The following is a 144,179-nucleotide window of genomic DNA, read 5'->3' as shown; positions in this document are numbered from 1 at the left end:
AAATCTTGTGACAACCTTTGACTTCTCCGCCAATGCAGATGAAATCTCTGTTGTCGTTTTTGAGGTGTCATCTCTATTCATCAGGGAAGCTAGTGAAGAGCTGAGTTCATCTGTCCCACTGAACCCACCAATGAGATGCCTCAACAACCACAGTATACTACCCAGGGAGAAAGAAATGCTTGATTCCAAGTTGGATCAAACTACCAGAGGAAATGCAAAGCTTATTAATTTGTACAAAAGTAAGCTTCAGTTATACTTGAATCTCATCAGAAAGTCGTACTTATACTCAAAGCAGAGGCCAAAACCACAGAGCTTCTAGAGCTGAAGAGCATGATACAGGAATTTAATCTACATCCAGTTCAGGAGGTTAATTCCATTGTTGAAGATGGTGTAAACCTACCTTCTCATCCTGTTGCCTACAGCAGAGTAGTGTCACACGGAAACAAGCGTAGAAATGATACCATTACCAACAGAAAGTGCAAGTTGTACCCTAAGAGTAGTAAGAAAGTTATCTTTTCTTCATATACTGCAAAGTCTTCAGCATATTCTTCATTCGTTATTGGAATCAGGAAATGGGGTTTATTCATTGCCACTATTATTGTGTCAGTCCCGGTTCAGTGGCCATGTTATGTGGCAATACTTAATTCAAAAAGCATTTAATTTGTTGGAGAGTGTTTCGGGATATCCTGAGGTTTTTTAATTCATTCGTGGGATGTGGATGTCACTGGTTCGGCCAGCATTTATTGCTCATCCCTAAATGCCCTTGAGAAGGTGGTGGTGAGCTGCCTTCTTGAATCGCTGCAGTACATGTGGTATAGGTACACCCACAGAGCTGTTAGGAAGGGAGTTCCAGGATTTTGATCCAGTGACAGTGAAGGAACGGTGATATATCTCCAAGTCAGGATGGTGAGTGGGTTGGAGGAGATATACCAGGTGGTGATGTTCCCATGTATCAGCTGCCCTTCTCCTTCTAGATGGTAGCAGTCATGGGTTTGGAAGGTGCTGTCTAAGGAGCCTTGGTGAGCCCCTGCAGTGTATTTTGTAGATGCTACACACTGCTGCTAGTCTGCGTCAGTGGTGTAGGGAGTGAGTGTTAGTGGAAGGGGTGCCAACTGCTTTGTCTTGGGTGGGGTCAAGCTTTTTGAGTGTAGTTGGAGCTGCACTCATCCAGGCAAGTGGAGAGTATTCCATCACACTCCTCACTTGTGCCTTGCAGAGGGTGAACAGGATATGGAGGAGTCAGGAGGTGAGTTATTCTGCACAGGATTCCTGGCCTCTGACCTGCTTTTGTAGCCACAGTAATTATATGGCTAGTCCAGGTCAGTTTCTGGTTGCAAATGATTTACTATAATAAGGGAATTGTGGAAACAAAAAATAATCTATCAACCAATAATGACATGGTCAGGTTGATTCTCAGACCTTTGGCCTCAGACCACTGGTGTAGGTCATTAAGAAACTATGATGGTGTGGTAAATGTTGTGGAATAGAATTCCTGTGGAAAGCAGCTCTTGGAGAAAACATTCACAGATAATCTGCACTCAGAGATCACTCATGGAAAATTCACTGACCTCTGAACAGAAATTCTCAGCATTCACTCCATCCCACATCACCCTACCTCAGAGTTGGTTAATTTGTAAAATCAACTTCCCTATATATCAGGATGGATTTAACCACCTTATAATAAATATGAGCAGCGGTAGACCATAATATTTGCAATGTCTGTGCTGCCATTCAATGTGATTGTGGTCGATCTTCTGTCTCAGCACTATTTTGCTGCCCGCTCCAAATGTCCTTCAGTCCCCTGAGAAGCCAAAAGCACTTCTACCTCAGCCTTAAATATATTCAATGATGAATCCGCCACAACCTCTGGGGTAGAACGTCGCAAAGATTCACAACCCTTTGAGTGAAGAAATTAATCATCATTGCAATACTCAACGATAGGCCCCTTATCCTGAGACTGTGTCCCCATGTTCAGATTCCACAGCTGGGGAGACAGCCTCTCGGTATCTATCCTATTAAGTCCCTTCAGAATCTTTTATGTTTCAATGAGATTGCCTCTCATTCTTCTAAAGTCCAGGCAGTATAAATCCAATTTCTTCAGCCTCTCATCATAGGACAACCCTCTTAACCCAGGAATCAATTAATCATCATCGAGGCAAGTATAAACTTCCTGAGATATGCAGATAGTCTCATGATACTCCAGGTGTGATCTCACCAAAGCCCTGTTCAATTGTAGCAAGACTTTCCTATTCTCGCATTTCAATCCTCTTGTGATAAAGGCCAACGTGCCATTTGCCTTCCTAATTGCTTGCTGTACCTTGATGTTAACTTTGTGTTCCCTGTGTCGGTACACCCAAATCTATCTGAGCATCAATATTTACAAGTTTCACATCTTTTAAAAAATATATTCTGCTTCTCTATTCTTATGACCAAAGTGAATAACCTCACACTTCCCCACATAATACTTCAGCTGCCACCTAATTGCCAACCCACTTTACCTGTCTATATTTCATTGCAGCCTTCTTATGTCTCCCTCACAGCTTACGTTGAAACTAGTTTTGTAACGTCCACAAACTTAAATACATTATTCTTGGTCTCTTTGTCTAATTCATTAATGTAGATCCTAAATAGCTGAGACCCCAGCACTGATACTTGCATCATTTCAGTGGGCACAGCCTGTCAACTTGAAAATGATGCCCGCTTTATTTCTAATCTTTGCTTCCTGTCCATTAAACAATGCTTTGTCCACAATATATTACCTCCAAATTCCTGAGCTGTTAACTTGAATATGAAGATTGTGAGCGGCACTTTATGCCTTTTGGGAATCCCAGCGTGCTCCATCCCTTGTCATGAAAAAACTAATGGGAATAAAGGCTGAAAATACCTTGGGCTTGATGGCCTGCACCCAAGGGTCTTAAAAGAGTTAACGGTAAAAATAGTGGATGCATTAATTGTAATCTTCCAAAATTCCCTAGATTCTGGAAAGAACCCAGTGCATTGGAAACACTTCCATTCAACAAAGGGGGGAGATAGAAAGCAAGAAAACTAAAGGCCAGTTAGCCTAAAATCTGTCATTGTTAAAATTCTGGAATCATTATCAAGGAGATAATAGCAGGACATTTAGGAAATCATAACACAACTAGGCAGAGTCAACATGGTTTTTTGAAAGGAAACACTCCTTTCAAGTGAAGCAGCATTTCACTTGTACTTCCCTCAGTTTAGTCTACTGTATTCGCTGCTGCCAGTGTGGTTTCCTCTACATTGGAGAGACCAAACCTAGACTGGGTGACCTCTTTGCGGAACACTTTCGGTCTGTCCGCAAGCATGACCCAGACATCCCTGTCGCTTGCCATTTCAGCACTCCACCCTGCTCTCATGCCCATGTGTCTGTCCTTGACCTGCTGCATTGTTCCAGTGAAGCTCAACGCAAACTGGAGGAACAGCACCTCATCTTCCAACTAGGCACCTTACAGCCTTCCAGACTGAATATTGAGTTCAACAATTTTAGATCATGAATTCTCTCCCCCATCCCCACCCCCTTTTCGATCCCCATTTTTTCCAATAATTTAAATAGATTTTTCTTTTCCCACCTTTTTGCATTATTTTAAAATGTATTTCCATCCATTGTTTTATCTCTGCCTTTTACCTTATTTCAATCCCTTCCCCCCACCCCACCCCACTAGGGCTATCTGTACCTTTATTATCACATTCCTTGGATAATATCACCAGCTTCAACTCCTCTTTGTCCTTTGCCTGTGACATCTTTTGGCTACCTCTACCTATCACTGGCCCTCCATCCATCTCTACCTGTCCCACCGCCCCCCCACCCCCCCCCCCTTAAACCAGCTTATATTTCACCTCTTTTCTATTTTTCCTTAGTTCTGTTGAAGAGTCACATGGACTTGAAACGTTAACTGTGTTCCTCTCCACAGATGATGTCAGACCTGCTGAGTTTTTCCAGGTATTTTTGTTTTTGTTTTTGAAAGGAGGTTATGCTTAACAAATTTATGAGCATGTAACAAGCAGAGTGGATAATGGGGAGCCAGTGGATGTGAGGCCTTTGTATTTCCAAAAAGCATTTGACACTGTGCTACAGGAAAGGTTACTGTGTAAGTTAAGAGCTTGGTGTTAGGGGTGACAGATTGATTAGCATCAATAGAGGATTGGTTGGCTAACGAGAAACAGAGTTAGGATAAATGGATCATTTTTGGGTTGGCAAACTGTAACTAGTGGATTGTCATAGGAAGCTGTGCTGGGGCCTTAACTATTTACAATCTATATTAATGACTTGAATGAAGGAACCGAGTACATACTAGCTAAATTTGCTGATGACACAAAGATAGATAAGATGGCAAGTTGTGAGGAGGACACAAACTGTCTCAAAGGAATATAAAACAAAAACAGAATTACCTGGAAAAACTCAGCAGGTCTGGCAGCATCGGCGGAGAAGAAAAGAGTTGACGTTTCGAGTCCTCATGACCCTTCGACAGAACTTGAGTTGGAGTCCTGGAAAGAGCTGAAATATAAGCTGGTTTAAAGTGTGTGTGTGGGGGGCGGAGAGATAGAGAGACAGAGAGGTGGAGGGGTGGGCGGTGTGGTTGTAGGGACAAACAAGCAGTGATAGAAGCAGATCATCATCAAAAGATGTCAACGACAATAGTACAATAGAACACATAGGTGTTAAAGTTAAAGTTGGTGATATTATCTAAACGAATGTGCTAATTAAGAATGGATGGTAGGGCACTCAAGGGATAGCTCTAGTGGGGTTTTTTTTATAATGGAAATAGGTGGGAAAAGGAAAATCTTTATAATTTATTGGAAAAAAAAAAGGAAGGGGGAAACAGAAAGGGGGTGGGGATGGGGGAGGGAGCTCACGACCTAAAGTTGTTGAATTCAATATTCAGTCCGGAAGGCTGTAAGTCCCTAGTCGGAAGATGAGATGTTGTTCCTCCAGTTTGCGTTGGGCTTCACTGGAACAATGCAGCAAGCCAAGGACAGACATGTGGGCAAGAGAGGAGGGTGGAGTGTTAAAATGGCAAGCGACAGGGAGGTTTGGGTCATTCTTGCAGACAGACCGCAGGTGTTCTGCAAAGCGGTCGCCCAGTTTACGTTTGGTCTCTCCAATGTAGAGGAGACCACATTGGGAGCAACGAATGCAGTAGACTAAGTTGGGGGAAATGCAAGTGAAATGCTGCTTCACTTGAAAGGAGTGTTTGGGTCCTTGGACGGTGAGGAGAGAGGAAGTGAAGGGGCAGGTGTTGCATCTTTTGCGTGGGCATGGGGTTGTGCCATAGGAGGGGCTTGAGGAGTAGGGGGTGATGGAGGAGTGGACCAGGGTGTCCCGGAGAGAGCGATCCCTACGGAATGCCAATAAGGGGGGTGAAGGGAAGATGTGTTTGGTGGTGGCATCATGCTGGAGTTGGCGGAAATGGCGGAGGATGATCCTTTGAATGCGGAGGCTGGTGGGGTGATAAGTGAGGACAAGGGGGACCCTATCATGTTTCTGGGAGGGAGGAGAAGGCGTGAGGGCGGATGCGCGGGAGATGGGCCGGACACGGTTGAGGGCCCTGTCAACGACCGTGGGTGGAAAACCTCGGTTAAGGAAGAAGGAGGACATGTCAGAGGAACTGTTTTTGAATGTAGCATCATCGGAACAGATGCGACGGAGGCGAAGGAACTGAGAGAATGGGATGGAGTCCTTACAGGAAGCGGGGTGTGAGGAGTTGTAGTCGAGATAGCTGTGGGAGTCGGTGGGTTTGTAATGGATATTGGTGGACAGTCTATCACCAGAGATTGAGACAGAGAGGTCAAGGAAGGGAAGGGAAGTGTCAGAGATGGACCACATGAAAATGATGGAGTGGTGGAGATTGGAAGCAAAATTAATAAATTTTTCCAAGTCCTGACGAGAGCATGAAGCGGCACCGAAGTTATCATCGATGTACCGGAGAAAGAGTTGTGGAAGGGGGCCGAAGTAGGACTGCAACAAGGAATGTTCCACATACCCCATAAAGAGACAGGCATAGCTGGGGCCCATGTGGGTACCCATAGCCACACCTTTTATTTGGAGGAAGTGAGAGGAGTTGAAGGAGAAATTGTTCAGCGTGAGAACAAGTTCAGCCAGACGGAGGAGAGTAGTGGTGGATGGGGATTGTTCGGGCCTCTGTTCAAGGAAGAAGCTAAGGGCCCTCAGACAATCCTGGTGGGGGATGGAGGTGTAGAGGGATTGGACGTCCATGGTGAAGAGGAAGCAGTAGGGGCCAGGGAACAGGAAATTGTTGATGTGACGTAAGGTGTCAGAGGAATCACGGATGTAGGTGGGAAGGGACTGGACAAGGGGAGAGAGAAGGGAGTCAAGATAACGAGAAATGAGTTCTGTGGGGCAGGAGCAAGCTGAGACGATCGGTCTACCGGGGCAGTTCTGTTTGTGGATTTTGGGTAGGAGATAGAAGCGGGCCGTCCGAGGTTGGGCGACTATCAGGTTGGAAGCTGTGGGAGGGAGATCCCCAGAGGAGATGAGGTCAGTGACAGTCCTGGAAACAGTGGCTTGATGTTCAGTGGTGGGGTCATGGTCCAGGGAGAGGTAGGAGGAAGTGTCTGCGAGTTGACTAGGGACTTTACAGCCTTCCGGACTGAATATTGAATTCAACAACTTTAGGTCGTGAGCTCCCTCCCCCATCCCCACCCCCTTTCTGTTTCCCCCTTCCTTTTTTTTTCCAATAAATTATAAAGATTTTCCTTTTCCCACCTATTTCCATTATAAAAAATACCCCACTAGAGCTATACCTTGAGTGCCCTACCATCCATTCTTAATTAGCACATTCGTTTAGATAATATCACCAACTTTATCTTTAACACCTATGTGTTCTATTGTACTATTGTCGTTGACATCTTTTGATGATCTGCTTCTATCACTGCTTGTTTGTCCCTACAACCACCCCCCCCCCCCCTCCACCTCTCTGTCTCTCTATCTCTCCGCCCCCCCACACACACACTTTAAACCAGCTTATATTTCAGCTCTTTCCAGGACTCCAACTCAAGTTCTGTCGAAGGGTCATGAGGACTCGAAACGTCAACTCTTTTCTTCTGCGCCGATGCTGCCAGACCTGCTGAGTTTTTCTAGGTAATTCTGTTTTTGTTTTGGATTCCCAGCATCCGCAGTTTTTTTGTTTTTATCAAAGGAATATAGTTATGTTATGTGAATGGGAAGATATTTGGCAGATGGAGTATAATGTGGGAAAATGTGAGCTTGTCCACTTTGGAAAAAGAGTAGAAAATCAGGATATCATTTAAATCTAGAGAGTATAGAAACCTGTGGTACAGAGGGATCTGGAAGTCCTGGTATGTGAATCATAAAAAGTTAGTATGAAAGTACAGCATGTATTTAAAAAGACAAATGGATTGTTGATGCTTATTACAAGGGAAATGGAGTATAAAAGTTGGCAAGTGGTAGGTGGAGATTCCTTAATAAAACGGAGAGAGAGAGAGAGAGAGGGAATAAACGGCTGTTATGGGTCCGACTTCCCACATCACTTTGTGGGTTCTTTTGACAGCCATGTTGTGTTGAGTTGCTGTGTTTCAGTTGAAAGTAAGCCCCTTGAAGACATTGCCTGGGAAAAAGTCGATCCCTTAACAAACAAAAAATTCTCTCAAAAATTTTACTTTTACATGCATATACTCGGTAATCATAGCCAGAGAATCACCTACAGTGGCTTCTCCTCTCACTCCTGCATATTTATCTCTGATGCCTCTCAAATATATGAAGCATATGATCTAAAAACATGACATAAGCTTCTACAGGTTCACTGATGGCACCCAGCTCTACCTCTCCACTACATCTTCCCACTGACTTCAAATTGTCCTGCTTGCTTGTCTGACATCCAGGATGGCCAGAAATTTCATCCAAAGTATTGAAAAGATTAAAGTTGTTGTCTTCAGGGCAAAATAGAATACTGTGGATGCTGGAAAACTGAAATTAAAAACAAAAAAAGCCAATGTCTTTGGAACCCACAATGAGCTCTGTTCCCTAGTCACAGTTTCCATCCCTCTCCCTGGCAACAGTTTGAGGCTGAACCAGACTGTTTGCAAACTTGGTGTCATATTTGACCTGAAAATGAACTTCTATACACATCTTAATGACATTACGCAAATCGTCTATTTACAACTCTGTAACATTACCCCACTCATACCCTTTCTTAGTTCACCTGCTGCTGAAACTCTCATTCATTCCTTTGTTAACTCTAGACTATTCCAATGCACGCCTGGCCGGCTTTCCATGGTCTATCTAAACTTGAATTAATCCAAAAATTTGCTCCCCATGTCCTCACTCACCCAAAATCCCCTTCACTCATTACCCCTATGCTCACTGAACTCCATTGGCTTCCAATTATGCAACATCTTAATTTTAAAATTGCCATCCTTGTTATCAAATCCCACCATTACCTCACCCTTCCCTGTCTCTATCATTTCTTTCAGCTTGATTATCCTCCAACTGCTTCAGTGTCCAGTTTCGCTTTCTAACTCTTGGGAAGCATTTTGGGACATTGTATATTGTAAATACAGGTTATAATTGTTGTTGTATTTCAGTAAACTCCTCATGTAACCGACAGCAAATCCTATTTACTAATGCTTCTTAGGCACCACAATATCTTAAATTGGCATAAGATTTTCATTCAGTCTTCGAAAGCATATAATGGTTCGTGGTAGACTTTGTTTAATGGATAAATCATGAGGTAATTTAATTAAACAATGAAAAAAACATAATCTAACAGTAATTTAAGATTGTGATAAGTTTACTGTAAGACTCGTATCAGAAATTCTCAGGATAACAAGTAAATTCCAAATCTAAGAACTCATCTCATCTCTTACAGTTGACTCTGGGTCTGTGCAGAGTTCCTCTAATCTGCCTCTAGTTCTAAAATCTCATAAATGCAATCACCTGAAACCTTTGAAGGTAACTGCTAAACTCGAGAGAATGCTTTTCCCCTCAGAAGGATTTGAACTTTCTCCAATTTTTGGGAAAAGTGCAGGGCAGCAGTTAAGTGAAGTGGGTCTATTTCCTGCCAATTCTCCATTTTAGTGCAGTTGATTTCAGATGCAGATGACGCTCCCATTCTTCCATGAGATTCTGATGCATTTCAATCATTCCTCTGTAGAGTACTTGCCACAGTTATCTGAAAAGCAAGACTGTAGGGAAATCAGCCTGCCCCTCCCAAGGTCATACAAAAATATGAATTGGGAGCAAGAGTATGCCAATTGGCCCCTTGAGCCTGTTCCACCATTCAATAAGGCCATGGGCAGAATTTTCTGCCTGTCGGGTGGGCGGGTCCGACCCAATCTCCGATGGGCAGGGAGCCAATCTGCGCCGGAGAAGCAGTCTGCACCGCCATTTTAGATGGGCGGACCAATTAAGGCCCGCCCAGTGTGACATCCGGCAGGAAGCACTATGTGCTCCTTGTGTGGGCAAGTGGGATTCCCTAAAAGTGAGAGTGTGCTCTTTCACACATGCGCATGAAAGAGCGCCCACCTCCCTGAGGCTAAGTGTAGCCTCAGGGAGATCACTTCCACTTTGAACAATATTAAAAATAGAAAAAAAAATTCCCTAACATGTCCCCATCATGAGACAATGTCACATGAGATGGGACATGTTCATAATTTACAGGATAACTTTATTAACATTTTTAAAACCCTACATGAAACATCATTCCATTGGCGAATGAGGTTTCATGTTTTTTTTCTATTTGCTGCCGAGTCTCCTTAAGGTCGGACGGGCAGATCATTTAAACAATTAAAGGCCATTGACAGGTTGGTGGGCCCACAGCTGATTTTGCTACCTTCCTAAAAATTTAAATGGGGCGTGGTTACGTTGGGGTGACGCAGGGTGACGTCGGGGATTCGGCTACGATGACGCCCCCTGCTCGCCGATGGCAAAATTCTGCCCCATGGGTGATGTAATTTTAACCTCAACTCCACATTCCTGCTTCTCCCTGATAATGTTTCGGCCCCCTTGCTTATCAAGAATTTACCTGCCTCTACCCTAAAAATATTCAAAGACTCTGCCTCCACCATCTTTTAAGAAGAGAATTCTAAAGTATCACAACCATATGAGGGACAAAACATTCCTCGCCTCTGTCTTAATGGGCAACCCCTTATTTATAATCAGTGACCCCTAGTTCTAGGTTCTCCCACAAGAGGAGATGATCACCTTGAATTTATCTAAGTGCTCTGTTATAATGCCTTTAATAACAGCTTCTAACATTTTCCCTATGACAGATGTTGAGCTAACTGGCCTGCAATTTCCTGTTTTCTGCCTTCCTCCTCTTTTGAATAAAGGAATTATATTCGCTATTTTCCAATCTGATGGAAACTTCTCCGAATCTGCTGAATTTTGGAAAATTATAACCAACACATCAACTATTTCACCAGCCGCTTCTTTTAAGGCCCTTGGATGAATTCCATGCGGACTCGGGGACTTCTCACTCTGCAGCTCCAACAATTTGCTAAGTACCAATTCCCTGGTGACTAATTTTCTAGAGTTCCTCTCTCCCTTCCAATCCCTGATTTGCAGCTACATCTGGGGTGTTACTCGTATCCTCTATAGTGAAGATTGATGCAAAATATTTGTCCAATTCAGCTGTCATCTCCTTATTTTCCATTATTAGTTCCCCAGACTCACTTTCTATAGGACCACTTTCTATAGCTCACTTTTTTTTTAAATATCCATAGAAACTCTTACTATCTGTCTTTATATTTCTAGCTAGCTTTCTCTTGTACTCTAATTTTTCTCTTGGGGGTAGTATATTAGCATGGATAGATGATTGGCTAACTAGTAGACAGTAGAGAGTTTGAATAAGGGGCTATTTTCAGGATGGCAACCTGTAACTAGCGGAGCACCACAGGAATCAGTGTTGGGGCCTCAGTTATTTACAATATATATTAATGACTTGGATGAGGGAAGTGAATAATCAATCTCCCAATTTGTGGATGACACAAAATAAAAGGGAGGGCAAGGGGTGACGATGACTCAAGGAGTCTAGAGAGGGATATAGACAGGTTAAGTGAGTGGGCAAAAACTTGGCAGATGGAATATAATGTGGTAAAATGTGATGTTATGCACTTTGGCAGGAAGAATAGAGGAGCTGAATATTATTTAAATGGAGAAAGACGGCAGAAAGCTGCAGCACAGAGGGATTTGAGGGCCCTTGTGTATGAATCACAAAAAGCTAGCATACAAGTTCAACAGGTAATAGGGAAGGCAAATGGAATGTTGGTCCTAATTTCAAAAGGAATGGAGTATAAAAATAGGGAAGTCTTGCTAAAACTATACAAGGCACTAGTTAGACCACACCTAGAATAATGTGAACAGTTTTGGTCCCTTTATCTAAGGAAAGTTGTACTGGCATGGGAGGCAGTCCAGAGAAGGTTCACTCAGTTGATCCTGGGTATGGAGGGATTTTCTTATGAGGAGAGGTTGAGTAGGTTGGGCCTGTACTCATTGGAGTTCACATGAATGAGAGCTGGCCTTATTGAAACATCTAAGATTCTTAGGGGGCTTGACAGGGTAGATGGTGAGAGGTTTTTTCCCCTTGTGGGAGAGTCTAAGACCAGAGGGCATAATCTCAGAGTAAGGGGTTGCCCACTTAAAACAGAGATTAGCAGAAATTTCTTCTCTCAGAGGGTAGTAAATCTGTGGAATTCTTTTCCACAGAGGGCTGTAGAGGCTGGGACCTTAAGTGTATTCAAGGCTGAGATAGGCAGATGTTTAATCAGTAAGGGAATCAAGGGTTCTGGGAAAAAGGCAGGAAAGTGGAGTTCAGGATTATCAGATTAGCCATGGTCTCATTGAATGGCAGAGCAGACTTGATGGGCCAAATGGCCTACTTCTGCTCCTACATCTTATGGGCCAGAATATTGCAGTCAGTGTGCGGGGGGAGGCCCGAAATGCTGACATGTAAAATGATGCGAGATTACGTTGGACGTCATTTCGATCTTTTGCTCGGCGGGCTCACACTGGAGGCAGCAGTTCGCCCACTGAACTGTCAACAGCCTATTAAGGCCATTAAAAAAGAAATTAAGCTCATTGACAATGTAGCCCGTCTAACCTTAAGGTTGGCAAGCAGGTGAGGAGCCTAGGCAGTCTTTGTGTTTTTAAGGAAACCTCATCCACGGGCGGAATAAGGTTTCCTGAAGGTTTTATAAAATTATTAAATAAAATTTGCTGAAATCACAAACATGTTCCAGCTCATGTGACACTGTCACATGAGGGGACATGCTTAAATAATTTTTAACTTTAATTCTGAAAAAGTTTTATTATTAACTTGGTCTCCCTGAGGCAGCTCCGTGCCTCAGGGGGATTGCTGTACTCTTTCGTGCGCATGCCCGACCGAGCACAGGCCCCGACTCTCCCTTCTCCCCCCGCCCGCACAGGTAGTACTACCGGCCACGCATTACACAGGGCGGGCCAAAATGGCAGCACCTGGCCGATTGCGGGCGGCAATTGGCTTCGTACCCACCTGTACCAGAACAACCTGCCCGCTGCCTGAAAAATTCAGGCCGTGATCTCTCAATTATTCTTTGCTGTTTTTTTATATCCTGTCAAATCATCTGACCTGCCACCTATCTTTGCACAAATGTATGTTTTTTCTTTAAGTTTGATATTATCTTTAACTTTTTTTCATTAACCACAGCTGGTGGATCCTCCCTATGGAATTTTTCTTTCTCATTGGGATGTATCTACTCTGTGTATTCTGAAATAACACTTTAAATATCTGCCACTACATCTCTATTGGCCTATCCCTTAACCTAATTGCCAGTTCACTTTTGTTAACTCTGCTTACATGCCCTCATAATTGGCCTTATTTAAGTTTAAAATACTAGTCTTAGACTCACTCCCCTCTCCTGCAAACTGAATGTAAAATTAAATTATATCATTACCACTGCTACCATAGTGCCTATTAAGTAATCCTATTTCATTGTTCAAAACCAGGTCTGGTATAGCCTGCTTCCTGGTTCGCTAAGAAACTATCCCAAAAACATTCTATGAATTCCTCATCTAGGCTACCTTTGTTCATCTGATTTTTCCAGTTTATATGTAGATTAAACTCACCATAATTATCACTGTGCCTTTCTGGCAATCTCCCATTCTTTCTTCTTTGATACCCTGTCCTACCATGTGGTTACTGATAGGGGACCTGTACACCACTCCCACAAGTAATTTCTTGCTTTTATCATTCCTCATCTCTACCCAAACCACTTTTATATCCTGGTTTCCTGAAGTTAGGTAACGCCTCTCTATTGTGTTAATGCCATCTTTAATTAACAATGTCACCCCTCCAACTCTTCTTAACTCCCTATCCTTCCTAAATATCACAGACGCTTCAATATTCAGGTCCCAGTATCACAGTATCTTTACAGTGCAGAAGGAAGATATTCAGCCCATCAAGTCTGCACTGGCTGTCTGAAAGAGCGCTCCACCTCATCCCCCTCCCCTGCCTTATCCCCATAACCTTGTACATTCTCTCCTTTCAGTTAACAATGCAATTCCCTTTTGAATACCTCGGTCAAACCTGCCTCCGCCACCCTTTCAGGAAGTTTGTTCCAGACTCCATCCACCCTCTGGATGATAATTTTTTTCCTCACATCACATTTACTCCTTCTGCCAATTATTTTGAATCTGTGCCCTTTAGTTCTCAGTGTTCTCTTGAGTGGAAACCATTTCTCATTATTTACCCTGTCCTTACCCCTCAGGATGTTAAATACCTCTATCAAACCTTCTCTCAGCCTTCATTTCTCCAAGGAAAACAGTCCCACCCTCTCCAAACTATCCTCATAGCTACAGTTCTTTATCCCTGGAATCATTCTTTTGAATCTCCTCTGTATTCTCTCCAATGCCAATCTGTGCCATTCTGCAGCCATGTAATGGCTATTAGATCATTATTACTTATCTCTGTTTGCATTATCAGTTCATTTGTTGTATTTCAAATGCTACATGCATACAGATACAGAGCCTTAAGTTTTGTCCTTTTATTATTTTTGAAATTTCTAACCTTATCTGTTGATTTACTCTTCGATTTGTATCATCTGTTCCTTCCAGTCAAGGTTTGTTTATCATTTCCCATATTAATACCTTCCTCCCTTACCTTGTCTTCTTTGACATTCAACATCTTCTCTGCAAATTTGATCCCTTGCCTCTGCTATTTAATTTAAAACCCTCTCTAATTCCTTAGTTATGCTGTTTGCATAATGACTGTGCAGGACCTCATTTCTTGTCCTGCCTATTTCATTGGTACCTGACTATTCTGGAGAATTCCCGCCAAAATCATGGTGGGATTACAGTAGAACAGCGGTGAATTTTCAGGGGCATTGTTTACAAATTGATTGATTAGTTAGTGCAGAGATTAAAAACTGATCCCAATGATATACTTTATCATAAAATTACAATCAGTGCTCAAAAAATCAATCAGATCTAGACTGTACGGTCATAATTAAAATACAATGGATAGTTACTCTGAGGGGAGAGGGTGACCTGCCAGCAGTCGTAGTCTACATCAGTGCCAATGACATGGGCAGAAAGTGGTATGAAATCTTGCTGTCTGAGTTAAGGGAGCTGCAAAGAAAACTAGAAAGCAGGACCTCAAAGATATTGATCTCAAGATTGTTTCCAGCATAACATGCAATGGTGCATAGAAATAGGAGGATAGAAATGATGAGTGTGTGGCTTGAAAGGTGATGGAGGAGGGAAGGCATTAGAATCCTGGGACATTGGGATCAGTTTGTGGGTGATGGGATCTGAACAGGTCAGATGGGTGGCACCGGAACTGAGCTGAGAACAATTTCCTTGCAGGGCAATTTTGCTGGTGTTATTGAGGAGCAAACTAACTTGTTAGGACAGTGGGAACCAGGAGGCAATATTCGAGAGGGATACCAAGAAGCACACAGCATTGGGAGAGGGATAGCACTAGAATGGGAAATGGTAAGGTATTAGGTGGAGTCAGAGTAAGAGGGAAAGTAATTGGATCTAAATGAGGTTCACTGTGCATGTATGTGAATGCGCCGAGTATGCTAAACAAGGTCAGTGAGCTGCAGATGTAGATAGCCACGTGGAAATGTGATGTAGTGGCACTAACAGAGATCTGGCTCAAAGAAAGACAGGACTCAGTACTAAATAGTCCTGGATACAAGGTATTCAGGAAAGAGAGGAGGAGGTGTGGCTTTGAGGAGCCACCACTTTCCCTGGTGCTCAGCTCGTCCTCCAGTTTGAAACACAGGGGGAGATGCAGTCTTCCGAGACACTGCTGTACACACATCTGTGCGTAGCTAAACCTTGGACCATTTTTAAAAATATATTCATTCATGGGGTGTGGCCATCGCTGGCTAGGCCAGCATTTATTGACAATCCTTAATTGCCCTTGTTCAGAGAGCATTTAAGAGACAACCAAATTGCTGTTGGTCTGGAGTCACATGTAGGCCAGACCAGGTAAGGACGGCAGATTTCCTTCCCTAACGTACATTGGGGAACCAGATGGGTTTTTACAACAATCAGCAATGGTTTCATGATCACCGTCACACTTTTAATTCCAGATTTTTGTATCAAATTCAAATTCCACCATTGGCCGTGGCTTCATGTGTCCCTCTTCCCTCTTCTTCTGCACCATCATCCAAAAGCAGGGCCTCTTGTAAACCCTGAAGGTGAGGAACATTTAGTCAAAAATGAACATTGTATCATAAGGTTTAGTTTGGCCATGGAAAAGGACAAGGAACAATCCAGAGTAAGAATAGTTAATTGGGGAGGGCGAATTCAATGGGGTGTGAACTGATTTGGCCCAGATCAATTGGAATGAAAGATTGACAGACAAAGCCGTAACTGAAAAATGATCTCCCTTTAAAGAAGAGATGGTTCAGGAACATACAAGGTCTATAAGGGGAAAGGTGTGGCAAGAGAGCATTTAAAAAAAAACAAATCCAAAGATCCCTGGAAATCGCAAGAGATAGAGAGTAAGAGGAAGCAGAGAAGGGCTGCATAGGACAGATGTCAGGTGGATAATACAATTAATAATCAGCTCTAACATCGAAGGTTTCCTCATGAATAGGGGTCATGGCTGATTCTAGCATGGACTTGATGGGCCAAATGGCCTCTTCTATGCTGAAATTGACTCTGACGAAATGGATATGAATTTGGCTGAGTGACAAGAAACAGACATTAGTGTTGAATCGTTCTCATTTGGCTGGAGGAATGTTTGTAGTGGAGCTCCCCAGGGTTCACTGTTAGGACCCCTGCACTTTTGGATGTATACTAATAACCGAGACTTTGGTGTACAGGGCTCAATTTCAAAATCTGCAGATAACCTGAAACTTGGAAGTGTTGTGAACAGTGAAGAGGATAATATTAAACTTCAAAAGGACATTGACAGGTTGTTGCATTGGGCAGACAAATGACAGATGAAATGTAATGCAGAGAAGTGTGAAGTGATTCATTTTGGTAGGAAGAACACAGAGAGACAAAAATAAAGGGTACAATTCTAAAGTGAATGCAGGAGCAGAGGGACATTGGGATACATGCTCACAATCATTGAAGGTGACAGGGCAGATTGAGAGAGCAGATGAAAAAGCAGACAGGATTTATAAGTAGGGCCATAAAGTAGTAAAGCTAGCAAGCTAGAAATTTGGAAAACTCAGGTTCAACCTCAAATGCATTATTGCAACCAGTTCAGGGCACCACACTTCAGGAAGGATGGTTGTCACGTTAGATAGGGCGCAGAAAAGATTAAGGAGAATGGTTCCAGGGATGAACAATTTGAGTTATGTAGATAGATTGGAGAAGCTGCGACTGTTCTCCTTGGAGAAGAGAAAATTGAAAGGAGATTTGATAAAGGTGTTTAAAATCACGAGGGGTCTGCACAGAGTTTAAAGAAAGAAATTATTCCCATTGGTGTTAGGGTCGCGAATGAGAGGACACTGATTTAAAATAATTGGCAGAAGAAACAAAGGGTAGCATCTTCGGCTCGGTGAGCGAGGGCTCGAGGTGTCAAGTGGCGTGGGGTGATGTCAGGTGTGCACCCCAACGTCACCGCGTGTCATTTAGATTTTCAGTTCAGCCCGCCCATGTAAAATGGCAGCATGGACCTGACTGGGGGCACCGATAGGGTCCGCGCCCGCCCCCGCACAACCCCCCCAAGACGAGGAGAAAATTCTCCCCAGAGACAAATGGCCTTGTCCTGTGCTGTAACTATTCTATGATTCAATGATTCAAAATTTCTCCATCACTTTTTACATCTCAGGCAGAGTAAGAATTCGGACTCGGTTAGGGCCTTCCAGAGAATCAAGATTCTTTCTGTATCTTTCCTCTCTGTGATATTCCAAGTGCGGACCCCAATCAGGAGCTGATGTGCAAGCAGCAGAAATTTTCTGTGGAAAAGAAAGTGAAACATTTAAACATTTCTGCCTGATTTCTACCCACCATTAACATCCAACTGGAAAAACCCCATTCCTAAACAGATTGTCCTGCAGTTTGTTCCAACACTTGACAATTCACAAAATACCAAAAACTATTTAACCCATATGTTTATCACAGAGACGATACTCCCATGTCTATTAGGCTGTATACTGGCAGTGAGATACACTGAAGCAGCATGTATTACATCTAAATAATCACTGTTAAAAATATTTTACTGCAGTCACTGCCACATCGATTAAAGCAGAGTTATTGAGTCAATTTCATCTCATTTGATAAAATAGCTACTACATCTAAATAATACCCATTTGATAGAGAACACATCACTAACTGATTCTAATGAGCTTTTACACATCTCCAAATCACTCATTCTGGGAAACATTATGCACTGATGGGTCTGTGGGAGCACACTCACAACATGGTCTCCAACGGTTCGAGAAAAAGCCCTAAAAGAACCTACTGAAGAGCAAACAGGGATGGAAAATTAAATACAAGCTTTTCTCTCCAAAAAACATAAGCTGTCTAAATGTAAACAGAAGAGGGAAGGAGAGCATAGGAAAGAACAAGGTGTGGCAGGATATTTATAGTAAGGGAATAAATAGAGTTATGGAGCCATAATCTAAAATAGGTGATTTAACATAAAGTGAGAGGCAATCTGATTAAAAGTCAGTTAAAATGTCTGTACAACAATGCACACAGTGCGTGTAATAAAACAGGGGAGTTGGAGGATCACTTATTGGGAGGAACCAGAGATGGTTGGAATCACTAAGAAATGGCTACGGAAAACTGGGAATTAAATATTGCAGGATAAAACATATTTAAAAAAATAAGAGATGGAATAAGGGGAGATGGAGTAGCTGCGCTTATTCAGGATAGCAAAATGATGGTTGAAAAAAGGGACATAACAATAGGCAAGACAGAAATGGGATCCAAATGGATAGAGATAGCAGTTAATAAATCAATTAATTTATTGATCCTGTAATAGTGGGAGGGAGATGGAGGGAGAAAAATGCAGAAAAATGAAGGAAATGAATAAAAACATCGATTAATAATCATGGGGGATTTCAACCTGTCTGATATTAATTGAAAAGAAGACATAGGTCAAGGAGATACGTGAATAGTGTACAGGACTGTTTTCTAACTCAAAATATAAATAAAATCCATCATGGGAAGATTTGTCATTGGAGCCATTAATGAAGTACAGCATAGAGCGGATAAGAGATGTAAAAGTAGGTGAACTTCTCAACAATGATTTAATTCACTTTAAGATGACCATAGGGAAGGGCATAAGTCTGAGGAACAGCAGGTAAATTAATTGGAAAAAAGCTGATTTTAATTGGCTGAGTCAAGAACCTGGGGAAATGAAATGGGCATCCATATTGTGAAGCAATGATGCAGGATATCAATGGGACACATTCAAAACAGTGACTAACAATGCAAGGGAAATAGATTTTACTAAAAGGAAAGGTCAAACTAAACACCAGTGTGATTCCATGGATGAATAAAGAACTTAGGGAACAATTGAGGGGGAGGAAAGAAATATACGTTTTGGACACAGGCAGCAGGATAAGAGAGAGCATGAAGGGATTAGCGCAGAAGTCAAAAACACAATTAGGAAGGCAAAGGGGACTGATGAAATTTAATGAAAAGAGCAAAATATTTTACAGTCACATCAATAAAAGCGGTAGGCTGAGATGGAAATGGGACCATTAAGAGATAGACAGAAAAATACCACAGGTAACAATAACGAGATGACAGACAATATGAATTGGGAATTGGGAATTCAGCCCTTCGAACCTGCTCCACCATTCAATAAGATCATGGTTGATCTGTTTCTAACCTCTGCTCCACATTCCTGCCCACCCCTTATAACCCTTCACCCTATGCTTATCAATAATTTATCTAGCTCTACCTTAAAAATATTCAAAGACTCTTCTTCCACCATCATTTGAGGAAGACAGTTCCAAAGACTCTCAACCCTCAGGAGAGAAAAGATTTCTCCTCAGCTCTGTCCTAAATGGGCAAGACCTTATTTTTAAACAATGGCTTCTAGTACTAGATTCTCCCACAGGAGGAAATATCCTCTCCACGTCAACCTTGTCAAGACCCCTCAGATGTTTCAATCCAGTTACCTCTTACTCTCCTAAACTCCAGTGGATACAAGCCTAGTCTGTCCAACCTTTCTTCATAAGACAACCCACCCATTCCTTGTATTAGTCTAGGAAACCTTTTCTGAACTGCCTCAAATGCATTTACACCTTTCCTTAAATAATGAAACCAACACCGTGCACAGTACTCCAGATGTGGTCTCACCAATGCCCTGCATAACGGAAGCAAAACCTCCCTAATTTTGTATTCAATTCCCCATACAATAAATGATAACATTCTATTAGCTTTTGGAATATCCTGCTGTACCTGCAGACCAGACTTTTGTGATTTACGCACTTGGACCCTTAGATCCCCCTGCATCTCAGAGCTCTGCAATCTCTCACCATCTAGATAATATGCTTCTTTTTTTATTCTTCTGGCCAAAATGGACAATTTCACACTTTCCCACATTATACTCCATTTTCCAGGTCATTCCCCCTCACTGAAGCTATCTATATCTCTCTGTAGCCACCTTGTGCCCTCTTCACATCTTACTATCCTATCTATCTTTGTCGCATCAGCAAATTTATCAACCATGCATTTGGTCCCTTCATCCAAGTCATTTATATAAATTGTAAAACGTTGAGGCCCCAGCCCTGATCCCTGTGGCATACTCACTACGTCTTGCCAACCAGAAAATGATCCATTTATGCCTAACCTCTGTCTCCTGTTAGCCAACCGGTCTTTTATCCATGTCAATATGTTACATCTTACACCATGAGCTTTTATTTTCTGCAATAAAGTTTGATGTGGCACCTTATCAAATGCCTAAGTACAGTAACCTAAGTACAGAACATCCAACATTTCCCCTTTATACATAGATTATGTTAGCTCTTCACAGAATTCCAATAATTTGGTCAAACATGATTTCTTTTTCACAAAACCATGTTGACTCTTTCCGATTACCCCGAATTTTGCCAAGTACCCTGCTGTAGCGCCTTTAATAAAAACTTCTAATATTTTCCCTATGGCATGATGTTAAGCCAACTAGTTAGGAGATTCCAGTTTTCTGTCTCCCTCCCTTTTTGAACATAGGTGTTAGATTCACTATTTTCCAATCTAATAAAACTTTTCCCTAATCAAGGGGCTTTTGGAAAATTAAAACCGACACATCAACTATCTCACTAGCCACTTCTTTTAAGAACCTAGAATAAAGTCCATCAAGACCTGGGGACTTGTCAGCCTGAAGAAATATTAAGTTATTATTTTGGTTTACAAGGGAGATCAAAGTGGGGTTGGGGGAGGGTGTGGGATTTGATATCGAATGATGCAATGCGATGATCAATGTATCTCAAATTAAAAAATGATGTATTGAATAAACTGAATAAACTCAGATAATAAAACCCCTGGTCCGATGGATTTTAAAAGAATGAAGGGAAGAAAATGCAGAGACATAATTACTACATGTATTTGATAATTTGTCAGAAAAGTGATAGTGTCAGAGGACTGATGGATAACTAATGTAATTCTTGAATTTACAAAGGTGGATTGGAGAACATGTCCAGGAAATTATGGACTAAGCAGCTTAACATCCATGGTAGGAAAAATAATGGTATCTCTACTAAAGGGAAAATAGAAGAACATTTAAAAATGAAAAAAATATACAAATGAATAGTCAGCATGGATTTCAATAGAGAAAATATTGCTTGACCGACATCATTGGGTTTTTTGAGAATGTAACGGAGAGGGTGGACAATGGTAATGTAGTAGATGTAACTTACTTTGATTTTTATGAAGCCATTGAAAAGCTGCCCCAAAGCAGACAAATGAATAAAGTCAGAGAATGTGGTCAAGTGGCAGAATGGACTGCAAACTGTCTTCAAGACAGGAAGCTGAGAATAGAAGAGGTTGATTATGCAAGGCAGAAAGCAAGAATTGGTTTTCCACAAGGGTCAAGGCACCACTGCTGCTAACAATTTACATTAACGATTTGAACTTTAGGAATCAAAAATACAATTTCTAAATTAGTGGATAATAACAAATTGAGGGTCTTTTTTTTCATTTGTTCATGGGATGTGGGCATCACTGGCTAGGCCAGCATTAATTGCCCATCCCTGATTGCCTTTGTTCATTTAAGAGTCAACCACATTGCTGTGGGTCTGGAATCACATTTAGGCCAGACCAGGAAAGAGTAGCTGATTTCCTTCCCTAAAGGACATTAATTAGCCATATGGATTTTTATCAAAAATCATGGTCATCAGTAGCCTTTTAATCCCAGATTATTACTGAATACAAATTTCACCATCTACTGTGGTGGGATTTGAAGCCAAGTCCCCAAAGCATTACTAGAATATTGGTCCTGTGACAATATCACCATGCCACCACCACTTCTCCCTAAATGATAGGCAGGCCACTTATTAATCAGAAGGTGCAAATCTTTGTGGGGTTGTGGAACAAATGGGTTCTCTGAGTACAAATACACCAAACACAAAAAGTTGTGCCACAGGTTAGTAAGACCATAAAAGGCAAGTAAAATAACTGATCCCATACTCCAGGCTCTGCAGGGACTGTGCTTGTTTTGTCCTGTTTTGTCTTTGTGTGTGTGTGGGAGTTAGAATATCTGTTTTTAAAAGGAGAAAATCGTTACACGTCTAAACTACAACTTGTATGTTAACCAGTTTATTAACTTGTTGTTAAAGATAGTTTGTTTTATAATAAATCAATATTTTTTGTGTTTCCTGAAAGGAGCCTGGTTAGAGTCTTTTTATAAAAGCAAAAAACTGCTGATGCTGGAAATCCAAAGCAAAAATAAAAATACCTGGAAAATCTCAGCAGGTCTGGCAGCATCTGCGGAAAGGAACACAGTTAACATTTCGAGTCCGTATGACTCTTCAACAGAACTAAGTACAAATAGAAAAGAGGTGAAATAGAAGCTGGTTTAAGGTGGGGGGGGGGGGGGGGGGGGGGGGGGGGGGGGGGGTGGGGGTGGAGGGGTGGTGGTGTGGGACAGGTAGAGCTGGATAGTGATAGGTGGAGATAGCCAAAAGATGTCATAGCCAAAAGGACAAAGAGGTGTTGAAGGTGGTGATATTATCTAAGGAATGTGCTAACTAAGGGTAGAAAGCAGGACAAGCAAGGTACAGAAAGGTGCAACACCTGCCCCTTTACTTCCCCTCTCCTCACTGTCCAAGGGCCCAAACACTCGTTCAAGTGAAGCAGCATTTCACTTGCACTTCCCTCAATTTAGTCTACTGCATTCCTTGCTCCCAATGTGGTTTCCTCTACATTGGAGGGACCAAATGCAGACTGGGTGACTGTTTTGCAGAAAACCTTTGGTCTGTCCGCAAGCATTACCCAGACCTCCCTGTCACTTGCCACTTCAACACTCCACCCTGCTCTCATGCCCACATGTCCAAGCTTGGCCTGCTGCATTGTTCCATTGAAGCTCAATGCAAACTGGAGAAACAGCACCTCATCTTCTGACTAGGCACCTTACAGCCTTCAGGATTGAATACTGAGTTCAACAATTTTAGATCATGAACTCTCTCCTCCATCCCCATCCCCACACCCTTTCCAATCCCCCTTTTCTTTTTTCTAATAATTTATATAGATTTTTATTTTCCCACCTATTTCCATTATTTTTAAATGTATTTTCATCCATTGTTTTATCTCTACCCTTTAGCCTATTTTGATCCCTTCCCTCCACCCCACCCCCACCCCCACTAGGGCTATCTGTACCTTGCTTGTCCTGCTTTCTATCCTTAGTTAGCACATTTCTTAGATAATATAACCACCTTCAACACCTCTTTGTCCTTTTGTCTATGACATCTTTTAGCTATCTCCACCTACCACTGGCCCTCTATCCAACTCTACCTGTCCCACACCCCCCCCCTCCTTAAACCAGCTTATATTTCACCTCTTTTCTATTTTTAGTTAGTTCTGTTGAAGAGTCTTACGGACTCGAAACGTTAACTGTGTTCCTCTCCGCAGATGCTGCCAGACCTGCTGAGTTTTTCCAGGTATTTTTATTTTTGTTTTAGAGTCTTTTTATACTGGGAATAACAGTATCAAAGGGTAGCAACTGGCCAGTTTTGTGGGTGAAATAACATTTAAGCTTTGTAAAAGCAAAATACTGTGGACGCTGGAAATCTGGAACAAAAACAGAAAATGCTGGAAAAACTCAGCAGGTCCGAATGACTCATACGGACTTGAACTCTGGTTTTATTCTCCCAACAGATGCTGTTAGACCTGCTGAGCTTTTCCAGCATTTTCTGTTTTTACTTAAGCTATTGTTACAACTTGTGGAGAAGTGGAGCTAGAATTAGCTGCGCACTCCTCCCATCATGGTCCATAACATAAGATTGGGGTCTCTCACGGGGTGAAGCACAGACAACAAGTGATTGGATGCAGATTAATAATATTTGTTAAAGAATTAAAAAGACAGATACAAGGGGCGGAAATTTCTGTTCCTGCCGGCGTCAGGCATGTTCGGTGATGTGAGCAGACAATATGGCGTGATCGGTTGCAGAACAGCGTGAAATCAGTTCACACTTGTCCACTCAGCCTGCCAATGGCGGGCCGCGCTTCCCACCATCAGACGTCAGGAACCTCATTGTAATACCTCAGCAAATCATTATGAGACCAGCCCACCAGAATCGTCCTTCTCCCGCTGGATCGTCCATCCACATTGGCAGGAAAGCAGGTCAACGTGTTTCCCAACAGCACATAAAAGGGGAAATTGGAGGTGGGTACAGAGTGAAGTTGTGTGGTGCTTGCCAGGGTCGCCTGTTGGACTTCAAGTTTGAGGGGCATTGGGGGGGTCGGGGCTAAGGGCAGCCGAGATGTTCAGGCAACATGTGGGTGTGGGTGGGGGTGGCAAGGGCAACCCAACCTTTGAATGTAGCACACAAGCATTCAGGGTCCATGGTAGGGCTAGTGAGGGAAGTGGCCATACATTAGGGAAACATGTAGAAAGTGACCATTCCTCTGCAACTGAGACAGTTCGAGTGCAGCCATATTGATATGATTAGAGTCGGGCTTCTAGCTTTTCTGTCTATTCAAGCAATGCAGAGGTATCAAAGTGCCACCAAGTGCTCAAAAGCATTTCACCTCCCCCCTACATGATGTCCCAGGCCGCACCCCGCACACCCACCCACCCCCACCCCCCAGCACAGACGGCAAAGTCTTGAGCATTTTAGAGGGCTGCAGAACAGTTGAACGACTGTACACGTTGTACGCTCTCCTCGCTAAAGGTGGTCATGGAGCAGTCACTGCTGGAGGTGCTCACAGCCCCTTGCAATGTCAGCATCCTGTTTTGGACCAGTCTCCCTGATGGTTCAAGCTAACAATGCAGCTTTGCAGCACAGGTTAGGAGAATGCCTGTGTCTGAGCTGAGAGCACAGCATGCAGCCCCATGGGCAAAGCTGCTGCCAGTCAGTTGGGTGGTGTGGGGTGGATGTGGGTGGGATTTAGGGCAGTCATGCAGGGCACTAATCTCTGGCCATCCAAGTGGTGGCCAGCACTCTCTGGGAAGTGTTAAGGGGCCTTCACACTTAATCAGGACATATCCTTAGTATACCCATGCTAACCACATGTCTCTCTATTTTATCCTACAGAAGGAGTACATCAGGATCTTGGAGCCTGGTGAACTATTTGTATTCAGAGAGCAAAGACGATGGAGGAGCCTGGTGAACTGCTCCAACAACTGTGAGATGACAGAGTCCAAAGGCTCATCATCTGATTCAGACTCAGCAAATATCTAGCGTCCTGCAGTCCTCCAAGGGCCGGACGTAAGGGAAATCCCTGCCTCTGCCTGCTGTGGATCAGACAGTGCAATGTGCTCAACAGGCTGTGATCCTAAGTCAATTTAAAGCTAGGTCCCACCAAAGTGTGTCACTGCACTGGTGGAGGATGTGGGTGAGCGCTGTGATGGGACTTCAGGGAGGGTGCCTTCGGATTCCTCTTCAGAGGTTACTTTGGGGCATGACTGGGTGCCCTGGATCATGGATTCCATCAGCTGTTTCAGATATGCCTGCAGAAGAATGGGGAGAAAATTGGTGCATGACAGTGGCCTGTGAAACAGGACACATCACTCACAGCGTGGCTGTCTGATGTATCTTGCACTGCTGGCCCCTCACTTGGTAAAGTATCGTTGGCCTCACTGTCAGCACAGGACTGGTCCAGATCATCGCCAGCCAGCTGGATGGCTCTGTTTTCAAAGTCGGTGAGGACCTTTATTTCAGGCATTCCACCACCAGTCTGTTACCTCACTCTGTTGTTTTGTGCCAGCTTGTCCTGCATGAATAGAGATGGAGAAAGCGTAAACAGGACGCCTGCCAGGCCAGGTGATAAGTATAGGGTGAGTGGCCCCATGGACAGGATGAGGAAAATGATGTTGAGTGTAAGAGTGAACGGTGAGATGGCAGTGAGTGAGATCCCTGTGGATGTATGATGGGTTTGAGAGTGTGTGAGTTGTGAGTGATGACAAGAGTGACTTACCCTTGTGGAATGGGGGAGATCATTCATCCTCTTGCGGCACTGGGTGGCTGTCCTCTTCTGAAGGGCGTTGGCGCTGACCACTGTTGCCACCACCTCCCAAGCTCGATTAGTGATGTTGCTGCCCATCCTGTGGCCAGTGTGAGGGTAGAGGACATCCCAGCAGGACTCCACGGCATCCAAAAGGCGTTCCAATAACGTGTCATTGAACCTGGGGGCTGCAGTCTTTCTGCCTTTCAGGGCCATGTCTCCTTTTCAGCACTCATGGTCTGGAAGCTCTGAGACCTGTGCGCGGCTGGCTTTAGATATGGTGCCCAGCATGATGAAGCGGCAAGGTGATGGCACGCAGATGAATGAGAGCCGGCTTGCCGTGGAAACGGCATGTTTCCCAAGAGTGCATAACTAATGCGGCAGGTTTGGGACAATACAGCATGAAAATCCACCATCGCGGCCGCACTTAATGCAAATCTAGGACGATTCCGCCCCAGGTTTCTGATTCATTGGTAACCAACTTGGCTCTTGACTTTTTTAACTTTTTTAACCCTGGCTGGGTTACAAAAAGTAACCGAGGCTAAGCCAAGGGAATTGCCAGATAAGTTGAAGTTAGAATTAACCCAAGAGATGAGGAAAGCAGACATAGTTGAGGTCTTAGTGCTGCATTTGAAATTGGAAGGGACACAAGAGAGACCACATTCTCCAGACGGGAGAGTTCACTAGGATTCGGTGATGAAGCCGCTTGACCACAAAAAAGAAACAGAGGAACTTAAACTTGAACAGGAAAGAGTTGAAAGAGAAAGAGCATTTAAGCAGCTGGCGCTGCAATTTCAGTCAAGGGAAAAGGAACCAGGAAGGGAAAACCAGCTTAAAAGGCTGAAATTTTAGACAGAGGCACCAGATGTTGGGGAACGTTTTGTGGATGAAAGAACCTATCCCAAGCCAGAGGGCAGTGAGGAGATGTTTAAATTTTTACATGCCCTTCCAAAGTTTGAGGGAAGGGATGTAGAGGCCATCTTCATTTCATTTGAGAAGATAGCTAAGCAAATGAAGTGGCCAACAGGAACCTGGACATTTCTCCTGCAAAGTAGGTTAGTGGGCAGAACACATGGGGTTTATGCATCACTTTCAGAAGAGGTGTCTATGGATTATAATGCAGTAAAGAAGACTATTCTTAGTGCATATGAGTTGGTCCCTGAGGCACACAGGCAAAAGTTTTGAAACATAAGGAAACAGCCTGGGCAGACCTACGCTGAATTTGAGAAGATAAAGCAAACTAACGTTGATCATTGGATAAGGGCACTAAAGGTAGAGGCCACGTTTGAGTCACTTAGGGAAATAATTCTCCTGGAGGAATTTAAAAGTTCACTCCTTCCAGTAGCAAGAACTCATGTAGAGAACCAGAAGGTTTCATCAAATGGACAGACAGTAGAGATTGTTGATGATTACAAGCTTGTCCAGAAATCCAAACCTTTTCTCCATCAAGCCCACAAACCTGAGAAAGGTAGAAAGTGGGAGCGTAAAAGCAAGGAAACTAGCCAGCAAAGAGAAGGCACAACTGGGAATGTGCTGAAATCTCATCCTCAGACTAAAAGGGAAAGTTCTGAGGGTGGGAGTGGCGTCCGAAAGCCTAAGTGTTTCCTGTTACACAGTGGGACACATTCAGGAAAATTGCTGGAAGTTGCGTGGGAATCCATAAGACTTATTGGATTTTGTAAGGATGATCCAGGAAAAAATCCCCAACTGAAAATACAATGGGTCAAGTCTAATGTTAATTGCACGGCGGGATGAGACCTCATGAATGAATTAAAATTTTTAAATAAAATTAATGGACATGTCCCAGCTCATGTGACAGTTTCACATGTGGGGACATGTCCGTAATTTTTTTTTTCTTTATTTAATTTTAAACATTAACTAAACTCCCTGAGGGCTCAAAACAGCGGAAGCCCTAGAGGAGTATAGTATGTGGAAGAGGTTACTTAAAAAGGAAATTAGGAGAGCAAAAAGAGGGCATGAAAAACATTGGCAGGTAAAGTAAAGGAAAATCCAAAGTTATTTTACAAGTACATTAAGAGTAAGAGGATAACTAGGGAAAGAGTAGGACCCATTAAGGACCATAGTAGTAATTTGTGTGTGGAGCCGGAAGACATAGGTAAGGCTCTAAATGAATACATTGTGTTGGTGTTCACAAGTGAGAGGGATGACGTGTGTATGGAAATTAGGCAGAAGGACTGTGATATAAATAAAGAAATTAGCATAGAAAGGGAGGAGGTTCTAAGTGGCCTGGCAGGCTTAAAAGTAGATAAATCTCCAGGCCAGGAAGAAATGTATTCCAGGCTGTTCAGTGAGGCAAGGGAGGAGATAGCAGCGGTGCTGGCAATAATTTTCAATATCTCTCTGGTCACAGGAGAGGTGCCAGAGGACTGGAGGACAGCTGATGTGGTACTGTTATTCAAGAAGGGAGGAAGGTATAAACCAGGGAACTACAGGCCAGTCAGTCTGAACTCAATGGTGGGTGTACTATTGGAGGCAATTCTGAGGGACAGAATTAATCTACACTTAGAGAGGCAGGGATTAATCAAGGATAGTCAGCATGGTTTTGTTAAGGGGATGTCATGTCTGACCAATTTGATTGAATTTTTCGAAGAGGTGACCAGGTGTGAAGATGAGAGCAATGCATTTGATGTAGCCTACTTGGACTTTAGCAAGGCTTTCGATAAGGTCTGATAACAAAGGTAAAAGCCCATGGGATCCAAGGCAATTTGGCAAAGTGGATCCGGAATTTGCTGAGTGGCAGGGAGCAGAGTGTGATGGTCAAGAGGTGTTTTTGTGACTGGATGGCTGTGTCCAGTGGTGTTCCACAAGGATCAGTGTTGGGTACCTTGCTGTTTGTGGTATATATAAACGATTTAGACTTGAATGTATGAGGGTTGATCAGTAAGTTTGGGGATAACACGATAATTGGTGGAGTGGTAAATAGTGAGGAGGATAGCCTTAGATTATAGGATATAGACGGGCTAGTCAGATGGGCTGATCAGTGGCAAATGGAACTTAATCCAGTTAAGTGTGAGGTGATGCACTTGGGCAGGACAAACAAAGCACAGGAATATACGATGAATGGTAGGACCCTGGGAAGTACTGAGATTCAGAGGGACCTTGGTGTGCATGTGTGCATGTCTACCTTAAGGTAGTGGGACAGGTAGATAATGTAGTTAAGAAGGCATATGGGATACTTGCCTTTATTAGGCAAGGCATAGAATATAAGAGCAGGGAGGTTATGCTGGAACTGTATAAAACACTGGTTAGGCCACAGCTAGAATGTTGCGTGCAGTTCTGGAATCCAATTTAGTAAGGATGTGATTGCACTAGAGAGAGTGCAGAGGAGATTTACCAGGATGTTACCTGGGCTGGAGATTTTTAGTTATGATGATAGATTGGATAGACTGGGGTTATTTTCCCTGGTGCAGAGGAGATTAAGGGGGGACATGTTTGAGGTGTATAAATTATGAGGGGCATAGGTAGGGTAAACAGGAAGGAACTTTTCCTTTGGTGGAGGGATCAATAGCCAGGAGGCATAGATTTAAGGTAAGGGGCAGGTAGAGGGGATGTGAGGAAGAATTTTTTCACCCAGAGGGTGGTGGGAATCTGGAACTCACTGCCTGAAAGGGTGGTAGAGGCAGAAACCCTCATAACATTTAAGAAGCATTTGGATGTGCACTTGCGATGCCTTCGCATAAAGGCTATGGCCCTGGTGTTGGAAAATGGGATTAGTATAGTTAGGTACTTGTTTGGCCGGCACAGACCCGATGGGCTGAAGAGCCCTATTCTGTGCTGTAGACCTCTATGAAACTAGCTCTTTGCCTCAGGGAGATCTCTGTGCTCTTCTGCAGACACGTGCTCCCGACTCAGGGAACCCTCACCACCATCACCCCACCCCCCCACCCGCACAGGGAGTGCAAATATTCTAAATGTGGTCTGACCAGAACCTTATAAAGCCTCAGCAGCACATCTCTGCTTTTATATCCTAGTCCTCTCAAAATAAATGCCAACATTACATTTGCCTTCCTAACTATTGACTCAACCTGCAAATTAAACTTAAGAGAATTCTGGACTAGGACTCCCAAGTCCCTTTGCACTCCAGATTTCTGAATTCTCTCCCCATTTAGAAAATAGTCTATGCCCTATTCTTCCTACCAAAGTGCATGACCTCACACTTCCCCATGTTGTATTCCATTTGCCACTTCTTTGCCCATTCTCTTAACCTGTCTAAATCCTTCTGCAGCCTCTCCGCCTCCTCAATACTACCTGTCCCTCCACCTATCTTTGTTTCATCTGCAATCTTAGCTAGAATGCCCTCAGTTCCTTCATCTATAAAGTGAAAATTTGTGGTCCCAACACTGACCCCTGCAGAACTCCATTAGTCACTGGCCGCCATCCTGCAAAGGACGCCCTTATCCCCACTCTCTGCCTCCTGCCAGAAGCTAATCTTCTATCCATGCCTCTAACAACAAGGGATCTTATCTTACTAAGCAGCCTCCTGTGTGGCACATTGTTAAAGGTCTTCTGGAAGTCCAAATAGATAACATCCAATGGGTCTCCTTTGTCTAACCTACTCGGTACCTCCTCAAAGAATTCTAACAGATTTGTCAGGCATGACCTCCCCTTGATGAAACCATGCTGACTTTGCCCTATTTTACCATGCACTTCCAAGTATTCTGAAATCTCATCCTTAATAATGGACTCTAAAATCTTACCAATGACCGAGATCAGGCTAATTGGCCTGTAATTTCCCGTCTTTTGCCTCAGTCCCTTCTTAAACAGTGGGGGTTACATTAGCGATTTTCCAGTCCTCTGGGACCCTTCCTGACTCCAGTGAATCCTGAAAGATCACCACTAACACCTTCATTATCTCTTCAGCTATCTCGTTCAGAACTCTGGGGTGTAATCCATCTGGTCCAGGTGATTTATCCATCTTCAGACCTTTCAGTTTTCCTAGCACCTTCTCCTTGGTAATGGCCACCATACTCACCTCTGCCACCCCACTCTTGAACTTTGGGGATGTTACTCGTGTCTTCCACCGTGAAGACTGGCGCAAAGTACCTATTCAGTTCCTCCGCCATTTCTTTGTTCCCCACTACTATTTCCCCAGCGTCATTTTCCAGCAGCCCAATGTCCACTTTTGCCTCTCTCCTACCCTTTATATATCTAAAAAATAACTCTTGTAATCTTCTTTTATATTACTGGCTAGTTTACCCTCATAGATAATCTTCTCCCTCCTTATTTCTTTTTTAGTTGTCCTCTGTTGGTCTTTGTAGGCTTCCCAATCCCCTGGTTTCCCACTGCTCTTCGCCGCATTGTATGCTTTCTCTTTAGCTTTTATGCTATCCCTGACTTCCTTTGTCAGCCATGGTTGCCTCGTCCTCCCTTTAGTATGCTTCTTCTTCCTAGAGATGAATTTTTTGCTGTGTCTCCCAAATTACTCCCAGAAACTCCTGCCATTGCTGTTCCACTGTCTTTCCTGCTAGGCTCATCTCCCAGTCAATTCTGGCCAGCTCCTCCCTCATGCCTCTGTAGTTGCCTTTATTCAACTGTAATATCGTTACATCTGATTCCAGCTTTTTCCTCTCAAATTGCAGGGTAAATTCTAACATATTATGGTCACTTTCTCCTAAGGGTTGCTTCACCTTAAGCTCCCTTATCAAATCTGCCTCATTACACATCACTAATTGCCTGTTCCCTAGTGGGCTCCACCACAAGCTGCTCCAAAAAGCCATCTCATAGACATTCCACAAATTCCCAGTCTACCTGCATATTGAAATCCCCCATGATCACTGTAACCTTGCCTTTCTTACACGCCTTTTCTATCTTCTGGTGTATCTTGTGCCCCACATCCTGACTACTGTTTGGAGGCCTGTACGTAACTCCTATTATGGTTTTTTTACCTTTGCGGTTCCTCAACTCTACCCACACAGATTCCACATCATCTGACCCTACATCGTTTCTTGTTTTTGATTTAATTTCATTTCTTACTAACAAAGCAACCCCACCCCCTCTGCCAACCTGCCTATCTTTTCGATAGGATGTATATCCTTGGATATTTAGCTCCCAGAGCTGATCCCCTTGCAGCCATGTCTCTGTAATGCCCATCACATCATACCTGCCAATTTCAATATGCGCCACAAGCTCATTTACCTTATTTCGTATAGTGTGTGCATTCAGATACAACATATTCAGTCCTGTATTTCCCGTTCCCCCTTCTCATTGTCGTCCCTTTATCTGATGTGCTTGAAGTTAGATTCCAAGCCATTTCCAAATACTCTGTCCTATTTTGTGTTCTGGAGACTTTAATAGCCTCTCCGGGGCTTTCCTTTCTTTTCAGTTTTTTCATAATTTTCCATAAAATTGAATCCACCACCCCACCCCGCCCCCCCACCCCCCCACATGCTAACCTGCTGCTTTGTTTCCCATTAGTCATACTTCTTGGAGTTTTACCCTTCCCTTCCCCCCACTTTCTAGTTCAAAGAACAAAGAAAAAAGAAAAGTACAGCACAGGAACAGGCCCTTCGGCCCTCCAAGCCTGCGCTGATCATATTGCCCGTCAACTAAAACATTTGTACTTCCGGGGTCCGTATCACTCTATTTCCATCCTATTCATGTATTTGTCAAGCTGCCGGTTAAACACCACTATCGTACCTGCTTCCACCACCTCCTCTGGCATCGAATTCCAGATACTTACTACCCTCTGCGTAAAAAACTTGCCCCGCACATCACCTTTATAGGTTTCTCATCTCACCTTAAATCTATGTCCCCTAGTAATTGACTCATCCACCCTGGGAAAAAGCTTCTGACTATCTACTCTGTCCATGCCATTCATAATTTTGTAAACTTCTATCAAGTCGCCCCTCAATCTCCGTCGCTCTAGTGAGAACAATCCGAGTTTCTCCAACCTCTCCTCATAGCTAATAACTTCCAGACCATGCAGCATCCTGGTAAACCTCCTCTGCACCGTCTCCAATGCCTCCATATACTTCTGGTAATGTAGGTGACCAGAATTGCACACAATATTCCAAGTGTGGCCTAACCAAGTTTCTATACAGCTGCAGCATGACTTCCCAGCTTTTATACTCAATACCCCTGCCAATGAAGGCAAGCATGCCATATGCCTTCCTGACTACCTTATCCACCTGCGTTGCCACTTTCAGTGACCTGTGGACCTGTACACCCAGATACCTCTGCCTGTCGCTGCACTTAAGGGTTCTGCCATTTACTGTGTAATTCCGACCTGTATTAGACCTTCCAAAATGCATTACCTCACATTTGTCCGGATTAAACTCCATCTGCCATTTATCCGCCCAAGTCTCCAACTGATCTATATCCCGTTGTATCCTTTGACAATCCTCTTCACTATCTGCAACTCCTCCAATCTTAGTGTTGTCTGCAAACTTACTAATTAGCCCAGTTATATTTTCCTCCAAATCATTTATGTATACCACAAACATCAAAGGTCCCAGCACTGATCCCTGCAGAACACCACTAGTCACAACTCTCCATTCAGAAAAGCACCCTTCCACTGCTACCCTCTGTCTTCTATGACCAAGCCAATTCTGCGTCCATCTTGCCAGCTCACCTCTGATTCCGTGCGACTTTACCTTCTGTACCAGTCTGCCATGAGGGACCTTGTCAAAGGCCTTACTGAAATCCATGTATATAACATCCACTGCCCTTCCATAGTCGATCATCTTTGTCACTTCCTCAAAAAACTCGATCAAGTTAGTGAGACACGACCACCCCTTCACAAAACCATGCTGCCTCTCACTAATATGCCCATTTGCTTCCAAATGATAGTAAACCCTGTCACGAAGAATCTTCTCCAATAATTTCCCTACCACTGATGTAAGTCTCAGCAGCCTGTAATTTCCTGGATTATCCCTGCCACCCTTCTTAAACAATGGAACAACATTGGCCGTTCTCCAGTCCTCTAGGACCTCACCCATAGCCAGTGAGGATACAAAGATTTCTGTCAGGGCCCCAGCAATCCCCTCCCTTGCCTCCCTCAATACTCTGGGGTAGATCCCATCTGACCCTGGGGACTTATCCACCTTAATATTCTTCAAGATGCCTAACACCTCCTCTTTTTTGATCTCAACATGATCCAGGCTATCAATGCACTCTTCCTTAGACAAATCGACTGCTAAGTCCTTCTCTTTGGTGAATACTGATGAGAAGTATTCATTCAGTATCTCTCCCATTTCTTCTGGATCCACACACATTCTCACCTCTGTCCCTGAACGGGCCCACCCTGGCTACCCTCTTGCCCTTTACATATGTATAAAAGGCCTTGGGATTTTCCTTAATCCTGGTTTCCAGTGACTTTTCATGACCCCTTTTAGCCCTCCTCACTCCTTGCTTAAGTTTCTTCCTACTTTCTTTGTATTTTCCACGGGCTTCATCTGTTCCCAGCCTTCTAGCCCTTACGAATGCTTCCCTTTTCTTTTTGACTAATCTCACAATATCCTTCGTTATCCAAGGTTCCTGAAACTTGCCATGCTTATCCTTCATCCTAGCAGGAACATGCCGGTCCTGACACATGTCAGTTGTTGATTTGCCCTCAAACATTCACCTCCAGTCTAGATTCCTCAGTTCCTGCCTAGTATTGTTATAATTAGCCTTCCCCCGATTAAGCACCTTAACCCGAGGACTCCTGTTTTCCTTATCCTTGAACCTGTACCTTGAAACTTACTGAATTATGGTCACTTTTCCCGTAATGCTCTCCTACTGAAACTTCGACCACTTGGCCGGGTTCGTTCCCTAATACCAGGTCCAGTATTGCCCCTTCCCTAGTTGGACTATCTCATATTGTCTCAGGAATCCCTCCTGGATGCACCTTACAAATTCTACACCATCCAAACCCCTAGCACTAAGTGATTCCCAGTCAATATAGGGAAAGTTAAAATCACGCACCACAACAACCCTATTATTCTTACATCTTTCCAAAATCTGCCTACATAACTGTTCCTCAATCTCCCGCCGGCAATTGGGAGGCCTATAGTTAAACCCCAACATTGTGACACACCCTTCCTATTCTGGAGCTCTACCCATATTGCCTCGCTGCATGAGCCCAACGAGGTGTCCTCCTGTCATACAGTTGTGATATTCCCCTTAACCAGCAGTGCAACTCCCCCACCTCTTCTACATCTCTCTCTATCCTGCCTGAAACATCTAAATCCTGGAACATTTATCTGCCAATCCTGTCCATCCTTCAACCAACTCTCTGTAATAGCCATAACATCATAGTCCCAAGTACTAATCCAAGCTCTAAGCTCGTCTGCCTTGCCTGTTATATTTCTCGCATTGAAACAAATGCATTTCAGACCCCCAGTCCCACTGTGTTCAGTAATTTCTCCCTGCCTGTCCTTCCTCTTAGTCCTACTGGCCATATTCACTGGTTCCCAGTCCTTTATTTCACCTGCTGACCTATTGCTCTGGTTCTCACCCCCCTGCCATACTAGTTTAAATCCTCCCGAGTGACACTAGCAAACCTCGCAGCCGGTATATTGGTGCCCCGCCAGTCTAGATGCAACCCATCCTTCTTGTACAGGTCCCACCTGCCCTGGAGGAGATCCCAATGATCCAGATATCGGAAAACCTCCCTCCTACACCACGTGTTCAGCTGCACTATCTTCCTATTTCTAGCCTCACTGGCATGTGGCACAGGGAGTAATCCTGAGATTACAACCCTAGATGTCCTGTTTTTTAACTTTCTGCCTAACTCCCTGAACTCCTGCTGCAGGACCCCGTCACTCTCCCTGCCTATGTTGTTAGTACCAGTTTGTACCATGACCTCTGGCTGTTCTCCCTCCCCCTTCAGAAAGTCCTGTTGACCACCCTATTTACCCTTCTTGCTAGAACATTAGGCCCAGATCGGTTTAGGTGGAGACCATCCCAATGGTACAGATCCCTCCTGTTCCAATACTGATGCCAGTGCCCCACGAAATGGAACCCCTCTTTCCTGCACTAAACCTTTAGCCATGTGTCTACTTCCCTTATTCTCCCATCCCTATGCCAATTTGCACGTGGCTCAGGTAATAATCCGGAGATTATAACCCTTGAGGACCTGTCCTTTAATTTAGTTCCTAGCTCCTGATAATCCCCAAACAGGTCCTCTTTCCTAATCTTACCTATGTTATTTGTCTCGATGTGGACCACAACACCTGGATCCTCCCCCTTCCTCTCCAATATCCTTTCAAGCCGGTCAGAGATGTCCCTCACCCTGGCACTGGGCAGGCAACATACCATGCGGGACTCTTGATCCTGCTTACAAAGGAAGCTATCAATTCTCCTCATTATAGAATCCCCTACAACTACCACTTGCCTTTTTGCTCCTCCCTCTTGAATGGCCTCCTGTGCCACGATGCCGTGGTCAGCTGGCTCATCCTCCCTACAGCCCTGTTCCTCATCCACACAGGGAGCAACTACCTCGTACTTGTTGGACAAGGTCAAGAGCTGAAGCTTCTCTGTTCCTGAACACAGGATCCCTCTACCTGCCTCACTTGCAGTCACACCCTGCTGTCTCTGACCACTGATTTGAGGTACTTAATCTACCAGGTGTGAACGCCTCCTGAAGCAAAGCATCCAGGTAACTCTCCCCCTCCTGGATGTGCTGCAGTGTCTGGAGCTCGGACTCCAGCTCATTGATTCTGAGCAGGAGTTCCTCCAGCAATGAACACATGTTCCAGATGTGGTCACTGTGGCTCGCAATGGGATCTGCCAGCTCCCACATCATACAGCTACAGCATGTCGCCTGCCCAGCCATCTAGACTTAGATAATTAATTTATTAATTAGCTTTGCAGTGTTCTTTTTTCAAATTTGGTGCAGATTTCCTAGCAACCAATCAGGTCACAGCTTTTCTGTGATGTCACTTTTCCAGTTTTGGCTTCAGTTACTCTGTGCCCTGAGGTCACCACTCTGGTGCTCATCCCTCCGAGTCTGCTCCCTGGAGACAAGGCCACGAATCCCCAAGATAAGCTAGATTTATACTCACCACTATTGTGCTCCTCCCTCCAAGTCTGCTTCCTGGAGACAAAGCCGCAAATCCCCGAGGAAAGCTAGATTAATACTCACCGCTCCAGTGCTCCTCCCTCCGAGTCTGCTCCCTGGAGACAAGGCCAGTCCAGTTCAGTTTCTGGCCAATGGTAACCCCCAGGGTGTTGATAATGGTGGGATTCAGTGATGGTAATGCCATTGAATGTCAAGTGGTGATGGTTAGATTCTCTCTTGTTGGAGATGGTAATTACCTGACGCTTGTGTGGTGTGAATGTTACTTGCCACTTATCAGTCCAAGCCTGAATTTTGTCCAGGTCTTTCTGCCTATGGGCCTGAACCTCTTCAGTATCTGCCCTGTCGTGAATGGTGCTGTACATGGTGCAATCATCAGCGAACATCCCCACTTCTGACCTTATGATGGGAGGAAGGTCATTGATGAAGAAGCTGAAGATGGTTGGACTGAGGACACCACCCTGAGGAACTCCTGCAGTGATGCCCTGGGGCTGAGATGATTATTGTAAATTGGGAATTGTATTTAAAATCCAAATTTGAGAGAAAATAACAAGGAACTCAGGAAGAATAGTATCCTGAATCGTGTTAAAATAAAAAAAAAGGACCCACTGAAACCCTAAACATCAGAGCTGAAACACAAAATAGAGCTTGAGAAAATCTCAAGACGGGGCCTTGGAAAAAAGAATTTGCCCTGGTGCAACGTTACATTAGCTTTTTGGGGTGAAAATATCAGCTATTGTTCAGGATGCCGATGCACTGAAGGTACAGACTAGTCAAAATCACCACTGATCACCTCAAAGACTGCTATGTGATCTTTTGCTGGATGAGGGGAATGTTCATCCCAAGCTCTGCCAAATTGTCGAGGCCTCTATTTGACTTACTGCAAGGGAAAAGAGATAATGTGCATTCCAACTGGACACCACTGCTTCAGTTCAGTCACTTTGCCAGGCAGCCTGCCTGATAGTTCGAGGCCAGAACCACTCCTTCCCACTTCAAATTAGGAGCAACTAACCAAAGTCTAGTCACAGGTCTCTCTCCAGACATATCTCTATCAGTCATACGTTGTATTGAAGGTGATTCTCCCTCAAAGATGGCTCGGTGGAAATGAGATATCAGTGTTGGCTGTGGGTTCACAGGTGGCTTATGAATGCTATCTTAGCCTGTGGTTAAAGAGGGAGGTTAGAAGGAGGAGAGAGGGTACTTGGGGCAAGACTGCTACTCCCTGGACCTGCTGCCACTCAAGTGGGGTTTCATCCCAGCCTCCTTTCAGCATCGGATGCCTCCCCCTGCACCGCCCCCCCCCCCTCACCCCCCCCCCCCCCACCACCCACCTCCCCCCCCCCACCCACCCTCCTCCACAGGTCTGGCTCAACAGATGCTCCCTCCCTCTGACCTCTCCACCAACACCCCTACCATCACACCACCCACCCCCCCCTCCCTCCCAACACCACTGCCAAACACTGGGCATCACCTCTCCTCCCCACCCTGAGATCCCCAAACTTACCTGGCCCAGGAATACTGCATCTTAGACCCTGGGGACTGCATGCAGTACCATTCCTGTCCACTGCAGCTTTTGGCACTGCTGGGACTAGAAGGCTACTGACCAATCAGATTGAGGCTGGACTTCCTCCTGTCTGAGGGGTGGGAGTCCCATCTCCAGCCAATTAATGCTCCTCAGAGTGTTAAATGTCTGCAGGACAGCCTGCATTGACAGCCTGAGATGCGTTCTCCAATGACACTTTGGTTGGTGGTGTGGCAAAACCCACCATCCTAAAAATCCTGACCCACATGGGGAAAGAGAAGGTAGAACCTGGGCCAACTTCCCTTTCTCCTCTGCTATAATACTTACAGGGCAGACTCACGGGTCCACCGTTATCTCTGGGCTGTTCCCCTGCTCTGCTGGGTGATAGGCCCTGGTTTTTGAACAACCATTTTCTTCTCCATCAATTAGGAAAAGCCCAGTATTGGAAGAGTGTGAGTAAAATGGGCTAAAGAGAGCTGAAGGAGGGGAGGTGAAGGTATCGGTTTGTTAAAATGGAAGAAAGGGTTTTAGGGTTGTGCATAGATATAATTACTGTTAGGTAGCCAATGCCATAAAGTCCCAAGTTAATGGCCTTTTTTAACCAGCATGCAGTATGAAGAATTACTTGTACAGCAGATACTTTTATAAGGTGAAGAGTGGTGGTTCACAAGGAATAAAGGGAAAGTTGACTGTCTTGGTCAGGATATTGAATTCCTTATGGTTTGCAATCATGGGCTACGTGGAAAATTGCCCAGGTATGTCCTGTGCACAAAAAGCAGGACAAATCTAACCCGGAATTACCACCCCATCAGTCTACTCTCGATCATCAGTACAGTAATGGAAGGGATCATCAACAGTGCTATCAAGCTGCACTTGATTAGCATTAACCTGCTCACGGATGCCCAGTTTGGGTTCTGCCAGAGCCACTCAGCTCCCGACCACATTACAGCCTTGGTTTAAACATAGACAAAAGAGCTGAACTCCAGAGATGATGTGAGATTGACTGACCTTGAAATCAAGCTGTTTTCAACTGAGTGTGGCATCAATGAGCCCTAGCAAAATTGGAGTCAATAGGAATCAGGGGGAAAACTCTCTGCTGTTTGGAGCCATACCTAGCACAAAGGAAGATGGTTGTGGTTGTTGGAGGTCAGTCATCTTAGCTCCAGGACATCACTGCAGGAGTTCCTCAGCGTAGTGTCCTCGGACCAACCATCTTCAGCTGCTTCATCAATGACCTTCCTTCCATCATAGGGTCAGAAGTGGGGATGTTCGCTGATGATGGAACAATATTCAGCACCATTCGCAACTCCTCAGATACTGAAGCAGCCAAAGTCCAAACGCAGCAAGACCTGGACAATACATAGGCTTGGGCTGACAAATGACAAGTAACAGTCATGCCACACAAATGCCAGGCAATGACCAGCCCCAATGAAGGAGAATCTAACCATTGTCCTTTGACATTCAATGGCATTACCATTCACTGCATCCCCCACCATCAAAATCCTTGGGTTAACACTGATCAGAAACTGAACTGGACTAGCCATATAAATACTGTGGCTGCAAGAGCAGGTCAGGGACAAGGAATCATGTGGCGAGTAACTCACCTCCTGACTCCCCAAAGCCTGTCCACCATCTACAAGGCACAAGTCAGGATTGTGATGGAATACTCCCCACTTGCCTAGATGAGTGCAGCTCCAACAACAGTCAAGAAGCTCAACACCATCCAGGACAAAACAGCCTGGTTGATTGGCATCCTACCCACAAACATTCACTCTCTCCACCACTGACGAACAATGGCTATAGATGTACTGCAGGAATTCAACAAGGCTCCTCTGACATCACCTCCCAAATACATGACCACTACCATCTAGAAGGACAAGGGCAGCAGATTCATGGGAAAACCACCACCTGGAAGTTCCCCTCCAAGTCACTCACTATCCTGACTTGGAAATATATCGCCGTTCCTTCACTGTCACTGGGTCAAAATCCTGGAACTCCCTTCTTAACAGCACTGTGGGTGTACTTACACCGCAAGGACTGCAGCAGTTCAAGAAGGCAGCTCACCACCACCTCCTCAAGGACAAGTAGGAATGGGCAAGAAATGCTGGCCTAGCCAGCGATGCCCACATCCCATAAATGAATTTAAGAAAGGGTGCTCAGTGACAGGCAATAGGTGACAATGTTTGAAAGAGCTGCACAACAAATGCTGAATGGCATTTATTCCTTTCACCTCTGGTGCACCATAACTTCAGTGTGCACCAGCTACAGAATGCACAGCAGAAACACATTAAGAGTCCTTCAATGGCATCTCCCAAAAACTCAGCCTTCATTGTCGAGACAGACAATTGCAGCAGGTGCATGGGAAAACTGACACTTCCAGGTTTCCCTCCAATATATGTCCAAGTTACACACTGCCCAAATTGGATATACATCCCTGCTCCTTCACCATTTCAGGTTAAAATCCTGGATCTCCCTGCCTAACAATAATGTGGGTGAATCTTAAATACATGGACCGCAGCCTTTCAAGGAGGTCACTCACCAATGCCTTTCAATGGCAACTAGAGATAAACAATAAGTGCTTGTCTTGCTGATGATAACCATGTCTCTAGAAAAGATACAAAATAAAACATGCCAGCCAACAGTCACTGACAAGTAGCAAGCACTGATTCTTACATACCCACTACTTCCTGCACCATGCCCACCCCCACACCCACTCCCCCGCCTCACCCCCCACACCCACCCACCCCTCAACCCCCACCCCCACCCCCACCCCTCCACCCCCCGGCTATTGTGACCTTCAGACAGAACCCAAATTTTAAAGGCTGCACTTCAAAACCCCTGTGCCCTTACAAGTTATTCTCAGTTTCAACGTGTTTTAAACCAGACATTATTGTGTAACAGGAACAGATAATATCAGAGTAATTTGATTGAAATCCATGTTGCACATCAGGATCCTGCAGGATTCCTGGTATGCGCACATGTGGTCAAATTGCCTGCAAAGTTTAAACTTCCAATGGGCTGATTTCTGCTGCCTGGGACCCTCTGGAATGTCTCTGAGCCAGAGCTCAGGGTCAGAGACTTGGTTTAGATATGTGGAACTTACCCAGATAGTTACCTTGGAAATGTGAGGCTGGTTAATACCTGGTCTAAATCAGTAATTAGCCAGTGTAGCTGATCTGAGAATCAAAACTGACCCCCACCCTATCCCTGCAATCATGCCCCCCGCCCCAACCCATTTTATTACCCCCTGACCCGACTAACCATCACCTGACCCAACTACAAACCCAACAAGTCTAAACCGACCACCCCAGCCGGACTAGCCCCTGACACGTCTGAACCCCCCGACCCAACTAACCCCTGACCCGACTGAGCCCGCCCGGACCAACTAAGCCCTGACCCGACTAAGCCCCCCCGCCCCAACTACCAATTTGACTCAGTTCCACTAGGGCACAGAAAACTTTACCGGCAGTGACCAGAATTACAACTGACTGGAATATCTGGGCCATAGTCTCAGCGTAGCTGGAACAGATGGTCTCAGTGTAACATTTTTTGTTATTCATTCATGGCATGTGGGCTTCATTGGCTGGGCCAACATTTATTGCCCATCCCTAGTTGACCTTGAGAAGGTGGTGGTAAACTGCCTTCTTGAACCGCTGCAGTCCATGTGGTGTACGTACACCCACAGTGCTGTTAGGAAAGGAGTTCCAGGATTTTGACCCAGCAACAGTGAAGGAACGACGATATATTTCCAAGTCAGGATGGCAAGTGACTTGGAGGGGATCTTCCAGGTGGTGGTTTTCCCATGTATGTGCTGCCCTTGTCCATCTAGATGGTAATGGTCGTGGGTTTGGAAGGTGCTGTCGAAGGAGCCTTGGTGAATTCCTGCAGTGCATCTTGTAGATGGTACACACTGCTGCCGCTGTACTTCAGTGGTGGAGGGATTAAGTGTTTGTGGGTGTGGTGCCAATCAAGTGGGCTGATTTGTCATGGACGGTGTCCAGCTTCTGCAGTGTTGTGGGAGCTGCACTCATCCAGGCAATTGGGGAGTGTTCTTTCACACTCCTGACTTCTGCCTTGTAGCTGTAGCTTGCAGGAACAGGCTTTAGGGAGTCAGGAGGTGGGTTACTTGTCGCATGATTCTTAGCCTCTGACCTGCTCTTCTAGCCACAGTATTGATTATGGCCAGTCCAGTTCAGTTTCTGGTCAATGGTAACCCCCAGGATGTTGATAATGGGGGATTCAGTGATGGTAATGCCATTGAACATCAAAGGGCGATGGGTGAATTCTCTCTTGTCGGAGATGGTCATTGCCTGGCACTTGTGCAGCTCAAATGTTACTTGCCACTTGTCAGCCCAAGCCTGGATATTGCCCAGGTCTTCCTACATTTGGACAAGGACTTCTTCAGTATCTGAGGAATCGTGACTGGTACTGAACATTGTGCATTCATCAGTGAACATCCCCACTTCTGACCTTATGATGGAAGGAAGGTGATTGATGAAGCAGCTGAAGATGGTTGGGCCGAGGACACTACCCTGAGGAACTCCTGCAGAGATGTCCTGGAGCTGAGATGACTGACCTCCAGCAACCACAACCATCTTCCTTTGTGCTAGGTATGACTCCAACCAGTGGAGAGTTTTCCCCCTGATTTTCATTGACTCCAGTTTTGCTAAGGGTCTTTGATGCCATACTCGGTCAAATGCTGCCTTGATGTCAAGGGCAGTCACTCTCACCTCACCTCGGGAGTTCAGCTCTTTTGTCCATGTTTGAACCAAGGCTGTAATGAGGTCAGGAGCTGAGTGACCCTGGTAGAACCCACAGTGGGCATCAGTGAGCAGGTTATTGCTAAGTAAGTGCTGCTTGATAGTACTGTTGATGACCCCCTTCCATGACTTTACTGATGATGGAGAGTAGACTGATGGGGTGGTAATTGGCCAAGTTGGATTTGTCCTGCTTTTTGTATACAGGACATATCTGGGCAATTTTCCATATAACAGGGTAGATGCCAGTGTTGTAGCTGCACTGGAACAGCTTGGCTAGGGGCAGGGTCTCAGTGTAACTGGAACAGATAGTCTAAGTGTGATTGGAACAGATAGTCTCAGTGCAACTGGAACAGATAGTCTCAATGTAAATGGAACAGATAGTCTCAGTGTGACTGGAACAGATAGTCTCAGTGTGACTGGAACAGATAGTCTCAGTGTGACTGGAACAGATAGTCTCAGTGTGATTGGAACAGATAGTCTCAGTGTGATTGGAACAGATAGTCTCAGTGTAACTGGAACAGATAGTCTCAGTGTAATTGGAACAGATAGTCTCAGTGTAAATGGAACAGATAGTCTCAGTGTAACTGGAACAGATAGTCTCAGTGTAACTGGAACAGATAGTCTCAGTGTGATTGGAACAGATAGTCTCAGTGTAGCTGGAACAGATAGTCTCAGTGTAAATGGAACAGATAGACTCAGTGTAACTGGATCAGATAGTCTCAGTGTAGCTGGAACAGATAGGGTCAGTGTCCCCATGATTAAAAATCAGTTGCAATGTGTGCGGTTGTCAATGGCGATTGAAACTGTTCATTGGGCAGCTCGAATGTCAGTCCCAGTTGACCAGTTTGAACTGGTCCAAGTTGTCAGTTGAATTGTTTCCAGTTGAGCTGTCGAGTTAGTTCCAGTTGTGACCAGTTAGCCTGTGTATATGTACTGGTCCGATTGGTTCCATTCAAGACCAGCCTATGCAGGGTGACCGCAATTCTTATGAAATAAAAAATGGAACACTTTTGCTGTGGAACCAGGGTATGTTTGTATGTAGGGTGGGGGGCTTGGGGAGACGGTTGGTGTGTTGCTGACCATAGGAACAGAGGGTGGGCACTTATGAAGAGTGAGGGGTGGGGGGGGGGCGCATTGAGAGTGGTGGAGGAGGAGAAATCTTGTGGAAGCAAAACTTACAACTTATATTGATGAGTCATCTCTTTTGGCCAACTCACTCACTTGCGGTCCCACTTGAATCACTCAGACTCACCTTGGAGACTCCCAGGATCAGTCTCCCACTGGTTGTCCTACAAAATACAAGACACAGGGCATTGCTTATGGGACAAACAGGCAAAGGACAATCCCTAAAAGTATAGAGGTCACCTTGCAGCTAAGTATTCAAATCCTGCAAAAGGGAACATCTAGAAAATTAATTCACCCACTCCACTCAAAAATACCACTCATAAATGAAAAAAAATACTGGACGTAATTCTCCCATCCCACCCCTGGTGGGTTTCATGGCAGGTGGGGGCAGCGAAAAGTCACAAATCTACTGCCATAGAGATAGATTACGATTCTCCCGATGGTGTGTTTATGGCAGGTTGGTTATCTCGCCGACAAGTGGCGTGAGTGTCATTTGCATTCATTAACATCTCATGAATGTTCATCAAAACAGCTGTTCACCCTGGCCTCAAATCTGTTTGAAAAGAGGTGGCATGCACAAGTCAGACCTCAGTTCACTGGTAAGTTCGAGATGAGTGGAGTATACACAGGCCAGAACATTGTATCCTGAGGTTGGGTGAACACCTGTCCCGAATGGGTCTAAGATCATGCAAGATGACATTGGGTGAGCTTCCCAACATCATCGTGTACGTGCGCAATATTTCACTGGGGGTGCGCGTGCATAAGTCGGAAGGTCGGCTGCCGACAATTAAGCGGGCAATTAAGCCCATTAAGGAGTCAATTAATAGCAACTTTTCGTGGCCCGTCCAACATTATGGTTGGGGGATGGGCCAATCAGCCAAGTGGGCTTTGCATTTTCACTCAAACCTCATCCAAGGGTGAATGATACCTCTGTTAAAATAAGTTAAAATAAAATGAAATATCTCGGGACTGGGAATTTTATGAGGTCTGCTTTCAGGTGCTTGATTGTGTTGCATGGATATTTTTTGCAGCATTTTTGTGCTTTCCTATGTTCTGTGGAGGTCTGCAGCTCCCTGAGGCATCTGTCTGCCTTCAGGGAGCTCAGTGGAAGCGCTCACTCAGCACCCGCAGTGACATCGATGCCCACCCTCTTTCCACCCCCACTGGCAGTGCTAAGCCTTTCTCAGGATGTGTTTTACACTGGCTGGCTGTTAATTGGCCATTGATTGGCCAGCTAGCATAAAAGCGCACTCACAGTGCGAACTTGGCCGGAAGGGGGGTTTCATGCCTGCTTCCAGCCGCGCCAACCTCGAGTGTGCCCCGAGGGTAAAATTCTACCTATCATAGCGCTGCACTGGTCTTGTTGCGATGAATGCCACACTGCTGGGGCTGTAGGGTTGGTCTGCTCCTATTTGCCTACATTGTCCTGAAGAACTTCGCCGTGCTGTGGTACCCATGCAGGCCTCCACTTTCAGAGACTAGCACTTCAGCTGGGGGTGGGCTGTGAGGTGAGGGTGGGGTTGATGAACATGAAGGGGGAAACAGGGAAGGAAGGCTGTGGAATGACAGTGAGGGGGAAGGGCAAAAAGAGGGGCCCTTTTTGGGGTTGCCCTCTAACCTCTTGCTGCCACAGGAGTGAGCAGGAGTCTGCTTAGAAAGAAAGGAGGAAGACCTCCTTGCGATGAATGCCACTGAAAGCCAATGGACTTGTTAGCACTGCTAAAGAACCACTCAGAACTCAGTGCCTTCACACCACAGTCGCTGCATCTTAAGAGTAACATATAAAGTAGAATTTTGCCCTCGTCGGGCGGGCATGGCGGGCGGGCCCAGGGGAGGTTATGAAGCAGCCTGAGATTGGGCCCCGACTGGCCAATTTGTGGCCAGCCAGCGTGCAGCACTCAGCATTGCTGGGGTGGGGGCGGGAGGAGTGCGAGCACTGAAGTTCGCACATGCACCTGGGTGCACACAGTGAAGCTTCCTGAGGCACAGGGAGAGAGCTGTCTCAGGGAGCTGAAGATTTTTAACCATAAAAAAAAAAGATATTTAAAACAGATGCCCTTTACAGGAAGCCCATCACATGACAGGGACATATTAAATAGGAGGGTAAAATGTTTTTTTTAATCACTGGTCAAAACCTCATTCCACCCGTGGATGAGGTTTCGCCAAAAATGCAAAGGCCGCTTGGACTTTTTGCTACCCGCCAACCGGACTGCTGTACGGGCAGCAAAAAATTCTACTCAATTAATTGATTAAGGGCCTTAATAGGCTGTTTAATTGTCGGCGGGCACGCTGCTGACTCCCGCCGCACCCACCAACCGAAATATCGCACAAATGCACGATGATGTCAGGATGCTCACCCAATGTCATCACGCGTCATTTTACGCTTGTTCAGGTTGGGTACATGCCCGCCCAACAAGAGAACAATACTGCCCATAGGAATGTAGAATTTGGAAATGCAGGCAATGGTGAGGGAGACACAGCTGTATCATATATGGCCTTCCACCAATGAAGGGCTGTCACGTGTTCACCAAAATTAACACTCCTAACAGGCCAAAGGTCATCCACTCATTGACTGTGAGCATCTGCTTGGTCATTACTTTGCCACATCAGACATTGGCGCACAGAGCTAGGTTGGGTCAATCAGCTCACTGATACATTAGCATCCCACACAGGGCTCAAGATATTACATATCTGTGATACCACCTTGGTCACCTCGATGTGTGTTAGTGTCTCAGGGACAAAGTGGCATCAGCCACCATGCAAATAGGGCAGGAAAATCTATGGACCATTACAGTCTCCAAACATGTCATCTTCTGAGTTTCACATTCTTGCCCCTTGAATCATTAATGTCTCCAATGTTTCCTTTCAGAGGGGAGGCAAAAGCAGATCTGGATCCAGGGCTCAATGCTGCCTTTGTCAGGGTCTGAATGCAGTAGAGGAGGTGAAGGGGGGAGAGGTGACTCTGTGAGCAGCTCCAGCAGGAGGGACATGGTCAAGCGGAACCACAGCATCAACAGGAGGGTCAGGAGGAGAGACCCAGGAAATGGGGGCGATTTGCCAGGCCTACGGTTTATTGTCCAAGAGTCTCTGATTTACAAATGAGTGACAGACAATGCCATGCACGGCTGCCCCTGCCCCGAGCTCTGGTACATCAAATATGCCACATTCTTCATGAATACCTGATGCCACGTGGAGTTGGAGGGTATCCCCTACCAGTAGCTTTGAAGGTGACCACAGCACTCAATTTCTTGGCCTCTGGTTCTTTCCAAAGATCAACAGGTGACCTGTGCGGAATCTCTCAGTCCACACGCAACACATTGATGCATAAAGGAGGTCACAGATGCCCTTTACAGGAAGCCCATCATTATGTCAGGTTTGGTCTGGATGAAGGTAGCCAGGCTGTGAGATTCACTGGCTTCACTGCCATCTCAGGCTTCCCAAGAGTGCAGGGTGCAATAGACTGCACCCATGTGGCTATACGGGCTCCATGGCAACAGCCCCTAATGGTTATAAAATGTAAGGGCTATCATTCCATCAATGTACAACTGGTGTGTGATCACCAGAAGCACATTCTGCATGTTTGTGCATGGTACCCTGGGAGTTGCTATGACTACTATATCCTGAGTCATTCCCAGGTGCCTGAGATTTCCAAGGGGATATTATGTCTGCAGGGCTGGCTACTTGGGGATAAGGGGTACCCACTAAAAAGCTAGCTGATGACACTAGTGTGTTGCCCTCAGAGTCATTCTGAGGAGAAATACAACTCACAGCTCCACATGTTCCCTTATAGAGCGGACTATAGGGCTTCTGAAGATGCACACCAGATGCTTGGGTCGCTCAGGTGGTTCACTTCAATACTCTCCCGACAGGGTTTCCTGCTTCATGGCAGTGTGTTGCGCCCTTCGCAATCTGGCAATGCAAATAATCTCAGAATTGTTATGGTGCATCGTGTCTGCACTGGAACCCCTGCCAGAGGATGAACTCAAGGAGGATGAAGATCTAGAGGCCAGGAAAGTCAGGAGGCTGCTGAGGGTCAGTATGAGCAGGATCACGCCACGGAGGAAGGAGGTGTGGGAGATGAGCCTGTGATAATTGCTGAGAGGTTTCAGGAAGAGTAAAGTCACATCTCTTCTAGCCATCAATGTCATTTGCTTTCAACTCAGGGGATGTCCACCCACTTGCAGTGAGTATGAATCCCACATTCACACTTGCCTCATGAATCGTTCGGCCATGAGCTTTGCTTTGATCTGTGGGGCCCTGTGAGTGAGCTCACTCTGGGAACTGAGTCCACTTAGGAACAGGAGCGATGTGAGTGAAGACTTGAAGCTTTTGCCACCATCTAATGATGTAAACACTGCTGTAACTGAGATGTGGACTTGCCTAGGGATCTCTTTCTCCTGTGCATGTGTTTTCTCCTGTCACTATTACTGAGGAGACACACATGCCACTAGAATATCAATGATGATGAGCTGCCCTGGCTCAATAGTGTTCTTTGAGGAAGAAGGTTTAGAGATGCTTACATAACAAAAGTCAAATAAAAATTAAACACATCCTCCTGACACCATACAAGGATGCAGAGGCTAGGTGAACTGAGGTTGACATCACAGGAATATGAATCTCACAATGGGACATTATCACTGAGTGGGAGGAAGGCTCAACCTTAAAATAAGAGGATTCCAAAGTACAAAATCACACCTTCAGTTGACAGGGACATTCACATAACCATCAAATATATTAACAAATGTGCAATTTATTTACATGTCTAGCATACGCATGACCCTTGAGTGGAATCCCTTGTGATTGGTGAATCCTCCAACTCCATCCCCCTGCTGATCAGAGAGTACCACATGAAAGCAGGCAAGGACTCCCTGTACTTGTGGAAATTTGACAAGCCCCTGTCTAACTTGCCTGATCAGTGGACATTAGAGGTTGCCTCAGCAAACACAGCATCAGTGACCTGGAAGATACACTCATGGGCAGCAGCTTATGAGATCCTGCAGATGTCACCCAGAGATCACTGGAAGGAGCCAGAGTTAAGGAAATTCACAGCTGTGGCGGCCTTGACAGCCATTGGCAATGCACACCCGCTTGGCCCTCTTCGAAGGAGACTGCAGATGTCAGCAGTGACCTGTTATGAAAGCCTGAGCCTCCTGAGGCACTGTTGATCTGTCATATCAAGGAAGCTGATTCTCTGTCCATAGACGCAGTGATGGGGCTATCACCATCTTTAACTAAAGCCCGGTGTCCATCTTTTCTGTTCTGTGAAGTAGGTTGTGCCTGTGGAGAAGGCAGCTTCTACGGGCGTTGCTGCTGTTATTGCTCATGTGGCTCTTGGTTCTGCTGCTACTGTCATGGATGCTTCTCTTGTTCCTCATCAAAGGTCCATGCTGTAGCTGCATAACTTGCTGCAAGGAGGACCAACAACAGTAAGTGGGCTTGGGGGTGCTGTAGTAATATCCAGTAGCCCAGACTGATGGTCTGGGAGCAGGGGTTCAAATCCCATGGCAGCTGGTGGAATTTAAATGCAATTGATTTAATTAACTCATTTAATTAATTAATAAATCTGGACTTGAAAACTAGTCTCAATAATGATAAACATGAAACTTCCATTGACTGTCACAAATACCATCTGGTTCACAAATGTCCTTTACAGAAGGAAATCTGGAGTCTCTTGTGAACCGACCAGGGAAAGGTAACAATGTGATTAACTCTCAAGGGGAATTAGGAATGAACAACAAATGCTTGCCTTGCTAATGATGCCTGCATCTCATGAATGAATAAAAAACAGATTAAGGTGATTAAAGTCCAAACTAGGTGAAATGACTTTCAAAAAGTTGGAAATCCCCTGTGAAGCACTGAAATAAGGATCTCAGAAAAAGAGCTATGAACACAAGCCTTCCACATAGGCAGGCAGCAGCTGTATAATTTTACGACTTAGAACCTTCCAAGCCTGTCAGCTTCATTGAACTTTGGTTCCTAGCTACATATTCATCTTGTGGCAAATCCCGCACAGCTAGAGAAACCTGCACACTGGTGCTAAAGCCAGAATCCTGGATTGAATCCACAATTAATTGACAATTTAAATATTTACTTGTGAGTTCTAAGGGTGTTTCCTGTTAATGTTCCCCACTAAAACCTGCAAGTGAGTGGGATCATGTCGAATATGCAACTCTGTTGAAATCTTGGGATTTCACCTACCCCATCCTCACCTGAACTGTCATCCACTACCCCCCCAGCCCCACTCTGCCAATGCCCATCACCAACCCCTACCCTTGACAGTTGCAATTCTGCCCATGGTAACTGAATACCTTAAAAATTTGCAACTGATCAGAGCCAGCATGAATTTGGAAAGGATAGGTCACGTTTAAAAAACTGGCTGAACAGTCATTGTAGAATTTGTTTGTGGTCACAGATCAGCTATGATCGCATGGAATGGCGGAACAGGCTAGGGGGGAGAAGAATGGTGGCCCTACTTTTTAAGGAAAACACTATTGACCAGAGGGAACTTCAGTCAGTCAGTTCAGCATGCAGCTGTGGGACTAACTCACTCAACGTTCCTCATGGTTATTGTATTTTTATCTGCTGAGCAAGTTCATGTAAAATACCCCATTGATAATTATCTACCTTCTGGAAAGATGATGCAACACAAATTTTCTATTTTCTTGCAGTAGCTTCTAGCACCTGTTTTCCTGTCTACTCCTGCATCCTTCCAGGAGCCTCGATGCTTTCCACTGTCAGCCACGTTTTCTAGTGAATGACTCAATTCTTTACTTGTGGCTTGTACACTGACACCCAGTGACCTCCATTCTTTTTATCAAAAACAGCAACAAAGTAAAGCTTTCCACCACAAAGCGCCTCATATGTAAACAGCATCAAAACTCCACTAAATCAAGAATCAAATCTCAATATCAATAAATGACTTGTAGTAAATTTAGGGGAGGGCTACTTAGCCACCTTAAACCTGTTCCACCATCAGTGAGATGAAAGCTAATCTGTATCTACAACAAATTCCACAACTATTACACAGATACCATCATTAGCTGTGTTGTTAATTGTGCTACAAGTGTGTTTGCTGAATGCTCATTTTTTAATCCTTGGACACATTGCTCATGTACCAGACAAGTCTGTTTCAGAGCTTGCACATTCAGGTAACTCAGAATTGATCAAAATCTCAAACAGTCATACAGTTTTAACCATCTCTCTGAAATCAATCACCTGTTAGATATGAACTTACATACACACTAATTAATACTTTGATTTCTGATGGAAAGTGATATTCAGACTCTAAAATACCACAAACTTAAATAACTAGTGTTTGGATTATACTGACAGGGGCTGAAGTTGAATAACAATCTGGAATGATGAGAGATTGACAGACTTTGTTCAACCTTTGCACTTAAATGTGAGAAACTCAATAGAAACAGAACAGGATTTCCATGTATGTGATGTAATTCACTGGCAGAATGTCCTGTGTTGATTTCAAGCAACGAGAACAAGTTCCAACTGACTTCACCTTATGGAATTTGCAAATTTCCAAATCCACTTACTGGTGCTGACCTGAAGCAGAAGGCAACAGAGGACAGAGAAACAGAGGCAAGAAACTGCCACATGATGATCACAGAGACAAACAGACACAGAGCAGATTCTCAAGTGAAGGATAAACTGAGAGATCCATTAGTTACATATTAAAAATGGCAGATGCGTTATAACATCGCATGTAGTGTGATATGTAATTAGAATCATAACCAGGTAACATTACATCAAAACACACTTCACATATCCGGCCTGGCTATTCAAATATCCTGGACACTGCTGTGGCGTGGTCTGGGAAAATCTCCAAGCTCTGTTAAAATGTCTTTTTAACTCAGCCATTTTGTTATAATTTTACTTCTGGAGTTGCGTCCAGCCTGCAGCAGGGGGGCAGAATGAGGACCGCATGATACAATCTCAACTCCAACATTTATAGGGCTAATCCAAAGGTACAATTTGGAGGAGGCAGAGTCGCAAAGAAGAGAGGAGGAAATATTCAGAATTAATTAGAGTTTGAAAGGCTGCACCCCAGTCACTGGTGCCTCCTTCATGCGCTTTGGGACCCCTGAGGAGTCGGAAGGACCAAGGAGATGAGGAGGGGGCCAGTTAGGTCAGTGGTTAGAGTGTAGTGCTTAATAACACTGATGGTGAGTGTTCAGTCCCCATACTGGCTGAGATAGGTCTTGTAGTTTGCCTTTTCTCCTTACCCCATTGCTATATCATGGCATAGAGGTGTTCGGAGAGCCAGGATCAGCTCAGACGCTCCATGGGGAGAGACTGAGAGGGGAAAATGTGGCCAAACTGAAGAAGGCACAACTGCAGATTGCCCAGGAGAGTAAAACCATGCCCCTGGTTGTAGTGCAGGAAACAATTTCAGGACCTCACTAGGTCAGGAAAGGTAAGGACAGTTGAACATTCACCTATGTCCAGCTCGCATTTCACCTAAAGCCCTCATTCTGTCTTCTCAAGCCTACCTCATCATATCACTCCTCACTCCATACAGGTGCACCCATCCTTCTCCATCTCTGCATTTCTTCACATTCCCATCTTTCTATTCTCCTCTGCCACTCACTGTCATTCTTTTACAATTCCTGCCGGTCCCTGATACTCACACTCAGCCCACTCCCACTGCTCGCACACCATCCATCAACTGAACAAATGCCACTACATTCGCTGTTCTTTCCTCTCTATAGGAGGAGACAACTAGAGGTGGTCCATCAAACATGCAGAGGTGTTAATGCATCCTGGACCATTGGAGATGGGGTGTTTCCAGCTGCCTGATGACACAATTAAAGATTAATGACCCACAGCACTCAGTCATGTTAACTTGAGTTCAGCAGTGAGTAATAAGGTGCTTGGGTAAAATTGAAGTCAATGGTAATCAGGGGGAAAACTCTCCACTGGCTGGAGTCATCCATAGCACAAAGGAAGATGGTTTTGTTTGTTGGAGAACAATCCTCTAAGACCTGAGTACATTGCTACAGGGATTCCTGAGGCCCAAAATCAGCTCCTTTAGAAATGACCTTCCCTCCATTATAAGGACAGAGGTATGGAGGTCGCTGATAATTGCACAATTCATGTACCATTCCCAACTCCCCAGATACTAAAGCAGTCAGTGTACATTAGCAGCAAGAACTGGACTACATTCAGATTTTGACTGATAAATGACAAATAACATTGGCAGCATGTAAGTACCAGGCAATGACCATCTCCAATGAAAGAGAATCTAACCAATTTGCTTTGACATTCAATGGCTTTCCCATTGCTGATTCCCACGTCATCACCATTCTGGTGGATTTTATTGACCAGAAACTGAACTGGACCAGCCATATAAATACTGTGGCTACAAGAGCAGGTCAGAGGCCGGGAATTCAGTGGTGAGAAACTTAGCTCCTGTCTTCCCAAAGTCTGTTCATCATCTACAACATACAAGTCACGAGTGTGATGGAATAATCTCCGCTTCTCTAGTTGAGAGCAGTTTCAACAATTCTCAAAAAACTTGACACCATCCAGGATAGAGCAGCTTGTTTGATAGGGAAAGCAAAAACAGAATTACCTGGAAAAATTCAGCAGGTCTGGCAGCATCGGCGGAGAAGAAAAGAATTAACGTTTTGAGTCCTCATGACCCTTCAACAGAACTGAGTGAACATTAGGAGAGGTGTGACATATAAGCTGGTTTAAGGTGGGGGGGGGGGGGGGGGGGGGGGGGGGGGCGGTGGTGGGGGGAGAGAAAGGGGGTGGGTGGTGTGGTTGTAGGGACAAGCAAGCAGTGATAGGAGCAGATAATCAAAAGATGTCACAGAAAAAGGAACAAAGAGGTGTTGAAGGTGGTGATATTATCTAAACGAATGTGCTAATTAAGAATGGATGGCAGGGCACTCAAGATACAGCTCTAGTGGGTGTGAGGTGGAAAGACTAGCAGGGCATAAAAGATTTTAAAATAATGGAAATAGGTGGGAAAAGAAAAATCTATTTAAGTTATTCGAAAAAACAAAAGGAAGGGGGAAGAAACGGAAAGGGGGTTGGGGATGGAAGAGGAAGTTCAAGATCTAAAGTTGTTGAATTCAATATTCAGTCCGGAAGGCTGTAAATTGCCCAGTCGGAAGATGAGGTGCTGTTCTTCCAGTTTGCGTTGGGCTTCACTGGAACAATGCAGCAAGCCAAGGACAGACATGTGGACAAGAGAGCAGGGTGGAGTGTTAAAATGGCAAGCGACAGGGAGGTTTAGGTCTTTCTTGCGGACAGACCGCAGGTGTTCTGCAAAGTGGTCGCCCAGTTTACATTTGGTCTCTCCAACGTAGAGACCACATTGGGAGCAACGAATACAGTAGACTAAGTTGGGGGAAATGCAAGTGAAATGCTGCTTCACTTGAAAGGAGTGTTTGGGCCCTTGGACGGTAAGGAGAGAGGAAGTGAAGGGGCAGGTGTTGCATCTTTTGTGTGGGCATGGGGAGGTGCCATAGGCGGGGGTTGAGCAGTAGGGGGTGATGGAGGAGTGGACCATGGTGTCCCAGAGGGAACGATCCCAGAATGCTGCCGGGGGGGTGAAGGGAAGATGTGTTTGGTGGTGGCATCATGCTGGAGTTGGCGGAAATGGCGGAGGATGATCCTTTGAATGTGGCGGCTGGTGGGGTGATAAGTGAGGACAAGGGGGACCCTATCACGTTTCTGGGAGGGAGGAGAAGGTGTGAGGGCGGATGCGTGGGAGATGGTCCGGACACGGTTGAGGGCCCTGTCAATGACTGTGGGTGGAAAACCTCGGTTAAGGAAGAAGGAGGACATGTCAGAGGAACTGTTTTTGAAAGTGGCATCATCGGAACAGATGTGACGGAGGCGAAGGACCTGAGAGAATGGGATGGAGTCCTTACAGGAAGCAGGGTATGAGGAGCTGTAGTCGAGGTAGCTGTGGGAGTCGGTAGGCTTGTAATGGATATTGGTGGACAGTCTATCACCAGAAATGGAGACAGAGAGGTCCAGGAAGGGAAGGGAAGTGTCAGAGATGGACCATGTGAAAATAATGGAGGGGTGGAGATTGGAAGCAAAACAAATAAATTTTTCCAAGTCCCGATGAGAGCTTGAAGCGGCACCAAAGTAATCATCGATGTAATGGAGAAAGAGCTGTGGGAGGGGGCCGGAGTAGGACTGGAACAAGGAATGTTCCACATACCCCATAAAGAGACAGGCATAGCTGGGGCCCATGCGGGTACCCATAGCCACACCTTTTATTCGGAGGAAGTAAGAGGAGTTAAAGGAGAAATTGTTCAGTGTGAGAACAAGTTCAGCCAGACGGAGGAGAGTAGTGGTGGATGGGGATTGTTCAGGCCTCTGTTCGAGGAAGAAGCTAAGGGCCCTCAGACCATCCTGGTGGGGGATGGAGGTGTAGAGGGATTGGACGTCCATGGTGATGAGGAAGCGGTTGGCGCCAGGGAACTGGAAATTGTTGATGTGACGTAAGGTGTCCGAGGAATCACGGATGTAGGTAGGAAGGGACTGGACAAGGGGAGAGAGAAGGGAATCAAGATAACGAGAAATGTGTTCCATGGGTCAGGAACAGGCTGACATGATCGGTCTACCAGGACAGTTCTGTTTGTGGATTTTGGGTAGGAGGTAGAAACAGGCCATCCAAGGTTGGGCGATTATCAGGTTGGAAGCTGTGGGAGGAAGATCCCCAGAGGAGATGAGGTCAGTGACAGTCCTGGAAACAATGGCTTGATGTTCAGTGGTGGGGTCATGGTCCAGGGAGAGGTAGGAGGAAGTGTCGGCGAGTTGATGCTCAGCCTCCGTGAGGTAGAGGTCAGTGTGCCAGACAACAACAGCACCACCCTTGTCAGTGGGTTTGATGACATTGTTAGGGTTGGACCTGAGAGAATGGAATGCAGTAAGTTCAGAGAGAGACAGATTAGAATGGGTGAGAGGAGCAGAGAAATTGAGACGACTAAGGTCACGCCGACAGTTCTCAATGAAAAGATCAAGAGAAGGTAAGAATCCAGAGGGAGGGGTCCAGGTGGAGGGAGAAGATTGGAGGTGGGTAAAAGAAGTGAACACGGAGACGAAGACTGCGGAAGAAGAGTTCAGCATCGTGCCGAGCCCGAAATTCATTGAGATGAGGGCGTAAGGGTTTGAAACTAAGTGCTTTGCTCAGCACTGAACATTCAGCGACAGAAAGGGCAAGGTCAGGGGGTATAGTGAATACACAGCTGGGGCTGGGATTGGAAGATGAGGTGGGGACGGAGGGACAGGCAGGGTTGGAGGGTCCTAAATAGGTGTTGGTATCGATGAGCTTGGATGTTGGAGCTTGCATTCCTTGCACTTGAGAGAAAGAGAAAAAGTTTCTTGCTGAAGCGTCATATGAGACGAAGAATAAAATGAAACTGGGGGCACGCGCAGCTTTGAAAAAGGGTGCGGCGGTGCTGCTGGAGGGAGAGGTCGAGTGTGTTCATATGGCGGCTCATGGCACTGAGTGTGGATCTCAGAATGTGATCCTTTTACCCACCTCCAATATTCTCCCTCCACCTGGACCCCTCCCTCTGGATTCTTACCTTCTCTTGATCTTTTCATTGAGAACTGTCGGCGTGACGTTAGTTGTCTCAATTTCTCTGCTCCTCTCACCCATTCTAATCTCTCTCTCTCTGAACTTACTGCACTCCATTCTCCCAGGTACAACCCCAACGTTGTCATCAAACCCGCTGACAAGGGTAGTGCTGTTGTTGTCTGGCTAATTGACCTCTACCACACGGAGGCTGAGCGTCAACCCGCAGACACTTCCTCCTACCTCTCCCTGGACCATGACCCCAACACTGAACATCAAGCCATTGTTTCCAGGACTGTCACTGACCTCATCTCCTCTGGAGATCTTCCTCCCACAGCTTCCAACCTGATAGTCGCCCAACATCGGACGGCCCGCTTCTACCTCCTACCCAAAATCCACAAACAGAACTGTCCTGGTAGACTGATCATGTCAGCCTGTTCTTGCCCCATGGAACTCATGTCCCGTTATCTTGACTCCCTTCTCTCTCCCCTTGTCCAGTCCCTTCCCACCTACATCCGTGATTCCTCGGACACCTTACGTCACATCAACAATTTCCAGTTCCCTGGCCCCAACCGCTTCCTCATCACCATGGACGTCCAATCCCTTTACACCTCCATCCCCCACCAGGATGGTCTGAGGGCCCTTAGCTTCTTCCTTGAACAGAGGCCCGAACAATTCCCATCCACCACTACTCTCCTCTGTCTGGTTATCACCAGACTTGTTATCACACTGAACAATTTCTCCTTCAACTCCTCTCACTTTCTCCAAATAAAAGATGAGGCTATCTATGCCTTTCTCTTTATGGTGTATGTAGAACATTCCTTGTTCCAGTCCTACTCCAGCCCCCTCCCAAAACTCTTTCTCCATTACATCGATGACTACTTCGGTGCTGTTTCATGCTCTCGTCGGGACTTGGAAAAATTTATTAATTTTGCTTCCAATCTCCACCCCTCCATCATTTTCACATGGTCCAGCTCTGACATTTCCCTTCCCTTCCTTGAACTCTCTGTCTCCATTTCCGGTGATAGACTGTCCACCAATATCCATTACGAGCCTACCGACTCCCACAGCTACCTCGACTACAGCTCCTCACACCCCGCTTTCTGTAAGGACTCCATCCCATTCTCTCAGTTCCTTCGCCTCCATCGCATCTATTCTGATGATACTACCTTCAAAAACAGTTCCTCTGACATGTCCTCCTTCTTCCTTAACCGAAGTTTTCCACCCACAGTCGTTGACAGGGCCCTCAACCGTGTCCGGCCCATCTCCCACGGATCCGCCCTCACACCTTCTCCTCCCTCCCAGAAACATGATAGGGTCCTCCTTGTCCTCACTTATCACCTCATCAGCCTCCGCATTCAAAGGATCATCCTCCGCCATTTCTGCCAACTCCAGCATGATGCCACCACCAAACACATCTTCCCTTCACCCCCCCGGCAGCATTCTGGGATCGTTCCCTCTGGGACACCCTGGTCCACTCCTCCATCACCCCCTACTGCTCAACCCCCACCTATGGCACCTCCAAATGCCCATGCAAAAGATGCAACACCTGCCCCTTCACTTCCTCTCTCCTCACCGTCCAAGGGCCCAAACACTCCTTTCAAGTGAAGCAGCATTTCACTTGCATTTCCCCCAACTTAGTCTACTGCATTCGTTTCTCCCAATGTGGTCTCCTCTACATTGGAGAGACCAAATGTAAACTGGGCGACTGCTTTGCAGAACACCTGCGGTCTGTCCGCAAGAAAGACCCAAACCTCCCTGTCGCTTGCCATTTTAACACTCCACCCTGCTCTCTTGCCCACATGTCTGTCCTTGGCTTGCTGCACTGTTCTTGTGAAGCCCAGCGCAAACTGGAAGAACAGCACCTCATCTTCCGACTGGGCACTTTACAGCCTTCCGGACTGAATATTGAATTCAACAACTTTAGATCTTGAACTCCCTCTTCCATCCCCAACCCCCTTTCCATTTCTTCCCCCTTCCTTTTGTTTTTTCCAATAACTTAAATAGATTTTTCTTTTCCCACCTATTTCCATTATTTTAAAATCTTTTATGCCCTGCTAGTCTTTCCACCCCACACCCACTAGAGCTGTACCTTGAGTGCCCTGCCATCCATTCTTAATTAGCACATTCGTTTACATAATATCACCTCCTTCAATACCTCTTTGTTCTTTTGTCTGCGACATCTTTTGATTATTTGCTCCTATCACTGCTTGCTTGTCCCTACAACCACAATACACCCCCACACACTTTTCTCCCCCCACCCCCCGCCCCACCCCACCTTAAACCAGCTTATATTTCACCCCTCTCCTAATATTCACTCAGTTCTGTTGAAGGGTCATGAGGACTCGAAACGTCAACAATTTTCTTCTCCGCCGATGCTGCCAGACCTGCTGAGTTTTTCCAGGTAATTCTGTTTTTGTTTTGGATTTCCAGCATCGGCAGTTTTTTGCTTTTATCTCTGCTTGATTGGCACCCTATCCACAACCTTAATAATTCACTCCCTCCACCACCAACACACAGTGGCAGTAATGTGTGCAGTGGATTATAATCCTAGCCCTTTTATGGGGCTATTCCGGATGAGGCATACTCCTCAGATGACCACTGTCACTTGAGGTTGAGAAAGACAGGCCTCACAGGCAGTTAAATGGGTCTGAAAAACTAACCCAACTCTTCCTGAAGGAAAGGAACCACCAGAGAATATTACCATCCTCTGGATAGCCTTTTTAACAGGGTTTAGCTAGATTATAACAACACGGATATATCCGCGCATCTCTCCTCAACAGTGTACCTCTCCACTGAACAGCATTTGGATTCCCAAGTTACAATACAGACGACTACATGAAATAATATGTGCATTTTTTATTCATTCATGGGATGTGGGCTTCACTGGCTGGGCCAGCATTTATTGCCCATCCCTAACTGCCCTTGAGAAGGTGGTGGTGAGCTGTCTTCTTGAAGCACTGCAGTCCATGTGGTGTAGATGCACCCAGAGTGCTGTTCGGAAGAGAGTTACAGGTCTTTGGCCCAGCGACAGTGATATGGAATGGTGATATATTTCCAAGTCAGGATGGTGAGTGACTTGGAGGGGAACCCCCAGGTGGTGGTGTTCCCCTGTATCTGCTGCCCTTTTGCTAGATGGTAGTTGGTCATGGGTTTGGAAGGTGCTGTCTAAGGAGCCTTGGTGAATTCCCTGGTGGAATCCAAACAAGGCATCAGTGAGCAGGTTATTGCTAAACAAGTGCCGCTTGTTAGCATTGTTGATGACCCCTTCCATTACTTTATTGATGATCGAGAGTAGACTGATGGGGCGGTAATTGGCCAGGTTGTATTTGCCCTGCTTTTTGTGTACAGGACATATCTGGGCAATTTCCCACATAGTCGGTTAGATGCCAGTGTTGTAGCTGTACTGGAACAGCTTGGCTAGGTGTGCGGCAATATCTGGAGCACAAATTATTGCCGGAATATTGTCAGAGCCCAAAGCCTTTGCAGTATCCAGTGCCTTCAGCCGTTTTTTGATATCACGTGGAGTGAATCAAATTGGCTGAAGACTGGCATCTCTGATGGTGGGCACCTCCGGAGGAGGCTGAAATGGATCATCCACTCGGCATTTCTGGCTGAAGATTGTTGTGAATGCTTCAGCCTTATCTTTTCCATTGACGTGCTGGGCTCCTCCACCATTGAGGATGGGCATATTTGTGGAGCTTCCTCCTCCAGTGAATTGTTTAATTATCCACCAGGACTGCAGAGCTAGATCTGATCCATTGGTTGTGGGATCGCTTAGCTCTGTCTATCACTTGCTGTTTATGCTGTTTGACAAGCAAGTAGTCCTGTGTTATAGCTTCACCAGGTTGACACCTCATTTTTAGATATGCCTGGTGCAGCTCCTGGCATGCCCAGTGTTAATCCCCTGGCGAGGTAGTAATGGTAGAGTGGGGGATATGCCAGGCTATGAGGTTACGGATTGTTTTTGAGTACAATTCTGCTGCTGCTGGTGGCCCGCAGCGCCTCACAGTTGCCCGGTCTTGAGTTGCTAGTTCTGTTCAAAATCTATCCTATTTAGCACGGTGGTAGTGTCGCATAACACAATGGAGGGTATCCTCAATGTGAAGGTGGGATTTTGTCTCCACAATGACTATGTGGTGGTCACTCCTACTGATACTGTCATGGACAGATGCACCTACAGTAGGCAAATTGGTGAGGGTGAAGTCAAGTATGTTTTTCCCTCTTGCTTGTTTCCTCACAACCTGCCATAGACCCAGTCTAGCAGTAATGTCCTTTAGGACTCGGCCAGCTCAGTCAGTAGTGATGCTACCGAGTCACTCTTGGTGATGGACATTAAATCCCCCACCCAGAGTACATTCTGCACCCTTGCCACCCTCAGTGCTTCCTCCAAGTGATGCTCAACATGGAAGAGCACTGATTCATCAACTGAGGCAGGGCGGTAGGTGGTAATCAGTGAGAGGTTTCCTTGCCCATGTTTGGCCTGATAACAGTGCTCCTTAACTCCTGCCCACCCTTAGTTAATATCCAACATGTTTTCTGTCTGTGATTGGCTGGATCTGCCCCTGAATAGATGCAAGGTTTTAATGGAGCAAAGAGGGCTCTAAGAATCAGGTGGAGTAGTGCCTCAGCAGCAGGGCAGGGATCTGCGCTTGCCTCTCTCTGCCTTTCCTGAAGATTTTGAAAGGAGCACCACTCATATACTGTAATGCAAACTAAAAACCTTAAAGGAACCTTAGTTAACCAACTTAAAGTGATATTTCCAGGGGTGACATGTGCCCCAGCCCCTGGATGCCCTCCATTCCAACGAAGTGCCAGTATCAGCATCACATTTATGTAGAATGTCAGAGGTTGCAGTCCCTCTTCCATTATCTGAAGGGCTGTTCCGCAATTTCTAGCTGCACTTCAATCCCTCACTCCTGGGGAAAAATTTTCCGTTCGACGAGCAGGGGCGGGACTCACTCGTCAATGTGTAAAATGATGCGCAGTGACATCAGGCGGGCATCCCGACATCACCACGCAACCAACACGGCTGCGCACCCACCAAACTGACAATCTAAATGACGCGCGGTGATGGCGGGACAAATGCCCGATGTCACTGCGCATTATTTTACACATTGGTGAGTGAGTCCCGCACCCTTCAGATAGCGGAAGAGGGACTGCAACCTCTGACATCCTACATAAATGTGAAAACTGGCCTCCTCCAGGCTACAGAAATTACAGGCAGCCTGGGAGTCTGTCAATTGACATAACCATCTATTACACAGGACAGACCCCATGTTAAATCCCCGATGGGCAAAGAGAGGACCCCCAGATAGAGAGCCCTCCACAGGGGTCCCTACCTCCTCCAAACATCAGGACAGAACTCCACAGCATTTCTGGGCAGTTGGCGAGGAAGGGCAATTGAAGGGTGTGCAAGGGTATACATAGGGACCCCTCAGCGCAGAGTGGAATGGCCCAGAGGATACTTCTGAGAGATGGGACCAAGGATCCCAAGGGAGGTTTCTTCGATGAAAAATTCCATCTTAATGGGGCTCAGCTCAAACACGAGTGCTCCACATGCCTGAGCCGCCTCAACTGAGCGCAGCCATGAATCACGTTATGTTTCTGGTTTTAGAACAGACTGTCCTATTCTTAAACTGTCAAACCTGCAGGTGCACTTTGTTACTGAAACTAATGCAAATAATCTGGAATAGAAATGTTTAATATGGAAATTGACCAGTTAATAGCAGAAGCAATCAGGGGACATTGGGTACCACCAGAACCTGAATCATCAGAGCTGCACCCTTTTAAACAGCATAAGGGACTAATTCTGACTGTGGAAGAGTCAGTACCTGGTGAGAAGCTGAATCATCCTTAGCCAGAGACCTGGAGCAATGTTTCGAAAACTTTTGGATGAAATTCTCCTTCTTAAGATTTGTACCCAAATCCTAAGCAAGTAGAAGAATCATTCATCATTGTCCAAAAATGTACAGGAGAGAGTTGGCTTTATCTGGATTCTCACAGAATGACCATCAAACACACACTCCAGAGGACACGGTGAGTAATTTACCAAAACCTGACAGTAAACTCATGTAAAACTCTGAGAGCTGCTGATGATTTGGGGATTTTGGTTGTTATGAATCACAGAGTCTCTCTGTTCAGGGTGTTTCTAAACTACTGACCGATTGCTGCTGGATGGAGAACAATACTGCTGTTGGAGGAGGTGCAGACCCCCTGCAGAGGGCTCTCTATCTGGGAGCCCTCCCTTTGTCCCATCCTACCAGTAGTGGGATCCGTGGTGTGTGGGTTTTATGTTTTTGGTTATCAGGTTCATTTCGACTGGCGAATGTGAGTTGCGCCCTTGATATTAACACATTAGTGGTTGCTTGAAACAATACAGAAAGCGAGACTGATTAACTGAACAAACAATGGTGGTTTATTGAAACTAAGGGCAGAGCACTAACACAATATGTGCTTCTTCAATCACTTCCAGCTCTAGACTCCCCAGTTACCCAAGTAGCCTCTGCTGTGTAACGATTGCTCAATACAGTCACATGGTCAATTGACTACATTCTCTTAAGGGTACAAAGCACACCACCTTACCACAGTGGGAGTGGACAATAGGGCGGGTGGGGGAATTGGTTTCCCAATGGCGGGAACTAGCAGTCCTGTCCATCACGGTAGGTCGTCATTCCTGCCAGAGGCCGTCCGGAAGCCACTTAGCATCTCATTGGCAGGATTCAAATGATTACCTGACCCCCAACCCCACCAAACCATCCAGTCATCCAGCTCACAAGCAGGAATTCAGGCCGTCTGAAACATAACCGGACCAACATGTACATTTCGGGAGTAACCAGGATGGATGGATGGAGCAGGTGTAAGGTGTGGGGGGAGGGGGACTGGTTCATAGAGCACAGGGAAGGAGAGGGCAGACATGGGAAGGGCAGGTGAGGATACCAGTGGAAGGGGATGTAGGCATGAAGCCTTGCTGAGGTCTTGGTTGGGGGTGGTGGAGGAAAGGACCAGGGAGCAATGCAACAGAGGCATGACAGCAGTAACAGTATCTGCAGTTGCCCTCAATCCCAACATCACCCACCCAGCCCCCAACAAAATTAGAGCCCTTAGTGCAGTTGGGTCAGTGACCCCCAGCCACTCCCTACCTGCTGACTACATGCACCGCTGTGGGGCTGCACCCCAGCACCTTGCAAAGGGCTCTTATGCATGGGCAGCACAGATGGTGGCCTTGCTCATTCCAATTGGGTGGGTTTCCCCGCTAGGGTCTCCAGCGGGAGTCCCCCTGACTTTCCACTCCCCACCACAGGGCTTAGGTCTGGAACAGACAATACTGCCCAGTGTTCCTGCAGTGGGTGAAAACTGCACTTTTTGTTTGAGTTCCAGTCTAAGAAAGTCTCATTTCTGGGTCGGCCATTTCCTCTCTCTCCCCCAGGCTGTCACCAATGAACATGTGGGTGAAAGTGACGAGAATGTGGAACGAGGCAACTGGTCCTCGAAGACTGACTACTTGCTCTGTGTTCGGTTGTGCAGTGGGTCTGGGCAATGTCTGGAGATTCCCTTACCTGGTTTACAGAAATGGAGGAGGTACTGTAGTGAAACCCAATACACAGGGGAGTGAAAAGCAGAAATAAAAGGAATAATTAATTGATTTGTAAAGAAATTCAATGAACCAGGGGACTTTTTTTGTATGGTTAAATGATTAGTTGAATATTTCAGATGTAAGGAAAATTGAATATCGAAGTCTTAAACTGTTGTCTATTTATATAATCTTTCTTCTGATGTGAGAAGGTGGAATTTATAGCCGTCCCTATGAGGGAAGTGAGAGACAATCACATGGTGTTAGACATGTGTGTATATATAGGACAGACCTGGTGAGAGTGACAATGACTTTTTCAACTGAGGACATTTGTGAACCAGTTGGGATCTTACAACACTTCATTACCAGTTATTCTCATTTTTAGTTCCAGCTCACAGGTTCCTGGATTATTGAATTCAATTTCTGTTATGGACTTGATTTTCCAGACAGGCTTCTCATTAGAAACATTGAGTTTTACTTATAACAAAAACAAAAACAGAATTACCTGGAAAAACTCAGCAGGTCTGGCAGCATCGGCGGAGAAGAAATCAGTTGAAGAAAACAGTCCTCATGACCTGCAGCATCAGTTATATGCTTCCATCAAGCTCCATAACTAGATAAACTCCCTCTCTGAGGGTCCCCGTGCTTAGATCTGATTCGTTCATACTGTCACATGATACTGTACAACACAATACGTCTTTAAAGCTACAGTCACTGCATTCCTTAAAGCTACAATCACTATAATTTGTTTTGATGAGTTTTGAATCTGTGAGCTGTGGGTTCCTAGTCCAGTACCAGTACGAAAGGAACATCTCCATGTTTAGCTAGCCGACAGGAAATGTATATGGGAATTATCCCACCATTCTCTTCCAGAGTAAAACCAACAAGATCAACATCTGGGAGAGAGAGATTTTGTATTTTTAGAATGTCTAAAACTGATCTCAAACCCCTTAAAATAAATGTGCTCTTTGCTAAGGGTGAGATGCATCAAATACATGGCATCCTTAGCAGATGTGTAAATATAATTATTTTATTACTTGGAATATCTTTTAAAATATTAATGATTTCATTGTTTGTTAGGCAGGTTAAAAAAGGGAATTTGGACTCATGCCCTCATCCTGTTGTTACCATTCAGTTTTATTCTGAAACCTGTAAAAGGGGCAGGTTCAGAAAGCCCTGGTCTGGACTCTCACCAGGGATTTCACTGGGGGTGTAACAAGTGGGAAAACTGATTAGAATGTGTCCCACCCTGAAATCGACTCCAGGGAAAGGTCCAACATGGAGATTGTGGTTTCATCTAAAAATAGTGAGGAATTTCCTTGTGTCTAGTGTCATTTGAGACTCTCAAGTGCCAGGAGCTGGGTTGTTGGGTGTAATGCAAGAGGATAAAAGCCTGATTGTGGTTGTTTAATTTAGGATTCAGATACTAAGAACTTGCAAAATGCAGTCACTCTGTTCTATCATTGACAACATATAGTTCCTGTGTTAACATGAAATGGTCTGTTTAGCTGGCTAACATCCATTCCAAAACCACATGGATAAATCTGGTCACTCTAACATTCAATCTATTTCAGCTTTTTTTACTATGTTTTCCAGGTGCATTTCTTATTCCCTACACAATCATGCTGGCACTTGTTGGGATACCAATGTTTTTCTTGGAATCTTCCTTTGGGCAGTTTGCCAGCCTCGGACCTATTGCAGTGTGGAAAGCCGTGCCAGTGATGCAAGGTGTTTATTCAGCAACACAAGCTCAGCAACAATTTAAATATTTAACAATTCATGTCAATGAACTGGTTATATTTATCTTTTTTGATGCAGGTAGAAACCAGCTTTGCTGAAGTGCTGTTTACAGTCTGATGTACTGTACACTTTACAAAGGCTGGCAGTTATTAATGCTGAGGTTCATTTTTCAAGAGTTGTTGAATACCTGAGACTGTGTTAGTTTCACTTGTTTCTGGGGTCCCATTACATTATTGAAAGGGGTGGAAAGATTTGGATAAATAGTTTTCATTGGTCTAAAATGAAGGAGGGAATTCTGTCTCTCCTTGTGCTTTGTTGTGCCTCTAGAATATGAAACATGATGAAAAATGAATACAAATTAAGGAGAATTGTTCAAGGTGTTCAAAATCATGTGGGGTCTGGACACAGTAGAAAAGGAGAAACTGTTCCCACTCATGACGGATCAAGCATGAGAGGACACAGATTGAAAGTAATTGGCAAAAGCAATATGAGGAAAAGCTTTTCATGCAGCGAGTGATTAAGGTTTGGAATGCACTGCCTGTGAGTGCGGTGGAGGCACGGTCAATTAAAGCATTCAAAAGGGAATTGGAGTGTTATCTGAAAAGGAAGAATGTGCAGAGTAACAGGGAGAAGACAGGGAATAGCAATCATTCAGAAAGCCATTTCACATACAATGGGCCAAATGGCCTCCCTCTGCCCCATTACAATTGTGATTCTGTAACTTTTGAAGGAAAGAATGGTAGCATGGTTACTGATTCAAATTAAATCAAAATAACTGAGTATTGACCCAGAAGCAGTACAGAAAGGAAAATGTGCAATTTCTTTAAAATATCTGTGGAATCTGTCATTGTTTTTCAGGATGTTTAAAAAGGACTTCTGAGAGTTTGCATCAATTGTACAGGGATCAATTGTAATTTTCTTGGATAAAAATAGATACTGGTCCATGACCCTCTACATCTAATTTGTGTAATTTACCTCAGTCAGGATTTTATTTTCTTCTTTAATTTGAGAATTAGAATGATAAGAACCTCAAATTTATGCTTCATTATTTTCACTAGCACATCTCCAGTGGTGTTGCTTACAGTAGCATATAATGTGTTTAATAAGGAAAGAGACATTTAATGCCTATTGTATTATTATGCTGCACAGAGCTTTGTTTCATTAAGGCAAATGGGCTAAATTCTGAGGTCAATTAAAGATTAATTGGGCTGAATTATAAGGGGTGCCATGATCGCTGTTCTTACCAGCTAAAAAGTCGAGCTGAGCTGGCCCAGGGGAAGAATAGCTTCCTATCAGTCAGTTAACAGCAAATTGGCCATTAATAGGCTGAAGGTGGGATTTCCACCCATCAGGACAGGAAGTGTCACTTCAGAGCTTCCAGCCAATCAGAGGCTCTTAATGTATCAGTAGCACCAATTTGAGTGTTGGACACTGTCGGTACTGCAATTGGATGATGAGGAGATGAGCTGCAAGGATCAGAACTTTGAAAGTGTCTGGGGGGGATGTCAGTGAGAGGGAGATGGAAGCTGATGCTTAAGAGGCCATGGGGAGAGGACAACCTGAGGGGAGAGGGGTTTAAAATTAGAGGGACATTCCAATGGGAAAGAAAGTCCAGTGAATGATGAACCACCACCCCACCAGCCATCCACCCACAAGAAAATCCATTGGGCTGGCCGCCTGATGTGGGCCATTCCTGCCGCTGGTTAAATGCCAGCAGCAATGGAATAAGGCACATTAATTGCCTACTTTAGGGCCTTAACTGGCCCACTAGCGGGTGGGCTGCCTGACCCCACCCCCATCGCTGATATAATTGGGGTGGAGGCAGGGGCAGGCAGTTAGGCTGTGAGCTGAGCACCCTCTGGATTTACAGTAACTCCCCAACTTCAAACCTCCTGGCAGGAGCCAGTTAAATCCAGCCCATTGTTTCTTCTGTAGATTAAAATTGGCTTTGAATTCCTGGCATTTTGAATTCATGCACTAGTAATCCAGAGCCCAGGCAAATGATCTGGGGACATGCATTGACTTCCCACGACAGCAGCTGGAGGAATTTAAATTCAATTGATAAATCTGGAGTATAAATCTCAACTCAGTGTGGTGAATGTGACAGCTATAATCAATTGTTGTAAAACCCATCTGGTTCACTAATGACCTTTGGGGAAGGAAATCTGCTGTCCTTACCTGGTCTGGCCTACAGGTGACTCCAGACCCACAGCAATGTGGTTGACTCTTAGCTGCCCTCTGCAATGGGCTAGCAAGACACTCAGTTCAAGGGCAATTAGGGATGGGCAACAAATGCTAGCCTTGCCAGTGATGCCCACATCCCATGAAAGATGGGAAAAACAAACAGAGTCAGAAAATCATGGGGTAACAACTGACTCTCTTCTTGTGATCTTTATATGTTACATTAACCGAATAGCTTGACTAAAAAAAAATTGTGACATCTGAAGTTAGGTTGACTCAAATCTTAAATATATGTACACTGCAACCTTGCGGATCCAGAGATCTATTGTTCAGAAAAAACAGTAGTCTGGAAATTTCTGAGCAGACCCAAGCAGTTCTCTCAACGTCATTGACATCATTTTATCACAGCACTGTGGGAGTGGAATACAGTAGATACAGTATTTGGATAAGTAAAACAGTTTTTTTATTACTGCTTTATAATGTTTAATGTTTCGGGTAAATATTTATATCTGCAGCGTTTTCCGTTTCACCAACTTGTGGTTAAGCTCGAACATCATTCCAGAAAGTTCCAAAATCCAGAAGTGGCTTGCACCCAAGCATCCTGGACTGGAGAGGTTACAGTGGATAACTTTTAAGCCTAACCATTTGCATTTGGGTAGTTGTGAATAAACTATAGCTAAGTCTATTTTTTATTCATCCATTGGAACTGGGTGTCCCAGCACAGCCAGCATTTGTTGCCCATTCCTAATTGCCCTTGAGAAGGTGGTGGTGAGCAACCTATGTGAATCATTACAGTCTGTGTGGTGTTGCTCCAGCCACAGTGCTGTTAGGGAAGGAGTTCCAGAATTTTGATCTAGCAACAATGAAGGAATGGAGAAATAGTTCCAAGTCAGGATGGTGTGCGACTTGGAGGGGAACTTCCAGATCGTGGAATGGTGGCTGCCTGTGGGGCAAGACCTGTCCTGGTGCGGTGATGGAGGAGTTTGGGACAGTGGTTAAAAGACATACTCACAGAATCACACCTATGTCAGGCTGCTCCTTGAATGGCCAGAGGGATAACTCTCCCAATGTTGGCACAAATCCAATATTAATGAAATCATGTCTCCAGAACAATGGTTCAGGCCTTCGGAATAAAACTAGTCATGAGACAGAATCTATTTCTATCTAATAGTTTCTAATCTAATCTCCTGCTCCTTGTTCTATTTTAAGGTGTTGGGGTTGCCATGATCCTTGCATGTGTAATTGGTGACATTTCCTGCAGCTGCATCATCACCTACAGCCTGTACTACTTGTTCGCTTCCTTCCAATCTCCCCTGCCATGGGCAGACTGCTTCAGTTCATGGGACGCAGATGAAAAATGCAGCAGGACTCCCAAAGGTACTGTCTTAATGTTGAAGTTGAGGCTGTTCTCCTTGGAGAGGAGAAAGCTAAGAGGAGATTTGATAGAGATGTTCAAAATCACAAGGCGGCTGGATAGAGTAGGTAGGGGGAAGCTGTTTCTGCTCGTAAAATGAGAGGGCACAGATTTAAAGTGATTTGCAAACGTGGTGTGAGAACTTCTTCACTCAACAAGTGGTTTGGGTCTGGAATGCACAGTCTGGAAGTGTGGTTCAATCGAGACATTCAAAAAGACATTAGATGATTGTCTCTATTTAAATAATGTCATTGGGAAAAGGCAGGAGAATGGCACTAAGTCATGACGCTCAGTGCTGGCATGATGCACCAAATGCCTTCCTTTTGTACCGTAACAATTGTGATTCTGTGGGTAAAGTATAGACACCCACTGTTCATTTTCCATTCTGTTGGTCTGAATGAGAGACAAAACTTAATACTGTCAGTAACCATCATCATTGTGATCATACAGCAGAAATGCTTGGGTAGAAATCAGCAGCAGGAATCATGTCATTGAGTTAGTGTTCAGCAGAATTTTCTACAGCAATATATGTCCAGTCCAATGAGAAAGGAGGCACTGTTTGACCTGGTTCTTGGGAATGAGGTGGGCCAAGTAGATCAAGCGTCAATGGGAGGACATTTAGGGGGTAGTTATCATTGTATCATAAGGTTTAGGCTGACTAAGGAAAAGGACAATCAACAATCCAGGATAAGAAAAATTAACTAGGGGAGAACCAACTTCAATGGGGTAAGAATGTATCTGGGCCAAATATGTTGGTGTCAAGGGGTGGAAGAAAAAAGATCAGCTCATCAAAGGGCTAACTTCAATGAAGCTATGTTTCAGGCACAATCAAGGTATGTTGCCTCAAAAGGGAAAGGTAGGGCAAACAAATCCAGAGCTCCCTGAATGACAAAGGAGGTAGAAATTAAGATAAAAAAGAAAAAACATGCTTATGATAGGTGTCAATTAGAAAATACAATTGAGAATCAGGCTGAATACAGAAGGTTCAGAGGAGACGTGAGAAATCAAATAAGAGACGCAAAGAGGGAGTATGAAAAGAGACTGGCAGTTAACATAAAAGGGAATCCCAAAGCCTTTGATAGGCATACAAATAGTAAAAGGGTGGTAAAAGGAGGAGTAGGGCCAATTAGGGACCAAAAGAAGGATTTACTCATGGAGGTGGGGGAATAGATAAATTAATACTTTTCATCTGTCATTACCAAGGAAGTTTATGCTACCCAGACCATGATGAAAAGAGGAAATTCAATCACAAATTTCTAAAACTGATAATGAGGGGGTATTAGATAGGTTGTTTGTACTTCAAGTTGACAGGACATCAGGACCCGATGAAATGCATCGAAGGATGCTGAGGAAAGTCAGAGTGGAAATTGCAGAGACACTGGCCACAATTTTTCAATCTTACTTAGACTCAGTGGTGGTGCCAGAGGACTGGAAAATTGCAAACATTACCTGCTTGTTCAATATAAGGTATAAGGGTAAGTCGTGCAATTGAATGTCCATCTGTTTAATTATGGTGGTGAGAAAATATCTAGAAACTGTAATTCTGGACAGAATGCGTGGTCACATGGAATTTAGTCCATGTGGTGTTGGTATACCCACAGTGCTGTTAGGAAGGGAGTTACAGGGTTTTGACCCAGCGACAGTGATGGAACAGCTATATATTTCCAAGTCAAGACGGTGAATGACTTGGAGGGGAAATTCCGGGTGGTGGTGTTCCTATCTGCCTGCTGCCCTTTTCCTTTTAGATGGTAGTGGTCATGTGTTTGGAAGGAGCTGTCAAATGAGCCTTGGTAAATTGCTGCAGTGCATCTTGTAGGTAGTACACACTGATGCCACTGTGCGTCGGTGGTGGAGAGAGGGAATATTTGTGGATGTGGCACCAATCAAATGGGCTGCTTTATTCTGGATGGTGACAAGCTTCTTGCGTTATTGGAGCTACACTCATCCAGGCAAGTGGGGAGTATTCATTCACACTCCTGGCTTGTGCCTTGTAGATGGTGGACAGACTTTGGGGCATCAAGAGGTGAGTTACTTGTCGCATGATTCCTAGCCTCTGATGCACTCTTGTAGCCACAGTATTTATATAGCTATTCCAGTTCAGTTTCTGGTCAATGGTAACCCCCAGGGTGTTGTGAGTGTGGCATTCAGTGATGCTAATGCCATTGAACATCAAGAAGTGATGGATCGATTCTCTCTTGTTGGAGATGGTCATTGCCTGACATTTGTGTGGCACAAATGTTACTTGCCACTTGCCAGCCCAAGCCTGGATATTGTCCAGGTCTTGCTGCATTTGTGAAGCATAAAGGACAAGGGCAAGGAGATTATGTTGAATTTGTATAAGACATGAGTTAAACCTCAGCTAGAGTATGCAGACAGTTCTGGGTGCTGCATTTAAGGAAGCGTGTGAGGGAATTGGAAAATAGTTCCACGGTTCCTAAGGTCCCCATGCAGGTTGTGCACAAACTAAATTTAATGTGGCTTAACTAAACCACCTGCACATTCGAAAACAAATTGGAGGGTATGTTGGTGGGAGGAGCCATTTCTGTGCACCTTACCCAGTGTTAATTAACACTGTACACACAAATATTGGGCCTCAGACCTCATCACCATGAAACTGGCACAGTGAACCAATTAAATATGCTCAGCAGCAGTGGTTGTCGGGCATGTTGGGGGCCTGAAGTGTGCGGCCAGTATCGAGGGGTCAGGAGGGAAGGATTGATGCTCACCAGCCTGGAGGTTGGGGTTGGAATCCAGAAGGAGGTTCAGAGGTCAGGGGCCAGGCTTGGGTGGCAAAGTTTGGGGTTCTTGGGAATTGGAGTATTGACAATTGTGGTAAACAGGTAAACACGCCCCTTTTTTATACAAGACATTTAAGTTGGTTTTCCCTGAGGAAACCAATGTTGCTGGAGATGTTAGGATACATATTTTCATTTTCAAATGACTTAAAGTCTGCTTCAGGTGTGAGTAAAGGATACCTCCTGTTTGTCCTTACCCAATATTGTGAGAGGTGCACTTCCATTTGGGCATGTGTGGGCATTCTCCCACACTATTGGAAAAAAAAATTCTGAAGGACAGGATTAAGCTCCACTTGGAGAGGCAGGGATTAATGAAGAATAGTCAGTATGGCTTTATCAGCGATCATGTCTAACCAACTTGATTGAATTTTTTGAGGAGGTGACTAGTTGTGTAGATGAGGCTTGTGCAGTTGATGTAAGTCTACATGGACTTCAGTAAGGCTTTTGACAAGAACCCATATAGGAGAATGGCCAAGAAGGTAAGAACCCATGGGATCCTGGACAATTTGGCAAATTGGATCCAAAATTGCTTTAGTGGCAGGAAGCAGTGGGTGACGGTCAAAGGTTATTTTTGCGATTGGAAGCCTGTGACCAGTGGTGCACTGCAGGGTTCGGTGCTGGGTCCCTTGCTGTTTGTAGTGTGCATTCATGATTTATATGTAAATATAGGAGGTATGATCAGTAAGTTCGCAGATGACCCCAAAATGGATGGTGTCATAAATAGTGAGGAGGAAAGCTTTAGATTATAGGACGATATAGATAGATGAGCAGAGCAGTGGCAAATGGAATTTAATCCTGAGAAGCGTAAGGTGATGCATTTTTGGAGGACCAACACAGCAAGGAAATACACAATGAATGGTAGGACTGTAGGAAGTACAGAGGATCACAGTGACCTTGGTGTACATGTCCATAGGTTCCTGAAGGCAGCAGCACAGGTAGGTAAGGTGGTTAAGAAGGAATATGCAACACTTGCCTCTATTAGCCAAGGCATAGAATATAAGAGCAGGGAGGTAATATTGGTGCTGTATAAAGCACTATTTAAGCCAAAGCTGGAGTGTGCAGTTCTGGTCGCCACATTATAGGAAGGCACATCACATCCAATCACATATTGCACTGGAGAGGGTGCAGAGGAGATTCACCAGGATGTTGTCTAGGCTGGAGCGTTTCAGCTATGAAGAGAGACTGGATAAGATAGGGTTGTTTTCCCTAGAGCAGAGAAGGCTGAGGGGGGGCCTGATGGAGGTATACAAAATTATGAGGGCCATAGATAGGAGGAAACTTTTCCCCTTAGCGGAGGGGTCAATAACCAGGGGACATAGATTTAAGGTAAGAGGCAGGAGGTTTAGAGAGGATTTGAGAAACTTTTTTTCACCCAGAGGATGGTTGGAATCTGGAACACACTGCCTGAGGGGCCAGTAGAGGCAGGAACCCTCAACATTTAAGAAATATTCAGATGAACACTTGAAACGCCATAACACACAGGGCTACAGACCAAGTGCTGGAAAATGGGATTGGAATAAATAGGTTCTTGATGGCCAGCATGAGCACGATGGGCCGAAGGGCCTGTATCTGTGTTTCATAACTCTGACTCTATTTTTGATATTACAGACTCTGTAGATCTGGAAAATGGGCAGTACATGGCCGAATTTAATCACTAGTGTATTTTTCTAAATCTCCAGATTTCTTTGTTTGTGGCTCACGTATTCTCTCTGTCTGTGCATGCCCAGGAATCATTTTCTTTATTACAAGATGTGATGCGCTACTTTACCATTTCTGAAGCTGGGAGAGTGAACTTATTGAGGTCATTGATCTGTGCAGTAATGGGATTAATTATTAGATAGGAGTTGTTGTTCATTCCCTGAGCCATTACTGAAAGATTACCTGACAGTAGGGATAGGAAATCTTGAAAGTATTGGAGTTAGGATTTGCTCATCAGAATGACCTAAGATGTAGGTGACAACACAGAAGCAGAAATTCAGAGAATCCTTGACAGTGTGACATTTGAATCTGTGTGGGGGATTGGCGATAGGTGCCTGGTTTAACTGGAATAAGGAGCCTGAGACCTGGGCCAGAATTTCACAGCCTCGCCGCGGCATGTCTGCCCCCAGTAGATGCCACGAGCCGTTTAAATCTCCATTCAAAACAAAAACAGAATTACCTGGAAAAACTCAACAGGTCTGGCAGCATCGGCGGAGAAGAAAAGAGTTGACGTTTCGAGTCCTCATGACCCTTCAACAGAACTGGTTCCGTTCTGTTGAAGGGTCATGAGGACTCGAAACGTCAACTCTTTTCTTCTCCGCCGATGCTGCCAGACCTGCTGAGTTTTTCCAGGTAGTTCTGTTTTTGTTTTGGATTTCCAGCATCCGCAGTTTTTGTTTAAATCTCCATTCAATTTGGTGGGACCATAATAACTGCCGTCAGGAGAGGCTGTAAAATCCTGGCCCTGGTGTCATGATTGGAAGGAGCAGAGAGGCAGGGATTTGGGCCCTGAGCTCAGTGAAACATCTCTCCATACGTGAGAAATAATATAGTAACAATCACATGGTTAGCACAGATCTGGGGAAACAATGGACACCCTTGGAGAAAAGTCCTCACTCATTTGCTTGTGCTCCACAGTGCTGACTTTTTGTAAGCTCCGAACTGAATGTGTGAGGCACATTTGTTTAAAGTGCTAATTGCTGTTGTCATTAGTGTGAGCTGGGAAAGGCTGATGTGAGCTATGAGGGGGAGAGCTCCTGAACCCAGTACACAGGACGTACAGAGTCCAGGTGGAGTCGGTCATGTTGTTTGTGATTGGGGCCAGTTGTAGTAGCCAATTCACAAGCTGCTCTCTGGCAGTCCTGCCCTCTCAAACACAGGCCTCCTGTGGATATGTCACTTCCCTTTGCTCCAGCCCCTGTAGCACAGGATCTTCTGTCTGTTTCAGCTGCTTTCCTGACCTGTCAATGTTCAGGGCCTTCAGTGATAGTGAAGTTTCTCAGGACACAGCACCAACCCTCATTACTCTCTTTGGAAAGAATTGAGTTACACTCCCAGATCTGATCTGATGTGTCTTTCCAATGTCGTGATGTCTCTCTGTGACCTATCTGCTGGGCCTGAGCACCTGGTTGTCCCTCTCCTTCATCTCGGTCTGTGGGTGATGAAAAAGTTTCATCAGCCACAACAGCTGTGTGTAAACACCCGTCAAATGGTCCCCCTGGCCCGGTTATGTGTACTATTCTTGAATTGTGCTCAGTGAAAGCATCATGAAGGCCCCAATGTGTTGCTCTTTCACATACAGGATGTGCAGTCATGCTTCACAGACTATCTGCACTTTTAGGGAGTGGAAACCCTTTCTTTAGATGTAGCTTTGTGGGTTCTGAAAGGGAGCTTTAGGGTCTTGTCAATCAATCCAAGCAGTCTGGGAGAGCCAATAATTTAACAGTTCAATCCTCCCATCCTTTGCTCCACCTCAGACATTTCCCAGTTAATGAATTCTCCAGCCCCTACAGAGTAGGGTGTTAGTGATCTGTCAAACACTGTCCCTCACTGCCCCATGTCTAACCTGACACAGTTTCCCTTGTGGATGTCTGGAAGGATCCAGACCGATGAAGGTTGAGGATGTGATCACCTTCACTTCCATTGTGAGGGATTTGCAGCACATGGACTGTAGTATAAGGTATGTACAGGGTTAATGTAGGGCTCAGTACATTCCTGCCACACAGTGATGTAAGAACATATATGACCCAGACCTAGGGCCAGAGATATGTTAAGGCCTAGATAGCTCCATGCCAGTACCCTTTGCTGTATATGTGTTTAGTTATGAGTAGTGAAAAAAGACTTGCTGTTAACATGCAAAAGACTATGAAGACTACCTTAATGTTGGAGGTGATTCAGAGGAGATTTACTGGATTGATACCTGGAATAAGTGGGTTCTCTCCTGAAGAAAGGTTGGACAGACTGGGCTTGTTCCACTGCAGTTTAGAAGAGTGAGGGGTGACATGGTTGAAATATGTAAAGCCCTGAATAGTCTTGACAAGTGGACATGGCAAGGCACATGACCCAGACCTAGGGTCAGTGTGATGTTGGCCAGAGATGGGTTATGAATTAGATTTGGAGATAGCTCTATGCCTGTACCCTTTACAGTATATAGTTACAAATGGTTAATAAAGACTTTCGGTTAACATACAGAAGACTATAATTACTCCCTTAACAAGCACATTCTGTGACCATTACCATTACAAGGTGGACCAAGGCTTCAAGTTAACACAGAATTGGTCACACAGTCGGCTGAACTAACACTAATCACTGACAATGCAAAGTCAATTTCGTCAACATCTCCAGAAATATCAATCTAGGGGTCTTCATATTCTCTGGGCAGTGTTTCTGTGAATATGATGTGGTTTCTTCCTGTGGGGCTTCCCTCATTGGACATCCTGCCTCTGGTTCTGTTCCTTCCCTCCCTCTAATAAAGGAAAATGGAGAGGCACAGCTCTGGAGTGGCCAGCCTTTAACAATTTGCTCAAGAATAGATCACATAATGGTGTTCTGATCATGATCATAACATGATAGAACTTCAGATTCAGTTAGAGGGTGTGAAGTGTGGGTCTAAAATTAGTGTCTTAAACTGAAATTAATACAATTATAAGGGTATGAGGACAGAGTTGACTAAAGTGAACTGGGAAAATTGGTTAAAAGGCAGGACAACAGAGAAGCTGTGGCAAACATTTAAGGAGATATTTCTTAACTATCAGCAGAAGATATGTTCCATTGAGAAAGAAAGCCTCTATGAGAAAGATAAACCACCAACTAAGGAAGTTAAAGATAGTAGAAATTGAAAGAAAAAGCATATAATTCTGCAAAGATTAGTGGTATGTCAGACAATTGGTCAGATTTTTGAAACCAGCAATGAATGTCTAAAAAAAATAAGGAAGGCAATATTAGATTACGAGAGAAAGCTAACTATAATTATAAAAAAAAGATAGTATGAGTTTCTGTGAGTATTTAAAAGGTAAAGTGTAACTAAAGTGAGCTTTGGTCCCTCAAAGGCTGAGGCTGGGGAATTAATAATGGGAAACAAGGAACTGATGGAAGCATTGAGCAGACATTGTGTCTATCTTCACTGTAGAAGGCACAAAGATATCCCAAGAATACTTGAAAATCAAGAGGTAAAAGGGAGGGAAGAAGTTAAAACAATCACTCGAGGGGAAAGATACTGGGAAAACAATTAGGAATAAAGGGTGATAGTCCCCTATGCCTGATGGCCTGCATCCTCAGGCCTTAAAAGAAGTAGCTACACATTGGTTGATTCCCCCATAACATGACCCCTACTCAAACTGATCTTAAAGTGACAGTCATCACATCCCTCCCCCCACCTCCTTAAATCTTTTGTACATTTTTTCAGTTAATAATTGCTTTAAACAATTGAACCAAGAATTTTCTGGATTGTAGAAATAAGCACATATGTCGTTAACCCGGACCTCAATTACACAACACATACAATAGAACCCCTAGTTATAAATTAAGTCTTTGGGGTGGTTTTCGAATTCAATTCAACTGGCTTAGTTTGACAGGTTGTGAGGCTTCTACTGAATCGACATTTTCTGGAACTGTACTAACGGGTACCTCCTTTGCTACAAACAATTCATTATCATTAACTTACACAAGGATGTCCTTGACGTTTTTTACAGGTTGACTAGAATCTCTGGAGTACACAGGCTCGCCAACACTCGGTGATAACACTGACTGCGGAAGTGCCTCTCTAACCCCAAGTGGTAAATGTGCTTCCGAATGACCCATCTGTCTATCCTTCCCTGATACAAAAGAGTTCCAGTCTCAGAGGCCACCCTTCCGGGAATTCACCTGGGACCGCTACAACGTTTTTCACGTACATATTTCCATTAGTCGGGATCTTCTCAGCTCTACTGTGAGAATCATGACTTGTCTTCTGGTTGCACTGACTTGACTCTATTCTCCCCTGCAAATTTGGAAACACAAACCTTAACCTCATCCTGAGATGATGTTTCATAAATAGTTCAGCAGGAGGAGCACCTGTTGTAGTGTGTGGGTGGTGCAGTAACTCAGCAGAAAACGTGAGACCCTTGATGCTGAAGATCCATCTGGTGATAGTTTTTTCATGCCAGAGGTAAAAGATTGGTCAGCTCTCTCGGCTAAACTGTTCAATGCTGGGTGATAGGGCGCTGTCTTTGTGTTTTATACCACTGAGAGTGGTGATGTTTTGAAACTCCACACTCGTGAACACTGCCCCATTATCAGACACGATCAGTTCAGGCAAACAACGAGCTGCAAAACAAGGCCGCAGCTTTTCGATGGCCGCCATCGAAATCGGTGTCTTCACCTCAAAAATTTCTATCCACTTGGAGCGTGAATCAGTTATGAGGAGGAACATTGTAACCATAAATCATCCATCATAATCAACATGGATGCAGACCTATGGCCGGCCAGGCCATTCCCAGGAATGTAGTGGGAGCTGTGGCTGGCACGCTTTGTTGCAGCTGGCACTGTTGGCAGTGCCTTACCATGTTCTCAATATCAGTGTTGATTCCAGGCCAACATACATAACTCCTGGTTAACATTTTCATTTTCAAGGTACCAGGGTGTCTACTGTGTTGTTTCATCAGGATTAGCTTCCTGCCCGGCACAGGAACGACCACTCGTGCTCCCCATAGCACAATACCATTTTGATTGGATAGAGTAGGATTTTAAATCCCCTGAAGTGGCCTCATTTCCCCATTCCGTAAGAATTTTATCTCACACTCCAGATAACAGTGGATCCCAACTAGTCCACACTAGTTGTTTCACACAGACTGGTAGTGTATCCAAAAGTTTAAGGCCAAAAGCATTTCTTGAGAAATAGGTGTACATGTAATACTTTCTCTCAAGGGCAAGTGACTTAGGACATCTGCATTCGCAATGTTTGCCCCTGGTTGGTGTTTGAAGGTGTATCCATATGTGGCCAGGATCAATGCCCCCCTCTGAATCCTCACAGAGGCTACTGGTCGAATAGACTTGTTCTCCTTAAAAAGGCCTAACTGTGGCTTGAGGTCTGAAACAATAGAGAAATGTCTCCCATGTAGATATTGATGGAACTTTTTGACACTGAAAGCTATTGATAGGCCCTCTTTTTCGATTTGTGAATAGCCTCCTTCAGCTACTGGTAGGACGTGTGTCAAGAACATTATCGGCCTCTCTGAGCTGTCAGCCATCTCATGTGACAACACTGCCCCAAATCCACATGGAGAGGCATCACATTAGTTCTATCCATGGGTCGAAGTGTACAAGTAGGTTTGAAGACTGCAGCAATTGCTTCACCTTGTTGAAAGCTGTTTCCTGAGGAGTTCCCCAAAACCAGCAGTGGTTCTTCTTTAGTAGGGGGTGTACGGGGGTCAGCGCAGTGGATAGATTTGGCAAAAACCGCTCAAAATAATTGACTATTCCTGGAAATGATTTAATTTCAGACATGTTCATGGGGGAAGGTACTTCTTTTATGACCCTGACTTTCTCCTCGACAGGTGTAGCCCTTGATCATTGATCCTGTGTCCCAGGTAAGTCAACTCCTGGGCTCGAAAAGAGCACTTTCCTTTCTTGAGGCGGACTCCAACCTCCTGAAATCTTTTTAACGTCTATTCTAAGTTTGCCAGATGTTCAGTTTCAGTGGCCGCAGTGATGAGTACATCGAGGTACACGACAGCCTATGGTAACCCCCTGTAGTAGGCTCTCCATTGCGCATTGGAATGTTGCACATGCCAATGACAACAAAAGGCAGGCGCGTGTATTGAAAAAGCCCCCTGTGGGTGTTTATTGTGTCATATCCTCGAGAGCCGTCATCCAAGGCAAGCTGTTGATAGGTGTGATTCATGTCCAAATGCATGGTAGCTAAATCTGCCGATGACACAAAGGTAAGTTGAAAATTCATTGTCAAGATGACATAGAGCCTAAAAAGGGATATAGACAGATTAAACGAGTGCATACTATGGGAAATGCAGATGGTGTATACTATGGGAAAATGTGAAATTGTCCACTTTGGCAGAAGCATAGAAGAGCAGTCTGTTATTTGAATGGAGAAAGGCTGCAGAACTCTATGGTGCAGGGGAATCTGGGTGTCCTGTCACATGAATCACAAAAAGTTAGTATGCAGTTACAGCAAGTCATTAGAAAGACAAATTGAATATTGGTATTTATTAGATGGGGAATCAAATATGAAAGTAGGGAAGTGTTCTTACAGTTATACTTGGCCTTAGTTAGACTGTACCTAGAGTACTATGTAGAGTTTTGGAGCAGGATTTTTAGTTTGGCACGTGGGTGTGATCGGCGGGTCCGGGATCGGCCAGGGAACGGACCACCGATGCGATCAGCCCCCGACCGTGAATTCACTCTGGCTCACCAATTAACAGGCAGCCAAAGTGAAGTGCTCACTGAAAGGCTCAGCACTGCCGGGGTAGGGATGGGAGGAGGGCGAGTGCTGAAGGAAGTGTGGGTCTGGGTGAGCGTTCGCAGAAAGCTCCCTGTAGGCAGAGAGCAGCTTCAGAGTTGAAGACCTGAACAACCTAAACTAAGGGTCACAGAAACCAGAAGAAAAGTGTCCTAGCTTCCTAATCTGTCACCTGAAAATGTAGGTAATAAGACATTTATTTTTATTTTATCATTGCAACCTCATGGATAATGTTTCCTGAAAAATGCAAAGGCCACCTGGCCAATTCACCCGCCTGCCAACCATAATGTTGGACGGGCAACGAAAAGTGTCTGTTAATTGTGCCGTTAATGGACACCTTACTTAAGAAAGGATATAATTGCGTTAGAAATGGTCCAGAGAAGGTTCTCCTGACTGATATCGGGATGAAGGGTCTATCTTATGAGGAAAGGTTGAGCAGGTTGAGCCTATACTCATTGGAGTTTAGAAGAATGTGAGGTGATCTTATTGAAACATACAAGATGCTGAGGGAACTACTCATGTGGATGCTGAGAGGATATTTCCCCTTGTGTGGGCTCTAGAACCAACAAACTGATTAAAAATTAAGGGTCTCTCATTTAAGACTGAGATGAGAATTTTTTTTTCTCTCTCAGAGGGTCATTTGTGGACTTATCTTTCCCAGAGAGCATTGGAGGCTGGGTCATTGAATATATTCAAGGCTGAGTTTGATGGATCTTTGATTGACAAGGGAGTCAAGGGTTATGGGGGGCAGACAGGAAAGTAGAGTTGAGACCAAAATCAGATCAGCCATGATCTGATTGAATGGCAGAGCAGGCTCGAGGGGCTGAATGGCCTATTTCTCCTAATTCTTGTGTCCTTGTGTTCTGTAGCAGCAAAGTGGTGGCTTCAATTCTCTTTCTGGTCAACTGATATATGCTTCCATCAGGTGACCATGGATCTCTCTCGAGAAACTCCACATACTGGTTTGTTTTGCAGACCTGCTTTTCAGGCAAAACGTTAAGGGGTCAACTTTTACATGGGTAATTTTTTCAAAGGAATCCATAAGGTAATGGGTAAGTGGCACCTAGGCCCAGCTGTTTATTGTCCCAAATCTTCCAATTAGGATCAGAACTTCTATCTCCAACCCTGATCAGACAAATAATACCAACTTGCATTCCTCTGGTTTTTCTGGCCATTCTTCTGACGGAGGACCTTGCAGAATTCAATCAGTGCAGGAAACTTCGAGACATCAATGAAGGGAATCCACATTGAAACCCAGCCCTCTTTTTACACCAGCTACCGTATTCTGGTAAGCAAAGAGTTTAAATGTCGCAAAGCTACTTTGAAAAGAGATGGAGAGAAGGTACGTGTGTAAGGGGGTATGGTGGCAGGTTGGCAGCTGGGTAAGGTAGTAGGTGGCTAGGGTAGTGGGTGGTTAGGGTGGACAGTGGGTGGGTGAGTAGGGTGGCAGGTGAGTAGGGTGGCAGGTGGGTAAGGTGGTAGGTTCGTGAGTGGGTAGGTGGGTCGGCGGGAGTGGGGGTGTTGGTAGGAGTCAGGGATCGGGAGTGGAGTCAGCTGATTGGGCTAATCAGGTTGGGTCAGGGGCAGTGGGGAGGGCTGGGGGTAGCTGGGGTGATCAGAGGAGTAGTTGGAGACTAAGGGGAGTCAGGGTGGGGAGTTGGGCAGTCAAGGGGGAGTCAGGCAGCATCAATGTGGGTGATTGAGGGGTCAGTTGTATAGATACCCAGGAGTTAGACTAGAATTTGTCACTCTAACATTTCCTGGATAACTATTCGGGTAAATAAGTTGGACAATACAAAATCTCTGACTCTAACTCAGAATTGGAGTCTTTTCGAAGGGTCCTAGGGCACAGGGTAATTGCCGATCGGAAGTTCCTGGGCATTTCTCATGGAATCAGTGCATTGCGATTTCCAGGGGGCCCCTGTGATACATATTTTGGGGTACTTCCTGTCTCTGAAAGAACATCTGAGCCGCTATCTCTCACTATCTCTGTGTGTCTTTATTAAAGAGCATCCCCCATCTGCTACACCCCAGGATAGGAAGCAGTAGGGTTGCCGACTGTGATTAAGTGTAGTCCTAGAGGTTTCATTACATGACTTGTCCCCAAGCTCCAGCCATTAGTTGGCCAACACATCCATCCCTGTGATGTACTGCCTTCCTATGCCAATTGGAAAGCAAAAAGACTCATTACCCAATTGGACGATGCTTGACTGTCAGTCAAACAGCCTTTCACCCCACCATTGCCAGTATTTTTATATCTGGTAAAGAGAATATTCAAAGAAATTTTTTTTTAAAATAATTTTTAATGTCCCTATGATTTTTCTCCAGGTTGCACACAGCAGTGTCTTGGAGACTAATCTCCAATTCCTGGAGGGTTGACAACCCAAGCATCACTTGTTCCTGTGGTTTCAGTGCTGTCCAGGGGTTCGGGAAGAGAAGGAAAGGAAAGGGCCAGGACATTGGAAACTTTCACACTGATGGTGCCCAGCCATTGATCTAGGCCTTGGTTCAGGGAGATTGCACTCAGTCGGCATTCACAAGGGTCCAATTGACAAGGGCTGAGCACCCCCTCTCTCTCTCTAGGAAGGCCAAAGATGATGATTAAGGACACAACTTGCGGGGGTTCATTTATTTACTTTTTGCTTCTGTAGTTGATCCATGCACCCTGGGCAAAATTTTTCGTTCAGTGGGCCAACCTGCTCAAGCATACAATGATGCACGTTGACGTCGGGCAAGCATCCTGACATCAATGCACAGTCACGCGATATTTCCGTCAGCAGGCGTGGGCTGGAATCAGCAGTGCACCCTATGGTTGGCGGGCAGGCGGAAAAGGTCAAGCGGCCTTTGCATTTTTTAGGAAACCTCATCCACGGCAGGGGAATGAAGTTTCCCAAAGCAAATAAAAATAAAATAAAACTTGTAAAACTTAATTAATAACATGTCCCTGCTCCTGTGACAGAGCCACACAAGGGGACATGTTTTATTATCTTATTTATTTCTTTATCTTTCTTTGAAAATGCTTCATCTCCCTGAGGCAGCTCTGTGCCACAGGGAGATTCTGAAGCGGCACATGCGTGAAGTACACACTCGCCCCCCTTGCCTTCCTCCCCCCGCCCGCACAGACAGCGCTCAGCGCTGCCGCTCACCTTTCACACTGGGGGGCCCTTAATTGGCCAGCCCACTGAGCCCACCCGACAAGGGGAAGATTCTACTCCCTGTCTCCAATTGAGCTGTTTATTACGCTTCTCCGATCAGCTAATCTCTCCCCACCAAAATCACAAGCAATAAAAAATCTTCCTGCCTTAGTTGACAAGTACCAACAGAAGGAATTATGGTACGTGTAATTATTTTAATGAATAACGAATTCAACATGATTGTAGGGATTATACTCTGATTCTGAAATTTTTGGGCTATGATCTCTGAAAAAGTCGGGTTGGAATTTACCTGAAATATATGAAAAACCATGGGCAGGATTGTAAGCCCCGCAGGTGGGCACACACCCAATCCGATCAGGTGTAAAATAGTGCACGATGACCTCGGGCAAGCGTCCCAACATCATGGTGCACTCGCACAATATTTCACTCAGTGGGTGCGCACAAGAGTCTCAAGCGCGCTCACCAATAATTAAGAGGCCTATTAAGGCCCTTAATCAATTAATTTAAACCTATTTTCTCTGCCCATCCAACCTCACAGTTGGCGGGTGGGTGAATCGGCCAGGAGGCCTTTTGATTTTTCAGCAAACGGGCGGAATGAGATTTTTACAGTTAAGTAAAAAATAACTATAAATCATTGGGCAGAATTTTTATTCTGTTGATGTTATTGTGAGTGAGACCCATGTCAGGGCATTTTGTCAGATTTTAATAACCTTTCTTTTTGATTTTAAAATTGTTCAGCTTCCTGCCTTCAGGGGTCTTTCAGTTTGCGCTCCCCTGTGCAGGTGTAGACTGTTGCACTCGCATTCCACCCGCCCCCACCACCGCAGCGCTGGGGTTCTCAGTGCACCTTTCACAGTGGCTGCCCGTTAATTGTCCAGCCAGTGTAAGATCACGGTCGGGGACCGATCGCGGGCAGCGGAACATTTCCCGGCCTTTCCTGGGCTCGCTCGCCATGCTTGCCCAACAACCCAAAAACTCTGCCTTATTTTTATTTTCGGTTGAAATCATGGGTCGACCTTTACATGAGATTGAATTTACAGGAGTATCTACAGTAAGTAAAGAGGCCAGGCCTGAGCAGGAGCTATTGCAAGGCATTTGCAGCTGAGATCTGGGCACATAGCCAGGTTTATCAGGGATTCATTCAGATGCCAGGTTTAATGGGCGGACATAAAGAAAGAAATGAGAAAACTTAGGGAGATTGTACTTTTGCACGTAACGTGTGCTTTAAAAGGTCACACAATTACGCACATGATTTGTTTAAGTGTAAAGTTCAAACTACAGTTAACACTAAAAACCATGCCGCACAATGCATTAGAAAGAAAGAAGGCTGCAGGGTAAATTATTATAATGCAGTCACTGGTTACCATGGGGTCATGTACTACTATAGGATTACCAGCTGGTCATTTATTTTCACAGGGTCAGGTTTTAATGTCGGTTCATATATTAACATCGAATCATGTGTTGCAATGGAGATTACCTGTGGCTTGGGGCTAATACGTTACAGTAAGAGGGTCATGTGTAACAGTTGGGGTTATGTATGCAAATAAGATCGTGATTTATGATGGGGGTCATTCAAGTCCCACCAACCAACCAGTAAGTCCTGGAAATTCTTCCATAACAATGTGTATTTAATGTTGAAGGACTTCCATGGCAATCATGACTCTTTGAAGAAACTGCACACCACCTTTCAAATAAAATCTCCCAATAGTGGCAAGTGAGCACTGATGTTAGAGTTCTGTTATCTTTAACCTCTCTACCCTCACACCCCAACCACCCCCCCCTCCCCCACCCCCACACCCACCAACCCTATTGGCCAGCAGCACAGGTAAATTTTCCTTTTGAACTTATTGCTAGACTAATACCTCAAGGCCCCTGTGTCTGTGTTCCTGTGTCTGTTTTGATCATCAAGGCTTTAGCTGTATTTTATTCTAGCTAAATTTTTAACACTTTCGTAGACTGAGACAATTGCTTAACACCAGAGCTTGACTGTGCTGTGAGTGGAATGTGCAGACTGTGCCTCTGTGTTCTGACCCATCTGTAACCTCTCCCATGTAATAAAAGGGATTGGACTGATTCAGTCATAGTGAAACAGTGACCCTGATTATATCACTAAAAATGACAGCATCATTCCCAATGCAATGTCGTTCTAAGACATATTCCACATTTTCTAGATCCGCTCTGCAATCTCAGTCTGGGTGATGGATATTTTGAAATCTGAACACGACATGGCTGCATGTAAACAATGGAACTTGTCCAATCGGATCAGAAATCGATGTTCCTCACCAGGGCCCAAGTGAGCAATACTGGAAGTAAGTAAATTACTACAGATAGTGGCACCTATAACCTGCACAGCTGTACCAGTAGCTTCCTCTTGAGAAGGTTAGTTGGGCGAATGTGCTGTTTAATGAGTGAAAAGCTGTTTGATTTAGATAGAGGTACTATTTACATCATATACCTGTTACAAAATAACACCACAACAGGGGTCCTTTCATTAGCTAAAGGCTCCCTGGTTTCTAACACTGCAGGTTTACTTAAACAATATTTGAATAATGAAACATTTATTGAACATTTTTATTTACTTCTTCAAGGATGAGATTCACCACTTGAATTCCTAAACATTAAATGTTTCCAATTATCTGTGACTGATATCCCTTTCTCTGTGTTTTAATTTTATACTGTATTGTTTTTAACCCTTAGACCTGGGAACTATGGGAGCTGGTGCCATGTTTAACAATATAAAGGAACTGAATTCATTGGGAGACACAGTGACTAACCCAGGGAGTTTTAACAGTGCAATGTAAGGCACTGGACAGTGCAATGAAGCACTCACCAAGGCTCCTTAGGCAGCACTTTCGAAACTCATGAACACCACCATGTAGAAGGATAAGGGCAGCATATACATAGGAACACTACCACCTGGAAGTTTCCCTCCAAGTGACTCACCATCCTGACTTGGAAAAATATCCACATTCCTTCACTGTAGCTTGGTCAAAATCCTGGAACTCCCTTCCTAATAGCACTGTGGGTGTACCCACACCACATGAATTGCAGATGTTCAAGAATACAGCTCACCAACACATTCAGAAGGGAAACTAGGTAATGGGAAATAAATGCTGGTCCAGCCAGCAAAGCCCACATCCTGTGAATGAATAAAAAAAAAATCTAGATCTCCTTCAAATCAAATCAGCTGTCCAGGGAATCTCATCAGCATTCGGTGTTTGAAAAACACTTTATATTTTAAAATATTAGTAGAAGCAGAGAAAACCAAAAAGGATATCAATTATCATCTCAATCCTTCATAAAAATTTACTTCTAAAAGTAGGACTAATTCTGTTTAAATTGGGTATTGTTCAAATATTTGATTACTCAGTTGTATTGTCTCTATATTAGTGAGTGTGTGTAATGATCTGTATTCTTATCTAAGATGTTTCCTGTTTTTTTATTCAGTAAAGCGGTTTTAGGTCGTACCAGTTCAATGGATGAGACAGGGGAGATAGTCTGGTATTTAGCCCTCTGTCTGCTTCTGGTCTGGCTGATTGTTGGGGCAGCATTATCGGAAGGAATCAAATCTTCAGGAAAGGTAAAATGACTGGTGATGAATAGAGTTAAAACTGGAGACAAAGTACAGTTTTCTATAACAATAAAACTAGGGTTTATAAATCATTAATGAAGTAGCTGGTTTATCTCACAGTTGATGTTAACAGTGACTCTTTGGGCAGTGGGAGATCCATAATTCATGACCACTTCAGGCCTGAGTGAGATCTGAAGATCTTTCTCCAGAGTGAAAGAACAGCAGCAATTCCCCCAAACCCCTGAAATGTGTCCCTCAGTCTAAGGGTTTCAGTCACTGATACAGGGTCTCAGGGTGAATTTCCAATTGCTCTGGAAGGTTGGGCAGGACTGTCTAAGTGACTGGGCAGATTGGGCTCATGGTTTTATTTGACTGAAATGAGGTTTGTCTGGACAATGAGAATAGCAAAGAAACCTGAGGTGTTAAACATTACTATCACTCTCTTAAGCTGAACGGAAATTGATGTCCCTTCCAGATCGCGAAGTGGGTTAGTTACTGTCATTTTGGGAATCTTTTGTGCCATTTCTATAACACAGTGAGTCGTGCCTTACTGTTGGTCCCACTGGGAACATTGCTGTGAAAGTGGTGATGACTAAAGCAACTGGCTGAGAAAGCAGGAGTAATTACGTCATTCTAGGGTTTGATATCTGCTGATTACACATCCAGCATTGAGGGAGGTATGGCTGGAATACCCTGTGTCATCTGTGGCATACTATGTCAAAGTTTCAAACCAGATATTGCTGTAAAGCTTCCTCCCCATTCCAATATACATGTGGTTGACTAGAGCTAGTTACAGGTCTGTCGTCATTTTGGCTGTTTTGAACCACAGTGAGTCCAGCCTAAAGTGGATGATCATCACATGCTGGCATTGATGTGGTGCCTCAGAATATGACTGGCCAGGAATAGCCATTATTTTCAGCCTGAGGCCTGCCAACCTCTATAAAAAAAGGAAGGTTCTACCTCGGCTAAGGGGCAGTCAGTGATTTTCTGCCCACACTTGGATCTTCACAATGCTGTGAGGTGACCGAGGGACAAGCGACCTCGACCTGTCAAACGGTCAAGAGGAAAGTCGATTACCATCTGTCAAGAACCCGGCATCTCTCAAGGGCAATATGATGGATGGATGTTGGTGTCCCTTCCTGATCATGGAGACTGTTCTGCAGTGGATTAGATGACAAGGATTTGGTTCACAGGAATCTGGAGACTTTTCCTTATTGGCATTCGTTTGTCCGAGCCCAATGGGGTTGGTTAAGGACTTAAGGAACCGGCCTATTCCCCAGGTTTACAAATAGAGTTTCACATGTCAGCTTGGTATAGTTTGTTTTTGTTGTTACTTGAGTGCTGTCGTTTGTATAACTAATAAAATATCACAGCCAGATGATGAAAATATGGGAATATGTCTCTGAACAGTCGAGAAACTAACCTGAACCAGCTCCATTCTTTGTGGTATGAATTCCTTGCTTGGTTGATCCTGTTGGATTAATGGTTGTATTGTACAAGATCTTGCCCTGGTTCTCCACATTGCCCCCCTCTGGCTGTGGTCAATCCTGGAGGTAGTTTCGAACATTGACAAGTGATGTGAAAACTTATCGCTGGGCGGCCAATATATTCATCACGCTCGGTTCTATTCTCCTCTTTAACTGCCTTATGTCCCAGAATATGAAATCTTTATAAGTTAAAATAACACATTTTTAAAAATTCAGTTACAATATGCAATTTAATGTTAAATAGTTGTTATTCCTCCAAATATCTACCACCTTATTTCCCTGATTACAATCCTATTAGTTTGCCATTCAATTGGATTCAATACTGAAAATGTTGTAGCAGCATTACAGGAAAATCTAACAAGTTGCTCTCCATGTTCAGGTTGTTTATTTCACTGCGACATTCCCTTATGTGGTTCTGACCATACTCCTGATCCGAGGCGTTACCCTGGAGGGAGCCGATAAAGGAATTGATTTCCACATTGGAAGCCAGTCAGACTTCTCCAAACTGGCTGATGCTGAGGTAAACACACCAGAATATTCCGTAGAATTTCAGCTGTAATTTTCAGTCAAATTTTTTCATGTTTCTGTCTGTTTATTACTTGGATGTTTGAAACATTGAGGTTAAATGCATAAGTGTTGCTCTTGGATGGTGTTCACTTATTATCAGCCACCGTATTTTGGTTCAAGGAATAAGGAGAATGTTTTTTACGAAAACATTGCAGTAAGAGCTAATGGTAAATATATGAATGTTACATGGGGTCGGGGGAGGAGACGCTGCTCGGGGGTGGTGGGGGTAAGGGGGTTTTGAAGTGGAGTCAGCCATGGTGGAACTGGAACTAGGTAATGTTCCTACAGCAGAAAAAGTTTATGTAAAATCAGGAATTTTCTTTCATTCATTCATGGGGTGTGGGCTTCACTGTTTGGACCAGCACTTAATGCCAACCCTCAGATGCCCTGGAGAATGTGGTGGTGAGCTGCCTTCTTGAACCTCTGCAGTCCATGTGGTGTACGTACACCCACAGTGCTGTTAGGGAGGGGGTTCCAGGATTTTGACCCAGTGGCAGCGAAGGAGAGGTGATATATTTCCAAGTCAGGATGGTGAGTGACTTGGTTTTCCCATCTTTCTGCTGCCCTTCTCCTTCTAGATTGTAGTGTTCTTGGGTTTGGAAAGTGCTGTCTAAGCAGCCTTGGTGAATTTCTGCAGTGCATCTTGTAGACGGTACACACTGCTGCTACTCTGCTTCAGTGGTGGAGTGAGTGTTTGTGGATGGGGTGCCAATCAAGTGGGCTGCTTTGTCCTGTACGCTGTCAAGCGTGTTGAGTGTTGTGGGAGCAGCACTCATCCAGGCAAGTGGACAGTATTCCATCACACTCCTGACTTGTGCCTTGTAGATGGTGGACAGGCTTTGGGGAGTCAGGAAGTGATAATTCATTGCAGGATTCCTAGCCTCTGACCGGCTCTTATAGAAACAGTAATTTATATGGCTAGTCTAGTTCAGTTTCTGGTCAATGGTAATGCCCAGGATGTTGATAGTGGGCGATTCAATGATGGTAATGCCATTGAACATCGAGGGACAATGGTTGGATTCTCTCTTGTTGGAGATGGTCATTGCCTGACACTTGTGTAACATGAATGTTACTTGCCACTTGTCAACCCAAGCCTGGATATTGTCCAGGTCTTGCTGCATTTGGACATGGACTGCTTCAGTATCTAAGGAGTTATGAATGGTGTTGAACATTGTGCAATCATCAGTAAACATCCCCACTTCTGGCCTTATGATGCAAGGAAGGTCATTGATAAAGCAGGCGAAGATGGTTGGGCCAAGGACACTACCCTGAGGAACTCCTGCAGTGATGCCCTGGAGTTGAGATGACTGATCTCCAACAACCACAATCATCTTCCTTTGTGCTTGGTGTGACTCCAACCAATGGAGAATTTTCCCCCTGATTCTCATTGACTCCAGTTTTGCTGGGGTTCCTCGATGCCGCACTCAGTCAAGTGTTGCCTCGATGTCAAGGGCAGTCACTCTCAACTCATGTCGGGAGTTCAGCTATTTTGTACATGGTTGAACCAAGGCTGTAATGAAGTCAGGAGCTGAATGGACCTGGAGGAACCCAAACTGGGCACGATTGAGCAGGTTTTTGTCAAGCAAGTACCACTTGATAGAACTGTTCATCGAGAGTAGACTGATGGGGCGGTAATTGGCCGGTTGGATTTGTTCTGCTTTTTGTGTACAGGACATACCTGGGCAATTTTTCATATAGCCGGGTAGAGACCAGTGTTGTAACTGTACTGGAACAGCTTGGCTAAGGGTGCAGCAAGTTCTGGAGCACAAGTCTTCAGTATGATTGCCGGAATATTTTCATGGCCCGTAGCCTTTGAAGCATTCAGTGCCTTCAACCATTTCATGACATCACGTGGAGTGAATCGAATTGGCTGAAGACTGGCATCTGTGTTGCTGGGGACCTCCAGAGGAGGCTGAGTCAGATCATCCACTTGGCACATCTGGCTGAAGGTTGTAGCAAATGCTTCAGCCTTATCTTTGCACTGATGTGCTGGGCTCCTCCATCATTGAGGATGGGGATATTTGTGGAGCCGCCTCCTCCAGTGAGTTGTTTAATACTCCACCACCATTCACGACTGGATGTGCAGGACTGCAGAACTTAGATCTGATCATTCTGGAAAGGGGATACGTAGGTTAACAAAGCAAAAGGATATGGCAGCATAACAGGGCAGCTGTTTGGGTAATGATACCCAGAGTGTGACAGGAAGGGACAGTGTACAAACATAAAATAGAACAGCAAATAGGGTCAGAAGGGGAAAAAATGGTAAAAAGGCAAAATTAATGGCTGTTTACTTAAATGCACGTTGTATTTAGAACAAAATAAATGAATTAGCGGCACAAACAGAGGTTAATGGGTATGATCTTATAGCCATTACGGAGACGTGGGGCAGAATCTTCTGAGCCTGCTGGCGGCGGGTGTGATAGGTGGCATGCGTGGAAAATATGGCGGGACCCACTTCACGACGGCCTGAAGGCAGGTGACGATCTTTGGCTCAGCCCAGCAACGGCATTTCCTGCTGTCGGTCGGCGGGGAGCTAATTGTAATACATTAGCACATAATGAAAAGCCATCCCGCCAGGCTCTTGGAATCCCGCCATGTCGTCTGTCCATGTTGGTGGGAAAGCACGTCGATGTGTTTCACAACAATGAGCAGGTGACATGCACTTGGCGACTTTCACTTTGGGGGAACTGAGGTGAGTGAGCAGCAGTGTTCTCCACAGCTCGCCTGTTGTTTACAGCCTCAGGCGTGCCAGGGAGTGGGGGAAACTGATGCCTGGCCTTGGAGGCGACTGCTGAGGGATGGGGGTGGGGGGGGCGGTGGCTGGAAGCCAGTGCTGCCCAGCCTCAGAGGTGACTGCTGAGGAGGGTGGGGGGTGTTGAAGTGCTGCCCTGGCGCTGCATCCTGCGCACAGGCAATCGAGGTGGGGGGGCAGAGTAAGCAAGGGGATGCTGTGTAAACTGACCATTCCTCTGCAACTAAGACAGATCAGGCACAGCCACAGTGGTATGATTGGGGTTGGGCTCCTAACCTGCCCACCCTCGCAAGCAACACAGAGGCACCAAAGGACTACCAAGTGCTCCATACCTTACCCCGCGCCCCCCAGAAACCCCGCTGCCACCCTCGCACAGACCTCGAGTCCGCCACCACTTTATTGGACCGTCGAGCAGTTGGACGGTGCACGTTGTACAATTTCCTCACCAATACTAGCCATGTAGCAGTCACTGCTGGAGGCGCTCACAGCCCTTTGCAATTTCAACATCCTGGTTTGGATAAGTGACCCTCATGTCACAGGCTGACAGTGCAGGCTTGCAGCGCATTCACCTCTGGCCATCCAAGGGGTGAGCAGCACTTTCTGGGAAGCATTAAGGGGCAGTCACACAGGACCAGGAAAGATGCTAAGTACATCCATGATAACCATGTCTCTCTCTCTTTCATGCTGCGGGAGGACCATGTCAGGATCATGGATCCTGGTGACCTAGCTGTATGCCCAATGGCCTACAGACACCGTAGAAGACGGAAGTGTGAGCAACTGTGGCAACTGGCTGCACAAAGGCAGGAGCAGCAACCTCATGAGGAAGGGGCAGCAGGAGCTCCCACACATGCTGCTCAGGAGCGACAGCGAGCCATGGCTATTCAGCGCCTAGCGACACCCAGGGTTCATAAACGCCGCCTGCCGTTTATGACTGAGAACCAGTATCGCTGATAACTGTGCATGTCTAGGGACCTGGTGGCTCACATCTGCCACTTACTGCAGGACTTGGCGCCAAGGAGACATGGAGGGCATCCACTGCCAGTCACTGTGAAAATGACCATGGCGCTCAATTTCTATGCCAGTGGCTCCTTTCAGGGCTCCACAGGTGACCTCTGTGGGATTTCACAATCCGTCACCCACAAATGCATCCATTAGGTCACTGATGCCATCTTCTCCATGGCACACAACTTTTTGCATTTCATCCGGGATCAGGACGGCCAGGATGCAAGGGCCATTAGATTTGCCCAGATCTCAAGGTTCCCACAGGTGCAGGGTGCGATTGACTGTGCTCATGTGGTGCTCAGATCTCCATTGCTACACTCAATGGACTTCATCAATCGCAAGGGCTTCCACTCACTGAATGTACAGCTGGTGTGCGACCACCAGAAACGCATCCTGCAGGTATGCGCACGGTTTCCAGGGAGTGTGCACGATGCCTACATCCTGAGTCACTCGCAGATCCCTGCAATCTTCCAGGGTCCACAGAGGCTGCAGGGTTGGCCCCTCGGGGACAAGGGCTACCTGCAGAGGCCGTGGCTGATGACACCTGTGCGGCGGCCTCAGACTGCAGCAGAGCGATGCTATAATGAGGCTCAGTGCAGCAGCTCACAACCTGGTGGAGCAGTCTATCAGGATACTGAAGATGAGTGCCTGGACTGGTCTGGTGGAGCCCTGCAATACAGTCCACAGAGGGTATCACGCATCGTCTTCATCTGCTGCATCCTTTACAACCTGGCGCTGCAACGAGGTGAGGAGCTGGCTGAAGAGGAGATGGAGGAGCTGCATGTCTCCTCCAATGAGGAGGACACTGATGGGGATGAGGGTGAGGGATCCTTGGTGATGACGACAACAGGGATGAGGCTCTTGCACTGGCCAGACAAGGCAGGCACATTCGAGAGGCCCTCATAGCTGCCAGATTTGTGGAGGATGATGACAACAGGCAGTGAGGTGTCTCTGTAGATCCTCACATCGCAGTTGTGAACGTTTGACTGTGAGAATGCTGCTGTCATAGAGATGCAGTGGAGGCCCTAATAGCTGCTCAATCACATGAAGATGATGACAACATGTGGTGAGGGTACTCCATACAGCTTCACATAGCCTCTGACAATGTCTGACTCCTGTCTGGCCCAGGGCAGCTCACTTGTGCTCCATGATCAGGGCCAGCTCAGAGACGCAGCCTTGAAAATTTAGACACATCTGATGCTGTGTCTACCTTCAGCACCTCAGCCTTTTAGGAGCTGGTGCACAGCATCACTGGTCACAGATACTGGTGTCATGGGGCCCAGCCCCACCTTAAAGATGCTGAGAGCACACAGAGAGAATGAGAGAACTATGTGGTGCCTGCCCACTACACTCTGGCAGCAATGACCGGCACTGCTGAGGTGCAGGTATCCAGGGAGTGTGAGGCTGGACCATCACTGGTCTGAAGGCTGCACAGAGCACAGGGAAGAGGCCCTGGACTGAGACAGCTGCCTTTTATCTTGTGGAGAAAGGTTTCTCATCTGAATGACAAGATCACTGCTCATCAGAACAAGGAGCCATAGGCAGGTAGACATTCTTAGCTATTCATTCGCAATAGTGAACAGTACTACAACTACGGCCAGGCTGTGCAACTACTTTTAACTAACTTTCCTAACCCTGCCGCTATGTCTCGGTGCTCCCCGGACATCCACAGCAGAGGTGGGGACAGCCTACTAACTGTGATGCCCTGTCTGTGATGACTTTGCCTAGTGTCCTCTGGAGGGTTGAGACTTGGAGGGCCCAGGACTGCTTTCGGGGTCTTGCTGTGTGGCAGTGCCACCCTCCTCGGCCTGTGAAGTTGGATCTGTGGAGATCATAGGAATAGAGGAGCCTGATGGGCTGGTCACTCACAAAGTCACCTGGGTGGATGTCCCCAGAGCGTTCACTTGCTGATCCTCCTCCCTATGAGGGCCCCTGGCTGACTCTGTGAGCGGAAGGGGGTCACTGGAGTGAGATAGAGCTACCCAGCACCCCTCTCGTGTACACACTGTTGGAGGCTAACTATGGCATCAGCAATGGATTTAAGCTCGCGCAGCAGTGCAGGAGTGACATCCTGGACGAAGGTCTCCAAGGTGGCTGCCATCCTGCCAGTGTTGACCTGGGTGCATTGCAATGCCAGCGCTACCATCTCAGCCTGAAGACAGACAACTCCTCCATTGTGCCTTGCAATATGAGGAGTGCAGCAGACACCTCTTCCTGTTGTTCTCTAGCTTGCCTTTGCATTTCCAGCAACTGCACCATGACCAAGTCCAGAGGCTCGTCATCTGATTCGGACACAGCAATGTTCTGGCCTCCAGCAGTCCTCTGAGTTCTGGGAACCTGGGAAGTCCCTGCCTCCAGCTGCTGTGGATCAGAAAGTGTGATGTGCTCACCAGATTGTGGTCCCGAGACTACTCTAAAGCTAGGTCCCACCAAGGTGTGTGTCTTTGCACTAGTGGAGGGTGTGGGTGAGTGCTGTGATGGGTCTTCAGGGAGGGTGCCTTCCGATACCTCTTCAGAAGTTTCTTTGGAGCTTGATTGAATGCCCTGGGTCATGAACTCTGTGGGTTGTTTGGCAGCTGTGCCTGCGAAAGCAAGGAGAGATAATTAGTGCTTGGCAGTGGCCTGTGAAAAGGACACATCATTCATGGCTTGGTTATCTGATGAATATTGCACTGCTGGATCCTCACTTGGCAGAGCAGCACTGACCTCACTGTTAGCACAGGACCGGTCCTGGTCATCGCCAGCCAGCTGGATGGCTGTGTTTTTGAATTCTGTCAGAACTTTGATTTCTGGCATCCCTCCACCTGTCTGCAAACTTTCCCCACTGTTGTGAAGCAGTTTGTCCTGCATGGATAGAGATGGGGAGAATGTATCAGGATGCCACCCGGGCCAGATGATAAGTGTGCCTGGCCTGTGTGGGTGGTGAGTGTTCCCATGGATGGGATGAGGACAACGATAGTATGTGTGAAAGAGTGAGTGGTGATGTCCCTTGCACTGACAGTGAGTGAGGGCCCTGTGGATGTGTGATGGGTTTGTGAGTGTGTGAGTTGGGAGTGATGAAAAGAGTGACTTACCCTAGCGGAACGGAGGAGATCATTCATCCTTTTGTGGCAGTGGGTGGCTGTCCTCCTCTGCAGGGTGTTCGTGCTGACCACCACTGCCACTGCCTCTCAAGCTGGGTTGGTGACATTGCTACCCAACCTGTGGCCAGAACTAGGGTAGAGCACATCCCGGCGGGCCTCCACGAGATCCAGTAGTTGCTCAGAGGACCCATCGTTGAAGCGGGGGGCTGCAGTCTTTTTGCCTTTGCTGGCCATGTCTCCCAGGCAGTGGTGGTGAGCTGGTGGCAATGAGGTCTTTGCTGGCAGCTGCCTTTTAAAGATGGTGAGTGAGTGAATGAGACCGCCCACCATGGAAATAGCGTGTTTCCCGGGAATGCATCAATAATGAGGCGGGATCGGGAAGATATAACGTGAAAACACATGATTTTTATCAGCGGATAGGACTCTATTTTATCAGCCCGCTACTGCATTTAGTGCAATCCTGGGAAAACTCATGTTTACAGCAAGATCAAAGCTGGGAACTAAATATTCAGGGGTATGTGACTTTTTGAAAGGACAGGCAGTAAGGAAAAGGTGGTGGGGTAGCTCTGTTAGTACAAAATGGAAAAGGTACGATTGCAAGAAAGGATCTTGGATTGTATGGATGGAGGTAAGAAATAATAAGGTAAAGAAGACACTGGTGGGAGTAGTCTATAGGCCCCCTAACAGTAGCTATATTGTAGGACAGGGAATAAATCAGGAGATAATGAGGGTATGTAAAAAAGGTGGTACATTAATCAAGGGTGACTTTAATCTTTATGTAGATTAGGAAAATCAAATTGGCTGTGGTAGGCATGAGCAAGTATTCATAAGACTGTATTCAGGACAGTTTCCGAGAACAATATATTGTGGATCCAACTAGGGATCAGGCTATTTTGGATCTGGTAATGTGTAATGAGGCAGGTTTAATAAACGATCTCAGAGTAAAGGATCCCCCAGGAAACAGTGACCATAAATATGGTAGGATTTAGCATTCAGTTTGAGTGTGAGAAACTTGGGTCCGAAAAACTGTGCTAAACATAAATAAGGGTAATTACAATGGAATGATAACAGAGTGGGCTGGAGTGGATTGGGAAAGTAGTTTAGCAGAAAAAACAGTGGTTGAACAATGGCAGATGTTTAGGAAAATAGTTCATGACTCACAACAAACGTATATCCCAGTGAGGAAGAAGGATTCAAGGAGGGGGATAAACCAACCATGGTTAACCAAGGAAGTTAAGGACAGTATCAAATTAAATGAAAGAACATACAATGTGGCAAAGCTTAGTGGTAAGCCAGAAGATTGGGAAAGTTTTAAAAACCAACAAAAGATGACCAAAAAAAATAGAGGATGAATATAAACTTTGAGGATAAACAAACAAGTAATATAGCCAGTAATATAAAAATGGACAGTAAGAGCTTCTTTAAATATAGAAAAAGGAAGAGAGAGGCCAAAGTGAATATAGGCCCCTTACAGAATGAGGCTGGGGAAATAATAATAGGGAACCAGGAAATGCTAGAGGAGTTGAATAAATACTTTGCATCAGTCTTCACAGTAGAAGACACTAATAGCATTCTAACAATACTAAATCCTCAAGGGGCAAAACAGGGTTAGGAAATAAATACAATGACTATTACTAGAGAAAAAGTGCTAGGGGAACTAATGGGACTAAAGGCCGATAAATCCCCTGGACCTGATGGGTTGCATCCTAGGATATTAAAGGAAGTAGCTACAGAGATAATGGATGCATTGGTAGTAATCTTGTAAGACTCCTTAGATTGTGGAAAAGCCCCAGACGATTGGAGAGCAGCCAATGTAACACTCTTATTCAAAAAGGGAGGGAGACAAAGAATAACGGGGACTATAGGCTGGTTAACTTAACATCCATTATTGGGAAAATGTTAAAGTCTATTATAAAGGATATAATTGCAGAGAATTTAGAAATGTATAGTATAATCAAGCAGAGGTAGCATGGCTTCATGAAGGGGAAATCATGCCTGTCAAATTTATTAGAATTCTTTGAGGAGGTAACAAGCAGAATAGTTAAAGGGGAACCAGTAGACGTAATATATTTGGATTTTCAAAAGGCGCTTGTAAAGGTACAGCTCTTATGGCTACTTAATAAGGTAAGAGCCCATGGTGTTGGAGGCAGCATATTGGTATGGATAGAGGATTGGCTAATTAATAGATTACAGAGAGTTGGGATGAGGGTGGCATTTTTGGGATGGCAACCTGTAACTAGTAGAGTGCCACAGGGATCAGTGCTGGGGCGTCAATTATTTACAATATATATTAATGAGTTAGATGAGGGAAGTGAAAGTACTATTGCCAAGTTTGCGGATGACACAACAATAGGTGGAAAGGCAAGCGATGAGGATGACACAAGGAGCCTACAGAGGGATATAGACAGGTTAGCGAATGGGCAAAAACTTGGCGGATGGAATATAATGTGGGAAAATGTGAGGTTATGCACTCTGGCAGGAAGAATAGAGGAGCTGAATATTATTTAAATGGAGAAAGACTGCAGAAGGCAGCAGCATAGAGGGATTTGGGAATACTTGTGCATAAATCCCAAAAACATAAAATTTCAGCAGGTAATAGGGAATGCAAATGGAATATTGGCCTTTAGTTCAAAGGGAATGGAATGTAAAAATTGGGAAGTCTTGCTAGAATTATGCAAGGCATTAGTTAAACCATACCTGAAATACTGTGAACAGTTTTGATCCCCTTATCTAAGGAAAGATATACTAGCATTGGAGGCAGTCCAGAGAAGGTTCACTAGGTTGATCCCAAGTATGGAGGGATTTTCTTATGAGGAGAGATTGAGTAGGTTGGATTCTTATTAGAGTTTATAAGAATAAGAGGCAACCTTATTGAAAGATATAAGATTCTTAGGGGGCTTGACAGAGTAGATGCTGACTGGTTGTTTCCCTTTGTGGGAGAATCTAGCACCAGAGGGCATAATCTCAGAGTAAAGGATTGCCCATTTAAAACAGAGATGAGGAGGAATTTCTTCTCTGAGGTTAGTCAATCTGTGGAATTCTTTGCCACAGAAGGCTGTAGAGGATGGGTCATTAAGCATATTCAAGGCTGGAATAGACAGGTTTTTAATCAGTAAGGGAACCAAGGGTTATGGGGAAAAGACAGGAAACTAGAGTTCAGGATTATCAGATCAGCCATGATCTCATTGAACGCTGGAGCAGATTGATGGACCGAATGGCCTAATTCTGCTCCTACGCCTTATGGTCTTATGATCCATTGGTTCTGGGATTGCTTAGCTCTGTCCATCACTTGCTGCTTATGCTGTTTGGCACGCAAGTAAACCTGTGTTAAAGCTTCAACAGGTTGACCCCTCTTTTTTATGTGTGCCTGGTGCTGCTCCTGGCATGCCCTCCTGCCCTCTTCTTTGAACCAGGGTTGGTCCCCTGTCTTGATGGTAATGCTAGAGTGGGGGATATGCCAGGCCATGAGTTTACAGATTGTGTTTATTAATTTTATCAATTTTAATTTTATTAATTTTAGTTTTCTATTTACCAGGTCTGGAAAGATGCTGCAGCACAAATTTTCTTTTCTATCTCAGTGGGTTCTGGCAGTTTAATAAGACTGTCATCCTACAACAAATTCCACAATAACTGTTACCAAGATACCATCATTGTCTGTGTTGTTAATTGTGCTACGAGTGTGTTTGCTGGATTTGCCATCTTCTCCATCCTTGGACACATGGCTCATGTACAAGACAGGCCTGTTTCAGAAGTTGCACAGTCAGGTAACCCAGAACTGTTCAAAATATCAAACAGGGTCACACAGCTTTAACCATCTTGCTGACATCGATCATTAGTTAGATATGAAGTTGCACATACTTGTTCTAGTGTATAGACAGATTAATCAATACTTGGATCCACAACAGTAATTCTGGTGGATAAATGATATTTAGGCCCTGAAGTACCACAGGAAAACTAGTGTTTGGGTTGTACTGGTAGGGATTGGAGCTGAATAATAAGCTGGAATGTCTGCAAGTTGACAGACTTCTTTGTTCAATCTTTTCTTCAATGGTGAGGAAGTCAAACAGAAACAGAGGAATTAGATTTAAGTCTAAGTCATTAATGCATACAACAAACAGCAAGGGCCCCAACACTGAGACCTTTGGAAAACCACTAGAAACCTTTTTCCATTTGCAAAAATGTCCATCGACCATTGCCCTTTGTTCCCTGTCTCTCAGCCAATTTTGGATTCAACCTGCCACCTTCCTCAGTATCCCATGAGATCTCACTTTTCTGACTTGTCTGCCATGTGGGAGCTTGTCAAATGCCTTACTGAAATCGATGTAGACAACATCCACTGCACTACCCTCATCAAACCTCCTTGTTACTTCCTCCAAAAATTCTATTTAGTTAATAAGACACAATCTTCCACTAACAAAACCATGCTGACTCTCCCTGATCAACCCTTTCTGAGTGACAACTTATCCTGTCTCTCAGAGTTGTTTCCAACAATTTGCCCACTGCTGAAGTCAGACTGACTGGCCTATAATTTTCTGACCTATCCCTCACACCCTTTTTAACTAATGGTACAATGTTCGCAGACCTTCGGTCCTCTGGTACCTTGCCTGTATCTAGTGAGGATTGGAAAATGATCCTTAGAGCATCCGCTATTCCCACCCTGGCTTCCGATAACAGCCTGGGATACAATCCATCTAGTCCTGGTGATTTATCCACCTTCAAGGATGCCAGTCCCTCCAGTACTTCCTCTCTCACTATGCTTATTGTATCTAATATTTCACACTCCTCTTTAATTAGAATATCTGCATCATCCCTCTCCTTAGTCAAGACGGACAAAGTGCTCATTGAGAACCCTGCCCACATCTTCTACCTGTTTGTATGTTACACTACACTCATACAGCAGATATGTAGATTCGAAGATTAAATCTCAAACTCTCCTTCCAGCTTTGCCTTCTCCCTGCCTCCCCAGGGGGAGTCTTCCAATGTCTTTTGGATGTCCCTTCGCTCAGCCTTCTGCATATCCCCGAACCAGCTTCCAGTAACAGGGCACCCATCAGCAACTCCTTGACCCTCAATTCTCCACATTTTGCGACACTTTGAACAGAGAACCAGTTTTCAGCAGCATCCTTCTTGGTGGCTAACACAAAAAAAAGCAGCCGTTTCCTCTGCTTTGCACAGCTGCAGCTGTTTTTGTCTCCATTTCGGGTCTCTGAGTCAAAGGGCAGAATATTCCGCTCATTGGGTGGGCCGCAACTGACCTGAGCAAGCATAAAATGACGCACGATGATGCCACGTGGGGGATTGGCAGCGCACCCTGCACCAATTAACAGGCCTATTAAGGCCATTAAAGTTATAATTAAATGAAATTTTTCATTGCCCATCTAACTTTCCAGTTGGCGGGCAGGCGAATAGGCCAAGCGGCATTTGGATTTTTTGCAAAGCCTCATCCACCAGTGGGATGAAGTTTTGATCAGTGATTTAAGAAAAAAATAAATTTCTAACATGTCCCTGCTCATGTGACAGACTCACATGAGGGGACATATTATTAACATTTTAAAATTATTTATTTTTATTTTCAAGATTCTTTAGCCCCCTGAGACAGCTCTGTGCCTTGGGGAGCTTTTACTGCGCAGACCCCCGTATACGTGCGAATTTCCACACTCACACTCCTCTTGCCCTCACCACGGCAGCGCTGAGTGCTGCAGCATACGTTTCACACTGGCTGGCCGTTAATTGGCCCCATATTGGGGCCTGATCACGGGCAGCAGTCGGCTTCATGACCGCTCCAGGTCCCACCCGTCACGCTGGCCCAATTAAGTGTCTCTATCCATAAAACCACTTTCCCTCTTTTGTCAAGTTGTGAACCCATCACTTGAATTTCAATAGGTTTCAGCCTGGGTCTCTTTACCCATGACAGCCAATCTCATGGCCTGCCTCTGGGCAGATATTAGTATGATCCCCCTATTCAGTTTCACTTTAGATAAAGGGGGACATTTTAATATATGACTACCTTATAAAGTCTCACATTTGTAAAAATCCTCCATCCCCTGCTAATATTCGACAAAACGTTACCATAGTAATGATTTTACTTTAGCACCATGAAAATACAACATTGTAAACATTTTAGCAACTAACTTTCTATACACCACACAGGTAACATTGCTTTTTTTGTCATATTTCACAATTAAACATTTTATCTTGTCAACAACCTAAGGTTTAACTCGTAATAACTGACTGTACGTGACAATTAGGATTTAAAATGCAGTTCCTGTGAATCCTGTGAGTCCCAGTCCTCTTGTAAATGTGTTCCTTTTACTACTGGTTGACTCACATTCTTTCATATTACAAGAAATATCTTTGTCATTTTGAATCCAGCCATTTCCTTTGTTCTTCTTTAAAATTAGACCTTAAATTATCTGAAACATTTTGTTTAGGTTTTCACTCCAGATGCCCACTTTCTCCAATATCTGCAAATTTTCAATGTCTAAGTCCATGATGAAAGTCTTAACCACCCACACATCCAAATTGTGATGCATAAAAATTCAATTCACGTTATGCTTTTTAAATTCAGGATCAATTTTGTCTTTAAGTTGGTTTCTATAATTTAACTCTTTGGTGTTCTTTTCCAAGGGCAGAATTTTGCCCTTGTCGGGCAGGCTCAGCAGGTGCAGCTGGGACAATCATGGCCGGAAAGCAGTTTCACACTAGCAAGCCAATTAAGGCCCACCCAGCATGAAATCCAAGCAGCAGTTCTCAGCGCTACCTGTGCAGGAAGTGGGAGGAGGGCAAGTGTGAAATTCATGCATGTGCATGATTATGTGCTTGAGAATCTCCCTAAGGTACAGAGCTGCCTCAAGGACATAAAGATTTTTCAAAAAATAAAGAAATAAAAAATGAAATAAAACATGTTCCCTCATGTGACTCTGTCATGTTATTAACTAAATTTTTCATCTTATTTTTATTTGCTTTAAGAAACCTCATCCTGTCCATGGATGAGGTTTCCTAAAAAGTGCAAAGGTCGCTTGGCCATTTCGCTTGCCCAACAACCGTACGATTGGATGGGCAGGAAAAATTTAAGTTAATAATCTTGTTAATGGCCTTAACAGTCCTTTTAATTGTCGGCGGGCACACTGCCAACTCCAATGCTCACCCACCTTCCAAAATATGGCGCAACTGCGCTTTGACGTCAGGACACTCGCCCTGACACATATTACGCTTGAGCACGTCTGGTGCGTGCCCAACCATCAAGCTAAAATTTTTGCCCCAACAGAATCAAGTTTAATGTAACTTCCTTTTGTGCAAGCAGTTTATTTTTCTGTCCAGTAAAATCCTCTTTAGCTGCTTTAAGAACTTTAAGGCTATTTAAATGTTCAGCCAAGAAAGTCAATTATTCCTTTTTCAGTCAGTTCACAGTCAGCTTTTTTAACCTTCCTTTTCTTTCATCCTCCCAGTATTTTCAAGCTTTGTCTATTTTCTTTCTGGCAAGAGTGATCGCTTTGTCATTTTGACGCTTTAATTTACATTCAAGAACATGTATCCTTCCTCATAGTACTTTAATGTCAGCACTCTCCTTCAAAACATTTCTTTCCTTGTTTCATCATTAGCTTGAGGATAATTGCTATTTGCTCTACCATGCCTTGCCCATGTTTTCCCTACAATTTTAAACCTGACAGCTTTAGTGGTTCTGATTCTTTGGACATATATTTAATTGAAATACAGGCCCAGGTCTTCTGATCACTAGTTGGTCAGAGACTGGATATATCTGGTAAATGTGCTGCAGTTCCTCTTAGAAGACAAGACAAGGGCTCTGTAGAAATTGCCCAGGAAGTTTGAACTTCCAAAGGAAATTCCCATGCTCCCCGGGACCCTCCAAAAAAGTCTCCAACTCTGAGTTAGAGCCAAAACTTTGCATCGTTGTGACTTACCTGGATAGTTACCGAGAAATATTTGGCAGAAAAAGTCCTAGTTTAACTCTTGGATTACTATACAACTGACTCCCCAATCACACACACTGACTCTCCTGACATACCCCCAAACCCCTGACTATACCTGACCCTGCTCTGACCGCCCCAACTCGCCTGACCCAATACCTTTATAGACCTATGCCACCTATCAAACTTCACCTCCTTTTCTCTAGCCAATTCCTCAAAAGTCTAACTCTGTTTCTTACTTACATTTCTAAATTTCTACCTATAAATCCCCAGCACTGACTCATTAAGAAGAACAGTATTTACTATATCGTAGTCACCAGACTGTACATCTGAAAGAGCTGAGTAGATTATCCAAAGTGCATGAACATGTTCTGCAATAAAATAGTGCAGCTTTCTTTTGCCATTGATGCTTTGAAGCAAACCTATCCCCTTCCTCACTGAATTTAAGCACCAAGCGAATGTTCTTTGTCATTCAAAAGCAGGAGTTAAGTCTAAATCTTCCTGTGGTTTTCTTGCCAATCTCTATTCACTGTAATTAAAGCCTTTCTCTGTAAAGTTCCAATTTTCGTTCTAATTTTTCCCATTCTCTATTTCTTTCTCTCCTTCTCTTTGAAACTCAGGGCAGCATTTTTCCGTCGATGAGCTAGGGGCCCACTCAATGACGCGGGATGATGTTGAAGGGAACCCCCGACGTTATCCCGTCCCGTTTAAATATTCAGGAAGGTGGGGGGACAGCACAATCAGCTGTCCGACTGCCGACCTGTCAATGGCCAATTGAGGCCAGTGACAGGATAATTAAACCAATTAAAGGCTCTGCCTGTCCGACCTTAAGGCTGGCAGGTAGGCCAGGAGCCCCAGTGGGCTTCTGGAAAAACATGAAACCTCATCCACTGGCGGGATGATGTTTCATGTCTGTTTTAAAAAAGTTTAATAAAGTTTTTGTGATATTTATTAACATGTCCCATCTCGTGTGACATTAACACATGAAGGGGACATGTTAATAATTTTTTTATTTTTCTATTTTTAAAGTTTCAGACACTGTCAGCGCTGTCCCTGAGACAGCACTTAGTGTCAGGGATGTGCGCTCTTTTGCACTCTGACAGTAGGGGAATCCCACCCCTCCACCCACACAGGAAGTGCTCGGGTGGCCCACTAGGCAGGCTTTAATTGGCCCACCCACTTAAAATGGAGGCGGGGCCCGTTTCGGCAGCGGCAATCGGCTGCCCACCCACCGCCAAGCCGGTAGGTCCCGCCCGCCCATCAAGGGCAAAATTCTGCCCTCAAGGTTTTCCTCTTTTCTTTTTGAAAATGTCTTTTTCCTTTTTCCTTTTCTCTCTTTCTATTTTTTCTTGTTGGAATTCACATTCAAGTCTTTTCATTTATCATTTTCTTTTGAAATCAAACTTTGCTCTTTCCGACTTCAATTTAAATATTTACATTTGTAATTGACGTCTTGCTATCTCAACCTGAGTACTATCAGGCTCACACTTTCCTACTAAAGATTCAAGAACTGGGCCAATTTATCACCAAGTCTCTGTCTTTTAACCCCTACTTTCCAGTCTATTCCCCATTTCTCTGCCACAGGTTTCAAATTAACCATTTTTTAACTGTCGCAAGGCACCAACAGACAGGTTGTTCTCTCCCGAAATGCCTGAGCATTGAATGGAGCCATGTTGACATTTCACTGAATTCAGCAAAATTAAATATGACATCCTGTTCACTTCAAAACTCTGCAAAATTTCAATGTACCCATTTTACCACCTTTGGATCAGAGACTAATAACTTAAAAAAAAAATATGCATTTCCCAGTGTCCATTGGAAAGAATCATAGGACAATATTTCATGCTCTAAGCCCTGTACTGTATCAAACAAACCAAAATCCAAGCAGGCAAATATTACTTAATGGGCAAAAAATACACCAAATAAACAAAAACGAACTTCCCCATTAATTAACACAACTGGAAAACCTTTGGCCCATTGGCATGTTATGTCAAGCTCCCAGCAGATATGGAGCCTTGAACATTTGGTCCCATGTTCCTTCCGGCTTTTCAGCAAGCTCCCTTTCCCCTGCCCCATCAGCGTGTGTCTTGCAGTGTCCTTTGAAAGTCATGCTACTCAGTTTTCTGCGTATCCCCAAACCACATTCCAGCAACAAGGACTGGGATGGAGACTGCCCTACTTGGCCCTTAAATCTCCATAAAACCCCTTGCTTCAGATATCCAGTTCTCACTGGCATGCTGCTTGGTGGCTAACACAAGAATAACCTTTTCCCCTACTTCCCGCAGCAGCACATGTTTCTGTCTCCCTCTCCAGGGTCAGGATTTCCAGTCGTCGGGCAGGCTCTGTGGGAGCAGGCGAGGGCAGTCGAGGAACCGACCACCGCCCGCGATCGGCTCCGCACCGGAAATTCACGTGGGCGGGCCAATTAAGGCCCGCCCTGCATGGATCGCAAGTGGTCGCACTCAGATCTACCTGCGCAGGTGGGGGGAGGAGGGAGAGTGGGCCTGGCGCGCAGTTCATGCATGCGCACGAGAAAGCGTTTCAATCTTCCCGAGGCACGGAACTGCCATAGGGAGATTGAAGCGCTTTTGAAAAAATTAATAAATGCAATAAAAATTCAATGTGTCACATGAGATGGGGCATGTTTTTAATTTCAAAAGCAAGCTTTTATTTAATTTGCAATAGCTTTGGGCAGGTGTATGAAACAATGTAGAGCTGTTAAGTTATTGACCACATAATTGGGCTCTATAGCAGCTATAGTTTATGTCATGGCTGCATTTAGTACTAAAATGGTGTCCACTCCTGCACACTTCTAGTGCAGCTCATGCTGAATGCCACCTTGTTGAGGGCATTACAGTGAATGCTCGGAGCTTGCACCAGAAGTATGCAGAATAGGCAGGATGTCAATGAAGTTTAAAACAGTGTAAAGTTTAATTTCCTTGTAGTTAATTTTTTACCTTCCTATTAATTTGCAATCTCAGGTCCTCTTTAGGAATTGGGTGGTGCAATGGGATGGACACTGTTCTTGCTTCTCATATTTGGCATCCAATCCATTGGACCAATGTCCCACTGACTGCCCTAACTCTTTGCAGATAGGACCTTCACATTCAGCAGTCTCCATCCCAGTCCTAGCACAGAACTGGCACTGATTTGGCAACATCATGGAGACGTTGTTATGGGCAATGAGAAAATGTGGTGCAACCTTTTCTGAGGGTGGCGCAAAGGCTCATAGAGTGGAGGGACCTAGACTCAGCGGGTAGCTGCAATAAAAACTAGGGGCCATAAATAGAAACTGGCCCATTCCCCAGCACCAACATCACTCAGTGTGATGGAAAGAAATCATAAGATCTCAAATCGAAGATTCAAATGCTGAGCAAAATGTTAACAATCTAGATTGAAAACTAATCAATGTGTTTCAAATAAATGACATCAGTTTACAGTATTTCTATTGTCAGCACCATTAATTGCTCCATTTCAATTATATCCACTGTTTAGGTTTCAGTTTGGTTTTCATCACCTACCCAGAGGCTCTTGCACAGTTGCCATGAGCACCTTTTTGGTCCATTTTATTTTTCTTCATGCTGTTCACTCTGGGACTTGAAACACTGTTTACAACTTCAGGTAGGAATGATATTGGTGATATTAAACAATCTCTTTCAAAGGAAGTTTTAGGAGCCTAGAAATTGCATTGTGCCTGGATTGGCACATGATCCCTGTGCTGTGCATTCTGAATGCATCTCATGAGGCCAGTGCCAGCATCATGGGAAGTTGCTCCACTGGTCTTATTCATTTATCACCATTCATGGCCTCAAAGGGAACTTGCCAATCCAGAAAGAATGAAGCATTTACTGTAACCATAGACTGGGAGCACAATTCTGCACCACTTGCCTCCAAAATGAGGTAAGTAAACAAAGATCTTCCCTTTGAAGAGGCAGCCTTATCTGTCCCTTTAAGGTTCACTGGATTAACTACCCGAGAATACAGTGGCAGTATGCATGGAGAATGCTGGAACCAGTCAGTGGCAAATTGTGTGAAGAGAGGCTCAAGTCAACATTAGGTCCCCATTTTGCATATGGAAAGAGCTTAATATATGATTCAGGCTAGGCCCTGAATGTTCAGGCCCTGAACTTTAATCAAGATGGAGGACAGCACATTTCCAATAAAGAATGAGCACTGAACACTACCTGACATATTAGCTGATATCACCTGTAAAATAGGGCAATTGTGTTAACTGTTGCTCAGTTGTTAGCTTTCTTCCTTCTGACTCAGGAGATTATAGGTTTCTCTCCCTCTCCAGTGATGTGAGCAGCAAATCTAGGCTGTCACTCCAGTGTAATACTGAGTGTTAAGGATCCCAGAAGAAAATAGAACAAATTTATTGTTTAAAATCTAAGTTCAGGCCCTCAGAGACTGGGAACTACAGTAGGCCTCAGCGGTTTCTGCGCATGCACAAGCCCTGGGCTGGCCGCACATGCACAGATTGTTCTTTTTTTACAATCTTCCGGTTCTTCTTTTATTAATTCATGAACTGTGGGCTTTACTGGTTGGACCAGCATTTATTGTCCAACGCAAATTGCCCTTGAGAAGGTGGTGGTGACCTGCCTTTTTGAACCACTATAGCCCATATGGTGTTTGGAAGATGCTGTCTAATGAACCTTGGTGAATTCCTGCATTGCATCTTGTAGATGGTACACACTGCTGCTGCTATACGCCGGTAGTGGAGGGAGTGAATGTTTGTGGATGTGGTACCAAGGGGGCTGCTTTGTCCTGGATGGTGTCAAGCTTCCTAAATGGGAGCTGCACTCATCCAGACTCCTGGCTTGTGCCTTGTAGATGGTGGACAGGCTTTGGGGAGTCAGGAGGTGAGTTACTCACCACAGGTGTCCTAGCCCCTCATCTGCTCTTGTAGCGACAGTATTTATATGGCTAGTCCAGTTCATCTTCTGGTCAACGGTAACCCCCAGGATGTTGATAGTGGGGGATTCAGTGATGGTTATACCATTGAATGACAAGGGGTGTTGGTTAGATTCTGTACTGTTGAAGATGGTTATTGCCTGGCGCTTGTGTGGCATGAATGTTACTTGCCACTTTTCAGTCCAAGCCTCGATATTGTCCAGGTCTTGCTGTATTTGAACATGGACTGTTTCAGTTTCAGAGGAGTCATGTATGATGATGAACATTGTGCAATCATTGATGAACATCCCCACTATGATAGAAGGAAGGTCATTAATGAAGCAGCTGAGGATGGTTGGGCTGAGGACGCTACCCTGAGGAACTCCTGCAGTGATGTCCTGGAGCTGAGATGATTGACCCCAACAGCCACAATGATCTTCCTCTGTGCTAGGCATGACTCCAACCAGTGGAGAGTTTCCCCCCTGATTCCCATTGACTCCAGTTTTGCTAGGGCTCCTTGATGCCACAATCAGTCAAATGCTGCCTTGATGTCAAGGGCAGCCACTCTCACCTCACCTCGGGAGTTCAGTGCTTTGTTCATGTTTGAACCAACGTTATAATGAGGCCAGGAGCTGAATGGCCCTGGCAGAACCCAAATTTGGCATCAGTGAGCAGGTTAGTGCTGAGCAAGTGCTGATTGAAAGCACTGCTAATGACCCCTTCCATTAGTTAACTGATGATGGAGAGTAGACTGATTGGGCGGTAATTGGCCTTGTTGGATTTGCCCTGATTTTTGTGTACAGGATATACCTGGGGAACTTTCCACACGGCCAGTGCTGTAGCTGTAATGGGACACCTTGTGTAGGCTCATGGCAAGTTCTGGAGCGCAAGTCTTCAGTGCTATTGCCGGAATATTGTCAGGTCCAATTACTTTTGCACTATCCTGTGCCTTCAGCCATTTCTTGATATCATGTGGAATGAATTGAATTGGCTGAAGACTGGGATCTGTGATGCTGGGGACCTCCGGCAGAGGTTGAGGTGGATCATTCAATCAGCACTTCTGCTAAAGATTGTAGCAAATGCTTTATCTTTTGCACTGATGCGCTGGGCTCCGCCATTATTGAGGATGTTTGTGGAGCCTCCTCCTCCAGTGAGTTGTTTTGTTGTCCACCACCATTTATGATGGGCTGTGGCAAGACTGCAGAGTTTAGATTTGATCCATGGTTGTGGGATCGCTTAGCTCTGTGTATCACTTGATGCTTATGGTGCTTCACACGCGAGTAGTCCAGTGTTATAGCTTCACCAGATTGACACCCCATTTTTAGGTATGCCTGGTGCTGCTCCTGGCATGCCCTCCTGCACTTTTCATTGATCCAGGGTTGATCCCCTAGCTTAATGGTAATGGTAGAGTGGGGGATATGCTGGGCTATGAGATTACAGCTTGTGGTCTAATGTAATTCTGCTGCTGCTGATGGCCCACAGCACCTCATGGTTTTCCAATTTGGAAATGATTGATCTGTCTGAAATCTATCCCATTTGGCACGGCGGTAGTGCCACACAACACGATGGAGGGGATCCTCAACGTGAAGCTGGTACTTCATCCCCACAATGACTGTGGTGGCCACTCCTGCTTCTGCGGCAGGCAGGTTGGTGAGGATGAGGTCTAGCAGCTATGTACTTTGAGAGTCAGCCAGCTCGGTCAGTAGTGGTGTTCCTGAGACACTCTTGATAATGGACATTGAAGTCCCCCACCCAGAGTATATTCTGCACTCTTGCTTCCCTCAGTGCTCCCTCCAAGTGATTTTCAACATGGAGGAGCACTGATTCATCAGCTGAGGGAGGGCGGTATGTGATAAACAACAGGAGATTTCCTTGCCCACCTTTGATCTGATGCCATGAGACTTCACATGCGCAGTTGGTCAGTTTTCTTGATTTTCAGCCAGTAAGTGGCCCTGTGCACATGTGCATATTGTTTTTTTTTTCGGTTTTTTTATTTAAAGGAAGCCCTGCACCTGTGCAGAAGAAGAAATGAAAACAGAAGTGAAACAGTGCAAAAACATCAGGTGACTCAGAAGAAAAACACCATTACACAGAGAGGCACAGAAGAAGCTGCACCAGAGAGGGAGCTACAGAGAGCAAATTTCCCAGAAGAAAGTCCCAGAAACCAGCGAGTGGAACAGAGGAAATTACAAGGGAGACAGTTATGTCAAGAACCAAGAACAGGAACCGGAAACAGGCCCTGGTCAGTAGAGTTAAAATAAGGAGCAGAGGAAAAGGCTCCACATTTAAGAGAGAAAACTGCGAGGAACAGAATCAAGGCAAAGTGGGGCTTGCAAAAAGCCAGAAGATCTGAGGAGACAGCCAAAAGTTGGTGATTGCTTACTGCAGGCCTGTGAAGTAGTGGCATTCCATCGGCATGCCTGAGTATCTGAGAGTTGTGCACGGAAGGCGAAGGTTGATCCTAGCAGAGGATGTCCGAGAGAAAGCGTCATTTGGGAGAAGATTCCACGTGATTTCTCGTATGAATGATGGACTTTCTGTGAGACCAGTTGGCTCAAGGTGTGTTGAGTGTCTGGCGGGAGCTGATGAGAGATCTATACAAGTTTCTTTGGGTGGTATCTTGATTTTGGAATGTGGTGTGTCTGATCACAGGTCGTCTATTGGTTTACGTGGACTGTATTACTACTGTGAATATTAGAGTATGAGAGATGTTTTAACTTATGTTATCCTTACCATTCTGCATATATCTGTAAAGATATGGTTGCAGGCGAGGGAGAAGTATAATATAGTTAATCCTTTTCTTGTTTAATAAATGTTTTATTCTTCTGTAAAAAGTTCATCAGCTGACCCCTATGACTCTTTTCAGTCACCACCCTCCATGTCTCTAAACAAAAATTAAAAGTTAGGATATATCAAGCCAAGTTTCACTCTAGGATCTGACTTGTCCAGTTGTAACATCAGCTAGGATCGTAACTCTGAGGCTATGTTGCACTGTGAAAGCAGCCAACTTTCCAATTAAATAGTAAATTGAGGCCAAATCTGCCCTCATAGGTAGGTGTAAAAGATCCCATGGAGCTGTTTTGAGGCAGACCTTGTGCTGTCAAACATTCATCACTCAATCAACATCACCGAAGCAGATTACATCTATGTTATCACATTTTATTTGTGGAACATTGCTGTGTGTTAATAAGCTTTCGGGTTTCCTGCATTACAACCAGTGCGCTGAATTTTACATGCACCCTGGCGTGCATGTTTCCCATGGGGGGTATGTAAAATAGCTGGGGGAACATTTTAAAATGGGGCTGGCACACATCCCACAACCTTCCCGCCCACCCCCATAATACCGGTGAGGGGGGCAGTCCACGCACCATATTTAAATGGACAATTAAGGTGTCAATTAGGCTCGTTATCAAGGCAACTGACCCTGATAATACACTGACCATGGCATAACATGTTTGGTGTGAGCAGCAAGGTGGGAGTGGGAAGCCCAATTTTTCACCTCAAGTAGTTAAAAGGTGAGAAGGAAATTGGAGGTCACTCATTGGAGGCTGCCCTTTGCCTACCGTGGGGTAGCCCACCCCCCCCGAGGTTCCTCCCACCCCCCCCAACACGCCTAAACTACCCAAACGCACCTAGCCCAAGACCCCGGACTTACCTGCTCTGGAGATCCAAGGCCTTGGGGCCCTGTCTTCACCATCAGTCCTGGCAGCAGCTACTGATGCCTTCCTGGTGCTGCCGAGACTGATGGAGCTTTCAGCCAATCAGAAGGCAAACTCTGCCCTCGTTCAGCTCCGTGGCACTTTGTGGCTGCAGACCAGGTTGGCGTGGAGCATGTTGGCTCCATACCAATGTGATTTCCAGCGGGACGTGCCATTCGCTCCTGCCCATTGTATTATTCAGCTGTGTGTGTGTGTGTGTGTGTGTGTGGGTGTGGGTGTGTGTCTGTGTGTGTGTGTGTGTGTGTGTGTGTGTGTGAACTAATCACACTTCAAAAGTTCTTTATTGTTTGTAATGTGTTTTATGATGCCCTGAGGTTGTGAAAGGTGCTGTAAAAATGTAGGTTTTTCATTGTCTTTCTTTAATAGCAGCAGTAATTCTGGCCTAGAATCTCCATTTGATGTATCACTTTTTCCAACTTTAGTGTGTGTTTATAATAATCCATGTATCAGTAAAATGGTTTGTGATATTAGTTTATTTCTCTCACTGCTGGGTCTGTGAAAATTATGAATTAATTACTGATCTCATTCAACATTTCCTATCATCAGAAACAACTATAACAAGCCTGTTGGACAGGTTCCCGAAATTTCTACGATCAAAGCGACTTTTTCTGACAAGTAGTGTTTGTTTATTATTTTATTTCCTTGGTTTTGCCTATGTAACACAGGTATGTTATCCTTTAATAGTTGTCCATGTTTTCACGTGTACTGCTGATTATTACCTTATGCAATCGAACATTTCTGATGATGAAAGAATGAAGTAAGGCCTTGTGTGTTGGCCCTGATGTTTTTTCCATTTCTTTAATATTGTTCAGTGATGGTGCGGGACTGACTGACCCTTCCCCATCTGCTGTTACTAAACACATAGCCTAGTTAAAGAGATGGTGCTATATCCTGCGAATCTGATTTACATTGTGTTAATTTTAAAACAGCAGCGTATTGCTTGAAACCTTCCCTTTCAAAATAGGGATAAGCACTTAGGGAAGTTTCTATTTGAATAGTTTGACAGTGCTCTTTTCTCTGACCAATAGATTGTGGTTTACAAATCCCTCCTCCTTCAGGCACTATGCCCTAAGAAGGCATTGCACCCTTGGACTTCCATTGGATTGGTCCATGATTATGCTTGGTAAAGTACTGCAGTGGTTTGCCAATGCCTTCTGCAGTATGGTTGACCAGGAAATTCTACCGTTTGCCATCAGACATATTGGAAGGATTTTAAGACTGATAATCAATGCACTTGGTCATATTATGAACACACCTTCCTTGGCCAACAAGTCCCAAAGTGGGTCTTGAACCCAAAACTCTTGGCCTATGGGTAGGGTTCCTAACCTCCTTGCAAACCCCAACCAAGATTCAGGAACAATTGGAAATTCTTCAACACACATAGACTGATCTACATTTGGAATTAATTTCTTCACTGAACATTGTAACCATTGTAGAAACCCAATGTTAGGGTGTGAGCAAACCCTTAATGGCCAATTAAAGATGGACTGAATGGTTTTCCTCATCCATAATTATGTTATAGTCAATAAAATGATTGCTGCATTTATCTGCATAACTGTAATATTGGGAGCATGTAATTTATCTGGGCTAATTTCAGAACATTGAATAGGATATAAGACACAGATTACTTGGCGTCTAAATATCTCGAATGCTAACATCTATGTGGGGGTATCTGATTTGTGAATGTTTTCGTTGCAACTGTAGTTCTGCTGAACCAGAGAGAGAGCAATGTGATGGTGTAGTCCAATTAGAGTTTGTTACGTTAATATTGAGTAGAAGTGGTGATTTAAGTGTTCTAGATATTGCTTCTATTGAATGGAGAGTTTAATAGTTTCCTCATGCAGCATATTTTCAAATATTTCATTTCTTTTCAGGCTGGAATTTACTGGATAAATATAATTGATCATTTCTCTGCTGGATGGAGCCTTCCTATAGCTGCTTTTCTGGAACTCGTTGGCTTAACCTGGATGTATGGTAAGGGAAAATACTGAAAGAAAATTAAAGCATTAAACTTAAAAAAAAAGAAAATTTGCATGGATCTTCAGAAGCATCAGTATGAATGTATTGGACTATGTGCTGTAGATAGCCCTTCATATCTGAAGATGTGCGAATTCAAGTGCTCTCTCAAGTGGTTCCAAATGAACATTCTGCATCAATCACCCATGAAGCTCCATTGTTCTTGCTGGGTTACAGCTGCTTGCTGGGGTGAATTCCACTGTAGTTGTTTTCCTGCCAATTGCTGATGGGGATGTGAATCAAACATCATCACCCCAAGCTGTCCTGAGACGGGACAAACCAAGTGACTGTGTCTCTGCTTTCTTGTTGTTCACAGGGGTAAACAGATTCATCAAGGACATTGAGATGATGGTTGGGGAAAGGAATTGGCTCTTCTGGCTGTGGTGGAGAATGTGTTGGATTTTTATCTCTCCGTGTTTGCTGGCAGTAAGGAGATGTTACATCTTTTAGTGATTTAAACTGAAAGTAATCAAGCTGATGAAATGTTGTTCCTTAACAAAAATAAAAATACCTGGAAAAACTCAGTAGGTCTGGCAGCATCTGTGGAGAGGAACACAGTTAATGTTTCGAGTCTGTATGACTCTTCAACAGAACTAAGGAAAAATAGAAGAGAGGTGAAATATAAGCTGGTTTAAATATAAGCCCCCCTAGTGGGGGCATGGTGAAGCAACCGAAAAAGGCCAGAAGTTAGAGATAAAACAATGGATGGAAATACATTTAAAAATAATGGAAATAGGTGGGAAAAGAAAAATCTATATAAATTATTGGAAAAAGGTGGGGGGGGGGGGGGGGGCATTGGAAAGGTGGTGGGGATGGAGGAGACAGTTCAGGGTCTAAAATTGTTGAGCTCAATATTCAGTCCGGAAGGCTGTAAAGTGCCTGGTCGGATGATGAGGTGCTGTTCCTCCAGTTTGCGTTGAGCTTCACTGGAACAATGCAGCTGGCCAAGGACAGACATGTGGGCATGAGAGCAGGTTGGAGTGTTGAAATGGCAAGCGACAGGGAGGTCTGGGTCATGCTTGCAGACAGACCGAAGGTTTTCTGCAAAGCGGTCACCCAGTCTGCGTTTGGTCTATCCAATGTAGAGGAAACCGCATTGGGAGCAATGAATGCAGTAGACTAAATTGAGGGAAGTGCAAGTGAAATGCTGCTTCACTTGAAAGGAGTGTTTGGGCCCTTGGACAGTGAGGAGAGGGGAAGTAAAGGGGCAGGTGTTGCATCTTCTGCGGTTGCATGGGAAGGTGCCGTGGGAGGGGGTTGAGTTGTAGGGGGTGATGGAGTAGTGGACCAGGGTGTCCCGGAGGGAATGATCCTTGCGGAATGCCGCCGGGGGGGTGGGGGGTGGTTGGTGAAGGGAAGATGTGTTTGGTGGTGACAAAATGCTGGAGTTAGCGGAAATGGCAGAGAATGATCCTTTGAATGCGGAGGCTGGTGGGATGATAAGTGAGGACAAGGGGGACCCTATCATGGGAGGGAGAGGAAGGTGTGAGGGTGGATGCGTGGGAGATGGGCCGGACACAGTTGAGGGCCCTGTCAACCACCATGGGTTGAAAACCTCGGTTAAGGAAGTAGGAAGACATTTCAGAGGAACTGCATTTGAAAGTGGCATCATCAGAACAGATGCGACAGAGGTGAAGGAACTGAGAGAATGGGATGGAATCCTTACAGGAAGTGGGGTGTGAGGAGCTGTAGTTCAGGTAGCTATGGGAGTCGGTAGGCTTGTGATGGATATTGGTGGACAGTCTATCACCAGAAATTGAGACAGAGAGGTCAAGGAAGGGAAGGGAAGTGTCAGAGATGGACCATGTGAAAATGATGGAGGGGTGGAGATTGGAAGCAAAATTAATACATTTTTCCAGGTCCAGGCGAGAGCATGAAGCAGCACCGAAGTAATCAACGATGTACTAGAGAACGAGTTGTGGAAGGTGGCCGGAGTTGGACTGGAACAAGGAATGTTCCACATACCCCATAAAGAGAAAGGCACAGCTGGACCCATGCGGGTACCCATAGCCACACCTTTTACTTGGAGGAAGTGAGAGGAGTTTAGGGAGAAATTGTTCAGTGTGAGAACAAGTTTAACCAGTTGGAGGAGAGTAGTGGTGGATGGGGATTTTTCGGGCCTCTGTTTGAAGAAGAAGCAGAGAGTCATCAGATCATTCCGGTGGGGGATAGAGGTGTAGGGGGATTGGGCGTCCATGGTGAAGAGGAGTAAATGTTGTTTCTTATCTTGTTCTGTATCTTCATTTCAATCAGGTAATCTTTAATCTGGTCCTTTACAACATTTGCTCCACCAACATATGGACCTGTTCCATACCCTGTCTGGGCAATAGCACTTGGCTGGTGTATGATAATCTTCTGTGTTATGTGGATCCCCATTATCGCCATTGTGAGAGTTGTCCAAGCTGAGGGCTCCACCTTGTGCCAGGTAAGGAAACACCTTGATACCTTTTGAAGTTCACGGGACAGGATTTCTGTGAAGTTGCCCCAATCTCTCACTATTTCTTTTGCAGTAGATCACCAGTCATCCTGGAAAAATTGTTCAATTTACCATTGTTAGGGATTGAAATTATTTCGCTAAAGATTCAGTCAAACTATCATGGGAAAAGTCATTCATTTCCATATGCAAGTGAATATTAGGCTCACTTAGGAACAGATTTCATTCCAGAGTCATAAATATTTTCTATTTTGAACCCCTGAGTCTAGAGATTCTGATTAGTGTCCTTTTAGCATTGACATTCACCATATTTCCAATCAGTTATTGTCATTTGAAATCAACTGGAAACCCTATATCCCAGTGTCAAGTTCCGCGACACATATCCCACTGTTTGGAATGGCAGAAAATCAGGCCTGATCCCCTGCTTGGAAGCTAATTAATTATGCACAGGCAGATATTGCTCAGAATCACCTCACGTGTGGGGAGCTGATTTGTCCGTTCCGCTGTTGCCTGGAGGGCTTGAAGATCCAGTGCCATATTTAAACACAAGCCGAGCACACACATCTCAGTCTCTGCAGCCCATGTGTCTCCAAGAGGCTGTTAGAGATGTCTGTGACCCAGAAGAAGAAGGTAGCACACTGCTTCAGCCATGATGCTCCCCAGGGATGGCTCCAGAAAGCAGACCAGCCTCACCTCTCTGGCCTGGGATGCCTTTGCAACGTATGCCAGCATGACTGGCCAGTGCGCTCGAAACACTATCCAGTGCAGGAAGAGGATGAGTGATCTCACCAACTCCGTCAGGTTAAGTCATCCTTCAGCTCCCTCCATTATCAGTCTGTCATCATGGTATCATGCAATCAAAGGGCTAGTCTCTTCAGGGATCTCACAAAACCATTAATGAGGGACACAAATCATCACTGAACGCCTCACAGAAATTTTAACATCAACATCATCTCATCTATCATACTGCTCACACTTCATCCTCTGCCCCTACTGGGGAGGGCTCACCACACACAGGGGGCAAGTGTCATTCCCAACCTCATCACATTCCTTTTGTCTTCATCCAAGGCAAGCTTGCCCACAACAAGACAGGAAGGATCCCAGACTGATGGATGTTCAGCCAACATCGTACACCCCACAGAATTCATGGAAGATGCCACTGTCATCTCTGGGGAGCACAGGGATCGCTCCTATGGAGAAGGAGAGATTGGATTGTCTCAGCAACCTATTACAGATCACACGTTCATGAATTCATCACATCCTGACAATCGCAGTGGGTGACGTGTAATCTTGTAACCCATATGTTCATCAACTAAAACTTTCTTCTCTCTTTTATAGGCACCAGCAGATCGAGGCCCACAAGGCTGGCTAACATAAGTCCCAGTTCCCAGACCACATCCAAAGAGGATCCTAAGAAAGAAGCATCACGGCGCTCACCCACACCCTCCACCAGTGCAGAGACTCACACCTCGGTGGGGCATAGTTCTATATTAGGCCCAGGCTTAGCTATTGGAGAACATCTTGCTAACATATCCTCTCAGCAGTCGGAGGCAGGGACGGCCCAGGTCTCCGGAACTTGGGGGGCTGCTAGAGGCCAGCAACCTGCTCAGTCCAAGTCAGAAGATGAACCTCTACGAGCAGCCACCAATTCAATGCTGGAGATGCAACAAGAGGCGGCAGAACATCAGGCAGAGATTTGGCCATCACTCAGCAGACTAGAGCGAAGGATGGAAGAGTCTGTCTGCGTTCTGTCTGATGTGGCTCCGACATATGAGCACCTCATGGTCACCATGGGAAGGTTGGTGACCACCTTGGCGACCATGTCCAGCAGGCTTTGCTGAATTTGCACTTGGCCCTGGACTCCATGGTCACACACCCTGTTAGGCACCATCAGTGTCTAGGCAAGAGGGGGTCATGGCACCTTGCCATCCCCACAGGCACACATTCTAGTCTAGGAGTCAGGGCTGTAGCCTTGAGCACTGACAGTGTGGATAAGCAACAGCCGGACACCTCAGAGGCCTCCACTCAGGCCACTCCAAGAGTGTCCAGCCTCTTAGAGAACCCTCTGCCTGTGATCCCATCCAGTCCAGCTGCTCAGGCCATGGAGGGTGCACTTGCCCCTGAGCAGGAGACAATTATCAGTCCAGGGCCCTCCAGGCCTTGGGCCACTAGTGAACATCCGCCAAGGTCATCACAGACATAAGGCCGTCGGAGTCAGCAGGCTGCCTCCACCTCTGTTAAGGATGTCAGGGCTGTACCCAGGCATAGCGGTAGGGTTAGAAAAATTAAAAAATATCGAAATCACTTTTAGGTCAAGGGTGTGCTACCACTAAAACATATTGCACTTTTGTAAATACATTAGATGTTTATGGGTTTGGCTTAGTCAGCTAGACGCCTTGTGATTATGTACATGTGAATCCTCTTATTTCGAGGTTTAGCCATCCTCCCACTCAGTGATGGTCTCCCTTTGTGAGGTTCACATTCATGAGATGCCATCCTCACTGAGGATAATTTCCGCACCCATGTGTATTATCAGGGAGATGTGTTAGAGTCCTTATTGGAAGTGATTAATGCATTTGTAACCCTTCTTCCTCATGACACACTATTGTGTGAGGCCAGCTCAGCAGCCTTGAGGGATTAGCGGCAGTTGTGTCTCCTCATTGGTGGTGCCGAAGGACAAGACCTGGACGGGAGGAGGAAATCACAAACCATGTCCTCAACCTACTGGCCACTGTCGTTTCTCATTAATATGGTGACGACTGCTTCAAGTGAGTTCTTTCAGTTTTTTTGCCGTTGAGTGAACTCTCACTTTCCAGAGCAAGCGCTTACAGAGGACACCACTGACCTTGTTAGAGATCATGGCCTGGTGAATCATGAGGCTGGAACGTACTAGATTCAATGCTCAACAATTCTTGCTGTGTCTTGTTGGATATCCCTTTCAATGCAATGGAATGGCATTCAGCCCCAGGAGCAATGTGGACATCTCCCATTGCCTTCACTTTACTCTTCCTGGAATCTGGTAGCAATTAAAGTGTCATGGGCATATCTCCCACATTTTGCTTCATCTATGGCGTCATCATGTTCAAACTGAACCTCAATTCCCTCTTAAAGTTCCTGGGTCTCCTGATCTTCATCCTCTAAGGAGCTTTCATCCTCCTCCATTTCTCTCTCTAGCAAGGGATCGCTTCTTTGCAATGACAGGTTGTGAAGGGTGCAACACACGGTGATGATGCGTGAAACCCTTTCGGGATTGTACTGTGGTGAGCTACCTGTGCAGTCCCAACGTCAGAAGTGCATCTTTAGAATGTCAATGGTGAGCTCCATTAGGGACTGTGTGGAGCTGTCAGCTGTGTTGTACCTCTCCTCCAAACGAATGTGACAGTGACGCATGGGTGTCATGAGCCATTATTTCAGTGGGTACCTCTTATCCCCAAGCAGCCAAGCCTGTAGACGTTGAGGCCCTTTGAAAATCTAAGGCACCTGGGAGTGACTCACGATATATGAGTCATGGCAACTCCCATGGAACCTGGCACAAACGTGCACTTTGTGCTTCTGATGATCGCAGACCAACTGAACATGGATGTAATGAAAGCCTTTATGGTTGATAAACGTTAAGGGCTGCTGCCATGGAGCACCTAAAGCCACATGGGTGTAGTCTATTGCACTCTGCACTCTAGGGAAGCCTGAGATAGTTCCAAAGACATTGAATCTTGCAGCCTGGTTATCTTCATCGAGAGCAAACCTCACAAAATGATGCGCCCATCCTCCTTGATGCATCAATGTGTTGCCGACTGAGAGATGCCCCACAGGTCCCCTGTGGATCTCTGGAATGACCTGCAGGAAAAGAAATGGAGGGCAGTGGTCACCTTTAAAGCCACTGGCAGGAGATAGCCTCCTACTCCACAGGGTATAAGTTCCTCATGAAGAATGTGGCAGATGTAGTCTACCAGAACTCATGAAAAACACAGGTGTGTGCAGCATTGTCTTCACTCATCTGTAGATAGGAAATTCTTCTTCCATATGCCCTAGGTTCAGCGAGGTGCCTCTGTGCTCTGGGCCTCTCACCCTGCCCCTCATGTTCTTGCTGTGGCTTCTCTTGAGCCTTGACCCCAGGTGGTTCCTCCCCCTGGATCTGTGCTTGGCATTGCCTCTTCCTGCTCCGCTTCCTCCATTGTATTAGAAACCTCAAAAATGCAGCATTGTCCCCTGGGTCCATATAGTTTTATCCTTCTCTCTGAAATGATAGATTAATGCTTAATGGGTGAACATAGTGAAGCTCACAATCTGTTACCATTTGCAACTCTAATGGTCTATAATGGCTTCTGCCCTACTTGCCTTGTCACTGTAGCAGCCTCGTACCTGAGGTACTGACACACACATCGAGGTGGCCAAGATGCCATCGCTGAGACTTAAAATCTGTGACTGTGAAAAAGCCATGCACACCAAGCTGAGCATTATTCCTACGGAGCACACAGCCTTACCCCTCCCTGAAGCTGGAGTACACCGTGCTCATCTTAAAAAATCCTGCAGCATGGCGCATTGTGCCCCATATCAGTCTCAACAGAGCCCCAGGACTGTCCCTAATCTGACTCCTGACTGCAGGCTCGAGACCAAGAACTTTGACTTTCAGTGAGTTCCCCATTGACCTCATGTCTGAAGACTACACTGTCTCCCTTCCCAACCACCCCCCTTATGTGTCTCTGTGTGACCATCCCTCTTGTGCCACACTAACAAACCTCCACCTTTCCTATTCTAGACTCTTTGTGTATTCGCTGTCATTCATACATGTAGTATCCCTTTCACCCCCTTGCTTGTCAACATTTCAGTTTCCCTTGTCAGACTCCAGCTTCCCACCCTTCGGCCTCCCTTCTGCTTCCCATTGTTCCCCCTTCCTCTCCATTCCTTTGCAAAGCCCTCCTGGCCCTCTGCCTTCCACCATGCCCACACTCCCCAAAACCTTGCAAAGCTTCTCTTCCCCTTGACCACCCCATTTGCATATTATCCTTATCACCCCCCCATCCCCTCCCCTCCCCCAACCCCGTTTGAAATGCTGGTCTCAGAATGCTCAGCCTCGGCTGTGTGCCATTCCACTGGCACTGCAATGAGACAAGTGCAGCGCTGGGGCAGGTACAGTATGAACATTGCACTCACGTCAGAGTTGTGAGGAAAGTGATGTCCGACTTGTGCACGCCGCTCTTTGTCAGGTGAGATTCAGACCGTTGTGATTTCCCGCTGATGTGACGCGGGATTGGAAGGCAGCAGGTAATTCCAGCTAGCAGCTAATTTAATGAGCATTCATCGATAGTAATGAACATGAATGATATTCACACCCCTCCTCAGCAATATACCTTACTGCCATTAACCTGCCATCGGGAGAATTGCTAACTATTTTTATGCCAGCAGGTTTCCGATGTTTTTTGGCTCCTGCTAGATTCTCCACTCCCGCCTGCCACAAAACCCACCGCAGGCTGGAAAGGAAAATTCCATCCCCAGTGTGATGTAGGCAGGAAAGTCAGCATGATTCCTGCTGAGCTCTGCCTGATTTTCTGCATTTCAGCTCATTAATTATGCATCAACAAGCAGTTCATTAAGTCTCGTGGTGAGGCCAACAGGGATTCGTCCACCCCGCCGTTACCTCATGGGGTCGAATGTCCTGGTGCCATGTTTAAACAGCACTTGTACAGACATTCACTCACTGCGGGCCAGGTATGTGGTTAGGTTCTGCTTCACCATGGCACCCAAAAGGACAAGACCCTCCACTCCACGGTTCAGCGAGCCCGCCTTTGAGATTCTCCTTCAGGCCACCCTGGAAAGTCCTTTTTCCTAAGGTTAGGAGCAAGCAAACAAGTCCTCTCACCTGGCCACGCCAGCCTGGGAGGAAGTCACCAGGAAGGTCAGTGCCCGTGGCCAACAAAGAAGGACCGACCTGCAGTGCAGGAAAGAAATGAATGATATGAGCCACTCCAGCAGGGTAAGTGAAACTTCCACTAGCTCCAAACCCACACTGTCATAAGGGCATCAAGCAGTCCAAGGCTTAGGGCCCACAGGGATATCCCACATGACCAGCAAGTGGGACATCAATGCTGCATGCCTGCCAGTCATTAAGATCACCATCACATTTAAGATCCTGCAGAAATAGCATCTTAACCCCTTCCTGGGGAGGGCTCAGCAGCCAAAACAGGCATGCATGCTGCTGATCTGCTCCTTGATCTACAATCAATCCGTCTGTCTTTATGCAGGACGTGACCAACCACAACAGAAGGAAGAGAGCGAAGAATGAAGGGGAGACCCCTGAGCTGAGGGCGTTCTCCTCCCAAGAGGAGCAGGTGGCAGAGCTCACTGGAGAGAATAGAGATCAGCCCTGTGTTGAAGGCGAGATCGGCCTCCTCCAACATGCCAATGAGGCTCCATGCAATACATATCAGCCATATATGGACAATGACTGAGTGATTTATAATGTAGGTGCCTGCCTAGTCAATCACTAATTATCTCTTCTCTTTATCCAAGCTAGTAAAGGCAGAGGAAGACCTCCAGCAAGCGCCTCAGCCTCAGCCCCAGCCCACCTCAGATGAGGAAGCTGAGGTTCTATCAGATGAAGACCCATCACAGCATCCACCTGCACCCTCCCCCAGTGCAGATACACACACCTCAGTGGGCCTTAGTTCTAGAGCAGGCTTGAATTCACAACCTGGTGAACACCTCACTGATATGGGTTCACAGCTGGCAGAGGCAGTGACAGCAGATGTCTCTCATAGTCTTAAGTCATAAAGCCAATGAAGAATTGTCATTCATTTACTTATCTACTTCATTCTGTAGAGGAAGAGACCAAAAAGATCAATGACAAGATCCTTAGCAACTTACATCAACACAGCTACCTTTCTGCTCAGTATCCCATTAAGCGCATATCTAACCTTCACTCAATATTGAGGGAGTGGCATATAGAATGGCCTGTGGATGTGCCAGTGTGGAACGGCTTGACATAATCCTGCAAAGGTTTACGCGAATCTCTGAATGAATGGATGAAAACAACTTGAATATTAAAGATATAGATTGATAGGCACCCAATAATAGCGACACGAAAAGTGCCAATGATAAAATGGCACTATGTCTAAAGTTGAGGAGTTTTAATATTGCAATATTAATGGTGGAAACATTAATATTTTTAACTATACAGTTTGGCCAGAAATACTTGAACCACACAATGTGAACTACATGAATCCACCATTGTGTTTTTCTATTTATACTTAAAAACTACAATATGAAAAGGACTGGAAAGACCATATGGTCTATGAAGCCCACCTCACCCTGGTAAGGTGCAGCCCTGTACACCCCATTAAATCATATAACTCTGCAACCTTTATTTAGACAGTCATGTGCCCTCTCCTTCACCCTTAGTCATGCTATTTCCCAGAAAGGCAAAAATCAAAGAAAAAAGCTAAAGGCAATTAGTACAATTATAATTTAGACAATTAGGACAACCTCCAGAAGACTGTGATATCTCATAATCCTCCGATTGTCAGCTATCATACGACTTAATTCATTGAACTAGAAATGTCTCCTTCCCTCACGAGCTATTGAAGTACTGCTTGAAATCCACACTCTGCACACATCAGTGATCTGCTCCAGAAAATGTTTACTCCTCATGAAAAGAAATAATTTTTAACACCCAGGGTTATTCTAAAACAGTGTTGGGATTCCTCATTAACTTCCAGACATTCCAGCTGATCATAACTCACATGCCTTACAATGTCTTCCAGTATTTTCCTCACAACTTTCACCAAACTAATGATCTATAATTTCTTCCCATTCTTTAATATTGGGATCACCTGAACCCCCACTGACAACTCGGCTTCCTTGTTGCATATTCTGATTAGAATCAGGAAGTTTTTCCTCGTTGAATGTTCCTGGCCAATAAAAAGTCCAGCAGAAATGACCAAATGATCACTTTTATTTTCACAGAAAGTTTCTGCTGCTTGCACATCAGCTCCTGATTGGGGTCCGTACTTGGAAGAACACAGAGAGGAAAGATACAGAAAAAGGTCTGATTCTACAGAAGCTCCTAATTGTGTGCAGCTTCTTACTACATTTAAGATTTGAAAGCTACAGAGAAAAAATTCCCCTTCAATTTGCAAACAATGGCCCTCAAAATCTAATGCGATTCTAGTGCGCGGTAAGTTCAGTGGGAGTTCTCCGGAACACCCATCAACTCAGTTAGGACCCAGCTCCAGCAGCTCCTGGTCTTTTGTTGATGTTCCTTGTGGCCTGTTGGGGATGTAGCCTCTCCCTGTACCAAACGTGGCTAACAACATATGAAGGGGATGAGTGAGCAGCGGGTTGTCTGAATGTCTAAGTTGCTGCATCTTAGGCTTTTAGTTGAAATCAGAAATTGATTCGTAATTGCATGAACACTGATGATCAGCTTCAGTGTGGCCCATCTGAGGTCTCAGGCTAGGCTTACAGCCCAGACCCACAGCTGATCACATCAGAAAAAAATATACTTCCAGTTTCGAACAGTATAAGGAAGCTCCTGGTGACATCATCTTTTTAAGCAGCAACCAGCACTCTTCTCCATAACCTGGTTACATAATCCAAGCTTTTCAGTCTAATGCTTATATCTAATATCTAAGGTGTGCCACTCATTCCCCCTGCCTTGGCATTGGGGTGGGGGGTTGGGGGGGAGGTGGTCAAGTAACAGATACCTCAACTGGGTAAATGCTGGCACTTACACTGAGATGTGCACTCCCTTGCTGATTTTAGAGCCATCATTTTCAAATTGAGGAATTGGGCTGCTGTAAAGAAAGATTTATATTTCTTGCGATAATTTCAAGGAGCAGATTGGTAACTTTACAAATTCTATACCTGTGCGGAGCTGAAGCACATATGAGGAATTCAAGGAAAATGATATTAGGCATTGGGCTGAATTCCCAATTGAGTTTTCCAACAGCTGAAGTTCTGTGCTAGGAAAACAGATCCATATAAGTCCCCCTTTGGCACTTTATTCAAAAGTAACACGAGTATAAAATCATTAAGGGGAAATTAGGTAAATTTAGAAAAGGGCTATTTGTCACTTTTTCTCAGAAATCTTAATTGACGTTTCTTCCATTGGATGAGATTTCTGGTGAGCAGGGATATTGTTGGAGCACCAATGAAATGGGTGGAAGAGTTCTGAAAAATGGGGCAATAGCAGTTAATTACTGGGCCTCAACTGGGGAGCAACTGGTCTTTCCTTGACCCTCTGTTTCCACTTTATGACCTAAGAACCCCTATGCTGCCATCCAAGATTTACAGCCTCTTTCCAATCATCAATCCTCATAACCAATTGTACCTGGGGAATAGCGGAAGGAAACGAGCCTAGAATTCAGGCTCTTTTCCCCATTATCATCTTTAGGTGTCAACGGGTAAGGGGCAGGTGTGGTAATCTGAGGTGCAAGACACCTTCTAGAGAATGTGAGCAGATTGATCACATGACTGTATTGCCCAATAGCTGTGTGGGGCTGGCTACAATGTTAATGAGTGGTTTAGAATGGGGTCTGGTTGGAGAAGCACACATTGTGCTCGTGCTCTGTTACTTGTGTTAATAAACATCTTACATTGGTCTCTGCATCTGCTGTGTCTTGTTTACCAACTCAGTCACCAGTAGATATGCACGCAGCCAGGTTCACTGAGCAAAGCGACCCGACAGAGAAGAAGCATAACAGCAGTCAACTGAAATCTTACAGGACCACGGCAGGGAAATTGTGATTTCCTGATGTTTCCTTTATCCCTCTTACTTTGTGCATAATCCTGTCTGATGGTGGGAGCATTGCAGAGAAGAATCTGTCTGGGATTCTTGAAGCTTTGTGAGTTGGGTCTCAACAATGGAATGGCTGAGACAAAACAATTTAAGATTAAAAATGCCTGACAGATTACAAATACTAAGGAGCAACATTCTGCTCATTCTAGAGCATCTCAGTGAGTGGCAACATTTCCTAATCCTGAGCACTGACAATGACTCAGTGGCAAGAACATATTTCTTCCAATCCAGGGGAGTTTTGGTAATGGAGCAACACATCTATTAGCCAGTGAAGAATTGTCATTCATATACTTGTTTTACTTAAGCTACTACATCATGTCGAAGGATGGGGCCAAAAGTCTCTATGACAAGATCCTCACCAACTTTACATCAACACACGTACCTTTATGATCAGTATCCCACTAAACACAGATCTGACCTTAACCCATAATCCAGGCAATGGCTTATAGACTCAGATTTTGAATGTTGCACAAGGTTCCTCCCTTGTGTATTGACTGTGCTTTGTTCATATGCTCCTAACAGTAGTTTTAGCATTGGACAAAACATGAAGCAAGAAATAACTGGAGCCTGTAACAATGGTGATATAATAATGGTGGGGAGACTTCAATCTTCATATAGGTTGGACCAATCAAAAAATATTTTAAGAACATAAGAAATAGCAGCTGGAGTGGGCCATTTGGCATCTCAAGCCTGCTCTGTTGTTCAATAAGATCATGGCTGATCTGATTCTGGCTTTGGCCAAAATTTGCAGAGATGGTTTGGAAGATGAATTTGTAGAATACTTTCATAATAGTTTCCTGGAACAATATGTTGTGAAGCCATTTAAAGCTATTTTAGATCTCGAATTGTCCAATGATGCAGGGTTAATTAGTAATCACTGGGAAATAATGATCATAATACTATTGAATTCCATATTACTCATGACGGTAACATAATCCAGTCTCAAATGGGAATTTTGAACTTAAAGCCAATTACGTAAGTATGAGGAGAGAATTGGCTAAAGTTGATTGGGTAAATAGAGAAAAGCCATGGTGATTAAATAAACAGTGGGAAACACTTAAAAGAAACTTCAACTGTTCAACAAAAATACTTTCTATTAAAAAACAAAAATTCATGAAGAAAGACCCATCCCTACCTTACTAAGGAAATTAAGGATAGTATTAAATTAGACCATGTCCAAATCACAGAATCACAGAATCTTAACAGCACAGAAGGAGGCCATTCTGCATTATGACCTAGTGCCATTGCCTTGCCTTTTCCCCATACTGCTGTACCTTGTTTCTATTCAAATAATCATCTAATGCCCTCCTGAATGCCTCAACTGAACACACTCGTTGTGTGAAAATGTTTTTTTCTCACATCACATTTGCTTCTATTGTAAATCACTTTAAATCTCTGTCCTCTTGTTCTTGATTCTTTTACGAGTTTCCCTATCTACTCTGTCCAGCCCCTCATGATTTTGAAAACCTCTATCAAGTCTCCTCTCAGCCTTCTCATCTCCAAGGAGAACAGTCCCAACTTCTCCAATCTCTCCTCATAGCTGAAGTTTCTCATCCCTGGAACCTTCCATGTAAATCTCTTCTGCACTCTCTTCAATGTGTTCACATCCTTCCTATAAAGTGGCACCAAGAACTGTACACAATCCTTCAGCTGAGGCCTATTTAGTGTCTTATATAAGTTCCGCATAACTCCCCTGCTCTTGTACTCTGTGCCCCTATTAATAAAGCCCAGGGTATTATATGCTTTATTAATTGCTCTCTCCACCTGTCCTGCCACCTTCAATGATCTATGTACACATACACCCAAGCCTTTCTGCTCCTACACCCCCTTCAAAATTCCACCCCTTATTTCATATTGTCTATCCATGTTCCTTCTACTATCAATGCATACTGTCACACTTCTCCACATTGAACTTCATCTGCCACCTATCGGCCCGCTCCACCAAATTGTCTATGTCCTTTTGAAGTTCTACACTGTCCTCATCACAGTTCACAACACTCCCAAGCTTTGTATCATCTGCAAACATTTAAATTGTGCACTGCACACCAAGATCTAGATCAATATATATATCAGGAAAAGCAAGGGTGACCCCTAGGGAACTCCACTTAAAAACTTCTTCCAGCCCAAAAAGCATCCATTGACCATTATTCTCTGCTTCCTATTTTTCGGTCAATTTTGTATCCACATTGCTACTGTCCCTTTTATTTCATGAGCAATAACTTTTCTCACAAATGTAGCAAGACCTGGACCATTTCCAGGCTTGGGCTGACAAGTGCCAAGTAACATTTGTGCCACACAGGGGCCAGGCAATGACCATTCCCAACAAGAGAGAAGCTAACTACGACCCCTTGACATTCATTGGCATTACCATCACTGAATCCCCCACTATCAACATCCTGGGGGGTTACCATTGACCAGAAACTGAACTAGTCTAGCCATATTAATACTGTGGCTAAAAGAGCAGGTCAGAGGCAAGGAATCCTGCTGTGAGCAACTCAGGTCCTGATTCCCAAGGCCTGTCCACCATCTACAAGGCACAAGTCAGGAGTGTAATGGAATACTCTCCACTTGCCTGGGTGAGTGCAGCTTCCACAACATTCAAGAAGCTTGACACCATAAAGGACAAAGCAGCCTGTTTGATTGGCACCACATCCACAAACATTCACTCCCTCCGCCACCAACACACAGTGGCAACAGTGTGTACTATCTACAAGATGCACTGCAGAAACTTGCCAAGGTTCCTGAGGTAGTACCTTCCAAACCCACAATCACTGTCATCTAGAAGGACAAGGACAGCAGACACTCTCACCTCATCTTGATTGCCCTTGCAATGAACTCCGACATGCCATTTGTTTTCGTACTTGCTGTATTCGCATGCAAGCTTTTTGTGATTCATGTACAAGGGCACCCAGATCCCTCTGTACCACAGATTTCTGTAGTCTCTCTAGATTTAAATAATGTTTTGCCTTTATATTCTTTTTCCAAGTGGACAAGCTCACATTTTCCCACACTATACTCCATCTGCCAATTTTTGGCCCATTCACTTAATGTAACTATATCCCTTTGGAGATTCTTCGTACCCTCCTCACAACTTGCTATCCTACATACCTTTGTATCATCAGCAAATTTAGCTACCATACACTCGGTTCCTTCATCCAAGTCATTGATATAGATTGTAAATAGTTGAGGCCCCAACACTGATCCCTGTGAGACTCCACTAGTTACCATTTGCCAACCTGAAAACGATCCATCTATGCCGACCCTCTGTTTCCCGCTAGCTAACCAATTCTCTATCCAAGCTAACATGTCACCCCAAACACTAAGCTCTTATCTTGTGTAGGAACATTTTGTCCCATTAATTTTCTTATGACAAGATATAGAGTATACTTGGATTTCCAAAAGGCATAAGGTAGAACACAAAATCTTCATACACAATATAAGAACTCATGAAGTTGGGGGGGCTGATATGTTATTATGTCTGGAACATTGTTTAATGGACAAGGAGCAAAGTATAGCAATAAAAGGGATGTTTTCAAGTTGACAGGGAGTGCCTAGTGAAATGCTGCAAGTATCAATATCGAGGCCTCAGCAATTAAAAAAAAAACATTCATGGGATGTCTCTGGCTAGGCCAGCATTTATTTCCTATCCCTAATTGCCCCTGAGAAGATGGTGGTGAGCTGCTTTCTTGAACTGTTGCAGTCCATGTGGTGTAGGTACACCCACAGTGCTTTTAGGGAAGTTAGTTCCATGATTTTGACCCAGCAACAGTGAAGGAACGGTGATATAGTCCCACGTCAGAATGGTGAGTGACTTGGAGGGGAACTTCCATTTGGTGGCTTTCCCATGTGCCTGGTGCCCTTGTCTTTCTAGACGATAGTGGTCATGGGCTTTGAAGGTGCTGTCTAAGCAGGCTTAGACAGTGTTTCTTGCAGATGTTACACACTGCTGCCACTGCGTCGGTGGTAGAGGAAGTGAATGTCTGTGGATGTGGTGCCAATCCAGCAGGCTTTTTTGTCCTGAATGGTGTCAAGCTTCTTGAGTGTTGTTGTAGCTACACTCATCCAAGCAAGTGGAGAATATTCCATCACACTCCTGACTTGTGACTTGTAGACGGTGGGCAGGCTTTGGGGAGTCAGGAGGTGAGTTACTCACCACAGGGTTCTCAGCCTCTGACATGATCTTGTATTCACAGTATTTATATGGCTGGTCCAGTTCAGTTTCTGGTCAATAGAAACCTTAAGGATCTTGATAATGGGGAATGCATGGGAATGCCAATGAATTCTGTTCTGCTTTTTGTGCACAGGACATAGCTGGGCAACTTTCCACATAGCCGGGTAGATGCCACTGTTGTAGCTGCACTGGAACAGCTTGGTTAGAGGTGAGGAAGCTATGGAGCACAAGTCTTCAGTACTATTGCCGAAATATTGTCATGGCCCATAGCCTTTGCAGTATCCAGTGCCTTCAGCTGTTTGTTGACATCACGTGGAGTGAATTGAATTGGCTGAAGATGCCACCCGTGCTGCTGGGGACTCTGGAGGAGACCAAGATGGATCACTCACTTGGCATTTCTGGCTGAAGATTGCTGCAAATTCTTCAGCCTTATCTTTTGCACTGATGTGCTGGGCTCTGCCATCATTGAGGATGGGATATTTGTGGAGGCTCCTCCTCCAGTGAGTTGTTAAATTATCCACCACCATTCATGGCTGAATGTGGCAGGACTGCAGAGTTTAGATCTAATCCGTTGGTTGTAGGATCACTTAGCTCTCTCTATCACTTGCTGCTTATGCTGCTTGGCACACTAGTAGTCCTGTGTTGTAGCTTCACCAGCTTGACCCCTCATTTTTAGGTATGCCTGGTGCTGCTTCTGGCATGCCCTCTTGCATTCTTCAATGAATCATGGTCGATCCCATGGCTTGATGGTAATGGTGGAGTGGGGGATATGCTGGGCCATGAGGTTACAGATTGTGGTGAAGTTAAATTCTGCTGCTGTTGAGGCCCACAGCACCACATGGATGCCCAGTCTTGAGTTTCTAGATCTATTGGAAAGCTATCACATTTAGTACGGTGGTAATGCCACACAACACGATGGACAGTATCCTCAATGTGAAGGTGAGACTTTGTCTCCACAAGAACTGTGTAGTGGTCACTCCTACCGATACTGTCATGGACAGATGGGTCTGCGGCAGGTAGGTTGGTGAGGATGAGGTCAAGTGTATTTTTCTCTCTTGTTGGTTCCCTCATCACCTGCTACAGACCCATACTTGCAGCTATGTCCTTTTGGGCTCGGCCAGCTCAGTCAGTAGTGGTGCTACCGAGCCACTCTTGCTGATGAACATTGAAGTCCTCCACCCTGAGTACATTCTGCACCCTTTCAACTTTCAGTACTACCTCCAAATGGTGTTCAACATGGAAGAGCACTGATTCACCAGCTGAGGGAGGGCAGAATGTGGTAATCAGGAGGAGGTTTCCTTGCCCACATTTGGCCTGATGGCATGAAGCTTCATGGGGTGGTCCGGTGAGGCTTAACAGCCTCCCAACTGTATACCACTGTGCCACCACCTTTGCTGGGTCTGTCCTGCTGATGGGATAGGACATACCCAGGGATGGTGATGGTGGTGTCTGGGACATTATCTGTAAGGTATGATCCTGTGAGGATGACTATGTCAGGCTGTTGCTTGACTACTCTGTGAGATAGCTCTCCCAATTTTGGCACAAGCCCCCAGATGTTGGTAACGAGGAATTTGTGGAACGGGTTTGTGGGGCTGAGTTTGCTCTTGCCATTTCCGGTGCCTAGATCAATGCCAGGTGATCCGGTTCCGTTCCTTTTAGATTTTGATACAATTGAATGGCTTGCTATGCCATTTCAGAGCCACATATAGTCCAGACCATGTAAGGACGGCAGATTAGTGAACCAGATGGGTTTTTGCAACAATCGACAATGTTTTATAGTCTGCTATGGTGAGATTCAAACCCAGGTCCCCAGAGTATTACCTGTGTCTCTAGATTGCTAGTCCAGTGACAATACCACTATGCCACAATCTCCCCCTACACTGATGGAGGTTTACTGCAGGTTTCTGTGTGTGTGATGTGGCGCTTCCTATGTGAGGCCTATGTGACATTACTGGGATTGAATACACGTGCAGGTGTATGTGTTGGAAAACCGAGAATGGACGCGATCATAATATGAATTAACCAAACAGACAGATACTACTCCAGGGCCTGAAGTTTCAGGATGGCGGAGTCTTGGCCCCTGCGATCTGAGTTGGCGGGAAACTCATCCCTGTCAACTCCAGCAGCACCGATGCTGTATTACGGTCGAATGACCATTGATTGGCACTTGGGATGAAGTCCCACCTTGGAGATCTGCCAGCAAATCAGATTAGCCAGCAGTTCTCCAGTATCTCCAGGCACAGTGCTGCAGTGGTTGGAAAAGGCCCTGTAGGGAACTTCTTGGCACTAAACCCCAGAAACTGGAGTATAGATAAGTGGTCGGGGTCCCTGAGTGGGGAGGGTAGGCAACATCTGGGGGTGGTCACCAGAGTATGCGACTGAATCTCGGGGGATAGGCCAACGGGAGAGATGGGGCCGGAGGTCATCAGGTCCTAAGGGGAGGGTGACCCAAATCAGAAGGGGCCTTCTGAAGGAGCTGTCCCTCCCCCATGTACCCTTCCTGCCCGAGATTGACCTCAGTTTATTTCTGGCTTACTAACCCTGAGCTGTCATCCGCCAGCCTAAAAATTGAGACTGGGTGGGAAAAGGCACCTAAATGGCCATTATGTGGTCACCTAAGGGCATTAATTGGGGCCAGAGTGGGCTCCCTGTTTGAGGCCCTGCCTGGCATGAAATTGCTACAAGGTTGTAGCAGGCAGGAACCTGGAGGGAATCCCGTCCATGCAATTTCACAACCCCCCTCCATCTCAGAACCCAACTGGGAAGTGGGGGCGTGGGATGCAGGTCAAATTCTGGCCAGGATACCAAATTTGGTCAATTCATATGGCTTTAATGACTCCTGGAACAACAAGAGTTATGAAGCATTGGGACTATTCAAAGAGCTACTCAACAAACTGCAGGTGAGGTGTTTTTTTTTCTTGCTAAGGCAAAGTTTATGGAGCAATTTGGAGATATTTGATACACACAGCAAGCAAGGAAAGACTAGTGCCTTACTCAGTCTGTAACATGACCAGCACATACAGAGGAGGAGTCAGGAAGGGAAAACTCTGCAAAGAGGCAGGAGAAAGAGCACTCTCCATAGAAGGCTCTACGATCAGAAATCATTTAGAATATTATGGAATTAATGGTAATTATGGAATTGTTTTGTGAACCCTTCACAGGTCTTCTTTCTCTCTTTCTCTCTCTTCAGAAAAACATTCTTAGCATCCGCTGACTGAGGTAACACAAAGACGCACAAATTTCAGACCTGATAACGGAGTCTCCTGGTGCCTTGTGCACTCTTTCATCTATATGAGTGTTAGGGTAGAGCTAGCAAATAACCCTCAGCATGAGGTAAACTAAAAAGTGACCTCGAGCTGAAGTGATGAATGGGGGAAGGTGACCACGCAGGCACCTTGGACATCTGTCCTGTATTCATTGCTTTGAAGGTTCAAACAAATAATTGACATTGGCCAAACAACCAGAAATGATGTATATTAACAGAGGCTCAGAGGCAGGCGCCAGTCCTCGTCAAGCAGCTACCTTCCTTCGGTGAAGTAAGACCAGGGAAGATGGAGACGGTAGAGGAAAGACCAGGGAAAAAGCTTCTTAACACTTCAGCTACTGAGTGGAATGCTGCTGCCACAAGCTACAGAGATGAACGCACATTGTGCCACGAAGCAACTGATCAAGAGTCCGACTGAGAAAATAGATGCACCTGGGTGAGATATATCCTGAGAGTTGTAAAAGAGTGTGATGAAGATTACAAGCATATTTTTAATAAGCTTTCTAAAGAGGTTCAGAAGGGTAAGACTAAGTTAAAGAGGATTCAGAATAAATTGGCTTATTGTGAACATGCAGGTGTCTTACAGCCGAATAGTTAAGACAATGGGTAGATAAGATGCAAAAGCAAAGTGATGCCTGGCAGGAGAGCATTGCTGTTGCTGTAGAAGTACCTCCAGACCGCTAGTGATTCCAGCAGGCCTCCCACATCAGAGAAGTGGTTTCCTCTCTTTAATACATTGGTGGTGAGAGACCAGTAGATTTCACTGTTAATAATGGAGACTGTCAGCTATTAATATTATTCAGCTCTGACCCTCCCACCACCACCATCCACGATCCTCATTCCAATTCCATGAAGCTGTACCCTTACCCAGCTGAGGAGATACCATCAACTTGAAACACCATCAAGTCATTGTTTATGCACGAGCCTCTTCTTAAACTTCAGAAATCCAAATAAAATTGGTTTATGAAAGAAGCTAAAACATTGGGAAACAATTGGCATTTAATCTAAAATGCTGCAAACTTCAATGCTTAAGACTTCAATGAGAAAAATTAAACATTAAAGTTACTGGGTGAAGTCTACCTTTAAGTATGGAACAAGGTATGTACAGCTGTGAAAAGGCTCTACAGTTAGTTTCCCAAAATATAAAGAGAAGCCTGATGTCTTGGAAATGTTTGGCGGAAATCCAGTTTGAACTTTTCAAAACACTTGTAGCAAAGTTCAAAAAGAACTGCTAAAATTCAAGTTAATGACACATTTTACTGACTGTTTCTTTCAAACATGATTACATCATGAACTTCAGAACTTGAAACTTCTTTAAGCGAAAAAAAGGATAAATGAAAGAGATAAGGGTAAAATTTATTTTTAAAAAAGATATGTAAAGACAAGTGGCACATTCATGTGCAAAGTTTTATCTGATTCATTCCCTCTCCCAACCTCACCCCCTGCCACCTTCATTCCCCCCTCCCAACCTCACCCCCTGCCACCTTCATTCCCCCCTCCCAACCTCACCCCATGCCACCTTCATTCCCCCCTCCCAACCTCACCCTCCGCGCCCCCCCAAACGCCTTCATTCCTACCTCCCAACCTCACCCGCCACAACACCTCTTCCTCTTCCAGTCGATCCTGAACCTTCCTCTCCCGCTCCCAGGTACATCTTCCTCTCCCAAACACAGCTGGACCTTCGTCTCCAACGCCTCGACCATCATCTGTTGTGACCAGACCCACAACGGTGACTTTCCACCTTCCATGAGAGGCTTTGCAGCAGAGCCATGTCCATGAGAATCCACCCAGCATGCCATGGACATTCCTCCAGGGTCTCTTGCTGTCGGGCTCCAGCATCTTCTGCTCCCCGGCTTCTGCACATCACACTTTTCAAGACCTGTCCTGCACCGGTGTGCAATCACACTGACAATCCGCTGTTGGTGGCGGGCAGGGGGAATGATTTCAGCGGGCTGGCCTTATAATGATCTGCAGATTTATTACAATGAGGTTCCTGATGTCCGTTGGCAGGAAACACAGTTCTGAAACACGCTGAGCAGACAATTGTGGACATGGCTTCACAATGTCGTGTGGCCAATTTCTGGCCTTTTCTTCATATTGTTCACTCATGCTGCTGAGCACCTGATGTCAGCAGGCACAGAAAATTCCACCCAAAGAGTTTGGGAATGAGCGATTCAGATCTTGCAAGAGCTTCTACCTCTGATGTAAAAGCATGATTTAAAACTACCAAGCTTGAGCATAATTGTTTCCGAAATTGAAATTGATAAAATAGCTGCTGTTGCAAGCATTCAAAGGAAAATTTACCTGAAGTTTAAGGAGCTAAACTAATTTTAATTTTCAAAAAAGCTAAATGGAAAAAATGGTCTCAGTGATTTCTGTGTGTCAAAACAAAAAAAAAGCAAGTTTGTTTTCGGAAGAAAAATTTGAGCACTAATGAAACATATCCACCCAAGAACACTGCTATTTGAATTTGGAATAATTTTGAAATACAAGACAAAAGTGTCAAGCACAGATTACTGCTGAGAAAATAAAATGTCATCTTCAATAAAGAACAAACAAAATTTGTTATTAACTGGGAATATTTGAATTCTGTTTTAAAGATATGAGAATATTGTATTAGACATCAAAGTTTCTCCAGTGCTCTTGAATGAGATAGGATAGTAACTATTGCAGGTACAAAATTAAATGAGGAGTTGATTGAGGGAGGAGATGAAGGTAGAAAAAAGACCACACCATCAAAAGAAAATGGAAATAGCTCCCCTTGGGTGTAGTTCAACGGAATATATTATCCTGGTGTTAGTACACATTCTAGTGAAAGGAAAGTGCAGATGAGACTAGTTACATGATAAGGGGACACACATTTAAAGCTGAGATGTGGAGGAATTTCTTCTCTCAGAGGGTAGTGAATATTTGGAATTCACTACCTCAGAGAGTTGTGGAGGCTAAATCACTGAAAGTGTTGAAAGAGGAGATAGATAGATTTTTGAAATATCGGGGAGTTAAGGACAATGAGGAGCTGGCACGAAAGAGGAATTGAGGCCTGGGGCAGATCAGCCATGATCTTATTGAGTGCCGGGGCAGGCTTGAGGGGCTGAATGGCCTACTCCTGCTCCTATTTCTTATGTTCTTATGTTCTCAGGATATCTCTCTCCCAGGTGCATCTATTTTCTCAGTCGGACTCTTGATTAGTTGCTTCGTGGCACAATGTGCATTCATCTCTGTAGCTTGTGGCAGCAGCATTCCACTCAGTAGCTGAAGTGTTAAGAAGCTTTTTCCCTGGTCTTCCTTCACCGAAGGAAGGTAGCTGCTTGACAAGGACTGCCGCCTGCCTCTGAGCCCCTGTTAATATACATCATTTCTGGTTGTTTGGCCAATGTCAATTATTTGTTTGAACCTTCAAAGCAATGAATACAGGACAGATGTCCAAGGTGCCTGTGTGGTCACCTTCCCCCATTCAGCACTTCAGCTCGAGGTCACTTTTTAGTTTACCTCATGCTGAGGGTTATTTGCTAGCTCTAACCTGACACTCATATAGATGAAAGAGTGCACAAGGCACCAGGAGACTCCGTTATCAGGTCTGAAATTTGTGCGTCTTTGTGTTACCTCAGTCAGCGGCTGCTAAGAATGTTTTTCTGAAGAGAGAGAAAGAGAGAAGACCTTCTGTGAAGCATTCAGAAAATAATTCCATAATTACTGCTAATTCCATAATATTCTAAATGATTTCTGATCGTAGAGCCTTCTATGGAGAGTGCTCCTTCTGTCTTTATGCAGAGTTTTCCCTTCCTGACTCCTCCTCTGTACGTGCTGGTCATGTTACAGACTGAGTAAGGCACTAGTCTTTCCTTGCTTGCTGTGTGTATCAAATATCTCCAAATTGCTCCATAAACTTTGCCTTAGCAAGAAAAAAATCAAAAACACCTCACCTGCAGTTTGTTGAGTAGCTCTTTGAATAGTCCCAATGCTTCATAACTCTTGTTGTTCCAGGAGTCATTAAAGCCATATGAATTAACCAAATTTGGTATCCTGGCCAGAATTTGACCTGCACCCCACGCCCCCACTTCCCAGTTGGGTTCTGAGATGGAGGGGGGTTGTGAAATTGCATGGATGGGATTCCCTCCAGGTTCCTGCCTGCTACAACCTGGTAGCGATTTCATGCCAGGCAGGGCCTCAGACAGGGAGCCCACTCTGGCCCCAATTAATGCCCTTAGGTGACCACATAATGGCCATTTAGGTGCCTTTTCCCACCCAGTCTCAATTTTTAGGCTGGCGGATGACAGCTCAGGGTTAGTAAGCCAGAAATAAACTGAGGTCAATCTCGGGCAGGAAGGGTGCGGGGGGAGGGACAGCTCCTTCAGAAGGCCCCTTCTGACTGGGGTCACCCTCCCCTTAGGACCTGATGACTTCCGGCCCTATCTCTCCCGTTGGCCTATCCCCCAAGATCCAGTCGCAAACTCTGGTGACCACCCCCAGATGTTGCCTACCCTCCCCACTCAGGGACCCCGACCACTTACTTGTCCTCCAGTTTCTGGGGTTTAGTGCCAAGAAGTTCCCTACAGGGCCTTTTCCAACCACTGCAGCACTGTGCCTGGAGGTACTGGAGAACTACTGGCTAATCTGATTTGCTGGCAGATCTCCAAGGTGGGACTTCATCCCAAGTGCCAATCAATGGTCATTTGACCATAAACAGCATCGGTGCTACTGGAGTTGACAGGGATGAGTTTCCCGCCAACTCAGATCGCAGGGGCCGAGACCCCGCCATCCTGAAACTTCAGGCCCTGGAGTAGCATCTGCTTGTTTAGTTAATTCATATTATGATCACGTCGATTCTCGGTTTTCCAACACATACACCTGCACGTGTATTCAATCTCAGTAATGTCACATAGGCCGCGCATAGGAAGCGCCACATCACACATACAGAAACCTGCAGTAAACCTCCATCAGTGTAGGGGGAGACTGTGGCATAGTGGTATTGTCACTGGACTAGCAATCTAGAGACACAGGTAATACTTTGGGGACCTGGGTTCGAATCTCACCATAGCAGACTACAAAACCATTGTCGATTGTTGAAAAACCCATTTGGTTCACTAATCTGCTGTCCTTACATGGTCTGGACTATATGTGGCTCTGAAATGGCATAGCAAGCCATTCAATTGTATCAAAATCTAAAAGGAACGGAACTGGATGTATCACCTGGCATTGATCTAGGCACCAGAAATGGCAAGAGCAAACTCAGCCCCACAAACCCAACCCTATAAATTCCTTGTCACCAACATCTGGGGGCTTGTGCCAAAATTGGGAGAGCTGTCTCACAGACTAGTCAAGCAGCAGCCTGACATAGTTATCCTCACAGGATCATACCTTACAGATAATGTCCCAGACATCACCATCCCTGGGTATGTCCTATCCCATCAGCAGGACAGACCCAGAAGAGGTGGTGGCAGAGAGGTATAAAATCAGGAGATCACCCCATGACCTCTCATGTCATCAGGTCAAACATGGGCAAGGAAATATTCTGCTGATTACCACATACCACCCTCCCTCAGCTGCTAAATCAGTTCTCCTCCATGTTGAACACCATGTGAAGGTTGCACTGAGGGTGGAAAGGGTGCAGAATGTACTCTGGTGGGGGCTTCTATGTCCATTACCAAGAGTGGTTCAGTAATACCACTACTGGCCAAGCCCTAAAGGACATAGCTGCAAGATTGGGCCTGCAGCAGGTGATGAGGGAACCAACAAGAGGGAAAAATATACTTGACCTCATCCTCACCAAACTTTGTGCCGCAGATGCATCTGTCCATGACAGTATCGGTAGGAGTGACCGCTGCACAATTCTTGTGGAGACAAAGTCCCATCATCACATTGAGGATACCCTCCATCGAGTTTTGTGGCATTACCACCATGCCAAATGTGATACCTTTCCAGAAGAACTAGAAACTCAAGACCGGACATCCATGAAGCGCTGTGGGCCTCAGCAGCAGCAAAATTGTACTTAACCACAATCTGTACCCTCATGGCCCAGCATATTGCCCACTCTACCATTACCTTCAAGCCATGGGATCGACCTTGATTCATTGAAGAATGCAAGAAGGCATGCCAGGAGCAGCACCAGGCATACATAAAATTGAGGGGTCAAGCTGGTGAAACTTCAACACAGGACTACTAGTGTGCCAAACAGCATAAGCAGCAAGTGATAGAGAGAGCTAAGTGATCCTACAACCAATGGATCAGATCTAAACTCTGCAGTCCTGCCACATTCAGCCATGAATGGTGGTGGACAATTTAACAACTCACTGGAGGAGGAGTCTCCACAAATACCCCATCCTCAGTGATGGCGGAGTTCAGGACATCAGTGCAAAAGATAAGGCTGAAGCATTTGCAGCAATATTCAGCCAGAAATGCCGAGCAAATGATCCATCTTGGCCTCCTCCAGAGGTCCCCAGCAACACAGGTGGCATATTCAGCCAATTCAATTCACTCCACGTGATATCAAGAAACGACTGAAGGCACTGGATACTGCAAAGGCAGTGGGCGCTGACAATACTCTGGCTATAATACTGAAGACTTGTGATCCAGAACTTCCTCACCACTAGCCAAGCTGTCCCAGTACAGCTACAACACTGACATCTACCCGGCTATGTGGAAAGTTGCCTTCCCTAAAAGCACTGTGGGTGTACCTACACCACATGGACTGCAACAGTTCAAGAAAGCAGCTCACCACCATCTTCTCAGGGGCAATTAGGGATAGGAAATAAATGCTGGCCTAGCCAGAGACATCCCATGAATGATTTTTTTTTTAATTGCTGAGGCCTCGATATTGATACTTGCAGCATTTCACTAGGCACTCCCTGTCAACTTGAAAACATCCCTTTTATTGCTATACTTTGCTCCTTGTCCATTAAACAATGTTCCAGACATAATAACATATCAGCCCCCCCAACTTCATGAGTTCTTATATTGTGTATGAAGATTTTGTGTTCTACCTTATGCCTTTTGGAAATCCAAGTATACTCTATATCTTGTCATAAGAAAATTAATGGGACAAAATGTTCCTACACAAGATAAGAGCTTAGTGTTTGGGGTGACATGTTAGCTTGGATAGAGAATTGGTTAGCTAGCGGGAAACAGAGGGTCGGCATAGATGGATCGTTTTCAGGTTGGCAAATGGTAACTAGTGGAGTCTCACAGGGATCAGTGTTGGGGCCTCAACTATTTACAATCTATATCAATGACTTGGATGAAGGAACCGAGTGTATGGTAGCTAAATTTGCTGATGATACAAAGGTATGTAGGATAGCAAGTTGTGAGGAGGGTACGAAGAATCTCCAAAGGGATATAGTTACATTAAGTGAATGGGCCAAAAATTGGCAGATGGAGTATAGTGTGGGAAAATGTGAGCTTGTCCACTTGGAAAAAGAATATAAAGGCAAAACATTATTTAAATCTAGAGAGACTACAGAAATCTGTGGTACAGAGGGATCTGGGTGCCCTTGTACATGAATCACAAAAAGCTTGCATGCGAATACAGCAAGTACGAAAACAAATGGCATGTCGGAGTTCATTGCAAGGGCAATCAAGATGAGGTGAGAGTGTCTGCTGTCCTTGTCCTTCTAGATGACAGTGATTGTGGGTTTGGAAGGTACTACCTCAGGAACCTTGGCAAGTTTCTGCAGTGCATCTTGTAGATAGTACACACTGTTGCCACTGTGTGTTGGTGGCGGAGGGAGTGAATGTTTGTGGATGTGGTGCCAATCAAACAGGCTGCTTTGTCCTTTATGGTGTCAAGCTTCTTGAATGTTGTGGAAGCTGCACTCACCCAGGCAAGTGGAGAGTATTCCATTACACTCCTGACTTGTGCCTTGTAGATGGTGGACAGGCCTTGGGAATCAGGACCTGAGTTGCTCACAGCAGGATTCCTTGCCTCTGACCTGCTCTTTTAGCCACAGTATTAATATGGCTAGACTAGTTCAGTTTCTGGTCAATGGTAACCCCCCAGGATGTTGATAGTGGGGGATTCAGTGATGGTAATGCCAATGAATGTCAAGGGGTCGTAGTTAGCTTCTCTCTTGTTGGGAATGGTCATTGCCTGGCCCCTGTGTGGCACAAATGTTACTTGGCACTTGTCAGCCCAAGCCTGGAAATGGTCCAGGTCTTGCTACATTTGTGAGAAAAGTTATTGCTCATGAAATAAAAGGGACAGTAGCAATGTGGATACAAAATTGACCGAAAAATAGGAAGCAGAGAATAATGGTCAATGGATGCTTTTTGGGCTGGAAGAAGTTTTTAAGTGGAGTTCCCTAGGGGTCACCCTTGCTTTTCCTGATATATATATTGATCTAGATCTTGGTGTGCAGTGCACAATTTAAATGTTTGCAGATGATACAAAGCTTGGGAGTGTTGTGAACTGTGATGAGGACAGTGTAGAACTTCAAAAGGACATAGACAATTTGGTGGAGCGGGCCGATAGGTGGCAGATGAAGTTCAATGTGGAGAAGTGTGACAGTATGCATTGATAGTAGAAGGAACATGGATAGACAATATGAAATAAGGGGTGGAATTTTGAAGGGGGTGTAGGAGCAGAAAGGCTTGGGTGTATGTGTACATAGATCATTGAAGGTGGCAGGACAGGTGGAGAGAGCAATTAATAAAGCATATAATACCCTGGGCTTTATTAATAGGGGCACAGAGTACAAGAGCAGGGGAGTTATGCGGAACTTATATAAGACACTAAATAGGCCTCAGCTGAAGGATTGTGTACAGTTCTTGGTGCCACTTTATAGGAAGGATGTGAACACATTGAAGAGAGTGCAGAAGAGATTTACATGGAAGGTTCCAGGGATGAGAAACTTCAGCTATGAGGAGAGATTGGAGAAGTTGGGACTGTTCTCCTTGGAGATGAGAAGGCTGAGAGGAGACTTGATAGAGGTTTTCAAAATCATGAGGGGCTGGACAGAGTAGATAGGGAAACTCGTAAAAGAATCAAGAACAAGAGGACAGAGATTTAAAGTGATTTACAATAGAAGCAAATGTGATGTGAGAAAAAAACATTTTCACACAACGAGTGTGTTCAGTTGAGGCATTCAGGAGGGCATTAGATGATTATTTGAATAGAAACAAGGTACAGCAGTATGGGGAAAAGGCAAGGCAATGGCACTAGGTCATAATGC

The 144,179-nt window shown here is 45.0% G+C and overlaps 1 pseudogene; it reads left to right on the top strand.

Moving 5' to 3' along the window:
- The first annotated feature begins 66,225 nt into the window (after nucleotides 1-66,225).
- Nucleotides 66,226-127,309, top strand: LOC121282118 (annotated as a pseudogene).
- Nucleotides 127,310-144,179: the final 16,870 nt, after the last annotated feature.

Source organism: Carcharodon carcharias, chromosome 9, assembly GCF_017639515.1.
Source record: "Carcharodon carcharias isolate sCarCar2 chromosome 9, sCarCar2.pri, whole genome shotgun sequence".
Lineage (NCBI taxonomy): Eukaryota > Metazoa > Chordata > Chondrichthyes > Lamniformes > Lamnidae > Carcharodon > Carcharodon carcharias.
Note: the sequence above shows the minus strand (reverse complement) of the source record. Positions and strands in the feature narration are given on the sequence as shown.